The 103,984-nt window shown below is 41.4% G+C and overlaps 1 protein-coding gene across 7 annotated transcripts; it reads left to right on the top strand.

Moving 5' to 3' along the window:
* The first annotated feature begins 1,573 nt into the window (after positions 1–1,573).
* Positions 1,574–101,947, top strand: wnk1b (WNK lysine deficient protein kinase 1b). Of its 7 annotated transcripts, none has more exons than XM_082511924.1 (37): positions 1,574–2,163; positions 5,116–6,731; positions 52,990–53,162; positions 57,731–57,951; positions 58,700–58,857; positions 64,833–64,921; positions 65,695–65,834; positions 66,028–66,107; positions 66,351–66,560; positions 67,118–67,187; positions 67,409–67,602; positions 71,224–72,651; positions 74,937–75,026; positions 75,803–75,877; positions 76,662–76,739; positions 80,816–80,886; positions 81,059–81,209; positions 81,388–81,504; positions 82,208–82,330; positions 82,475–82,526; positions 82,733–82,867; positions 83,270–84,146; positions 84,335–84,654; positions 84,739–84,797; positions 85,202–85,258; positions 87,729–87,843; positions 87,925–87,998; positions 88,149–88,436; positions 88,554–88,804; positions 89,022–89,097; positions 89,187–89,304; positions 89,841–90,038; positions 90,440–90,532; positions 93,649–93,690; positions 95,287–95,459; positions 95,846–95,902; positions 96,471–101,947. In XM_082511924.1, the coding sequence occupies exons 2-37, from the start codon at positions 5,802–5,804 to the stop codon at positions 96,894–96,896; spliced, it is 7,809 nt and encodes a 2,602-aa protein (XP_082368050.1). In that variant the 5' UTR covers positions 1,574–2,163; positions 5,116–5,801; the 3' UTR covers positions 96,897–101,947. The 7 variants fall into 7 exon arrangements, with proteins under 7 accessions (XP_082368050.1, XP_082368051.1, XP_082368054.1 ...); XM_082511925.1 differs by having other exon boundaries at positions 1,575–2,163; positions 90,440–90,511; XM_082511928.1 differs by lacking the exon at positions 76,662–76,739 and having other exon boundaries at positions 1,575–2,163.
* The last annotated feature ends 2,037 nt before the right edge of the window (positions 101,948–103,984 follow it).

Here is a 103,984-nt window from a genome sequence, read left to right as displayed (position 1 = left end):
TGTTCTCCTATGAAGACACATTTTGCATTTTGAGTGTCACAGGCTGTATTTTTACGGACACTTCCTGCATTCAGGAGTGCTTTTGTATACTTTATCTGCTTTAGTCTGTACTTGGCTAACCTGTTTTTGCAACCTCATAATTCTTTCTTTGCCTAAAGGAAAGTGCAGGATAAAAATGTGCAGCATGCACACACAGGCAAAGGAACACCACCTCACACACACGCACCAGGAACGAAGACCAGGCTTGAAAAAATTGATCTGCGTTGAGACACTCGTTCCTGTTTCGCTGGCACATTAAGCTACAGGTGGCCATGTGAAAACTCCAAAAACAAAAACAAGTTAATGGCTCACTTTTTGCTGTAGCCTTGCCACTGCTTCCAGTAACAAACACAGGTAGAAGTCACAGGCGTGAACACATCCTTTTCAACTCTTTACCAGCTGATTTTCCTGTACCAGCGACACAGAGCGAATCATCCTGCTGTTCACCGTGGAAACTTTAAGTTCAGATGAAAGCTGTTGGTGATGACTGTGAAAATTAGTCAGCAGTTTTCACAATCCACAATCAGATTTTTGTGTGTGGCATTTTCAAAACAGTTGCTTTAGTAAAATAACATTTGCATGACAATCTGGAGGAAGCAGCAAGCGTGAAGTGTGTTTCCAAATTAGTGAAGTGAAATTTTGTTTTAAAAAAATTAAAGAAAACGTGAGCATAGAGTGGGCCTGCTGCTGAAGTGAAAGCCTCTTTCTTTCAGGGTAAATTAGTCAATATTTAGGAAAAGATGGTGGGGGCGTCATTGAACAGCCTCAACAATTATCGGTCTAAATAAAAAATGGCAAAGCACGTGTTAAAAACAAATGAAATAAAAACACGATGAGCGGCGCGTGTTGGTTCACACTGCTGCTGTCTGGTGGGTCATTATGCACGGGTTTGCCTCCGGTAGCCGTTGTAAATTACCTCAGCAGGAAATAAAACCATTTCCGGCTTGAGTTGTCAAAATAAGATCGAAGCGTCTGCTGAATAACCTTTTCTGTTTGCTTGACAATGAACAAAAAATGAGCCTAAAACAGAAACTGTCTTTGCTTACTTTTCAATACAGACAATTATTAATTATTAGTCAACTATTAACTTAAAAACGAAAAAAAGTCAAATCAATTTCGGATCCATTTCTCCCTACATTATAAAATAATTAACACGTGTTTCTTATTTCTAATGACTGAATAATACATCCTACATTATATGATAGCTTTTCTATTAGAATGACACTGAGAGCTTGAGAGCTTACAGTACTTACTATTGCTGAAGCTGCTCCAGTAGATCCACGAAGGGGCACAGCTGGATCTCCATCACTTCAACATATATGCTTCAAGTACCTGAAGAAAACAGACTCTGGTGGGGGCTGCATTGCATGGGTTTGTACTTGACAACAGCCCTTTCACGACTGAACACGCTTGCAGGAGGGATATAGGAAGTTTGTGAGTTTATGAGGTGTAATTTATTTTATTTTGAAAAGCGGCCTTATACAGCTCCAGCATCCTCGCTCGCAGCAGTGAATTGATGCGGCTGTGCTGCGTGAAAGCCCAGCAGTTGCTTTGACGAGTCATCGCTGGAGAAGATCCCAGAGCAGACGGATCCGCTGTCTGATGGCTTGAAAACGGGGAATCACTGTGGACCGCAGCGGATTTATAGCATCGTACGAGCCCGGAGGAGCGACGCGGAGGCGGCACGAGCGGACCGGGTGCCGACACGGGTCGGGATACGTTACCTTTAAGTGAGGCTGTTATCGTTTTTTTTGTTTTTGGAAGCCTTACACAGACAATACGGAGAGAAAAGTAGTACCACAGCCTCCGCGACAGCAGCGGGCGAACTTGTCATCTCTGTCCTGTGGGAGGTGTCTGTCTGTCGGCTTGGGGCTCTCTGCACGCACCGCTCGTCTCGTCACTGATTGGACCTTTTTAATTTGAGGGATATTTGTTGTGTTTTGTACAAATCGCTCTTATTTAGTGTTTTCCCTCAACCAACTGTGGCTTTAATGTGACGCACCACACTGACACTTGTGCTGTGTGTAGAGCAGACCCTCTGCAGAGGAGTAAAAGGCTCCCTAATCAAGTTTTTCCCCCCTTCACATTTCTGCGGCAACAGCACAGACCACACCGATGTCATAGGTAATGCTTCGCCTTTGTTTTTGCATCGCAATGCTTTCTGCAGAGTCGTTGCTCGCGTCTTTGTTTTTGCCTGTAGACAAACTTGTCGACACAGCCTCGTTTTCTGGAGTTCCTCAACAGGCAGCAGTGAAGCTGCACGGGGTTGCTCTGCAGCTTTAATTAAGCTCACTGCATTTCCACTCTGCTCAGTGGCAAGGCTTCTCACGAGTGCAGCACTGCTGTTGTCATACATCATACCATAGCAATATAAAGACCACTGAGCGAAAGCCAGCCAAGGTTTATTTGCTCATGTGCACACATCAGGCTTTTATGATCCGCTCGTAACCGCTGGAGTTCATTTACTGATGATGTGATAACAAAGCCTTTATGTATCAATAATAATGTTGCTGCTTCTACCTGTTTTAATGCTGCCCTTATCATTCTACTTGAAAAATAAGTTTAGATCATAGAGTTTTGCTTAGGCAAGTGGTATCAAACATGTGGCTCGTGGACCAGGAATCAGTCCGTTTTAGGGCCCATGGATGTCTTAGCCATGATATGCCATGTTTTCTCCACAAGCTGACACTCATTTAATAAGAAGAAGTAATAATCTTTCTTGTTGCGCCTTCTTTGAGGCATTTTTTTTAACCTGAGCTTGTAATTTCAAAGTTAAAAAGAAATCTTCTTCCTATTAGACCAGATTTGCTTATATTGAATATAAATTAACATTGTATACATACTTTACACATTTTTTTTAGCAGTAGTGCAATAGAAACGCAAATATAAAAGCATCGGGTTATTAAAGGGACACTTCAAATTGGTACTTGGGGGACACCAGTGATGCAGTAATCCACAGTACTTATTGCAAACACTGAAGTTTAAGTCTGACTGTATTGACCTTTTTCTGACTGTTAAAAGTCTTTATTTATGCTTCCGTCAGCTGTTATGAAATCACAGCAGTGATCTATAGACACACCTGCAGTGACTCCATCGTGTAGTGGGTTACACATTCAGTCCCCAGTCCAGTCTTGGGAGGAGACACAAATTCCTTTGGGGTTGTATCAGGAAGGGCATCTGTTGTAACATAGCTGATAGGAGCTTCTTGACATAGGCACAACTTCATGTTTGTTTTTTCCTACCAGCAGTAATTCATATTTTGAGTTAATTGTCACAACAGTATCAGTGCAGCCATCGTTTCAGACAGCTGTCCAACAGAGGTGCTACACTTTCAAAGATCGTTTCATTCGCTCCCAGACTGGAACCTAACTCGTCTGAGTAAAGGGCTTCTCTTAGGGCAGAATGTGTGTAAGGCTTAATAATCTGTGGTATTATTTCATGGAAATGTAAACATTTGCTTAAAGATTTGTGTCGTTATGCATGTAATGGAGCACCAAACATAGGTGTACGGTGCAGATTTCAATATTAGAAAGGGTTCAAATAAGCAGTAAGGTCATAGCTTTCAGGTGCATCCGTACTATAACCTTCTCAGCGGTTGTCTTTTAACCGTTTCCCTAAATTGAGATGATAAAAAATAGTTTCTGGGACTAAATGAAACACAATTGTGGCTTAAAAATGTCTTCTGAAGAATAGCGCATATGTAAATTTAATGGCCACAAACTGGGACCATCCTCTGCGTTCTTCTTTGCACATCAGTGTCAAACTTGTGAAAACTTGCTTTGGTTTGTTTTGAAGCTTGAATACGTTTACAGTGAATTGTTTCTAACATCACACATGAAAGCAGCTGCTCGTTCTCTGAGCCGGTGCCACTGTGATCACCGAGTAGAAGGCGTCTGTAGGACGTTACGCGAGCCGACTTGCAAGTTCTGAACGTAGTAATTAGTTATTACATTTCCTCTAACACAAAATGCATAGTAATATATTGTGCACTGTCCTCAGATATGCATTTCTGTGAAGTAGTTCTGTCTGTGTCACTGAGTGCCCCTCATCTCTCATGTTAATCTGCTGAATTGCTACCGAGCAGTCTAACCTCGGGGTCAGTCAGGCTGTGCTGACTTGGGCTAAATTTGGAACATGGAGCAATTAGGCACAGTCTCTGCTACATCACAGCTTTAACTATGGAGGGGCAGCTGGGAGGGAGAGACTGGTGTGGGATGCAGATCTCCATCTGGTTAACATGCTTAAATTAGAGATTTAAAAAAAAATTGTGCTGAGCAAAGGCAAATTTATTTCACTGAAAAAATATCAAACCAAAGCCTGACCGAGTGTTTTAAGTCTTTTCTGAACTAATGACTCCTGACAGTGGGTGAAGTACCGTGAACATTCACTCACCAGTTCAAACCCAGTTCTTTATTCGCTCTCATTTTATTAACCAGGCAGTTCATAACAAGAACAATAACAAAATAAGTGACTCATCTTTACTTTCTTGCCTGGGAATAATACAGATTACAGTGTGCCCAAGCCTACGGCACCATTTGGCTGCCTTGTTTCCTCTTCTGACGTTGTCAGTCCAGTCTAGTACGCCCATCGCTTGTCCTCTGTTGACTTGGTCTTTGGGACCTGAGGTGTCGCTGTTAGATATCTGGCCCACAGTTTCCATAGAGCACAGAGTGTGGGTGACCTTGGAAACAAAAGATGAGCTTCGATGGCTTGTGTCAGACATGATGAATTAAAGGGTGTGCAAAGGTCTACTATAAGTTAAATGATGATAATTTTAGTCGCGCAAAGTTGCTACACGGATGAGGATTTTTTGGACTCCTGTCTGAGTCAGAGAATAAAAAGATATCCAGATAGAAATCAGCCGGATAGTCCCGGTTTAAGAAAGGAGAGAAAAAAGTCAAGGTTTTGAAATTGCTTTCAAATTCCTGCAATAAAATGCAATTAAAAAATATCTGACGGCTTGTGTGTTCTTATCAGCTACTTTGGCAGGCAGCCAGGTATGTTGAATTCTGACATGTATACTCATACCTATAAATAAAACAGTTTCACTTCATAGTTTTCTCTTTTTATTTCCAGGGACAAGGACAGAAGCAGACCAAGCTGGGCCAGGCTAGGCCAGGCCTAGGCCTACCTAGCCATCAATCTGGCCTTACAATAGAGGCCAGCAACCTCTCTTGGAAGTTCAGGCAGCTGAGGAGGCTTCAGCCTGGTCTTACAGAGACATCCCCAGACCTAAAAATCAAACTTTGGAGTCCAGGCATCTTCTGTCATCTTTTAAGAGGCCATACTGGTCTAATCGATCTCCAGTCATTCCATGTTGCGGTCATCCCAGTCTGGTTGTTGGCAGCAGGATGGAGTTACGTGTTGATTTGACGGTTATCGTCTCACTGCAGTGCTTGCACCCCTCCTCTGTTGACTGCCTTTCATCCCTTCCCTCCCCAGTTTTTAAGAGAAAGCCCCTTCCACTCACCTGGGGCTTCCCTGAGCCCTCCACGAAAGGGCCTTGTAGAAACTGCGGGTTGTTAATTTAAAACATTGCAAAGAGGAAAGCAAAAAATACAAAAGACATCAAGGATTGCTGCATTCAGTCGATTTTGTTTTTTGTTCTATTGCACATTAACTTTCCTTTTCTTGCGGTTTGATCAAAGGTTAATGAACTAGGAGGTTGAGATCTGCGCTCAGAGTTTACAGGAATAAGTTACATAAAAGTCTTTACATAAAGATTTGCTCTTTTACAGTTTGAGCTTTTTTTTTTTGAAAGAATGTCTGAAGAAAATAGCAGCAGCAAAGCAGTGAAATTCATTGCTCCTCTTCCCCCCGTTTCTTCTCCGTCCCCCTGCCCATCACCCCAGACCCCCCACAAGAATGTGAACGGCTCTGCCAGTTCAGACACGCATGTCGTGGAGAAGCTTCTTGGAGAGCCGGAGGTCCAACGTCGGCGCCACACAATGGATAGAGACTCTAAAACGGCCGAGCACCGTTTCTTCCGCCGGAGTGTCATTTGTGACTCGAATGCCACAGCTTTGGATCTGCCCAGCAAAGCAGCTGTGTTACTCACATCACCCCCAGACTGTGAAGGGACTCCCATCATCTTCTCTCCGCAGCTTTTAAACCTTGGAGGACAGGATTATGAAGGTGAGGAGTCCCAAAGAGGTTCCTATCTGCAGAGCAGTACCCTTCAGCCTTCATTTGGGCATGGTGGGGCAGTCGAAGAGGGGGATCTACAAAATGCCGAGGGAGATTTGGATGTGTGCACGATTGCTGTTCCTACCAGTAGCAGTGTTGAACATAGTGCAGATGGGGCAGTAACAGAGCCCAGCTCGACAGTATTGGATGTTGCCAATAAAACAGTAGCCAAACAGCCTGACATCGTATTGCGTCCCAGAGGGCTTCAGGAACAGGTGGCCAAAGATGGAAAAGCAGTAGGAAATGTGTATGAGGGAAGCATCAGTAGTCCAACCGAGGAGAAAGACAGGGAGACGGAGGAGGAGAAGGGGCTCGCGAAAGCACGGGCAGAGCAGAGGGAACGGGAGCAAGAGGACATAGAGGAGGCTGAAACAAAAGCTGTAGGAACTTCACCAGATGGACGCTTCCTGAAGTTTGACATTGAGATCGGGAGAGGGTCTTTTAAGACTGTCTACAAGGGTTTGGACACTGAGACAACAGTGGAAGTGGCATGGTGTGAGCTACAGGTAAGGTTACGCTGTTAAAACTGTGCTGTCATTTCCTGTTTATTTGCCAAAGTCTCAAAAAGTTGCCATCCAGGTGCTGAATTTTACCCTTTCTATTTGTGCCTCTTGCTTATTACCTTGACAGGAAGATATAGTCTTCCTGTTTAGGCAGAGACTTTCTGTGTAATTGTGCACGAAAGGAGATCAGTCTGACTGGGACTGATGTACCAGTGCGGATTAAATGGGAACTGTTTACAACAAAATCCATCAGAGGTCCGTGTGCTATTTAAGGCAGCGACTGTGACTTTGGTAAATGGACATTTGCTGTGAGTTTTCTGCTTGTGTGGTTTTTAGTTTAAGTTTCACTGCATGTGGATCTGAGTGTTGAGGTACGCTGTTATCACAGTGGTCATAGTATTTGTAGCCCAAGCAGCAGAAGACGTAATGAAGATCCTCCAGTAATTGTTTTCATGAATAATGGATTCTAACTGTAAGTCAGTCGTTAAAAATCCACTGCTTCTTGGACTGATTTAATGCAGCACGAGCTGTCACTCAAGGGACTGCACTGCTTGAAATTATTTAGCTGACTGGTTATAAAAAATTTTATAGTGCTGGCCTGGACATTTAGCACCTCCTTAGGCCAAAGTTGTATTGTTCTAAAGCTGTTGTCTCTCATCAGCTGCAACTCTGACTTCTGTAGACATCACCTGTCAGAGGTGCACATGAGAACGCAAATGTCCCACCTACTGTAGTCAGATCAGAGATCTGCCGGTTTTTAAACCGGCGGTTCGACCCTTTGGTCCTCCAGGTTGGATGTCCAAGTATCCTTGGACAAGATGCTGAACCCTAAGTTGCCCTGGATGCATCCTTTGGATTGTAACTGCATGAACACAGAGAGTATTGCTAGGGTCTGTGATTAGAACTACTAGAAGTATTCTGCTTGGCAACGGATCTGTCTAAATAGAGGCAGCAAGAAACACTTTGCACTAGGGAGATGACAGTTTAAAGATTAAAATCTCTGTATTGACTAGGTGGGACATATACGTTCTCATGTGCACCTCTGACAGTGGATTTCTACAGAACGTAGGATAGAAAACAAGTGTTTAAAAGCACTTGTATGTCTCTTGTGTATGAATGAGGATTGTAGTAAGAAAGTGCTATGATTGCTCAAATTGAGTAGAAATGCACTATATAAGTACCAGTTCATTTACCATTTTAAGACATCACAGTTATATAGTTTTATATTATTAGATATATTAAGATATACCAGTGCAGTAACCTGGACAATCTTCCAAAGTTCGCGTGTGAAAATGGCTTAAAATGTTATTCAGTGTTTACTGGGGCACTGCATCACAGATGGAACAAAGTGTCAAGCTGGAGCTCAGGCTCTTCGTTTTCTCTTACTCATGCATGTGTATTTTCATTATACGTGTGTCGTGGGTCTCTGGTAGTGACGGTTGACTTTCAGCTGCGAGTGAGCGGATGCTGTGGTGCGTCACATCACCACCACCGCATGTATAAATGAAAGCGGAAGAGGATACTAAGCAATATAGGCCAAAATGCAAGTGGGGTCGACTTCCTGATGACGGTGTCAAATCAGATAATGACACCTGCATGATATCTGCAGTATCAGAGATGCGGTATCCTGTCTCAACATTTGAAAAGTATTCAAAGTAGACACATAAAACTATTGGCCAACTTTTGACAGGATGGATTGCAGCGCACCACAGGATGCTGTTGCTTCATTGTGGTGCACTGATGCAACTTCTTTATTGAGTATTTGTCTGTCACGGGGCGAGGTGTGAACAGGAGACGTGTAGGCAAAAAGTGTATCGGTTGGTGAAAGGTTGTGCAGCATCGAAGGAAAAGGACAAAGTCTTTCAGCTTTCACTTCTTGTCGATGAGCAGGCAGAGAGACGGAGGTGCGGTGAGCAGTTGGAGATGTAGAACAACAGTCTCGGGCGGTCATATGACGTTTAGCACACTGACTGAGCCGAGGTTTCAGCGGAGGAGGAAAACAGTGACATGGACTCACGTGGAACTGCTTGCTGTGATGAAGCATTTTATACTGTGCCACAAAAACAACTTTTTCGGCTTATAAATGTATATTTCATGTTTTTCTGCAAAGTGTTTGTCATATTTAGACATTTAACACTGATATAAGGCATGGATACTGATTTTTTTTTAATTTTATAGAACCTTAAAAAGACTGAGGTCACACTGTGCAGTTGAATGTTTTCTCTGCTAAACCGCTGGTGTTTATGTTTCTCAGCGTGTGCTTATTTCCTGTGGGAAGCATGTGCTTGTTTTTCTGTCATCTCCATCACAAGATGCTCCACGAGTCTTCCTGAATCCCAGGAGCTAAAATCAGCTTTGCCTGATGCCCTGCATCTAGGAAACGGCGGTGTGTTTATCGGAAAACAAACGTCTAGCCTTTGTTGAGCTTTTTCTGTCACACATGCTTGTCTTTATCGCCGTCTCTAACTCTACTACTTGTCGAAACGGAGAAACTTGGGGATTCTTGACAGTTCTTTGTGTCTTGGAGGTCTCCGTCTCTGAGTTGAGATTGGATTTTTAAAACTATTGCTTGGTTAGTTTGCTAAATGATCAGAATAAACTTGCTGACATTTATGTAATATATATCCTGAATTACTGGAATGCAAAATGTCGTTCATGCATTATATTCCGTGCGTGTGTTATATAAGAGTATTGAAGGACTGTGGTGATTGAGTTATATGCATGCAAAGGCAAGTACTCTTCTACATAAGAGGCTGTAATCTGGTATCACTGTGTGTCTGTGACTGAGCAACTGCTGACATGTGGCAGAAAGGTGGGAGTAGAATTACACGCACACATACACACATGCAGACACACACACACTAGAACCAATCACATTCACTCACTGGGTGGGCATGGCAACTGGAGATCTGTGGGAGTTGGCATCATCTGGAACTTGTCAGTTTTTAGCGTGGAAATATCTCTGTGTGACGTGAGTATGTCCCCCTTGCCATCCGCACCCACTTGTCACTGCAGTATGCATATGTTAGTGCGATGCACGTGTGTGTTTGTGTTTGCTTGCTTAAGAGTTGAAGGTGTGTGTCTTTCAAATTCCTGGCTTTGGATCCCAAAACAGGATCATATTTGTGTCCAGAGAAATTTGTAGTTACATGGAAGCAGAACGGGAGATGAGAAGGGAGATGGAGCTGGTACTTTGCTTAACCCTTTAGAGCCGATCGGAGCGGGAACGCTCTGTTATGCGTAACTATTTTTAAATCCCAGTAGCACTGCAACCACGTAAGCTAGCGCAAAAAATTTTTTTGCATATGAAACCGGAGGAGTTGTACTTACATCTGATGCCATCAGCTTGTCCTAGGTCACGGTTTCCTTCCACATAAAGCTTTGCAAAAACTGCATAAAAAGCGCTTGCAGGAACAAAAACATAATATTCCAGAAACACGCTTTACCGATCTGATCACCTGTTCAAAACACTTCCTACGTTGGAATAGACGTCAGCGCGAACTTTTGCATTTCCGCCATTACCTGCCCGAAACCGGAAGTGACGTCATTTTCGCGGAAATGTAGTCTTTTTTGCGATCAGGGCCTCAGGGCCTATACTGCTCTTTTTAAAAGTTATCTTTGACTTTATGACTTTCTGTGTCGTTTCTGGGATGCTTAGGACTCATATTGCACTGCTGGAAATAGTTTATTTTGATGCATATGCTGCTTTTTTGCAAATTTGCAGTATAATATTTATTTTCGTTTTTCCTGCAGTGTATAAAAATTGGTGTATTTCAAAAATAAAACTATGAAGACACTCAAAATAAATTTCCTGTGGTAGGAAACTATTTTGTGCAACTTTTTTGTATTTACAGTTTTGAGGGATAAGACTCTTAAATTTCTCTAACTACAAATATATGTTAAAAAATCAAAAACGCTTTTCAATTTTTTTGTAGTTTATTGCACTTTTTTGCAATTTATGTAATTACTATGCACTTAATGAATACATATTATTAAAATCTGGGCTATAATGGCTGTATTGATGTATAGCAACTTGAAATGCTCCCAAAAATGGCTCCACAGCAGGTAAAAATATAATATAAGCTCTGGCGGACTTGGTTCTATGGTAGGTCTTAAAGGGTTAAGCGTTTGATGAATAGCTAGAGGGGGGTGGAGAGGAAGAAGGTCATCCAGTAGCTAAGGTGCCTTATCAGAGTGTCTGTTGGAAGATGGATGGGAAAGAAGAGGCTCCTGTAGGCGTCCTGGAATGAAAGGAATTCTTGTGATCAGTTTGAACTTGGGTTACTTAAAGCTACAGATCATAATAAGCTCATGTAGTCTTGGTAAGAAAACTAATTGTAAGTTTTGGACTTTGTTTGTATCTCAGTGACTCATGAACTAGACCCGGCAGCTATGACCTAGGAGCGGCCGGATTTCTTGCAATTTAATGTTGCACTTAATTTATGCATCACCCGCTATGATGCTGATTGTGAAGGCACAGACAGGACAGAGCGGCTACATATATGCAGCTCTCCACGCAGGAGGAAACAGCAGACGCAGCGAGAGATCATCGAGTTTATTTCCTTCTTAAAGCATGAAGAGAAAGCATCTTATAAATACACCAGCCGGAGAGTCACACTTGACCTTGTTCACTTGAACGCCGACTGTTATTAATGAATATAAGCCATGGCTATCAGCTCGTTAGAAGTTGAACATTTGGCTGTTACTTTTCCTAACCCTACACTTTACAAATTGGTCTTAGGTGTGAATGTGAGCACGATTGGTGGCCTGTGTCTTTGTGTTAGCCCTGTGATAGACTCGCGACCTGTTCAGGACGTACCCCGCCTCTCGCCCTATGGCAACTGGGATAGTTTCCAGCCCCCCGCCCATGACCCCGAACTGGATAAGCGGAAGAGAGAAACGGGTTGTATGAAAGACCAGAGGCTGAGGGTGGGAGGAGGGGTACGAGTCAAAGTTCAGCCTGATCTTTCACAAGGGATCTTGAAGAGCCGGTTCAGCATTCGACCACCGAAGCAGTGTACTCTACCAAACTGATAGAGGGTGTTGAGCGCACAGGCGGTTTAAATCGGTTAAAATATTAAACAGAAAGATTGATAGGTGGAGTTGGAGAACTTTTGGAGGGAAGTGGGTTGGAAGACGGGAGTGGGGGAGGGGATGCTAGACGAATGGGGGTCGAGTTTGAGTAAGTGGAAGGTGATTGTGGAGGGACCCCTGTGAGAAGCTGGAGAAACTGAAAACACGGGGGAGGAAGGAGGGGAAATAGTGGGAGAGAAAAGACAAAGGAAATGAAAGGAGAGGATGATCAAGAAGGGGGAGAGGAACATAGAAACGGAGGATGAATTGAAGAGAGAAGAGGGTGTGTGACCTCAGGCTCGGGCACCATAGACTCTCAAAGACCTTCAACAGCACCACAAGGCGGATTAGCCCCCTTCCCACACAGACACACACACGCATGCTTTGGGGCTTTGCAACTGTCCTTTAAAAATGGTTATTCAATCAATGCCTTAAGATAGAGACTAGTTGCTGAGTCCAGGCAGCTTTTGCAGAAATGGAGATTACGCATCAGTTTGTTGACATCTCTCATATCATTATTTTGTATTACAAATTCACGCTTGCATGATTTTTATTAGCAGAACTATCATGACATTGACAAAATGAGGCTAACAACATATGCTTCAGGGTGTCCGATTTTAGCACGGCAGAGCACTATTGTTGACCCATTTTAATCTGGTGTTGGTCTGAAATACTTCCATGTGCAGGTAAAAGGACAGAGCGAAGAGGACATCGGGCATTTAAAAAGTATTATGTCTGCAAAGCAGTTTCACTAACAGTGCGTTCTCCCTATCTTTATGAACATTGCTAGGCTTCACCTACACAAGCAACTGCCAGGATTTATTTTTTATTAAATGAAAAAAAACCTTGTCCAACAAATATTTTGACCTATTTCAAACTCGAATCAGAAATCCTGATTGGACCGTTTCGAAGGTCACATGATGCTCTCGGAAACTATTCCATGCAAATATTTTCAGTTGATGATGTATCAGACAGAGCAAAAGTATTTTACAGCGTGATAAAATATCCTTAGATAACTTCAGGGCGGCAGAGCAGAGGTGTAGCGGTTAGATTTTCCAAAGGTTCATATTTCTCTGACAAAACAGCAAACCGCAGCAGTGTCAAGGCCTTGAGCAGAGGCTGCTTCTCCCTGCTGATTGATTCTGGAGTTACTGTAGTAGTCAGCATTGGACAGACACACATTATAAAGGGATAGAAAGTGTGGGTTCACTTCAAGTGTGTTCTTATAAATGTTTTAAACACCAGCTACGAACTCTTTACACAGTTCCCTTTCCTTATTAGCATTAAAGTAGTGCTTATGTGCCTGTTAGGTTTGGTCTGTGCTCTGCATGAGTTTTTGTGTGCATGCAGTTGGGCTGTACTGGTGTGAGCTCATACTGCAGCATGCTTCTGGGGATTGCTAACTTATTCATTTGGCTAGGCTGCAGACGAGCTCGACTGTTTAATTATGGAAACTTGCTGGATGTTTCCTGTGTTTTTGTTGTGATAGATGGATGTCTAAGTTCTTTAAGAGTCACCTTTCTGCAGCACTTTCTGCGTAACAATCAGGGTGGAAAATCACCACCAGCCTCCCTAAAACCACACCTGTGGTTGTGTGTTTATCAGCCGCTAATGGTCATGATATCACGACTCATGAATCTCTTATTCTTTACTAAATCTTATTGTAAAACAGGTGCATGTTGTGTTTCCACTTTGGAATCTATAGCAGTCACTGTGATCAAACAAGTTTGTTTTTTGCCTTGTAAACTGCAGGAATGCAGCACATACAAGAGAACTTTAGTATCCTGTGTTACAGTAGGTGAAAACCTGACGCACACTTTTACGTAATAGCAACAAAATCAGCTGGAGCAGCAATCTCTGTGACTGAAAAATGTAGTATGAGGACGTGCGTCAAATATCAGTTCTTGGAAAGGCCATTTGAAGCTGGCCCTAAAAGCAAGTCAATTCCCAGACTTCTTTAAAATGCTCAATTCCAGCTATGAAATGAACATATTTATAGCTAGGTACAAGTACTGGGTTTGGTCTTCATAGCTAATTTTCCACTTGAGAACAATATATGTTATATAAATTCTATTTGGATAATTTTATAGCTTGAAATTAAGGGAGTGGCATTTCTGATTAACAGGCGTAGCCGCTGAGGTGACTCACTGAAGTGGACCTATTGTCTAGGGCCTGACCAGTATGACGGCTCTGGATACTGATATTTTGTGATTTAACAGGCCGATTTTTTTTTTTTTTTTTTTTTTGAGAAATAAAAACATAAACAGACATCGTCCCGAAACATTTACGTGTTTATGCCATGCTCGACTCTGCCCTGATCAGTTGCTGGTTGTACTTACGTTGTTAAAATATGTGTTTTGCATTCAGGGATTTTGAAGAGTGTCCTCTGGTGGAAAAACTGTGCAACAGCAAGACGCATAACATTGCTAAACGGTGGTTTTCCAGTCGCTTCTTTACTTTTTAGATTTTAATGTATTAGTTATTGCAAATGCTGATGCCAATAGGTAATAGTCATAGACAGAAAATGTCTCTTGGCTGATAATATTGGCCCACTGATAAATCGTCAGGCTATATTTTGGCTATGTTTGAGAGTTTACCACCTGCAGTGTTGGTGATTAAACCAAGGACACATTTAGGAGTCTCTGCTTTTTCAAGTAGTAGGTATCTGTCTGTGTGTTGCATTTTTACAGTCTATAAATGCATTCTTTTAACCAAGCTTGCTAGCATCAGCTAAAAAGTTAGCAAATGCTCTCTGGTTCAAATATGGTTGCTTCAAAAAAACAAGATGGCAGCGACCAAAAATGCTAACTTTGAGGCTTCAGAATACGAGCTCCAGAAATAAAAGGAGGTAAAATTGCAGTGGCCATCTTTTATATACAGTGTTTCAAATATGCAACAGCTCCAAAGCCCAGCCAGCTGGCTTTATAAGGGAAAAAGTGGGAAAAATGCCTAAGCTGATAAAGTTATTTAGCTCTGATGTCAGATAACCTGGGAATGATAGAGGGTGGACATAGAGGAAATCTCACTTTGAATCATTTTGTTACTCATCCTCATTGCATGACTCTGTCTTCCTCTTGCTTTGTTTTTGCCTTGCCTCCATCCATCCCCCGGCGCAGTCATATGTCAGTAACCAGCTGTGAGAGGCAGAGGAAGAGAGGCACAAGCTGGCACTTCCTCATACTGTCTCCATTACCACACACATTAACTTCCGGTTAATGAGCGAGCGTGTACACCAGTTTCACATAATGTAGAGCGGTGCGGTCAGGCTGCGCTGCCTTTCATTAGTATTGATTTCAGTGGAGGGTTGAAGTGTCACTTGGCCTGGATTTCAGGTCATGTTGTGTTATCAGCAAGGAGTGGGGAGTCAGATAGTGCACGCGGAAGGTCACTAAAACAGAGACCTTCCAAGCGTGGGAGTGAAGCATTTTATCACACAAACATAAATCTCACTGGAAAGCTTTAAAGACCCGGATACGTGTGCTAACAGTTTAGTTATGCGAAACAGTCACATTGACTGTGCGCTCAGAATTACTGACCTTTCTCCCTCGCAGTCTGTTTATTTAGAAAAAATGAGAAGCAAGTGTATTAGTGAGCAGACTTTCAGCGTGTGTGTGTGTGTGTGTGTGTGTGTGTGTACACAGGGAGACAATGCTCAAGTGTTTGGTAATCTCTTCTAAATAAAGTCATTCTGTAAAATGAAAGGATCTGAGAGCTTTAGCAACTGCTCAAATGGGTGTGTGTCCGTGGTTATGTCACACTGAGTGAAACACAATGCGTGTGTATGTGTGTTTAGTGATTATAGTATGGTTTAATTAGAAGCAGGTTGTATGTATGTGTGTACTGTAGGCTCACAGAAAGACTGTGCTTACAGTGTGTGTGTGTGTGTGTGTGTGTGTGTGTGTAAGTATATTGGGGTTAGTTGGGAACAGTAAATGCATCAGGCAGATGTTAGATGACTTGCACAGTGAGACATGTTTTTCTATTCCCTCTCACACGTTCTTGGTTTTTTTCCCCCCTTTTAGCCAAGCGTCGTTGCTCTATGATTAGATTGACTCTTTCTTTCTTTTATCTCCAACCACTCCTGCTCATGCTGTCCTAATCCCACTCCTCTCTGCCTGGTATCAATCTTTCCTTCATGTGTCAACCCTTTAACATTGCTTACTCATCCAGCCCATAATTGATCTATGTGTAATCACAAATTTGAAGATGATTTTTTCAAAGACATCTCTCATCTGTTAGATGTTGCAGATAGTCCAAAAAAAAGGGTTTAGCCAAAGTATGTGTGTTTACAGGCCTGTATACACACACACACACACACACACTGACGAGCGTAAATGCGAGTGTGTGTGCGTCTGATTAGTGAAGAAAAGCGTTTTGGTTTTCCCCTTTCTTATTTTTCCTGCCCAGACGGCCCTAACAATGCTGATATTATGCGAACAATCGCTTCCTGCTAAATCCAAAGCTGCGATTGGCTGACAGCTGCAGATCAGAAGCAGAGGATTGGATCACGTTGTTTTGAGCCTCAAGTGATAAATCTGGGATCAGGTGGACAGTTTCTGAAACTAGTCTGGGGACAGAAGGAAAGACAAAAATGTTGCTATTAAACAGGCTGTTTAATAGCAGCATGAATACTAACTTTTATCTAGTCATCTGGTAGAAATTCAGTGTGTGCTTATGAATTTTTTTTCCATCACTGTTTTTATTGCAGATTTTCCTTTAACACGACAGTGTCTCGACAGTAGACACAGAACAACAAAACAGTACAAACACAAAACGTACACAACAGCTCTTAAATAAGGCATAATACAAGATACAAAATACAAAATATAACATACAAGAGGTGGTGAGTCAGTCTTACAGCGCCCGGGTGGTGATCACGTGTGTAGTAGTCCTTTGAATAAGATAGCGGAAAGGTCCGGTCCAATATAGTCCAAAAAGGGGTGCCACATCCCATAGAACTGACCCACACTGTGGTGTATAACGTGTGTGAGGTATTCCAGAGGAATCAGTTCAAAAACTATTTTGCGCCAGCCACAGACAGTGGGAGTCCTATCGTTGATCCATTGTAAGAGGATATTTTTCCTGGCTGCAAATGTTAGAGTGTTATACAATCTTTTGTTGGCCGCCGCTTTTAGGCGGTCACTTGGAAGACCTAGAATCAGGGACAAAGGGTCCATCTCTATATCAACGTGGAAGATTTTCCCCAGTTCACCTGTAATGTCAGCCCAGTATTCTTGAAGCTTATAACAGGACCAAAAACTGAGTTAAAGTCCCTACATCAGTTTTGCACTTAAGACACACAGGGGAAAGAGAGCGGCTGAAGAGGTGTCTGCGGTGAGGGGATACGTGTAATCTGTGTAAAATCTTAAATTGGATTGCTCTTGTCCGAGTACAAATTGAAATCCTTTTTGCGAGAGACCAAACGGTATCCCACTTATCTTCATCTATGGTTACCGACAGTTCCCTCTCCCACACACCTCTAATCCCCTGCGCATCAGTGGTAGTCAAAGCATTAAGCACATGGTAAAATGAACTCAGAGACACCGTCAGCTGTTGCCCAAACAAAACCCTCTCAACATCAGATACTTCAGGGTGCTCAGCAAGGGTTGTATTGTGAGTGATATAGTGTCGTATTTGCAAAAAACGAAAGAAATCCTGTCTAGGCAAGCCGTAACTGTTGGTAAGCTGTTCAAACGACATGAGTTCACCACCCGAGAAAAGGTCACCAAGAGACTTAATATTCTTATCAGACCATCGTTGAAAGCCGGGGTCCAAAGAACCCGGAGGGAAAGCAGGGTTATTCATTATAGGGGTAAAGGTTGATGTTATTCTCGATCTTCCCTCAAGACGGCGGACAATTCGCCACGCTTTTAGGGTGTTGATTGTTACAGGATTTGTACAAAGGGCCTTAATTCCGTTAAAATCATTACAAAATAATAGATCGCTCAGTTTGCATTGTGACAGAGCTGTCTCAATATCCGACCAGATTGAGGTTTTACCCCTAACCCAGTCGCTCACAAATCTTAAATGGGCAGAAAGCTGATACAATCTAATATTAGGTAGATCCAAGCCGCCCCTGGAGCTTGGCAGATGCAACACTGCCATCTTGAGTCTGGGTCTGCGCTTGTTCCAGATGAAAGAGGTGAGCCAACCATTTATGTCCTTCAGTACTCTCTTAGAGAACAAGACGGGGATCATTTGGATAGGATACAATAGCCTGGGCAGCACATTCATTTTGATCAGGGCAATGCGTCCTAGCCAGGAGACAGGAAGTGACGCCCACCGCTCTAGGTCCTGTTTGAGTTTGCCAAATAAGGGTGTGAAGTTGGCTTTGTACAATTGGTCGAGAGACGGGGTAATAAAGATCCCCAAATACACAAATCCATTAGGAGACCATTTAAAAGGAAAGGAAGGAACAGTAGCCGGCATTGTGAAAAGAGTACCGAGAGGCATGGCCTCTGACTTAGCCAAATTGATTCTATAGCCAGAGAAATGGCTAAACCTGTCAATCACCTCAATGAGACTGGGTACGGATGTTACAGGGTTAGTCAAAAGAATCAAGATGTCGTCCGCGTATAAGGTTATTTTATGACACAGCTGTCCAATCTCTAAACTACGTATTGTGGGCGTCGCCCTTATGGCCTCAGCAAGAGGCTCTATGGCCAGAGCGAATAGAAGGGGCGATAAGGGGCAGCCCTGCATAACTCCCCTATGAGTGTTGAAGTAATCAGACCTAAGTCCATTAGTCAGGACTGCTGCCTGTGGATTATTGTAGATAACTTTGACCCATTTTATAAAATTCTCCCCTAAGCCGAATTTGCCCAGAGTATACAACAAATAAGACCACTCAATTCTGTCAAATGCTTTCTCCGCATCGAGAGAAAGCACCAGGCCGTCAATAGATTTTTGCTTGAAAGCTACAATAGCGTTCAGTAAGCGTCTAACATTGGTGGCTGAGTTTCGACCCTTTATAAAGCCTGTCTGGTCCTCCCTTATCAGCACAGGTAAAAAAAATTTCTAAGCGGGTGGCCAGAATTTTAGAAAGCAGTTTCCTATCTACATTCAAGAGGGCTATAGGTCTATAGGATCCGCACAAATCAGGACACTTCCCTTTCTTTAGAATTAGGGAAATGTTGGCTTCCTTCAGTGTCTGCGGGAATTCACCCGTAATGAAGGAGTGGTTGAACATATCAAGAAGCGGTTCCACAATAATATCCCGAAACTGTTTATAAAATTCACAACAGAAGCCATCAGGCCCTGGCGACTTTCCACTTCGCAGTGATTTAATAGCCTTAAACACTTCGGTCTTAGTTATAGGGCTGTTAAGGGCAGTCTTCTGTTCCTCTGACAAATTTGGTAAGTCGAATTGGGTGAAGAAATTATGCATCAGCTGCACCCCCTCCGGGACTTGTTGAGAAGAGTACAAGGCTTCGTAGAACTTCTTAACACAGTCATTTATCAGTTTGTTTTCATATATCTTGTGGCCACCTTCATCAGATATCGCTGCAATGGTATTCGATTCTGCGCGCTTCTTAACATAGTACGCCAGACATTTACCGGCCTTATCTCCATGCTCATAGAACCTCTGTCTGGTGTATTTAAGTTTCTTCTCTGCATCTCTGGTAAGAAGGCAATTCAGCGCTGACCTGAGTGCGGTTATTTCTTGCCATAATGGTGGTGATGGGGAGGCAATATATGTTTTCTCCTTATCCATCAATTCGCTCTCTAAAGATTTTTGTTCCTCCATCCGTTGTCGCTTCTTTGTCGCAGAATACGAAATAATTAGGCCCCTCGCATAAGCTTTGCATGTTTCCCACAAAACAGAGGCAGTAGTAGCTGAGGGGGTGTTGATATCCAAAAACGCTTTAAATTCTGCAGAGAAGTGAGAGGTAAATTCCTCATCCTTAAGAATAATGGTATTAAGCCTCCAGTGGCGGGACCTGTGAAGCGCAGCTTTAAGATCGAGATCCATGATTACCCTAGCGTGATCTGAGATGATTATACTTGTTATGTCGCACGATACTACTGAACCTAAGTCAGTTTTCGGGAGAAAAAAGTAATCAATTCTAGTTTGGGACCTATGCGGAGCCGAAAAAAATGTGTATTGCTTATCGGAGGGGTGAGTATATCTCCAAGCATCCACAAGTCCAAACTCGTCGCATAGAGCATGAAGCGCTTTGGCCTGAGGAGAAGGAGTTGCAATGCTGTGTGGAAATCTGTCCATAAGCGGATTTAACATTAAGTTGAAATCACCACCAATAATAACGGTAGAGTTAGGAAGAAATGGGGCTAATTCCAGAAACATTTTGGTAAGAAAGGTAGTTGGGTGGGCAGGTGGAAAATAAACATTCAGTAATAAGATATTTTGGCCTTGCAAAATCCCTTTGACTATCACGTAGCGGCCCTTCAGATCCTTAACGCAATCAGTTACTACAAAAGGTACATTTTTCCTAATCAACACTGCCACTCCTCTACTTCTTGTAGTGAAGGATGAAAAAAACACTTGTCCATATAATCCTTGTTGCAACTTCAAGTGTTCATTATTATCAAGATGTGTCTCTTGTAACATAGCAACATCTACACCGTCCTTTCTTAGACAAGTAAATATCTTCCTCCTCTTAATAGGGCTGTGAACCCCTCGTACATTCCAGGTGCATATTCGCAGCCTACTCATTATTAGACTTATTCATGTATCACACAAAGCATATTGAGCCAAAGGGTTCACCACACCCTGGTTGAAAAAATAAATAAATAAAATAAAAATAAAAAAGGCATGAAAGAGCTGTGTGACGGAACATTCAAAGAACAGTGATTTGGCAACAGCCCTACTAAACATGTAGGGAAAAACCAATCTCCTCCTGCCCGTCGGGAAAGCCGAAGGGCATTGCACGCGCGTAACTCACGCCTACCCATAGACGAAAACACAGTCCGTCCGGTGCCCGATGGGGTGGAAGATTTCACCTGGTCGCTTATAAGCAGCGAGGACGAAAAAAAAGAGTCATATACGCCTAGATTCGGCAAGTACTCACACCGGTTAATTAAGGCATAGTGTGAAGAAAAGGAGTACTCCGGTGGTTACGGGGATTCAGGGCAGCGAGTCCGCGTAGGACGCAGCTGCCTCCGGTGTGTTAAATCTCTTCTCCTTGCCGTTGGCAAACAGCCTCAGTGTGGCGGGGTAGAGAAGCGCATAATCCACATTCTTCTTCCTCAGGCAGCTTTTCACCTCGTCGAAAGCCTTGCGTTTCTTGGCTACCGCCGCTGAATAATCATTAAAGAAGGAGACTTTGATCCGACTTGTTGGTTGGTTCGGCTGCGTAGCCAGGCGCCGAGCTGCGGCCATCACACGTTGTTTATCAGCAAAGTTGTGAAGCTTCATAATGATGGGTCTGGCGCGCTGGCTGGGGCCCGGCCTCGGTGCTAGAGAGCGGTGAGCGCGGTCTAGTTTGATCTTCCCATTTTTAGTTGTGAGCTCGAGATAGGAGGGGAGCCATGACTCCATGAAGGCGACAACATCATTTCCCTCCGTGCCCTCGGGAAGCCCGACCAGGCGAAGGTTACATCTGCGGCTACGGTTCTCTAAATCGTCCATGTGGTCTGCCATGTCAGTTACTTGTTTTTCGAGTCGAGCCACTTTCGCCTGCAATACACCTGCCGTGTCTTCCACGCCTGAAATCCGTATCTCGGCGTCTCCCACCCGTGTCGCCAGAGCCTGGATCCGAGACGTCTGTTCACGGATTGCGGCCAGCACAGTATCAACTTTAACATCCAATAAAGTTGTAATGCTGTCAGTTATCTTACTCAGAGCCGCAAGGATATTCGGGTCGATATCACTCCCAGTTTCCTCAGCGTCAGCGGAGATTTCTGTGTCGCTGGCGTTAGCTTCTTCAGGCTCAGCCGCCATAGGACCCACAATGTCGCTAGCTTGCACAACCGGAGCTGTCTTTTTCTTAGACCTGACGTTAGGCATTTTAGAAAAATAGTCGTCCAGACTCATTATAGAGTTACTCCCACGCACATTTGTAACGTTTCACCAGGTGAACACGTATTTTAGACGGATAATCGGGGGACCTCACCGGAGCACAGCGAGACGGATGTTCGCGCTACGACGCCATCTTGCCAACCGTGTGCTTATGAATTAAACAAATCTGTCTTGTTGCCTACAAAATGTCGAGAGTCTCTGGCTGAAATGAAGCCTTTGGCACTTGAATGATAGGGCGTTATCACCACTGGAATAAAGGAAAAAAACACTTTAAAAAAAAGATTTTACTTCTGGTGATATATGAAGACTATTTGGAAAACAGTCATCAGTCAGTATTAGTAGAATGCACAAAAAGTCATCTCTTGATGTATCTCCATTTCACTTCTTTTCAGTTTTTCATCTACTCACTACATGCATAATTTATTGCATTTGTGTTGATACCAGTGAGTCATTTCTAATGGACTTTTTTTCTCATATGAAGCAAGAGCCTGAAGATTTGTGATTTATGATTTCGGCCTATAAGAATAAATAACTTCATTTAAATGCCTCCCGTTGCTTTTTGTATCTACAGTCTCAAGACTGTTTGGATTGATGGATATATATTTGACCTGACATCAGACACCCTTTCTCAGCATGGTATGGTATAGATTAGATTCTGCTGAGCTTTGGTGGACAGCTGTTGGGGAATTCAGTTATAATCAGATAGTTATTACATGATTTATTAAACTATTATTATTATTATTAATTTAATCCTCTTATTGAAAAACACAAAGCGATCGACCGTTGGCGACAAGGTTGACTGCCCGCTCAATAGACCCGTACATGCCATAAGAAATTGGTACAGGTGATTGCGTAAGTGTGTGCATCCTGACCTGAGTCTAAAAAAGATCTCGACTCTAAGCTGCCTGTCGTCTGCACCAGCGTAAAGTGACCTGGGACACACATCACCGTGTGTGTGCGTGTGAACCTGTTTGTGTGTGTCTTTGCTTTATATTTGTGTTTAGTCTGCTTTTGCTTTTGTCTGTGCCCTGACAATGCACAGACTGTTCTGCTGCGTGTGCAATGCTCAGTCTGTTTTTGCAGAGGAGCTACTGTTTCTGTCTTTGTGTTCACCTTTTATTTTGTGTGTGTGTGTGTGTGTGTGTGTGTGTGTGTTTGAGGAGGGGGCAGCCCTCTGGGTTCATTGTATCCCTCCCAAATTCCCCGCATTCCATTGATAAGATGTCATTCCTTAGTGAAATAGTGTGTGTGGGTGTGCTTTAAAATATGACACCCCTCCCTCCCCCACAAACCCCAAATAAATGTGGGTGTGTTGGAATATCTTTGGTTCCTGAATCTCTGCTCCATATGGTTTTACTTTTCAGATATCAAAAGTCAATGAAACAATAGAGTACATACAGTGCTGTGTAAAGCCCTCATTTCTTTACATTAGACAGAATTTCTTGTATTGTGCGGTGGTCTTCAGCAATAGTTCCTCTGATTTTCTGACACTGGCTGCTTTTTCACCCATTTTCAGTCCAGTCCTTATACCTGACATTTTTTTTCTTTGTCTGGTCTTTGTTACTAGCAGCCCGTCTCATAAAGACATAATTTGTTCCCATTTTAAAATAATGTTTTTGCACCAACAAGGTGATTCCCAAAGAGCTGGCAGATCAAACCTAGCCTATTTCAACATGCTGTGAGTTTGTCCTTAAAACATTTAAAGAAACTGGAAAAGTAGAGGACAAAAAAACCCTCCGCAATAAATCTACAGCACATGAACATGATCTCAGTCAGTCATAAGAAATCTTTGTGGCTGGTTGGCTGTCAAGAATTCCCTATTTCTTAATTAGGGAAACATGGAGAAAAGGCTGAGGTGTGCCAAACTGCAAAATAAATATATATATATATATATATATATATATATATATATATATATATATATATATATTAATATATATATTAATATATATTAATATATATATATATATATATTAATATATATATTATATATATATAAATATAAGAGGTCCAGAGCAAGAGGGAGGTACAACAGCGAGTGTCGACACCCAACTGTAAAACACGGTGGAGGCTCTGTCATGGTTTGGGGCTGCATTTCAGTCAGCTTGGTTATCAGATTTTGATTCACCATTCAACACCACCGCTTAATTTTTCAGCATGACTATGATCCCGAAAGCATTTCTGGATTGAAGAGCACTCAATGGGACATTATCGGTCATCACTGGTGTCCCCAGAGCCTGGACCTCAATGTTAATGAAGCAGTGTGCGATCATTTTGACAGAGAATGGAACAAGAAGCACTCAACATCCAAAGAAGAGCTGTGAATATTGTACAAGAAGCCTGGAAAACTATTCCTGAACACCACCTAAAGTATACTAAGACCTTAAGAGATTTTAGGATGGACTGAAGAATATAGATGGTCATACCAAATATTGACTTTCAAGCTTTTTAGAATTGTTTAAGCTCTGTTTTTACATATTTTTGCACATTTCAATAAATCACTGCACCTGTTACCCCTTTTTCTTTGCAAAATATTAAGAAATCAAAGGGGGCTCAAGAGTTTTGCACAGTACTGATGATCAGAAAATAATAACGGAGTGCAAGTAATCCCAGTTGATGCACAGGATTAAAAGCTTGATTTGGGTTTAACGAGTTCATTTGCTTCTGGAAATAGAATTTAAGAACAGTGAGACAAAAGGAGCAAAGCGTTGTACAATCACACACTGCCTGTGTCTGTGTTTGTCACACTGCTTTTTTTTTTCTCTCCTCTGCCTCTCTCTCTCTCTCTCTCTCCCATTTTGGGTGTCTCTCTGTCTCTGGCATCGTCTCTCATTGTCTGGTTCTGTCTCTTTTTGTCTCTCCATCCTCCACGACCTTAACTAAAGCCTGTGAGGGGGGAAAAGACGAGAGCGACGGAGACAGAGGGGGGAGCAAAGAGAAGGAGGAGATGGGATTTTTTTTCCCCTCATTTTTTTCCCTTTCTGTTCTATAAATAGCAGCAGAGTGTCATCTGCCGAGCCATAACTAGAGCAGAATGAGTGGGGACTGTGTGTCGCTGCTTGTGTCACACTGTTGCGGTTATGTGAATAGGTCTACTTTTTGCGCTTTCCTTACCTAAAAAAGATTTTCCACTTAGAAGTTAAAGTGTTAAAATGTTACAACAGATTTCAGAAGGGATGCTAAGATTATTGAAGTTGTAATTTTTGCCTCCTCTCTATCATAGTTTTCATAACCTCTGACAGTGTAGTATATTTTCATTGGTATTAGCATATTGAACCAGTCAATACTGCCATTGTCTGCCACAAATGGATGACAGACATGTCTGCGAGTTTGAGCTCTAGTTTCGAAGGCCTTAGTTACAGGCCTAGAGACCAGTTAGAGACCAGATCCCGTGGGAACAGCTGGTCAAATGTGTACTCCCTGACCGGCTGGCAAGTGGATGCTGACTGTTACTGGGTGAAGTTGGTTGCAAAGAGGGTGCTGGAACAAAGTCCTCCTTTATCCATTTGCCAGTAGTTTACATGGAAGACACTGTTTTTGTCTGTGAACACTTTCTACAAACAAGTGGGATGCAAACTGGAAAAAGAGAACAAAGTAAATGTAAAAATTGTACCTTTTGAAATTGTTGGTTGCAGCAGTGAAGCGGGACTTTTACTCTGAGGTCAAACGGTCGGTGTTTCTGGTTTGCGTTGCACTTTTGCAAGCTTCAATACTCGCTTCCAGCAACTCGCCAGCTGGTTGGGGAATGCACATTTTTCCCTTGCAACTGGTGACTGCTAGGGGATCACCAACCAGTCTCTAATCCTATGTGACTGAGGTCTATAGGAAATCTTTAGAGTATTTGTATGATACAGATGTTTATTATAATTCAAGCAAACACTGAAATAAATTATTTTTGCCTTGGCTTTCTCTAGCTCTCTTAAAGCTATCTTATTAAATCTCTATAAAAGCATTTGATGAATTGGTTTCTAATTTAGTTTCAATTTTCATGACCAGTTTGTGGAAAAAGGAAGCACATGTTCGAAATGCAATGTTGAGTGGACACACATAGAAAAATGTACACACAACAACAGACTCCGTGGTCAGTGAGGCAGGAAGTTCTCCTCACCAGATTAGGAGTCAATCCTTCAAAAACCACACTTGCATGATGTAATCACCGCAGCCTGAGATCACATGGATGGTATGCAGCGCTCAGTGTCATTTGAATTGAATGGGAAAGCCCCCTTTGGTCTATTTAATGCCGTGGTCGGGTGCAAGAGTGAGCAGCTGCATGATTTGCAGCCGTCATCTGCCACAGATGATTCCAGCTGTGGTGCTAAAGGACAGTAAAGTTCACCAAATAGCATTGCTTTTTGCTTTTAAAACCCTGCAAGCTGTAAAAAAAAATGCTAACTTTTTTTTTTTGCTAGTGTATTTGCCTGTCTGTATCATATATCAGAGGGTGTTTTTTTTTTTTTTTTTTTTTTTTCAGTTTTAAGTCTCATCACAGCTGTAGTCAGGTTGAAGTCATCAAATTCATGATGAAATTGTGGATTCAGGAAACCTCTATCTGATTCATCTGATTGCAGTTTTTATTTCCCCCTCCAGAAACGAGTTGCTGCTGTGAGATAAGGCAGGTCATGGGGGTATTGCCTCATGCTCTTATCACAGAATCAACAGGTCCTATGTTGGATTAAGCAGCCTGTGTCCTTTTGATGTCATTTCAAAGTAAATTCCCATCTTTTGTAAAGCTGGTCTTTTGGTTAAAGCCACAACTAGCAGCTGATCACAGCATGGAAAGAACATAGTAAGTTTAGCAAAGCGCCACAATTTTCACAGAAGTTGGCAACGCGGGGGGAAATGGTTTTTTGAGTCGCCTTACGCTGTTGAAACCTTAAATTAAAGCTAAATTGAATCAAGGATAAACAGTCAGATCTTTTTTTCTAAACACAGATAACTGATCTTAAATATTTCCCCCTTTTTTTAAAATTGCCAAAGTGGCAGTGTGGGCTCACTGAGAATAATATGGAGTGCATTGTTAATATACTGGTAACATCTGTGTTTTTGGTACAATGAGTCAGCATGTCTGAAGTGCAAAAGCTCGTTATCCATTCTGTTTTCTAGCATGGATTAGCAACAGGTGTGCAGGACCACTTAACATAGAAGCCCGACTCTCAGGGGCTCATCTCATTGTATGCGCCGGCACCACCACAAAATTAAAAAACAAAAGTGTGCCTCCAGGCTTTTCTTGTTCATGTGTAAAAGCGCACACACAATTACAAGTTATTAAAGCGGGGTTAACAGAGAGGTCAGGTCTGCTTGTTTTCGGTTGTCCTTCCTCCTTGTGCATTAACGAGCTGTGTTGCATCGTCTGTTCATTGTATTAAGTAGGGCTGTTCGATATAATGATATATATTGGATGACAATATAAAAACTTATATCGTTTCATTTTACGCTATTGTTTGTTTCGTAGTGTCGCAAAATAAACTGTTTACGGCAATATTTTTTCATCGTTTTGATGGTCACTGTAGTGGCTATATTCATTTCTTAAAGTTCTCTCTTTCTCTTATATTTAATATAACCACACTACAGACGGACAAGCGCCTGTTTTTATGGGTTGTGGTTAGCAACAACGACGGTAACAGCATCGCGTGTCCGCTTGTTTATGTTCCACATAAACCTTTCACAATAAAGCTCAAGATCCTGTTGAGACTTTTCAAAATAAACCGAATCACGTGAAAGAGCAGATTATTTACGGATGAGAAGTAAAAAGCCGTCAGGTGCTAAAAAATAAACCTTAGACTCAAACGTTAGAACAGGCTTTTCCCCGCAGCACACTGTGTAATAAATACTCACAAAGAAAACGGCGGCTGTTACAACTTATGTCTAAAAATGTATAGTTTCATGCATCGGTTAAAACACTCGACTTCAGCAACATGACGCGCAGCTGGAAACACTTCCCGCAAGTCGAGCTGCCCGAGATTCACAGAATTTACAGAAAATGGTACATTGTTGTGATTTATATCATTATCGGGACGATAGAATTCTTATATCGGGATATGAAAGTTTGGTCATTTCGCACAGCCCTAGTATTAAGGGTGATAAACGGCTCATTGCTGTCACGCTGACTTTGTACTGTGTTCAAGAGATGCTTAAAAAATGGGCACTGAAAGACATTAATCCCCCCCCTCCCAAAAAAACCCCCAAAAACAAAACCCTAGCATTTGGGTACATATTTTATATCTGCAGTTTAAATGCGTTGCATCTAAAACTGTTGCCTTGTTAACTCATTAATGTCTTAATATTCTTGCTGATTAAAAACCAAAGGCAGTGGGACGAATATAGATTAAAAAAACATATATATGTTTTTATTGGGCAGGAAGTGCAGCAAAACGTCGGTGAATGTAGCACAGAGACAAACAAACTTTAAAATAGGCTGGACATATAACTCGCAAGCCTACACAAGACAGGGCTGAAGGCAAGAGCAAGGGCAGAAAAGGAGCTAGACAATTCAGAGAGACGTTAATGGCTGATGAGCAAACCGGAGCGAGATATTTGCAAAGATAAATGGAGACGGACAGAGAGAGGCCGATAAACCGAGAGATGCAGGCAAAGTCCAAGAGAGGCGAGGCGGCACAAGAGAGGGTGACACAGACAGGGTGAGTGAGCGTAAGACGGAAAGTTAATGGGCAGCTTTAGGAGGTAATGGACTGTAGATCCCCTGCGGTCTGACGGCAGTCCCATTCAACCTGTGTACTTTAGGCATTGTGTGCTCCACTGTATATTCAATTTCCAGATGCTCCCATGCCCACGGGCTTTTGCACAAGAGTGCGGAGCAGCTCTCACAACCATCAAAGGCAGTGCGGCAGTTTAGTTTCAACTGGAAGGAATTATTTGACATGTCAGGTTGAACTTTTGTATATATATTTTTTTAATTAACTGGTTTAGTTTTATGGTTTGACGCATAATGAGACGTTTTGAGAAACACACATGAGGATGGCTTTGTAGATCTTGTGCACTCCTGATATTTCTAAATGAAGAAAAGGAGGAAACGGAGATTATGGGTTCATCCGATTCTCATGAGAAGAAGCAGCAACAGGGAGAACTTGATGGTTTGATCCAGGAGTTGAAGCTGTATCACAACTGCTGTACACATTGTAGGATGTCAGTTTGAGCTCTTGTTGGCAGAGTTAGGGCCTATCTGAGGAGGCAGAGAAATGATTACAGAGAGCCGATTGATATAGAGCATTTCCATATAATCGTTCACTCAACATCAATGCAAAGTTTGAGCTATAAGTGCACTTGTTCCCAAAGGCAGTGATCTGATTGGTCAGATCTGTTTATTTGGATCCCAAAAAAATCAGAAAAGTGAAGTTTGATACAAAAAAATTTTCACACGTGAAATATTCACATTAATTTTTCACTTCAAATTCAAATTCAAATTTTATTTGTCACGTACACAGTCATACACAGTACGATATGTAGTGAAATGCTTGGACAACTGCTCGTGACCTAAAGAAAACAAAAAAGGAAAAGGCTATGAATAAGATAGGAAATAAATATGAAAAATTAAAAAGGGTAAATTTAACTAAGAAGGAATAAAATATAAATTAAGGTTAAAAATGAAATAACTGTACAACACAAATTAGAATGAAGGGTAAATTTAACTGGGAAGGAATAAGATAAAATATATAAATTAAAGTTGAAAATAAAATAACTGTACAACAAAATACACAATATAGAACTATATAAGAATGTATGAAGAAATCTAAATCTAAATAAATATATACACAATAACAGCAGCTGTACAAGTATTAACCGGAAATGAAGAATATAGTGACCAGTGTTGTGCAAAAACAAAGTCCAGAAAGTCCAGTGTGTGTGTAAGAACCATATGTGTGGGTCAGTACTGTGTGGTGGTGTGATTGAGAGACTGTATCGCCTGCGGGAAGAAGCTCCTCCTCAGTCTGTCTGTGTTGGTCTTCAGGGAGCGGAATCGCTTTCCTGACCTCAGCAGAGAGAACAGTCTGTTGTTGGGATGGCTGAGGTCCTTCACGATCTTCCTGGCCTTGGTCCAGCACCGCCTGCTGTAGATTGAGGCGTGTAAAGGCCTCAGCATGGTGAAAAGCTCAAAGACTAAAGCAGGCTAAGATCTCTTTGTTTACATGGACAAATGGATAGCAACAAGATAAACGAACAGTAAAAAATATTGGCTTTGCTGTTTTTAAACACGGGTATCCACCCAGAATTTCGCAACCCTGCAACCGTAAATTACTGTACTGCAAACTTGCACCCTGCAGTTGATATTGATAATACCTCAGTGAGCTTCTGTGTGTGTGAGTGTGTGTTTGAAGTGTGGGTGGTCATGCATTTACGCATGCAAAGCCATGTGGCTTTATTTGCAGAAGAACAGGTTAGGGTGTTTATGTATCTTCAAATGCTGGCCAAGAAGAGCTTGTGCTTTTTAGCATTCTAAATATTAAAGCTACGTTTTTACTGACTATGTATAGTAGAAAGGAGCCTTTCTTTACACATAAATCACAATTAGCAGTTCGTTAGAAGTGGGAGCAACTATGCATGACATGTCTCTGCTGCTGAACTCATTCTTTATATGACCAAGCAAACCCGATAATAAAGAGGCGCACACACGCACTCAGACAAACACGCTGCATCCTTAAGTTGCAGGTGGGACTGAAACCACAGCAGTCTACAGCATATCCGCACTCTGTGGTTACTGCTCGTACACATAACCGCTTTGCACAGTTCTATTTCTATATGTTAGAAAACAAATTCAGATATTGTGGTCAGCCACCAGCAGCCTGCTACCTGTGCATATTCATCTCTGTAGTAACCCATCAAACATGTCAACTGCTGGAGTTAGCACTATCATATTTCACCTGACAGGGAAGCAGCTGGTCCCTGCGTAGACATGTGAAAAACAAGAGTTTTTGCAGGACTGTCCCGTCTTCAGTGACCTGAATGCCTGCAAACCTCCTCGGCCTGAAGCAATGTTGTAAAGCAGAGTGGACCAAAACTCCTCCACAGCAATGTGAGACTGATGAAGTCTCACAGAAAACAATTACTTGCTGCTAAAGATCATTCTACAAGCTGTTGAATCACTGGGATACTTAGTTTGTCACAGCACTGCATGTATCCTATTTTTATTAACTTAACTTAAACTATATGTTGAGGACACGTAACCAAAAATAAATATTAGTAATTGTTGCTTTGTCTCATTATTCTAATGGAATTCCTTCTTCAGATTAACTATATCCTGATACAACAGCATGCAGAGATCATTTGGCATTTAATTTCCCCACTCAGTGCGATTAAACTTGCAGCAGAGAGCTTTGTTTTGGGGCGACTTGAGAAGTATCTTCCAGCACATTTTAGGGGGGATTTAACAGTAAAACTCTTTTTTTGTTGAAACAGCAAATCTACTGTGACTGCAGTGGTGGGGAATGTCCTTAATTAGCCCAAACATTAACTGTGTTTCAGCTCACTAGCTTAAAGTGAGCAAAAAAAGGGGGAAAACTGGGTCAGAAAGAGAGGAACAAGGAAGCGCACAGTGACAGTACGTGTTAAGCTATCAGCATTAAAGCGTAATTACAAAGAAAAAAAATCATCTGTGTCATATCACTCACTGATTTTTATCTTTACTTCACCAGAAACGCATCTGTAAGGTTTGATTAACAGCCATACGTGCGTCTTGTTTGTCAGCGCGTGGGGAAGGAGCACGTAACAGGTCATCATGGGAAGGGCCGCGAGCCAAGGCAAACAGTATCACAGTGTACTCTGTTGTCACCCACTCTGTCTCGACATGTCTGCTTTACCTGGTATTTTGGATCCAGGATGTTTTCTGTCATAATTTCCATCTCTTGCTTTATAACTGATTTTTGTCCCCTTTCAATTTCTTTTTTTTTCCTTCTTTAACCAGAACAGGTCCTGCCAGCAAACCTTTCTCCCATGTCAACCAAACATAATGAATGATTGTTTCTTTTTTTTTCAATAGCATGAATAATACTACGCACAAACACACACCTGCTTTTGTTCGGGGTTTCCTGCAAGTAGTAGATCATAACTGAATGCCATTTAGGAGCCGAATGTTGGGTGTTTTGATATTTTGAAATGTTTTTGCTCCTCATGAATTTGAGGGGAACGCATGTTGCCGACTTATCTCCTTGTTTTTATGTTTAAGCTACTAAGCGACTTTGGTGTCATTTGGGAAGTTGGGAAGCTCTGCTGGCTGTTTTTCAGTATATTTTGAATTAATTATTGGAGAAATGACCTGCAGATGAATCGGGAATGCCCACTACTCTAAATTGCCTAAAAAGACAACAACAAAAGTTTCGTTATATCATTTGAGTGTTTCATTAATCAGGCAGGTTTATTCTTGACAAAGCTCCTGTCATGTTGTCTTCTATGTTGGCTGTCTGCCCTTTCTCACAGACTCAGATGTGAGTCAGGTACATACACCTGTCTGAGGGTGGGGGTATGTGCAGGTCTTAAAAACAACAGACATTTTGCACAATACTTCAACTCCTTTTTTTGCCTTTAAACTTTTCCTCTCTCGTACTTTTGGCCTCCCATTCCATCCATCCCACAGATGACCACGTTTTGACCCTGGTATTTTCTCAGTCTGGTGCACAATCATTCGTCCTTCTCCCCATTCTTCCCGTCCCACTCTTCTCTGTCTCTCTGCCATGAACCGATTTCTCTCTCACTCCACACCTCTGTCTTTCTCTCCTGGATTTTAACCACTCGCTGCTCTCCTTTTATGTCTCTCTGCCCCCCTCCCTCAATCCTTCCCCTCTTCCTCCAGCTGTCGACCCTCAGTGTTATGCTGTTGTCTTTGAACTTCCATGTTGCTATCATTTTGCTCCCTCTCTCTCTATCTCTCTGCCTATAAATAGCAGTCTCGTGGGCTGGAGGTGTTAGCAGCAGCAACAGCAGCGCATGATTCCTTTAAATTTTTTTAAGTGGTCTTGAGTGAAGGTTCTCCAGGCCTTTTGAAGGTCTTTCAAAGTTTTTCTTTGTACATTTGCCACTTTTTCACCCACTCTCAGTACACTGTTTGTACCGGACCATTTTCTGAGGAATGTTTTTTTGTTTTTGTTTGCTAAGCCACTTAACACCGACCTATGAATCATTCCGGCCTAAAAAGGTCTCCTTACTCAAGAGATGAACCAGTGTTGTTTCTACATATAACAGACAACTTATCAAAGAACCGATTCAGTTGTTGAAGCTTCATCAGAAATGGTCTCATTGCAAGCGTGATGGTCAAGAAGTCATGCCTAAGGAAGGGAAATGTGGAGAAAAGGCTGAGGTATGCCGAATTACACAAGAACTGCACTGATAATCAGTGGCAAAAGGGCTTATGAAGTTATGATTCAGAATTTGACATTTTTGGTTAAATTTTGGTAAATATGTACGGAGGAGTGACGAGAGATATAACAGTTAGCATCCAAGCAGCCATCTGAAAAACACACTGGAGGCTCTATCATGGTTTGGGACTACATTTCAGTGTTGTTAAGGGTCTTGTCAAAATTGATGAAAAGCATCAGATCTTGATCTGCTGTGCAATACTGTCTGGAAAGCACGACACTGATCTCAAACACACTGCCAGTAAGTTTCAAGCTTGTTAAAATTGTACAAGTCCTGTTTTAGTCTTATGTGCTGCATTTCCATGTATGGTTGCACGCTTTAATAAATCGCTGCATGTATTTTCAATTCTCCCAGCGAAATATAAAGAAATGAGGAATAACTCAAGACTTTTGCTTGGCATTTTTTTTAATACCTAAAATAAGTCTAAGAAGCTTACATCTCCAGATGTACTCTGTGATCACAGTTCATCAGTGAGCGTCAGCTGGCTCATGGGAAACTTTTTCTGAAAAGGATGGAGTTTAAAATATTAAAAACAGATTTCTGTCACATCTTGACTAACAGCCTGAGAAATTACATGTGAAAACAGAGAAGATGAGCCACAGTAATACTGTTGGATTGCCTGAACAGGCAGCTGCTCTGTTCTTTAGAGCAGTAGTGTTTTTAAAACCAGCCTTTGGATATGTAAACCAAAGAGCATCTCTGGTACTCTGCCGTGATAGAAGACTCTTGTCCATTTTTGGTCATTTTGGGCCACAACCAACACTTATCAATCAATTTATGCTGCTTTTATGCCACCGATTAAATGCTTTGAGATTTTATTTGAATAATTTATAAAAGCCAGTGGGAAAGGCCTGTGCTAATCAATTATGCATTTATGTAACTGCAGTTCATACATTGCACTACACATACACTAACTGATGATTATTGTAATCATACTTTCATATAAAAAAAAAAACCCAAAACATAACCCCCCCACCCAACATGGCACACACAAAGAGCTACACACTTAAACACATGTACAAACTAGAGATGGACCGATCCGATATTACATATCGGTATCGGTCCGATACTGACCTAAATTACTGGATCGGATATCGGAGAAAAATAAAAAATGTAATCCGATCCATTAAATATCACGAAAGCACCTCACAAAACTTGCAACACGCCGTAACTCACCTCAGAACGTTAGCACGTCGGAGCAGTATGCATCACGTGATAGAGCGGCTGTGGCATGCGGGACCTGTCGGTGGTCTGGATAGCATTTGGAGCTTTGCTAGCAACCTGGCATTTCATCTCCGACAAAGTTATCCCCGAGAGAAGTAAAGCAAGTGTGTAAGTCCATCTCTGAATGTTTGTAAAGCATTCCCACGTTAAGCTTAACGAGCGACTGCCTCTTCTTGCTGCTACTTCAATCGTGAAACTGCTTAAATGATCAGCTGATCGGCTTTTCTGTTGCGAGTCCGTCTCTCATTTGTTTTTGGCCCACTTTGCGCCAGAAAGAGGAAACCAGCGGCTGAACAACAGCAGCATGTTTAAGCTTGATAAGCTGTTGTTACAATTTATTTAAATATTACTTTCTACACCAGGATCGTTTTCTACGTAGCTGACGGCTGGTAACTGTGCAGGGGCGGATCTAGCAAAGTTTAGCCAGGGGGGCCGATAGGGCATTAACAGAGAAAAGAGGGCACAAAGACATACTTTTCTTTCTTATTCTCATTTAAAATGTCTAGCTTTTAATAAATAATTATCTGACAGCCAAAGTTTTAATTTGATGTAAAATGAATAGAAGTCAATTACTGTATATAGTGATTAAGTCTAATATATATATATATACCCTAGTAAGCTATAGTACTTTTTCCTTTGGGAAGGTACCATCTGTGCAGTCTGCAATTTTGTTGAAGAAAGATGTTGAATCTATTTAATATTTCTTGAAAAATAATTGATTTCTGTGCATTTTTTTTCACACTGCATCAAATTAAGGTTGATTACGTCGATTAAGCATCATGAGGTGGCGCGTGAGGGGTGGTTCCCTATTTTTTATTTATTTATTTTTGTCGTTGCTGGGAGTTGGAACCCTATTAGTTAGGTTGCTTAATATTTACGCTAAGTACTCTTTAAAATACCAGAATAGGGAGGATGGTGTAGGTCTAAGTTTATTAGATTGATCAGTATTGCTGAACTATGAAATATTTTTTTTTGTATACAGGTGTAACAGAATAGCTTTAGTGTAGTTGTTGTTTTAAACTTGAGTATGAACTTATACAAAATGCAGCAAGATATTTAAAAAACAGTTTTGTTGATTAAAAAACACTATATCGGATTCATATCGGTATCGGCAGATATCCAAATTTATGATATTGGTATCGGTATCGGACATAAAAAAGTGGTATCGTGCCATCTCTAGTACAAACAGAGAGCACAATATGAGCATTCACACTCTGGCATGCTTGCAAACACACACATGCACCTACTCAAGGAGATAGATTGAGGGTCCCATTGAGCACAGAGGCCCGGGGTCAGATTTTAGGGTCAGCGTTTGGGTCACTTGACGTGTCTGTCGGGGGAGACTTTCAGAGTGATGAAGGACTGGCAGAGCCAGAAGACAAACACAGAGGAAAACGCAAAGAGCGTGAATCATATTTGACGATCTGTGCTGACTGTGAGCGCGCGCATGCCGATCCCTCATCAATTATCCTCATCACCATCTGACCCCGGAGTGGTTTGGTTTTCAGTGACAGATGAGTCTGTGTTTTTGTGTTCGCTAATCCACGCTAGTCTGCTTCATCATTTGCATGTTCTGTTAAAACGGTTGATTCTCCGTGTTTTTGTGCATGTCCTGCTTCTGCTTTCTCATCTGCCTTTTTCTGTTTTAACAACACCATCTCTTCCTTCAGAGAGATTATGCATTCGGCTCATTCCCACAACACAAACCCGCCTGTTGGGATCGCCACCAGTGACGCCTATTGGGTAGATGCCTTGTGTATGATTGATACTAAATAAATAACTGACTGTTGATAAGCTCTCTTTCAGACATGTGAAGACCTGTCAGACACGTGTGCATTTGCACCTCAGGTTCTTCAGCGTTTGAAGAAGTATTTTTATGCTTATTGAAATAAACCTAGGTAATAACTATGTACCGTACAGAGTTTCAATAGCAGCTGTCAATAAATTATGTCAACACAGTAGGGGAAGGTTTAATGGTACAAGATTTATGCAGTTTGCTCATACTCCTCTGCATTGTTCATCGATCAAGTTTGCAGTCAACAAGTAATACTGCCACATGAAACCTGTGACTAATGTTGTTATCTAATGTAACTAGGAAGTTTTGCTTGGGCCCAGCTCTTCAGGTTTGGGGGTATGGTTCCCTCTACAGTCGCAGAAATAAGCTTTGAGTAGTAAAAATATCCTAAGAAGAAGCTTGAAATGTTCTAGATATCGCAATGTGTGGCACGTGTCGCTCCTCGGGTGGGACAGTGCGGCCGGACGAGGTTTTGCATTCCCTGCTCAGCGGGGGAACCATGACAGTAATGTTTCCAGATGGCGGGGGTTCAAGCAGCAAAGTAGGCCCACAAGTTTAATCCCCCGTACCCGTGATACACTAAGAGATCTGTTTATGGATGTCAGTATCTCTAGTCTGACATGATATTTTCACAAATGCCAGTTAAGTTCTTCATACAGTGAGACCATGTCTGAACATGTCTGAGACAAATGCGTGGGTGTTGGTCGGGTTTTTATCAGAAAAATTAATGATTTACTCTGGATTGCACGCCGCAACATTCACGAACAGCGATGCTGCTCCACGTGTCGGCACGGCACTTGTTACAGGCAGGTGTGGGGAGTCGTTTTGAAGTTATGGTTCCGATGGATCGTGTCTTGGCGCACACGTTTCCCTTCACCGGTCACCAGTCATCACATAAAGGGTCATATGTGTCGAAAAGCTGCTTGAACAGACAGCTTGTTATGGCCAAGCTGTCTTATCACAAACCAAATGGATTTATCAATGCAAACATTCTGGCTGTGCAGCACTTCCTTCAGCGTGCATCCATACATGTTATGTGTGCGCTGCACTGTGTATGAATTCATGTTTGGCTCTTGCTCTGTTTTTGCCCGACTGAAACTTTCTTACCTACTTTTTTCTCCTCTCTGACTTCAACCCTGTTTTTCTGACCTCTATTAAACCTCCAGCAGCTGATGTAACGTGTGTGTATGTGCGCACGCGCTCATGCTCTTTTGTTTTTATCTCAGCCAGCGAGTCTAGAAGAGGGATTTCTGTTGGCAGCGCGCTCCTATTGCTTTTCTGCTCATTCAGTTCGAGTATACGTAATCTAAATGGACCAAAAAATGCATATGTGATTAAAATACAGCAAAACATTTGTTTCCAATTTGCATGTTTTATATATGTATCTGGTCATTTTCACTTTATGTACGTAATTTACTTAATATTCTGTTACACTGTTAAGATTTTTATGATATATACTTTTACTTTTTACCACATTGTCATATATAATGAGTCTAATAAGCAGCACTTGGGTTTTCTTTAAATTCTTACAGTTATTTATGGCAGCCCATTCTTACATACCCCACCTGTTAAAGTAGTTAAAAGGACCAGGAAATAATGAGTTATACTCCTGCATACTGCTAGCCAATGAGTTCATAGCTGGCCAAGAAACAAAATGCAGTTGTTCAAATGCATTTTGCAAAGTCTTTCCAAGATATGGTCTCCTGCTTACCCCATATCATCTTCATAAATAAATACATCCATATTTTCTTGCTTTTTTGACTAGAATAGAGGAAAGAATAGACAAGAGGAGAATTAGTGCCTCTTACATCTTAATCCGACCCTTATTTCTATTTTAGGCTACAATTGTTCTACCCCAGGCTTGAAAATCATATTGTCATAGCTTATTGTTGTCATTGTTTCAAAGGAAGAAGGTTGGACATCTTTCATACTGCGGAGAATTCAGGTTACAGACACAGTGAAAGTTTCTTTTACAGTTACAGCGCAGTGGTGATAAAAGCTGGTTTATTCTACAGCTCTTTGTAAAGCTAATTGTAGCCAGATGCACCTTATGATTAATTATAGTGTTTCCTTTCAGAGGCAGCAGAGCTGTACATTATTGTAATTATCCAGTTTCTCGCCATATAACAGAAGAGTCTGACAACCATCGCAGCAAAAAGAAGCAGCTGAAATAACAGGCTAACTTTTTTACTATAGGCTGAGACCCAAAGTGATTCATGAGATGCTCCTCTGGGATAATAAAGTAGTTAGTAAGGTGAAGTAAAATGTGTTGTCTTGGACAAAAAAAGGAAGCACTTCATTGCAAACACACTTGGAAATATAACAAGCTTTAGAGTTCATATTTGGTATGACCACCTTTATTCTTCAACTTAGCCTGAACTCTCTTAGGTAAACTTTGTCATTTCTTTAAGTAGTCTTCAGGAATAGTTCTCTAGGCTTCTTCGTGAAGGACATTCAAAGCTCTTCTTTGTGTGTTTGTTGCCTTTTGTGCCGTTCTCTGTCAGCATGATCCCCTGCGTCCATAATATTGAGCTCCAGGCTCTGAGACTAATCTATGACTGACATTTTTCCATTATGTGTTTTTCTATCCAGATATGCTTTAAACTGCAGTGTTTGGAATCATTGTTCTACTAATCAATAAAGCTGTTTGCAATCACATATTTTCCAGAACTTGTTGCATTGTGGTTGAAAACCCAAAACTACTTTGCTGTCCTTTCATGTCCTTAGGAAGTAGGCATCATGCAATATATATAGTTGTTTTTAGTCCTGACAACTCTTCTTTTGTTCTCCAGTTGTACAGTTTCCTCAAATTTTTAAAGAGCAAACTGCACATCATGTAGCAATATGTCAAGTTTTCAGCTAATAGCGCTCTATCATTCTCCGAGCACTATTATGTGTGGTTCTAGACTTGAACACTAGCATCAAATAACAGTATTTTATTATTTATTTTATTACTTTATTGTATTTTAGATTCTTCCACCAGTTTGAGTCCCTTCTTTGCTCCAGTTCACTTGAATCGGGGTCAGTTTGTACTGCAATGTTAGTGATACTTACAGGTTACATGCACTATGTTGTTCATAGTCTGGCTGTGGAAATTTGGAAAAGAACAGTTAGGATCATTATATTGGTAAAAACCTTCTCAACCTTCTTAATTCGAATTTAAAAATACATTAAGAGCTTGCTCTGGGCTTCAGAGGGGAAAAAAGGAAACATTTCCAGCTTTAAAAATGAAGCTATTTCATGCCTCATTATTTTAAACAATGTTAGCCTGAGCAGAGGTAAGAACTACTGATTCTGGCTGTCGCTCTATGAATTAACCTTTTGATTTTTCTCCTTTTGCAAAAGTGTCTTTGTTAAACTTTTAATCGGGGTTATCTTGGTATAAGAGTTCACTTTAGGAAAAGTTTGTTATATTGTGTGCGAATTTTTGTAGTAGTCTCATTACGAGGCCTCGTTGCCATTATTACTCTTATCTATCCCGAGAATGAGACTCATTATGAAGTTATACAAGTTTGCTTTTGTCTCAATTGACAGCTCATTATATGCACATCTTCCCTCCCACTCTTCTCATCTCTGCAAATCCAGCATGTCCTCTCGTTCTTTCCTGTTATTATCTTCCCTTCTTCCTACTTCTCCTCATTCTCTTCTCTTGATCATCCTTAAAACCTCCGTCTCCTCCTCCCGCTTTTCTCTCCTCTTCCGTTCCTCATCTCCTCTTCTGCTCTGCTCCCATCAGCCCTCCTTCTCTATACTCCGCCCCCTTTTCTTTCCCTTTAATTTCCCCATTCCTCTCTACATCTTAGCACTTTTGAATGCCTTCCCACTACTCTGTCGTCTAATTCTTGCTAAATAACAACCGAATCGAAACCAGAAAAACAGTGTTTTCATGCATCAACAACATCAGCGGCACAGCCCTCATTTTGCTTGACAAAGGCAGCGTGTTTTTCTAGTTGATGTAAGCGTTAGATTGACTCAGGCCTTGTGACATTGACATCTCTGTCTCTCACTGAGGCTTTAGAGAGACAGACAGGCACCTCTGCAGTAACCCTACACCATGAGTGTGTGTTTGTGTGTGCGCACATTCACACAGTTATTGCATCATTGTCATATAATCCAGTCTCCATTTCTGCCTCTCTAGACTTTTCTCCATCTCTCGCATCTTTTGTTTTCACAGTTGGCTGGATTGTAGCTGTCAAGGAAAGCGCAGTGTTTTTGAAATCTTTTATTTATTTTGGACTTCACAGTCTTGTCCAATTTCCTTGTTCCCTGAGAAACGTTATTATCCCAAACGTGTACAAACGCTGTTTTTCACTGTATGGAATATCTCTGCATTGTGTGTTGTCCCAACAGGAAACACTTCAGAGGACAAATATGCCCATTTCCTCTTCCTGTAACCTCACTTCCATCCTTGCTTCTGCTGTCACGCCTCTTCCTCGCTGCCTGCTTTGTTTGTCGTGTGTGCTCGTTTTCAGCGCGTTTGCATCTATAAACCTATAAAAGGAAAGGGTGCGAAAAGTCAAGAAAGATGGATGTCTTCTTAAACATTCACGTGTGTTTAAATCAGTTTGATTCAAATCAAACGTCTGCGTGTGTGCATCTCAGAGGGCTACTTGAAGAAAGTACAAGGAAAAACTAGGCTAATGTCTTGTAAGACCGTGCACTTTGGCAGTAACGGACTCACATCTGGAACAAATTAACCCTAAAACCTGCATGTAACAAAACCACAGTCACTCGTCAGACAGGCCCACAGAGAAACGCACATAAACACACACACACATGCACGCACGCATAAACATGAACACTTGGCTGCAGATCATACTGGATCTCGTCCAGTTGTCTCTCACAGATTACTTCAGTTTTTATTGCATGGCTCTATCGGTAGCCTGTATCTGTTCAACTTCTCTGGTTACCCCGGTCAAGGATGGAGCCTAAATGGGTTGCTCTGCCTCGCTTTAACCAACCAGCTGCAAAGGAAATATGGGCCATTGCTAAGTGAGGAAAAGGACAGAAAAGGGGGGGAAATGCAGATGTTCTTTTGCATTCACTTCCACTTCCAGCCATTTCTTTTGTCTCATTTCCTCACATCTCTTTTCCCACTCTCTTTCTGTGTTTACATGAGCTAATCCTCCTTTTATGTTTATTGTATAGAAGAGAGTTGTGAAGTGGTGTGTGTGTGTGTGTGTGTGAGTGCGTTTGTGTATTTATGCACACATGCATATGGTTTCTTTTACTTTAGTAGTTCTTTGTGTGCATGTGTGCGCCTTCAGTGTTTCTGTTAATCTGTTGACAGCCTTGCAGGCTTGTGGAGGAGTCTGAAACGGCACAAGCGCACAAACACATCATTGACATAGTGTGTAGTGTCCTACGAGTCGGTGTGCGTTTGTGCTGCAGCAACACTATATTCATGTAAACACCCTGTTGGTTCCTCTGACTAAAGTGGTTGTTAGACTGACAGAGCATAAATACTGAGCTCTTTAAATATTCAGCACACAGTTTTAAGTACACGCTTTTACTCTCCTCTCTGTTTGTGACCTAAAATTATGATTTATGTAAAAACAAAACAACTAGGATGCTTCTTAAAAAAATAAGGGGAGCCCGCGAAAGTAGAAGATAGTATCAGGTCATCCAAGTGGCCTGTTGGTGCATGGCACCAGTGTGATTCCAGTACTATCCTACAGTCAGTTTGTGTCAGTGAAAAGGAAAAATCTGTAAAAAAAAAAAAAAATCTAAAATCTAGAAATTCTAAAGTAACAAAGAGGTTAACATGGCAAACCTTGAAGAGGTTGTCATCATATTAAGTCAAAAAATATTACCTAAAATATTGCTTTCATCTTTGTCTTTGATCATTGTTTGCCAGGCGTCAGTAGAAGTGCTTGATGCTGTATGGCAGATAAATTGTAATAATTCCTGACTGGAGGTACTTATACTTCTGCAGTTTCCAAGGGTGTGCATGAAGAATATGCTTTACTCATTAAAAACATCAATTCTGACATTACATTTGCAATAAAAAAATAGAAAAATGTCAAGTAGTCGTGAACTAGATAAGTTAATACTTAAAAAAGATTGAAATACATAGCTTAAAGAAATAAATAGTCAGTTGAAAGAAACAGGTAAATGTTTAGTGGACCTGTTAGGCTTTTTCTTATTTTTTTAGCATAGTCCAAGTCTGCGTAGCTACAGTCATTTAAAAAAGACAAATTTAAAAGCAGTCTATGCAGTCCTGTGAAAAAAGTATGCTCGATTTAATAGCTTGTGGAACCAACTTTAGCAGCAATAACCTGAAGTAATCATTATATGTATGATACCCTTCCACCACAATGCTTTTCACTTGTATGATGTGTTTGTGCTGAGGTGCTGTGTTTGATTTTTCCCAAAAAATCTGTCCATTATAGCAGCGGTCCCCAACCCCCGGGCGTCCGTGAGTCGTTTGGTACCGGGCCGCGAGAGTTGAGGCTCAGGTGTGAAATGTATGGTTTTCATGGTTTTTATCAGTTTTCAGCGTTATTTTGTTATCGTTTTTATCGTTAACTCGGTTTTCCTGGGTTTTTTCATGTGTGTTATGAATAAATCTTCTTTTTTTTCGGTACCGGTACTAGTTTTATTTTGTTGTATTTATCCGCGACACCTTAAAGGCTGGTCCGTGAAAATATTGTCGGGCATAAACCGGTGCGTGGCGCAAAAAAGGTTGGGGGCCGCTGCATTATAGCAAAACATCTCCATTTTGGCCTCATCTCTCTAAAGGACATTAATCTAAAGGTTTGTTCAGATGCAAACCCTTTGACACACTTTATGACTGAAAAGTGGCCTCTTAATATACTGGCCTGCATAAGACAAACATAATCAGAAAATAAGCACTAAGAAAAGTACATTTATCTTAACAAAAGCCTTCCAAACAAGATATACTTCTTTAGTCTTTTTCTAATCGTATGATTTAAATTGTGCTGTTTAAAGTTATTTCAAATTATATCATATGAGCACATGTCAAACATGATAGTTAGTGTTTCTACAGAGACCAGTAGAGCAAAGTCAGAAATCTTGTCTTTGAAGAAAATAAATCTAGCTAAGTTTTTGCAGGCTTCCATTGGACTCTATTACATCTTATAAGTTGTGGCAATGTCATACTGTACTTGCTCACTTTCTAAATAAAGGAACTTTTTTTTTTTAAACTACATTATTTTCTAGCTGAATGCCTTAATAGGCCATCCTTTTTGTTTACTGCAGTGCGTTAAGACACACAAAGTGCTGTCATGTGATTGGATGCTGATGGCTGCTGATCTTTAAAGTGAAACTGGAGAAGTCCTGAAGTTCAGCTTAGGCATTAATAGTGGAGGCCTAGTTTTAATGGCGTGTAAAGTGATAGTCCTCACAGATTATGTCACAGATTTTTTTCTGGGACAGTCTGAGTCCCTTCTCTAACGCTGACCCCAACCCTTCTGTTATTATCGGCTACTGCGGCCACGGCGTAATGTGTCATTTACATGTTATAGAATTGAGGAATGGCACACACCAACGTACACAGCATATAAACACACAGACATGGATATTAGGTTTCTCGTAATGAACTCCTGCCGGTAGCATCTGTTGGTATTTTAGTCGGATTTAAAAGGGATTTTATTCATGATCCTTCCACAGTACATTCACTACTGGAACTTTAACATTATGCACTCCATACTGTACAGTAACGCCACTGTTTTGCACATGTCTCACTCTGTATATTTTATTTTATATATTTTATTTATTGTTTACTCTATTTAATTTGTAAAATATGTGTACACACACACACACACACACACACGTAGAAAAATATTTAGTATACACATCCAGAAATGCATATACTATTATATATTGTACATATATTTATTAGTTTCAGATGTAGCCATTCTTGTATTTTGCTTGTTTACATTATTGTATTTTGCACAACTCTGTTGCTTGTGAAGCTCGCACACAAGAATTTCACTCACATGTGCTGTACCAATGTACCTGCACATGTGATGTGACAATAAAAGTGATTTGATTTGATTTGATTTGGTATATGGGATGTTTCCTCTTTCTTTAAAACTTCAGAGACTTTCACAGAAGCGCATGCTTTTGTTTTTTTCCCCCTGGCATTGAACATACAACTCATTCAGTTGAAGGGACATTAAATAAGATTTAAAGGTCTGAGGAGTATACACTTCAGGATCATTTCCATTCTGTCTCATCTGTTTATGATGTGTTAACATGCAGGTGGATTTCTGCTATATTAAGACTACTGCCTTTTAAACAGAAATATCCTATCGCTATATACACACAAATGCAACATACACATGCACACAAATAGGTAGAAAAGAGGCATGGGCTTCAAAAGCATTGTGACGTTCACGTCATACAGTACTGCTACACGAACACAAGTGATTATGCACACTTGATCTGGCAAACTCATTTCAATGGCACAGAGGATCTATTATGCTGAATTAATAAAGTAGCTTTGCATGATATTAGTTACAAAAAATCCACTTTTTAACAGATATCCTACTATGCAGACCCCCACTTCATTCTCTGAAACAACAGAATTTAGCTTTTGTCTCTTTAGCAGCGTCTTCTATCCGTAAAAGCCTGCTTCTTTTTGATTGGTCAGCTTTGGGAAACCTGCTGAGGGGCAGCACTTAGTGTTTGGGAACTGTACTGTCTGTGCTGTATTGGTGTGCTTTGCCTAGAAGAGACGACGATGTAAAAAAGTAGAACATTTTTAAGACTGAATATTATTTAGAGCGCGTAAAAGTTTATAAATATTCAAAGACTGTTCGGTGTTTTCAAGGGAGACAGGATTCTGAACTTTGAACTCTCAGTACAGACTGCTTGTGTAGAATTAATTGGACCACCGCATACTAAACTAATTACGAAATTAAAGGGAGCTTAAAATCTTCATATTTCAATTCCGTTTCCTTGAGTCTTCAACTCACGAACGGATGACACAAATTAAAAGAAAGTAAAAAGCAAGCGATTTATTACAGCTAATGAAAATAAACATCTAAACCAAACAACAGCTTGTTCCCTACAGCAAAGCTACTGTTTTCTTTCTTAATTCAAAACCCTTCCGTTGTGGCCAGCGGTAACCTTTCCACTGTATCCCCCTATTTTTATTATTATTTTTTTCATGTGACTTCACTGGATCTGTGTTTATGGTTTGAACAACAAAGGAACCCATTGTTGGTTGCTAATCATTTCATTTAAAACTATATTCAATGAATGCAGCTTTATAAGAGTCCTGCTTTATGCCTGTTGGCATTAGTGCGGTATTAGACTGTAAGCTTTGTTGTAAGAAATCATGTCCTGTAACTTGAGCATGTTCAAAGGGTGATGAATTGTGCCTCGCTCTTTGTTTTTAAGGCAGTCGAAATGCTGAATATCATTATTTATATCCTGTTTGGTCATCATGAAGCTGGCGTGTCAAAGTTTTACTCATTAGCTCCTGGAATTGGGATTATTCCAGGTATAATGAGATTCTTTGTTCATGGCATGCTGTTGCAGATTAACACTTTAGAGCGAAGAACTTTACACCAGAAGTTCCGCTCGTTATCCTCAGATTTCCTCTCATTAGCCTTGGATCAAGATTGGATCAAGTGACTGAATCGTAGAGGCTGATGTCAGAAGGGGGGCCATATTTAAAACCCATCCTGCTCTTAATCTGAGGGAATGTGTGAATGGAAAATGTGTAGGATAGTAAGGGAGTAAAAAAAATTGCCAAGGAAAAACACTGAGGAGACAGAGCAGGGGAGGGGAGATGAAGCATGACCAACAGAGCAAAGGGTAATGACTACACTGGCAGTGTGTGTGTGTGTGTGTGTGTGTGTGTGTGTGTGTGTGTGTGTGTGCCTGGCTGCACAGTGTACACCAACACAAAGAGTTGGGACAATAGTGCACAGTGAGTGGCAGGATGAGATGGCACCTATTGTTAACATTCATGAGCATACAGCATAGGCACACAGCCAGAGGTCCCATGAATGGGTCTGTTTGTCTACGAATGAGATAAAGGAAAAAAAAAAAAACCCCAGAACATCAGTGTGTGTTCCACCTGTAGGAGAAGGTAAACCGAACCATCATAAATCCCATAAATAACATTTCGCCCAGCAGAATATGTTCAGCGAACATCATGTATCTCACCTCATTTTCTGCTGAACCCACTGCTTCTGCTGCACCTAGATAGCATTACAATACACACACGTGCACACATGGCCCTGGTTACTGCAACACGTAGAGTGGTGATTGAGGGGAAACCAAAAACCACCGTAATATGAGGAAGGGAAGGGGGTCTCCGAGTGAGCCGAGCAAAAGCCGAGTGAGAGACCACAGCATAACGCAAAGACAGGCGCTGTTTAGGTGTGAATGCCTTTTTGAAATGATCAGTCAGTCCCGACTTTCTCTGCCTTCTGTTTCGTCTCGTTTCATCCATTCTTATTCACAACAGATGCTCGTTCTCTGTTCCGCTCTCTCTCTCGCGCTCTCTTTTGCTGGCTAACCATAACAAGCTGTGGTAAAGGTCTTGGCGAGGTTTGGTTTGTGTGCCTAAGTGAGGCATGTGTGGGCCTTTGTGCACTCTTGTTTATTAGATGTGTAGGCGCGTGAGGGTATAATGGGGGTGGTGGGGGTATTCTTTGCAGGAGAATGTTTCCAGACTGTGGGGGGTCTTAATGGAACGTACCGGCTCTTTTTCACGCACACACGATGAGGTCTTTAAAGTATCTAGACACAAACCAGCTCATTCACTCAGCTAAGGGGTAATTAGGATTTACATGTCCTTGTTTTCCTTTCTCGAGTTGCAACTTTCTTCAAAATTCGGGTCAGGACTCTTAAGGTTTATTAGAAGAAATTCGAATGGGGTCAGCAACTCAGTCTGGCAGATTTGGATCAAAAGTTTATTGCACGGTTAGGCTGCTTGAAGGGATTGCACGATTATAGCAAAAACATGATACTGTGTCGTGATAGAATTTGTTTTAATGAAAGCTTTTCTGTCGACATTAACCTGGGATGAGGCTGGATAGCTGCATGTAGCACACAACAGGAAACGGTGCACTTTAGTTGCGATCGCACCTCTGGGAATGTGATTTAGGTGAACCTGGGTAGTTTATGCAGGATGCAGGACACACAGCGCCAGGGGCGTATTAGCTGTTCGCACATCAATGCATTCCACCATCACACTGATTTTTATGAGGAGGCTGGCAGGTTAAAGACTGCTTAATGTATAATCCAATCATTTGCATTCTCACGTGTATCAGGTAATGCCAAGAAATGTCCAGGCTTGAAGTTCCGATATCGAAATTGCTTAGTACTCACCACTTACATTCCTCGTATTAAAAACTTTTGACATGGATGCATCATCTGGTTTTAAAACAAAACATCTGTTAATGTTTTTAGCAGCATAAACTGGATCTAAGCACTCTATTTCTCCGTATCTTGGACCCAAAGCCTACAGGAATCTGCCAATTTGCTCGTCATCGCAATATTTGGAACATAACTCTCAGGGTTCATTTGGCACGCCGTGCAAAATCCCCTTTTTCTTTTAGTGTTTTAGTTTTTTTGGTCTTATTTTGCAACATTAAACTGGTGTAATATTTGATATTCACTCAGTGAACATCAGTATACCATTGATAAAATCCTAACCATGTATAATAATGTACTTTTTCATTTTACAGTTGCATCTTTATCATTTTGCTGATGAATTCTACATTTTCCTGTAGTTTTCTACAGAAATGAGGGTTTCCTGTGATTACAGAGAGGTTGATTGGACAGTCTTGTGCCCTGTCTGTTTTAGTTTTTGAAAGCATTGCTGGCCACTCACAAGCGCACACCATAAACGCACACACACTAAAAATCTTGGTGTCCTGCAGGTATTTTTCCTCTGAATCAGGAACAGATTTTTCTTTAAATCACTGGGAAATACCCTGATCTCAATTCCCTGTAACACCTGGTAGGATCAGAAACTTTAACAGATATGTAACAAGTCTTGGCTGGTGAAACAGTTGAAGTTCCTGATGGTTTAGCATTTTCCCAACCAATTAAACTGTCAGAACAGTGTCTTTCCCTTCTTTTCCTTATGTTTGTGTCCTTTTCATTAAAAAGAAAAACTTAATAAAATTGCTGTTATATAATGTAAAGCCTGAGAAACAGTTCTCATCACGTAATCGTGTAATCATTTACGCTATATTTAGGCATCTGTTGTCCCCATGGGGATTAGCCACTTAAACAATATCCTGTAAGTTTGAAGAAGATACCACAAATTTACGACAAAGTCACGTCGTGCTTTCCTGGCTTTCGCGTTGTTTTCTTGTTCGGTCCATCTGGTGCTGCGGGTGTTGATCTCCTGTCGGGGTGCAACAGACCAGAGAGGAGCATATCACATGATCATAGTGTTAAAGCACAGAGGGATGTCCAGGCTAAATTAGCCGATCAGAGGGTATCAGCTTGCAGCATCTCTGCAGGAAACTGCTTAATACTGTAACACTGCAGGTTGTGTTTCTGCCAGCCTGTCTGGACTGCCTTGGCTGTATGTGAGTGCATGTGCTGTGCAAATAGGGCAGGCATACTTAGTGCTGTCACCTTATGCAGGGATGTGTATACGTGGCTTCTTTCAAGTTGTCAGATAGGCTAAGGGAACACAGTAAGATTACAATGCAGGGATTAGAGGGTGAGAAGTCCTTATGTTAAAAAGACCTGTACGTGTGTGTGTGTGTGTGTGTGAGTGTCAGATAAGAGGCTGCTGATTCCAGCGTGGAGGCGTGTCTCGCTTAAATGCGCGTGTATGAGAATGAGAGAGAGAGATGTGGGTTTGAATGAAAAGTGAGGATATTTTTGAGTCTGACAAACTCGAGTCTCATGATGTTTTGAAGCATGGAGAGAAAAGAAGGGATAAAGAGAGAGAGAGGGAGAGAGAAAACATCCATCCCCAACAACGTGACTAATGTGTCCCGGATCAAATTTATTCCTTAAATACCCGCATCCTACCACCAGCTTTGTTTTATTTTAAACGTGCTCTTCTTTTAGATATAAATCCACTGTCTCTGAGTAGAGTGCTGGAGCCACTACTACTATGTGCATCAGAGATGTGTGTGTGTGTCCATTTATACACTAGAACGAAGAAGGAAACATTAATAATGGATTAGCAGCCCCATTAGACCTGCTGTCTGCTTTCTCAGGCCCATGTCTGTGGACACAAATGCGCACACATGCACTTGTGTTTTCATTACTTGAGAGAACATCGTGTTGACTTGGATGCATTTCCTGCAGACTAACTGTAACAATAACCATAGCGCCCTAAACCTGACCTTGAACCAAATCTTCACCTTATGCAGCACATGTTACATGTAACACACTTGCTTATAATCTGACTGTTTTTGCACATTTACTCGTGAGAAATGCGAGTACACACACAGTGAGTGCATGAATGAGTGATTAAGTCAACGACTGAGTAAATCTTCTAATGTCCAGAGGGAGGTGTCTTAGGAGAGATATGAGTGGTCAGGGTCTTTTCTAAGTGCTGCTGGGAAATGGAATGCTGGCTTCCAGGCAGTCAGGTGACCTACGGCCATGGTGAGCGTGGAGTCATGTGATCATAATAGGAAAGAGATAATAGAAGAGCGAGGGGGTACAGTCAGCACTCACATGGATGTTTTGTGTGTCGATTGCTAATGGGCTATCGCTGGGCAAATGGTTGCTGCAGGATAAAGGGATAAGATGTTACAGGCCATAAAACACTCACACCCTCCCTGACACACATTAATGCACTTCAGAAACACACTAAACCTTTCCGACATCCCCCTCTCCTCTCTCTCTCTCTCACTCTCGAAGTCATATGATATAGATGAGGCCCTGGGTTATACAATATGACAGTATGAGATCATCACCTCAGAGATTGTCCTAATCTCTGAAGGAGCTCACAAGATTTTCTAATAGCTTTATAACATTTCCGAACGCTTGCTCATTGTGACCGAGCAGCGCCGAACTGTTTGAGCGGCTGTTTGTTTGTCAAAGCTAGTGGTCTAAACGGTGATAGTTTTTTTTATTTCTTTATGAAAAATATTCCCATGTACACACAATTTAACTGACTTCAGAACTACAATCATTATAAAATAAACTACTACTCAAACTGGGGGTTTAGTAGTCGTGTTATTGAGAAATTCATTTAAGAACCTGAAGGTACTGCAAGTGGAGATTTATTCTTTTAGAAACACACAAAAGGAACGAAGAAAATTCCCCCTCACATTTACACACAAGTGCTTGAAATGATCAAATATTGCATAAAAGGTATTTTTATGGTGATTTAACATCATAAAATCTAAATTAGTTTATCTAAAATACCATACAGCACTTCTTTTTCTACTTATTGGATTTAAAAGTTTCCATCTGTTCACTTAAATTTTCAGGAATTTTTCCGGTGCGCCACTGTGTCCAAGGTTTTTGGGGTGGTTTGTGGGGCTGTTATCAAATCAGACTGTGTACTGAAGCTTTAAAACCATTTGAATGATTGATGGCAAGTGTCTCGTCTGTCTCAGATGATTTTGCTAATGCACTGGATGTTTTGTGTTGGGTCGGATTCATATTCAAATAGAGGACTAAAATAAAACAATACAAAGCTTAGAAAAAAAGAAGAGCAGATTAACAGCATTTTATGAAAGACAGCGTTGATGTTTTGGACTGAAAAAATAAAAGAGTTGAATGATGTGCCCTCATTGGACCTCTTTTTAAAAAGTGGTTGCCTTGGCGATAATCCCTGTAACATTATGGGAGTAGGTGTCTAAGCTCTGACGTCTATAGCCTCTAAACCACTGCCGTTTCTTATATTTTTAGACTGTATACTGTGGTGTCTGCACCTCGATGGAGACGCAGCCCCGTGTGTCAATCCTGCTGCTCTTTCTGTGCTCATCTGTAAACCAATCTGTCAGTTCACTTTCCCATAATTTCATCCTCTAAAAGGGTCACCGACGTTATGAAACGACCTGGATGTGTCACGACTTTCTGTCAAAGCACGAATTTCTGTTTGTCCCACGTTAATTGGAGCACCTCTTTCATATTTGTTTTAATCCTTTTCCCAAATCTGGCTCAACTTGCTTGTAACTGCCAGACTTAATAATTTAGAGAAATTTAGACTTTTTTGGGCCTAAATCCTGTGAGTACTGAGATGTCGTCACCTTATTTTATCGTCGTCAGGCAGCCGTGATTTTGTTTATTTTTGGGGAGCGATGTGCTGAATGTGTCAAATATGGTTAGACACAGAGCTGGTGAAGAGCGGTTCAAAACACATGCAGACAAAAGCAAATAATCACACAGATATTAAGCTTACCATTAGACATTCCCACTAAAATTGATAAACAAGCCTAGCACAATTTACTAAATAATATACTCCTTTAAATTGCAACAATTTAGTTTAGTTTTATTTTGTGAATATGGATTTGGCACTTTCTGTGGTGAGGTGAAAACCCTAGCAGTCAGACGATCCTCTATGAGCAATGATTTGGTGACAGTGGGGTGGAAGAACTCCCTTTTAACAGGAAGTGACCTCCAGGATGACAGGAAGAGCCCAAAGAAGACAATAACAACAAAAAGACAGCACAGAGTGATCGTTCACTTGTTTATTAGTAAACTACTTAGGATTTTCCTGACATATTTGTCAGTATACAAACGCACAAACGCGGGCATGCTTAAAGATTTTTACAGCAGGTCCCCTGCTAACATTGACTTTTGCGTTTTTATTGAGGTATCAGTGGTTGAGCTGGAATTCCTGTTAAAATGTGTGGAGGATGTTTCTGAGAAGCCAGTATTCCACAGGAGGGAGGAATGCAGACTGTGGCTTTTTTTTTTTTTCTCAGCTTGTTTTGGTCAACCTCCTACTGGGAGGCTGCTACCACTTCAGGTAAAGACAGCTGAAGCTTGGTGCAAGCGCTGGAGACTGCAATTCCCATTGAGAATAACAATGATGACGTAGGTGGTGGAAGCCGAGGATTTGATGTGTGTTCATTATCAAGAAGCCATTTACTGCAGCAGTTGAGTCCATTTTCACTTAGATAGCGATCGGGGGGGGGTTAGCGTCTTATGATTTTCTGGTTCTGGGTTTTCAGACAATGAACTTCTCTTTAAATCATCCTCTAACCCTAACAGTTTTATATTTCCCAATAAAATAGTCACCCGAGTAGCTTGTCAATTGGTTGAACACTGACTAATTTTGTAAATGTAGGACTGCTGGCAAAATTTCATGAACACATAAATGCAACACAGGTGTGAATATTAGCCTTTGGTTTGAAACAGAGTGCTTCACCAATAAATATCGCACAGCTCAGGTCAAAAGAAGATCGAGTGTGGAGCTGTTCGTCACTCTGTCTAATGGATTTTTGTGGAGTCTTTGAGTTAAGATGAAAGGACACTTCTCTTTTATCCCTGTCCTTTACTAGTGTAATGCAGAAAGGTTTTCGGATAGTATCAGGTTTCCCCCCCGTTTCATCTGCACTTGTATTTCAGTACAGTATGTTCAGCTGCTGTTCATCAGTGTAAAAGATTATTGTTATCAGTTTCTCTGAGCTTATATGGAGTCATGTTTCATAGGAATTGTCATTCTCCTCCCCTCCCATTTTCGTTTCTGCGTAATCTCTTTGTTCTCTTCTGATTAGCTCTCCTCTCCAGCCCTCGAGCCTCTTCCTGACTTGATTTGATTGTAATTGCACATGCTGTAATAATGTTGTACTACTGACACAGCATTAATTTAGGAAAAACATTCCCTCCCTTCTGATTCACGTTGTAACGTTTCTCTCGGTTTTTGTGTACACGTGACCAAGTTTCCCTTTCTGTCCCGTTTGCAGGATCGTAAACTGTCCAAGTCCGAGCGTCAGCGGTTCAAAGAGGAGGCCGGCATGCTGAAGGGTCTCCAGCATCCTAACATTGTCCGCTTCTATGACTCCTGGGAGGGTCCCTGCAAAGGAAAGAAATGCATCGTTCTCGTCACTGAGCTCATGACATCTGGCACGCTAAAAACGTGAGTATATGAGGGATAGAATTTTAAGATTAAGAAGCTGTGCAGGAATCTTCTGAGAAGCCAAATATTAGGACACCAGACCCATGTGCATGAACTGAAAACTATAGCTGTGACTGAAAGGTGTGAACTGCGTGATGTTAACACCCACACTGACATTTTTCTCTTGAAGAGCACTGTCAGCACAGATGATGACTCACCTCCAGTCTTTCATTGAAATGTAAAACACACACGTGTCGTCCTCTTTGCTATTAAACTAATCTGCAGTCTTTCTCTTTTTTCATATGTTCAAATGGCCTTTCACAGTACTGTTAAAAGCACCTCACATCCTGATGTTTCAGTGCTGATTGCAGCTGTGAGTCAGCCAGCCTGCCTGTGTTAAGTACGGTATTTATGTCACTTACGTCACCACAAAGGGTGAAATGACGCAGAATCATCAAAACTTTGATGCAGTTTTTGAGTTTTTATTTATTTCTCTTTTTGGACACCAAACAGTTGAATAAAACTGCTGTGGTCCCATTCGTGTCGCCGAAAATGGCTCGATCTTATCAGGGCAAAGGACACAACACATGTTGGGATCCTGTGAGGTTACACTCTCAGCCTGGGGGCCTCTGTGAGTCTGATTGGGATTTGAAAAGTTTGAGGGTGTGTCAACACTGTTATGTTCATCAACGTGTTTGAGGTCATTTTCAGCGTACATATGTGACAAACTGTACGTCGATGGCCTGCCAGCTCAACGGGCAGTTGTCAGTGTCTGCCTCTCAGACTGTCACCCCACATGCCGTGACTGAATGCCAGCCTCTTTGCCGATTAGAATAGATGTGCATCTGTGTTTGTCAATGCTATTGTTGAGCTCCTGACACAACAGAAGGCTAAACGTGGGGTGACACAGCCTGCGTCACACAGTACATCATGCGACACTGGCCCACCTGCCAGCTGCTGCTTCTGCTGCACATTCCTCTCATTCCCGACATCATTCAGGAGTGACACTGGTCATCGTCCACTTAGTTTAGGTTAAAGTGACAGAGAGGGAGACAGAAGACTACAGTGTGAGAGAGTTATGCGCAAATATTCTGATGAATAGACAAACTGATACTTAGACGTACAGTTTGAAAGCCGCTCGGTAGAGTGACAAACCTGTGAGCAAAGCACTAACAGCACTAACAAGAACCGTAGCGCCCTCCACTGGAGGACTACAAAAATTTCATACTTTTTTTTTTTAACAGAGAAGCTGCGCAGACACGCTCAGTCCTCTGCATACACCACAGAATAAACACACATTTAACAAATATAGTTTTCTATTTTCTAACTTTTTTTGGAACTTCCCACTACTTACTGAGTGAGAAAGGAAAAAAGAGAGAGAAGAGCTGTATCCTTTTTCTTCTTTTTGAATTTTACATGATTAAATTAAATATTCAGAAAAGACCTCAGTCAGAAAATCCAAAAAACTGCTTGGATCCAGAAGTGTGTGTGCCAAACAACTATAATATACTCCAAAGTAGTAACAAGTAACAAGCAGTGCATTGAACTCTTATAGATACATGATGCATACATGATATCAGGATTGCAATTCTGGTTACTTTAATTTTCCATTAATGTGTTTTTATGCACATATTGAAACAAAGACGCAACATCGTGTTTACCAGAAGACACTCCCATTTGAAAAACTGGAACCAGTGAGGGGAAAAAATACTTGCAAAAGAATCATTTTATATCAAAATTGTTGCTGATTAACTTTTTGTTGATCGACACAACAAGGTTTCTTTGTTTAAGACTATATGGAGCGGATGGATGTGCCCTTATGAAGAGGATCAAGGCATCCGAGGGGTTTGGCCATCATCCAGAAAAATACTCAGAAAGGAGAGGGACCGCTGCACACTGAAGAGATGGAAAAAGAAAGGGAGATGATGGGAGGGTGGGGGCGATAGGGGAGGAAGATAGGATGGAAATACTTGCCACCATGGAGTGCCCTTTTCTGTGTGCATCTGTGTGTGTAAGAAATGTTTATAATGCTGTCATCTTTCTGTTTTGTAAAGGTTTATTTTCGGAAGAATACTTGTCTGTTCACAAATAATAAAAACTGTATTCACTGCTCGTGAGAGCCGCACGTTCGTGTATCTACAAGTGCTAATTTGCGTGCTTGGAAACATAGCGTGGCTGAGTGCAAGCTCGCTCGATGCTTTGTTGCAGCGTCACTCTGCATGCCACAGCATTTTCCCTGTCTTTCAACGCTGTTCTGACTTCAGAACGACAAAAGAAAGAAAGCAGAGGGGATGGGCGAGGAGGGGACTTAGGTAAGGGGGAAGAAGGGGATAAGGCGTGTGGCTTCTTAAGAGAGACATCAGAGGTAGCAGGAGAGATGCGGTATGATAGAGAGAACTTAAGTTATTCACATGCACATTTTAAGGTTTGTTCACTTTAATAGTCCCTAAAATTATTATTTATGCTCTGCACACTGAAAGCCATCTCCCTGTGAAAAACAAATTGAATTTACCCAGATTTTTAAGGCTTTTAATGACAAACCATAGAAAAGCGGTTAGAGGATTAAAATAAGAAGCATATAGAAGACTTTGATTGTTAAAAATCAGGGTAAAGACTTTACTATATAGCAGAATAGCTGAATTAAAGTTGTTTTTTAATAATTAGCCATCTATCTGTTCACCCATCTATCCGGTTCACAGGGGGGTGGAGTCTATCCCAGCTGTCGCGAGACAGGATGCACCTTGGGAAGATTTAGTCAGTCTATCAAAGGGCTAACATAGGAGAGACAGACAAAGATTCACACTCATATTCACACCTACAGCCAATTTATAAGCACATATGTAACCAGCATGTCTTTGGACTGTGGGAGGAAGCTGGGGAACCTGAAGGGAATCCACACAAGCACAGGGAGAACATGCAAACTCCACAAAGAAAGGCCCCAGGCAGCCTCAGGAATGCATGCAGGATTTTAGAAAGAAGTATAGGATGCAAATATCCAGTGTTTTTCTCTGGGAAGAAGTTGAGTAGAGGTATAAAGTGGCACCAAACGAAAATGCTCAGTTAAGCCCAGCACTCAGTGAGTGTACTTTCCATTGCTCGTTAATGGATGCTTTCTGCTCCGTCAAAGATACTGGGTCACAGCTAAAAGTTGTTGAGCCTCTGTGGCTGTAACACAGCAATCTGGATGTGGCTTAAGCACACCGCTCTATTATGCTGTAATGCTCACACGGTGTTATGTGAGAATTACTTGTCAGTTAGGACGGAGTTGCAGATGCTGAATTATTAGAGCAGCCAGTGACACCGTGGAGCTGACGGTAATGCTGGAGTCAGACTTATTGATGTCGCTCTGCATCGGGTCAGCTGTCTGGAAGCGGAGCTGGAAGAGGGCATTGCTGGCTGAGACAGAAACATTGTTTGCAGAGTCAGTCTATAGTTCAGTCAGCTGCCTGCTATTCACCAGATCCATGGGGACATTTCTGAGCTAAGCTTGGATATTGAATTAAATACACTAATTAGATCAAAGCCACGATTACTTAGCTCCTCTGCCTGCTTTAAGGCTGTGAAATTAGCACACCATGAAGAAGACTCACGGGGCGGTTGATCTCAGGAGTACGCCCTACCTACTGTGCTCATTGGTCACATTTGGCACAATACCAAGAAGAGGAAGACGCACATTTCTCTGTAGAGTTGAATTGATTTTCAGTCAGCTAATCAAGACAGACAAATGTTTTCTGAGTGAGTTCTTAGAGCTCTTGGAAATAACAAGAACTGCCTCTGATTTAATCAAAAACAAAATCAATCAAGTGCAGTGCTTTGCTAAGAATAGGAGAAATGTTCAGTCTAGATTCACAGTACTTTGCTGTTTTGTTGTAACATTCCTGTGGAATTTCCTCTCATTTTCCTCGCACATTCCAAAGACTTACAAACCAGGTGGATCGACTCAATCACCCACAGGTGTGGATCTGAGTTGGCTCTATGATGGCCTGGCAACCTGTCAAAGGGTGTTTCCCTGCTTTTCGCACTGGGATGTGTTCCAAGTTTAGTGAAGAGAGAGAAAAAAGAACTGATGCAGAAGAAGATCTGGTTGAATTATAAGCAACGTAAGATACAATCCCGATTCATAGAAGCCGGTGCAGGCACATGTTGCATGTACGGGACAGTAGTCGAAACCTTTTGATTGCTGTGTATAGTTGCCTTCGGAGAAAACAAGTAAATAACAATCTGCTGAATAAAGACAGAGATTATCAGTGCTGGCTGCTCATTGACTCTACAGCTGCTTTCAGACATTTCTGTGCAGCACTACATGTTTCTGCTTTTTTACTCCCTTATTCGGTCCTTGCATAGCTGTGTCTTTCATAGTTTTTTATGCAGAGTAGAGCAGCTGCATTAAAAAAAGTGATTTTCTGTAGCTAGTGGTTTTACACAGTGTGATATTCTGAGAGGCCATATGCTGGCAGCTAGCGTGCCGGGACAAAGGCCACTTGAACAAGATACAAGAGCTGAATCTCCTCCTGTGTGCATAATCGTGACCACTTTCTCTTGCTTTGCAAAACACACAGTTTCTTATGTGAGATTTCTTTGTCCTGCAGCTACCTGAAGCGATTCAAGGTGATGAAAATCAAAGTTCTGCGTTCATGGTGCAGACAGATCCTGAAAGGCCTTCACTTCCTGCACACCAGAGCGCCACCCATCATTCACAGAGACCTGAAATGCGACAACATCTTTATCACAGGGCCCACGGGCTCGGTGAAGATAGGGGACCTAGGGTTGGCCACGCTGAAGAGAGCCTCTTTTGCCAAGAGCGTCATAGGTAGGACGGTGCATACGCAGCATCTCAAATTCTCAGAAATGCTAAGACACAAAAATGTGGTTTGCGAAGGCTGCGAAACTGAAATAACTGGGATCTTTTATTTGAGCTCGCTGCGGCGATAATAACCACTTTACATGCATAAGCACATTATGTACACGCCCACTGTAGATAAATTTTACTACTTGAAAAATGTCTGGTTGTTAAAGCTAACCGCAGGCATGTGAAAAGTGATACGGCTTCCAAAGAAACTGTTAGTAAGTTGGGATTCAGTTGTCTTGAAATGTAACCGTTACAAACACATAAACCGAAAGTGCACCGCACTCGGACAATGTTTATGACACATACTTTGAGTCTGCAGTTTTCCCTCATAATAACCTGGGTACCTTTCAGTAGTTTTGTTGTACAGCTGACCACAGGTATTCAAGCTCTGCTCGCACCAAGTACGTAAATATACACTCTTCTCTGCACTTGAGACAAGAATGAGAAGCTCAGTAAATCTCACTGCTTCTTTGTAGCAATTAGGCAAACCTCAAGTATTCAGGCTTCACTTCCACAAACTGAGTCTGTGGCAGCACTAAGTGGATGCAGGTTTGAAATTTTAGCCCTTTTATTTCCAGCTGGAGTTTATTAGATTTCAATCTCTGATTTTATGTTTTATCATTTTTACAGTATTTGTACATCATGGTGTGCAAGTTAGGAGCATGTCCTAGCATAACATACATGTTTTTCTCCACTTTCTAATCACCAGGTACACCAGAGTTTATGGCTCCAGAGATGTATGAGGAAAAGTATGATGAATCTGTAGACGTCTATGCTTTTGGGATGTGTATGCTGGAGATGGCTACCTCAGAGTACCCCTACTCCGAATGCCAAAACGCTGCCCAGATCTACAGACGAGTTACTAGTGTAAGTATGCATTCTCTGCTCAGTCTGTACCTGCAGGTGCATCAGCTGAGAGTGGTAGGAAACCAGTTGGTCCCATTTATGTTGTATCTAACCGTCTCGTTTGTTGTTTTTGCCTCTTGTCTCTATTTTCCGCTGTGAGCCACTCCTCCTCACCCTTGTTTACTGACTGTATTAACAAGTTTGGCATGAGCTGCAGAAGATCCAGTCATATGATTGTGTTTTTGCCCTGATTAGTCTTATGTTTTTGCTTATGCTCTCTCCCTCTCACACTACATTGCAGTTTGTCTTGCGAAGGGATAAAAGCGAACGGAAAGCACTTTTCCCAAACGCAAATCTGAAATCGATAGTCAGTCTATAGTTATTTTAGACGAATTGACACTTATTGAGAAGCTTTTATTCCACTTAGTGTAATGCAGTATAATTAATTCAACTGTCCCATAAACACTAACGCTGTGAGCCGAGCTGGGGAGAGTACAGTTCACCTCCATAAATGTCAGCAAAAGCAGTGAGAGTGACACACTGCGCTGAAATGAAACAGTGCATGAGAATAACGTATTTTTATCGCCCGCCTGAGGGAATAGGCCACACCCCCAGCGGGGAGGTAGTGGGAACACTGGTAGCACTCTGGGGCGTTTTTGAGGTTGCATTTAATCAATTATCAGGTTTAAACAAAGGTTCTGTGTTTACTCTTTACTCTTTACGAAAGAGATTTTTAGTTCAAAATACAATGAATGACAAAAAAGTGATTTCTTTAGTCGGGGGGGGAGGAGCCCTAGGCCTCAAGGTCCTGCAGGTTTTAGATGTGGCCTTGATCCAACACAGCTGAAGTTTTCCAGAGGCCTGATAATGAACTAATCATCTGATTCAGGTGACCCAGGGTGAGATCTAAAACCTGCAGGACACCGGCCCTTGAGGCCTCGAGTTCCCCGCCCCTGCTTTAGTCTAATAAAAGATTAATTTGGTTTTGAAATGACAAATTTAAGAAGAAGAAATATTTCCAGTAATGAAATTTTCTGCATAATGAAAGTAATAACATGGATTTTATGTTGTCAGGTGAGTTTAGTTATTTGTTGAGTTATTGAAAATGTCTTCTGATTGCCACAAATTACATTTCAAAAAATGTACTGGCACAAACTCCTACTTTTTTCTTTTCTTCGTCTGGCATCATCCCATCCAGTCAGATTTTATAAGATTTCTCAGATTTGTTAATGTCCCTCCTTTTCTAAAATTTAGTTGACAGTTGGCTGGAGAGACAGACAATAAAGCAAATGCAGAGAGGACCAGATGCAGGCTGTTTTAAGCCTAGTGCTGCTGAGGTCATCACCCCAGCACACACACACACACACACAGACAGACAGATGAGCGCTGTCTCCCTCTTTTCGTCACTCGACTCAGCTCTCTGGATGCTGACAGTGATGCTTAATAGACGTGAGGAATATTCTTGAAATCTCTTCTCATTTTCAAGATCTGAATGCAGGACAGAGGGGCCGAGTTCAAAACAAAAGCCCCGTCTTTGTCGTGGCTCATAAGTCCAAAACATAAATCTAAAACTGAGGCCAAAATGCAAAGTGCCAAAAATCCACAACACATGGGGGAAACAATACAACAGGACAATGAACAAATGAAACACATTGCTAATTTATTCAAGGACACAGGGCGCACTGAGGGCTAATGAGAGGAAACAGGTGAAAGTAATTGAGCGTAACAAAACACAGGAGACAAAAGACTACCAAAATAAAATAGGTGACCTGCTACACCCAGATTTAAGATTCTGTCACACCTAAACTTGACACAGAAAGACACAAGAGGGATGTGGTAGAAGGATAACATAAAAATTTCCAGTGATGTTTACCAGAATGCTAATGTGTATAAACAGGAACTGAAAGAAAAAACCCAAATGGAATATTAAACAAACAAGAATCAGAGTCTTAAATTTAAAACCGTCGGTCCAGGACTCAGGAACATGACACTTTGTGTGTGTAATGATTCTTGAAAATGGAACATTTTTAATGCTGCTAAAGTATCAGTGCTAAACAAATAGGATGCTCAAACACTCTACAGTTATTTTGGAATTCCAGGCTAACGGTGCATGTCGTTGAATTAAAAGAAGTTTATCATTTGTTACGGATGAGTGCAGGATCCTCTCCAGCTTAAACAACTGCTGCTGTTACCTGAGGAGAGTCGAGCTTTAAAAATTAATAACTTAATAGCCACACTAGGAGCTGATTGGCTTTTATCTTAATAACCCATGTGTTAAAACTCTAATTAATGTGCATTTAGATTCAATTTAAATGTTCATTTCAGCTTCTTTTAGTATCCATCCATACAGTCCAGCCCATTCAAACTGAAGGGATTTGGATTAGGATTTCCTCCCTGTTTTTCTTCCTTCTTTCATCGTTCAGTCTTTGAATCTCTCGTTTTAATTTAAGAAGCTTCCTGGGCGGAATAAACTCAGACAGTATATTTCAGTCCACATGTCCGTCTGGCTCTCTGCCTCTCTTACCTTCCTGTTCTTTGATTGGTTTTTGTCTTTCTTCTCGGTCTCACAAAACCAAAATCGCATCATCAATTTGATCAAACTATTACATTATCGTAGTGATGCTTTGTTCTGCTTGTTTCCCGTGAACTGGACGTAACTGGCCAAATAGCTAACGTCAGTTGTTGTCACGCTCAACACAGTGGCAACGCCAGGGTGCCTCGGTCAGCTGCTTCCTTTCATTTCACTGCCAAATCCATGCAACCAGCTCTCCATCCTCCATTTCTCCCCCTGTAGACCCTGGTCATGAGTTAGTTAACCCCTGATATGTTTTAGCTGAAACAGACGGAGAGAAACTCAACTCACTACCTCTTGTAACCAGATGTTATTTCATTGTCTGCTGTCTGCAGCAAGCTGCTTCGGTAGCTCCAGTTGCTCCTCTGCCTTTGCATTTACTTCCCCTCCCAAACAAAAGATTCGAACACCACCGGCTCTTCTTGCAGCCAGAGCTGTGTGCTGAGATGACCCTGTTGCTCGCATCCTCTCACTGACATCACATTGAGCCAAGAGCCTAAAACAGAATATTTAGAGCAGCCTCAGATGCTCCTCTCAACATTTCCCAAAAAGCATCTATCATGTTAACAGTAGCGTATATTATATAAGAAAAGACAAATAAGGATCACATTTCCACTTTTAAAAAGTTTGGCAGGAAATTCTGTTAATTGGTTCTTTTCTAGAAATTAAAAAAGGCTCTTTGTATGATTTGTGCGTCACTGGCAGGAAGATGTGTTGGGTATGCTTTATGGCTTAGCTTCTTATAGCTTGACAAATTGTGTTGTTGACATGCTTCGTTGTCCTTCTCATCCTGGAACATTCCTTGCCTCCAATCAGCCTTATTAAACTAAAATCTAGCTTTCTCTCCATCCCTCTCCCCTTCTTCTTCTTCTGTCAGGCTTAATAGCATTACGTCCCCCGTCAGTCCTAACTTTGTTTGGCCCTGGAATCTCTGTGTGTGTGTGTGTGTGTGTGTGTGTGTGTGTGTGTGTGTGTGTGTGTGTGTGTGTGTGTGTGATGGGGAGAAGGAGAGAGATAGGGTTGTTATGTAATGGTGAACTGGTGGGGTAGCAGGAGAGAAACATGCCAAGAAACAAAAGAAAGGAGGAAAGGAAGCTGGGAGAGCAGAAAGAAGTGGTCATTTGCTGGTTTGTGTGTCTGACAAGCAGCTGTTAGTCAAACAGAGTAGCCTAAAACTCTTTGTTTTTCCAAACGCATCAGTCAGTCACATTTCTTTGACTACTTTCTTGGTAAGTGATAAAAAAAAAGTTTTGTTCTTTCTCTCTGATCTTCTTCCTGCTGTTCTGAATGTGTTTTTCTTGCTTCTGTGCAGTTTGAGATTTGCTCGACTCTGATTGTTTTACCAGCCAGTTGCATATTTTTAATAACTGCTTTTCAGATGGGCACCTAGGAGATGCAAGACTGAACATGCAAGACTTTCTTGTCTGTGGCTGCTTCAGTCTGTTTTGTTTCTCTGTAGTATAAAATGGATTTGAACAAAAGTCCAGCTCATTAGGATGCTTTCTGCTATGCCGTGTGGCTTAAACTAGATGGGATTTCAGGCGTCCCTTGTTCCTGCTGCAGTTACTTCCAAGTGCTGAAAAATCTCTTACTCTGTAAAACCTGTGTCCTGTCACGCTAACATCTATTTTCCACTGTTTGTGTCTTGTGTATTTTTTTCTTTTAATCTTTTTTGAACTATATTCTTTTTTTCAAATAATTTGGGAGTCATTCCCAGTGTTTGCTAGGCCTTGGAGGGGGCTGCCCTTTGGGTTCCTGCTGATTTGTTCTGTTGATGTGCTCTTAATTGGCTCTGAAAGGCTCCACTTCATTATTTAAACCTGATGGGACAACTGGATTTATGTGGAATTTAACCCTGGGTCAAACTATTACTCAATCTCACAGTTCAGAACCTCTTGTCTGTCAGCTGTTTAAACCCTAACCCTCAATTGAGTATAAGTAGTGCAGGGCTGATAATGCAGTAATACTTTGATCATTCACCAAAATGCACAGAGACAACACAATAGCGCTTTCTCAGCCCAATTTAAACTATTCACATTGATCCGAACGCTTCCTTCAGTGTTCAGTTAAGTTGAGATCTGATGACTTTAAATGTCACAGCATAATTTTCTCCCCAAACCATTCAGTGGTGCCTCATTACCTTTGGATGGAGACATTAAAGACACCCCTCCCATCAGGATTGACATTTTTCATCATAAGCTAAAAACAACCGTGTGATTTGTAGTGACTGCTTACTTAATTGCTAAAGACATGCAAGGGAAAGAAGTGGTTGGAGATGTGGCACAACCAAAATAATTGTGACCTTGTGTAATAAGCCTTTGAAATGATGAGCTTTGAAGACAGGGACCAGTTCTGGAACCACTCGCAGTCAGTCTGCAACCAGTCCGCTATCAGTTTGTGATTGAATGTGGTCAATTTTCAGTTACATGCAGCCTGTTTCTGATAATACTGCATTTATTTATCTGTTGAGCTTTGCATAAACAGAAATTCACATTAACTACTTGGATTCAGAGTCCTTCCTGAACAGAAATTCCAATAGAAAAAGTGACAAAGTTGTGCAGGACAGGGATTTAACTGCAAAATGACACAGGCGCTTGGCAGCCTTGCTTTTGTATAGGAATGAAACCACAATACAACCTTGAGCTGAGCTGAGTGCCCTGTTCCAAAGAAACACATCAAAGATGAGTTGTGCTCATCGGCACAGATTTACTCAGACTGATTGCAATGTGTATGTATTCTGTTTGTGTTTATAAGTTCAACAGCACTTATTTGCAAACCTTCAACAATCTGTCTGAGATTGATTGCAGAGACCTGTGCAACTGAATTTCAGTCAAAAGTGAGGGTGTTACAGAGCTGCCAGATCACCTCAATATGGGGATCTGGTGTTTAGGTTTTGCATTTAATTGTCATTCTGTATCTAAAATGAATAAATATGCCAACTTTATGGTAAATCTCATCTATTTAAGGAAAGAGTTTAAAGGTGCCTACTACACATGTAACCTTAGCATTCTTAGGAACTGAGACGTAACAAACAGGGTAGGACATTGGTATTTAATGGATCTAGCTATATGATTATAACATCTTTTGAATTGATTTTACATTGATCACCGTGTCATTATATGCTTTGGTTGGTAAGTATATATATATATGTAAGTAGCAACAGATATCATGTTGAGAAGTGGTCACTCTAAATTTCTGGCACAGTCAGAATTTTTCCAGTCAGGCTGTTTAATGGAAAAATTGTTCTAGTAACCAGTTTTGAACTGCTTGCAGGAGCCACTGCCAAAGATATAGTCACACTGGTCATGATTTGTCTGGGACAGCCTAAAATCACACAATGCTCTTTTTATCCTTTATGTGTGTGCTTGTTTGACTTCTCTGAAAGGTTCCTTCCCTTCACTGCTCTTCTATTTTCGCTTTGCAGGGAGTGAAGCCTGCCAGCTTTGACAAGGTAGCCATTCCCGAGGTGAAAGAAATTATCGACTGCTGCATCAGAACTAACAAGGATGAGAGGTGAGTCACAGACAAAAACCATTGATGCTAAATGTGTATCTGGGCTTGGTGTGATTTCTTGGGCTGTGGATGTTTGCATGTTTGCAAACTCAACAATTAAAATGGCCTTATTTAATCGATTCCATTGTTATTTAGTCTCTTCATGGGTAGACAGATTGATCCGTTAAACCTCCTCTAAAAAAAAAAAGGTTACGTTTTTTTAAAAACTCATGCCTTCTTGGTTAGAAATTAAGAAGTGCTCTGTTTTCTCTCCACGTGCTGTTTGCCTGCCAACACTTTTACCACAGTCTCTCGTCTTCTGCTTCACAAGCTTAACCAAAGCAACTTTACCCCTCACTCTCATACTCTATCTTCTTTTTTTTCTCCAAATCTTCTTTCTCCAAATTATCCAGATTCAGTTACTGTATCTTTTTCATATTTTTCTTGGAAACCAATAACCATTTTTAGCATTGCTGATGTTTTTTTAAACTACTTTTCTTTTCCCAAGAAACATTTGGAGGCTCCAAAAGTGATTGCACAATTTTCAAAGCTATCTAAGGACAACATGTCGTCAGCATGTTACGATTCCCAGAAGATTATTCAAATATCTTGTCTTTCCTCTTAGCTCATGAGTTAGGGATCAGCTCACAAGGGATTGCAGGTCTTGAATAAATTGATATCAAGTGGTATCTAGAAATAATTCCAGTTCACTCTCATTTATGGTATAACTTTCCTGTTGAATCTCCAGTGAATATATTGTACTGAGCTTGATCCATCTCGCCTTGTTTCTCTAGGTATGCCATAAAGATCCTGTTGAACCATGCCTTCTTCCAGGAGGAAACAGGGGTCAGGGTTGAACTGGCAGAAGAGGACGATGGAGAAATGATCGCTATTAAACTGTGGCTCAGGATAGAAGACGTGAAGAAGCTCAAAGGTAAGGCATGATTTTATCATTATTGATGATGCCATTATTCACATCACAGGACAAAATCTGACTCTATTTGTCATATGTGTTCAGATATATTAAACTGGTCAAAAACCAAAGCGCATGTTTTGTTGGGCAACCAGTAACAGTACATTAATACTATAGGTAATTGCCTGATTGGCAATTTTTAACATGTTTGCAGGAAAATACAAAGACAACGAAGCCATCGAGTTCTCCTTTGACCTGAACAAGGACGTCCCCGAAGATGTGGCCCAAGAAATGGTGAGTACAGTGAATAGGAACAAATCCATTTATTACTCTATTCATTGTGGAATAATGGATGTCAGAGGGAGAAAATGATGGATTTAGGAAGGACAGAGGAGATATATGGGAATGAGGAAAGAAATATATTGTAATGAGAGATGGAATTGGGACATTCATTCATATAGGAATGATGAATGGCGTTAAATGGAGTTGTGCCTTTTTTTTTTTGTGTCTCTGAGTGACTTCTCTTCAATCCCGCAGGTTGAGTCTGGCTATGTTGCTGAGGCTGACCATAAGACCATGGCCAAGGCCATCAAGGACCGCGTGTCTCTGATCCGGAGGAAGCGAGAGCAGAGGCAGCTGGTACGAGAGGAACAGGAGAAGAGGAAGCTGGAGGCAGAACAACAGCAGCAGCAGCAGCAACAGCAACAACAGCAACAACACGATACACACAAAGCTTCACACACACAGGTCTGTCGGACTGACGGGCATCGCATTAGTTTGGTGTCTAAGTTAAAAAGCACTTTAATAAGTCTATTGAACCAGCAGACTGATTTTGGTGCAGTTTAGTATTCTTTTTAAGGTTTGTAATGAAAACAATTACTTAGCCATCTACTGCACAAGCTCAAGAATTAGGACATGTAGGTAGATAGGTGTATCTACCAGGAGGCTGAGGGGTACCACTGGCAGCCGCAAGTGTTTTTTTTTTCTTTTCAAATGATTACAACCAACCAAAAGAGTCTCGAAGAACAGTTCACAGTAAGGATTGGGACTTACTATCAAACATTTGAAGGTGGCACATCCTCCTACAAGAGCACACTGAGATCTGGTATGTTAGGTTTTTCACTTTTTAGTCAGTTACTTAAAGCCCTGTTTTTCCAACATGTAAGCATATCAGTCATGTCTATCCACTGCTTGCTCTTCCTATCATATGGTGGAGTCATTTTTTTACATTAGGGTCAGAGAAATAGGAGTTTTATTCTTATTTTGCTTCAGTTTGACCCTCTCCTGTGCATGCTTGTCTGCAGGCAGAGACCGAGGAGACCGAAGTGGAGCAGCACCAGCTTCTCTATCAGCAGGCGAGCATCTCACACACATGTAAGTACCCAGATAAGGAGGTCTAGTCTAAATAGTCGATTTCAACAATTGTTATATTTGCCCACCAAGGCCAGGAAGGTTTTCTAGCATCAAGTTTAAATGTATTCCTTCAAATCAGAAGCAGCCATTCTTGGCCCACTTTTCAAATTCGATACAGTATTTAGAGTCGGGCATTAGAAAAGTTTACTCCAGTAAAAAGTCTGTTTTTGTGTCCCTGTCAGCTGAAGGAGGCGTGGACAGTGGCCAGGGTTCCTCTGTTTTCTCCTCAGACTCCCCCCACCTGGGTCAGCTGACCATGTCGTACAGCTGCCCCCCTTCTAGCCAGCCTCCTTCCCAGCCCCAGACCCCCTATCCCCCCACCCCCTCCGCTACCCCACAGCAGCACCCGGGCTACGCCCAGCCGCTGCAGCCAATGGTAAGTGGAGCTTTCATTCAAATGAGTCACTACACGTGACAGTCATGCCACATCGGTGACGGTTAGAATGTTCTCGATGCTCACGGATGTGATTAAACATGACTCGTCAGTTTGCAGTGAGCGCTGCTTCATGTGTTGGAGTGGGAGTGAGTTGGAATGAATTTTGCGGTGTTTCGAAATGGTGTGGGGAATTTCAGCCGCCTGTATTTATAAAAATAAAAGAATGCAGTTAATTGGCTTTTACTTGAAGATGGTAACTTTATTACACTTCAGGAAGATAAATAACACAAGGCACTGATTTGACTTATTCTTCACTGAGGCATGCAGCCTTCAACATTTAACCCATTATGGCAGTTATAATATTTCAGCCACTTTAATCCATCAGTAAGGTCAAACATAGTCAGACGTATTATGTCTGTACTACCAGCGTAGTACCATATGTCATCATCTGTACCTTGGATGTCGGTGAGTACTCTCTTTATTCCAAAAAAAGCATCTCTCATTATCAGACAGTTTCCACCTTTCTTCTCTGTCTTTAAACCCTGCTTTCCTGTCCTTGTGTCTCTATATATTTTTTCCTTTACAGTTATAAATTTCATTTTTGCGGTCATTCTGTTATTTCTTTCTGTTTGGTGTATTTCATTTGTTTTATTCATTCATAGTCGGGCACATCTGTTTGGACACACGTCAAACAGGAACATGTTGAGATCACTCGCAGGTCATTATTTATTTACAATGCATTCGATATTTTTTCTCAAGGACCTGACATAGTTTTATGCGCTTTCTCTTAGTGGCCAAGATTTAGATCTAGGTTGACTTATTTATATCTGGAGCGTATGAATCACATTTCTTGTTAAAAGTAGTGGTAATGGAGAGGTGAACGTTTTAATTTTAATTTTCGCCATTACACGCGATGACTTCTGGTTTCTATGCCCTCATCTGACTTCTAAATTACCAGCATCCACACAGACTGAGACTGCTGTTGTTCACCTAGATGTACACCGATTGACTATATAACTAAATAATGTCCTTTCAAGGCTTTCTTTGAACTGCAACTGAATTACTCAGGAAGCTTATTTTCTCATCAAAGCCAATTTTTGGAGGTGGTGAAATAGACAGACTGGCTTGTTTCTAACATCAAATGAGGTCCTAATGAGTTATTTTGAAAAATCATTCTTTGTTCTATTTGAAGTCTGACATATTTTTTTCTGTTTCTTTAATTTACAGTTTATTTTTGTGTCTTTGTGATATTTGTGAAACTGGACACTTTTAACGGTATGATAGATGACTTGCAAATGATTAGCTCCATTGAGAAACCTGTTGTTTATAAATCTGAAACATTTTCGCTCACAAAATAACTGTAATTGTTTTGTTGGGGGTTTTTTCGATGATGTAAAAACTGTAAAACTGTGGCTTTTATTTATGGTATGATTTGGTTTTTATTTTAAGTTTCGCTATAACTGCTGCGATCTGTGTTTAAGTACCTTTTCTCCTGCTTTTTTTTTCTTTTTGTGTTTGTTTTTCATGTTGGTCACTCCCTCTTCCATCAACCCTCCCTGGCCTGCAGCCTGTGTCGCACCACCGTCGATGTCGTAGCATGTCTGTTTGCGTTCCCCCTTCCTCCTACTCCTTTTCTCACGTTCCTCCGCCCCTGGTTGTTCCTCCAAAACAGCCCGCCACACCTCCAGACCTGTCCTCCTCGTCCCCTTACACCACTGCCTCATCATGCACACCTCTCACATCAGAGAGGGACACATTCACTAGGTGCCTCTCCAAGGCCCTGGAGACAGTCCTGCCCCTTCACTCTGCCTCGTCTCAGCCCAGGGCCAGGCAGCGGCGGGCCAGCCTACCTGCCCTGTTCTCAACCCCTGTAGGTTCTAAAGAGATAATTGGGCCATAGTGGTGGAACCAAAGAGGACGAGAGAGAAAAAGATGATGGACATGGGCCACATTGAGTCTGAAATGAAAGATTTATAAAAATGCAAAATTGCATTATTGAAAAGTTCCAAGTGATGCTGCATATGGAAACACAATATGACACCATGTACATATTACTAACTGATGCAGTTTGTTTCAGTGCTGATTATTTTTCTTGGTTACGATTTGAACATTTTTCTGGTTTAAGCAACCAGGATAAGGTCCTTTGTTGATCTTAAGAAATGTACATTTGCACTATTAAATATAGAAAATATAAAAGCTCATTGCTTCAGAGAAATTCAGTAAAAGTTAAAATGGTGAGTTAGAAGAACAACAGCTGGCATAAAGGATACTTTACATGAACTAGATGTAGTATGCTTAGATTAGCGCTACTTAAGTTCTCAAACTTCCTGTAAGGGTTAGTGTAGCAAGCCTGTTACACAAAAATACGTGTATTACGTGCTCACTTTTTTTTCCATTTAGATTTTCAGACTCTTTTGTGAGTCTTTGATTCTAGACATACGTCTCTATAAAACTCTCTCGGCCTCCACTGGCCACCGCATAGTCCTATTAAATACGCAGTGATTGCACTTTACTTTAACCCTGCTCTGTAGTCAAATGCTCTAATAAAATGTGCATCCTGAATCAGGAAAACTGGTTACTTTACAGCAATTTGGTATAAAAACAATGCAGGATGTTCCCATAACATGCAGAGACAGCGAAGATGTGACGTAGGTCAGCGGTCCCCAACCTTTTTTCCGCCACGGACTGGTTCAATGTCAGACAATATTTTCACAGACCGGCCTTTAAGGTGTCACGGATAAATACAACAAAATTAAATGATACGACCAAGACAAAAACTGTGGTATTTTGTAAATGTAATAATAAACGCATATTCGCCGTGTAATTTTGTAACTTTATTAGCAGCGTCCTCCTTAAATGCACCAACAGCATTGAGAGTTGGCGCATTTCAGGAGGAGATTTTCCTCTCTGCCCCTGAATGCTCTCTGGTCACAATGGTAACGCGTAAACATTTCTTTCAAAATAAGACGCACAACTACAACACGGGAAAAGACCTAGGGAAACAGAGTTAACAATAAAAGCCCTGAAAACCATAAATTTCACACCCGAGCCTCAGCTCTCGCGGCCCGAGGCTTGGGGACCGCTGACGTAGGTGATGGTTGAAGAATCTGTGAGAAGATATTTGCACTTTCTGGAAAGTGTTGCAGTCTACCTTTCCTTGCAAGCGGCAGCTGGCTGCTTAAAAGGTCAACATTTTGCAGAGATATGTTTGAAATAAAACACAATTTTCCTGATTGCAGATGCATTAGGATAATGTCAACCTTTGAGACAACCTTTCCTCTCTTTGCATTTTATAACTCACTTTCTCTCCACCTGTGATGGTGTATATCTGTCCTTTTCTGTCTTGTCTTGTGTCTTTGTGCTGTAGCTGTGTGTGATTTCATCTGTCTATTGTAACCAGTTTCCCATCTCTTCATTACCAGTTTGGTTCACTTTGTTAAACAGCTTTTAACCACATAATTTTCCTTTAAGTGTAGAAGGTGACTACCCCCATCCCCCTTTTTATTTTGGGGTGTTCTTTGAAATTATGCTATTTTTCTCCATTTCATTGGGCCTTTACTGTGGTTCTGTGTCATTCTCTCTGAGTGTCATTCTTAAATCCATTGTATCTCACTGTCACAGCAGCATTCAATGCCACACCCTTTCAGCGGAGGACCAAGCACAGGAGGGGGAGCAGGAGGGAACGTCCCTCTTCCAACTCTCCCAGACCCCCCGACTATTTTCTTCCCCTCTATCCCTGAGCGTCCCATTTCCTTCTCACCTCCTCCTACTGGGCCTCCAAAGGCCTACAACACTCAGAGACGCAAGAGCACTTCCATTCTCGAGGCGCATACCCGACACTTTCAGCCTGCTTACCCTCGTTACGGGAGCAGCCTCCACCCTTTTTCTGGCATGGAGGGTGTTGAGGCTCCTTCTCTCTTCATGGTTAATCCTGGTTTTGCAGCAGCTGCTCAAAGACTTGGTGTTGGGGAACCCCTCCATCTCCCAGGACAATCTGATCCAAGTTTTTATGGGTTCAAAGACATGAGAGCAGAGCACGAGGAAGCAGTGAGGAGACTCAATCTAAATCAAGCAGCCTTATTGGACCATTATGAAGCAATGGCATATGGAGGCTACCCAATGACTGCACACCAGCTTTTCCATCAGCAGAGGCAGGCAGCAGCTGCAGCTGCTGGTTTGGGTTTTGATCCTGGTCCTCCATCTCAAGCAGGGTTCTTACATCCTCATATCCTGCAAAGAATGAGTGCACACAGTCCAATACCGCCACCCTTACCCCCCATGAGTGCATCCACGGTTGGCTCTATGTCTTCTTCATCATCCGAGGGATGCTATGCTCCACAGCATGCTTCCTCATCCTCCTTTCCTATTTCTGCACCTCCAGTAATGGCCGACGCCCCGCCACCTACCGGAAGTGTTTTTGAGTTTCATTTAGCTGCAGCCGCTGCAGCTGCAGCCGCTGCTGGAGATCCAAGCCTCCTGGCATCCAGACTTTACCGGGCCAGACGGAGTTCTATGGACCTCCCTCTAGAGGACAGCCCTGGGACGGGATCCAGTGGCTCCGGCACATATAGTCGTCTGCAGCCAGTGACAGAAGAGCTGTACTCTTACGTGAGTCCGGAGCTCCCTTTACCTCCGGGAAGTCTCCTCCTTCACCACGCAGGTTTGACTGTAAAAGACAGAAGTCCCGATCCTTCCAGCGACTCTCTGACCTCCTCTGATGCAGGAGAGTTCCAGTCACCACCTCCGCCACCTCTTCCTCCTTCCTTCGAGTCCTCAGCTGCTCAGTCCATCCCTCGCTCGTCCTCCACTGCGCCTTACGATTCACCAGGGGGAGTTCTTCACGCAGATCCCCAGGGGCATCCGCCTTCAGTGCAGAACTTTCTGCCCACCACACCATCGTCCGAGCTCCCGCTTGGGGGGTCGTCATCAAATCAGCTGGAGTCTCTGATCCAGAGCTCCTGGGCCCGGCACGGGGGAATGGTGCCAGCTCAACCTGATATGACATACCACGAGTCACTGCTGGCCATGCAGGCCGCTAACCCCCCTCTGGTACAATGTTTAGAACTAGAAACCACACCTAGACCTCTGGGTCAGTTACTAGTTTAGATTTTGAAATTTATACCAAAATTTTACATAGAATGTTTTGATTGATGGTTAAACTGTAATTCCTAAATTATGGTATTTTCTGCTTTTGATTATAAATTATTAACAGCTCACAGATTGGCAGTTTTTTTTAATATATTATCCTTCTAACAGTCTTGTTCTTGGACCCCGTAGCCAGTAAATAATTGGAACAATGTTGTGCAATCTAGCAAAAGAAATTGAATTTTATTGGTAATCTGACCCAGAGTCTGTTACACCAATCCCTGTTGTTTTTTTTCCTCCATATTTTATTTATGGTATTTTTTTTTTCTTTATGTCATCATGTAGTCTTTGTGATTTAATCCCCCCTTTTCTGTCGTGCAAGCACCACAGAGAGTCTGCCTTCGTAGTTTCTTCATTCTTCAACAGCATTAAAGGAAAAGGGGTGATTCTTTCAAATATTTTGGTTAAAAACATGAAACCAGAACCATTTAATTTTAAGTTTAACATTCGAGGCATTATTTTTAGTAAATGGATAATTACGTTGAAAGTAAGACTCTTTGGGACACTCTGTGGTGTAAAAGCTTTATGAGCCGAGTCTAAGCTCCCTTCTTCTCTGTGTTTATGTTGTGAATTTTTGGTGTTATCAGTAAGTAATATTTTGTCTGTATGTTCATATATGAAAGTATATGAGAAATGTGTGTTTGTGCTGGTATACTGTGTCTACAGTATACTTGAATTTTAGCCCATACAAATCCAAAGTCAGTTTGATCTGGAGTTTAAAGGTTAATGGTTAAGATGAATAATCTAGATGTACATTTTAAAAAAGGCATCTTTAAGACGTCGACGTGCGCACATTTGATATCATTTTATGACATTTAACGCAACGTCTGAATTCACATAAAGCTGTAAGACTTTGCTGATTTGTATGCTTAAACACACAGAAACATACAACAAAACTAAAGGAGGCTTAGACAAAATAGCAATGTAACCATGCAGAGAGACGTTCATCTGTGTGTTTCACAATTTGTGTTGTAAATGCTAAAGAGCTTGGCTTCGAGCCAGTTCTTTAATTTAACATATTATGTTATCATTTCCTGCCCACAATGAAAATCAACTTCCTACACAGGGTTCAAAGGTCACAGCTGAAATTCTTTAAACCCTTAGAACGCTGACATTCTTGTTTACTTTCTTTCCTTTATTCATTTTCCTTTTCATCGTCCATCAGTAGCTCTTTTTTTCCATCTCATTTATATTAAGTTCTTGATCTTTTTAGCAACGTTATTTACTAAATATTGCGTATGTGCAACCTCTTATGTGTTTGTGTTACTCCCTGTAATGTTAGAGAAAGCTAGGTAGTCGTACGTCTGGTGCAACGTACCGTACTTGCGTAAGCTTTCCCCATATTTTCTCAGGATGAGCTTCACGACAAGTATACAGTTGCTTCCGGCCTTCTAAGGGTTCAGTCATCAGTGGATTGGTTGTAGTCATCTCTGTGCTACTGTAGAGTATTTGAAGAATTCGTTAAGTGAACACAGGAGCCTGTCAGGGTGATGACCATCATGAAATTCAAAGGATTGAAAATCAAATATACAATTGAAATGATAAGTTGACTCAAAAGAAAGCCTGCATCATTTCAAGTGAATCAGACTTTCTGTCAGAGTCAGAGGTAGGGCCATGAACAGGACATGTGGTGTTAGGATGAAATCTGAAAAAGCAGAAAGTGTTTTAAAACATCTTAGTTAATTCATAGAGAGTATTCCAATTTTTACTCTGTGCTCTGTTGGCTATATAACACCTTTTTATCATCACTGTTAATGACTTAGGTCCTGACCTGCATGTTAAATAAATCCTACTTACACCCTGCCTAACCCCAGTGCCGTGCCCATACTGTTGTACATGCTATACTACAAGCTGCGTATATGCATACATTAGATATCAGTGTGCATATATCTGTCGTCGGATTAGAGTATACGTGTCTGTTTGCATGTGTGCATACACAAGAGGAAGATCTAGATTAAAAATGATTGCTAGAGAAGAGCAGAACTGCCTTGTGTTTGTACTCATGCATACTGTTGGATCCAAAAGCTACAAACATGTTCTAATTGTCTTTTTCTCTCTTTTACTCTCTCTTGTCCATAATCTCTCTCAATTTCTCTCCTCCATCCTCCATTGTTTTGTCCTACGACGTTGCATCTGGTCCTGTCTTTCCATTTTTCTGTCTTTCTTTCTCTAAATCTGACTCTTAACAGCAGACTCAGGTGTCCTCCCCTCAGCCAACTTCAGGACCTGCTTTGGTCCCTGCCAGCACACAGCCACCACTTTCTGGGACTGCCCAACAGGTAGGCATTGGTTTTTAGCATTATTTTCAAGTCTCGGTGTTTTGGCCACCTACATATTAGTTATTGGGAGTTAGATTTGAACAGAAAGGTGGAAATTTATCACCTCAAGCTTTATTTGGAGCGGCAACCTGCAAAACTCTCAGGGCCTCAGTTAAGAGGCCCAGTTTAGTGAGGTCAGTTAGAGGAGGTGAAGCCTTGCTCACAGCTCTTTGTGTTGGCTCAAATGTAGCTCAAAGTGGACTACTCCCAACTACAGGAGTAATTTCAATGTGTTAATCAGTACGCTGTGGGGTCCAAAGAACTGAACTTTGATTGAGCAATAAATTATAGTCAATTATTTCATTTATATTATGACCCTTTATAATTTGGTCACATTTACATTTTTATTGTAACACTTATTTTGTCAGAATGCAGCCATATTATCTTTTGGCAGTTTGCTAAATTAACCATTTTGTTCGGTGTCAAACACATAAAGAGTATCTTTGTTTATGTAAATATCTACAGCAGGGGAGTCCAACTCCAGTCCTCGAGATCTACTGTCCTGCAGATTTTAGATGCATCCCTACTCCAACACATCTGAATCAAATTGGATTACCTCTTCAGCATGCCATCAAGTTTGGCAAAGGCCTGGTAACAAGCCATTGATTTGATTCAGGTGTGTCGAGACACGGATGCATCTAGAAGCTGCAGGACAGTAGCTCTCGAGGACTGGAGTTGGACACCCCTGATCTACACTGTTTTCTCTCACCCACGTTTCTCTGTTTGTCCCTCTCCAGGTTGCCTCATCTAGCCAGAGTAGCACATCACTTCAAAGCCCCACACACACACCTCTGCCACAGTCACCTGCACAGGTACAGTTATAGTTGTATTTGTTAAATATATATCTATATGTGTTTTTAGCTAGGACTCTTTCTTTTCAAAGAGATTCTATTCTAGATTGAGTATTTAAATATACATTCATTTATATATTAACACTGTGTAACCTAACCCAATCCACTAAAGCAGCATTTCCATAAATGTAAATTTTAAGTTTTTATTTTTGTTGACATTTCTAGAAAGTTGATAGTTTAACTTTTTAACAGTAAAGTGATTGTGGGTTATTATGGCATACTGGATTGGCTTAGATTGAAGTGTTCCTAATTGTACATGTGGGTGGTGATAGGTCTTTTTAAAGGTGCCTGATGGCTCGTATATCTGCATTTATCTTTAGTTATTTACACACTTATGCATATAATGCAACTGCTCGCCCACATTTTAAATTCTAATCTGAAACAAATCTGCTAAACGCAATTCATTCACAATTCACACAATTCATAACAGTGTCTGTTATTTCACCTCAGGGCTAGAGTAAAAGTTGCCATTAGTATTTCCTCACTTCTGTACCCGAATACCCAGAGACAAATGCACATACGCATCTGTGGATATGTAGTTAGGCATTCCACCTGCTGTTTCTCAGTTATTTTGTCTTGTTGCATGTTCTGCTTTCTTCACTTTTCTTCTGTTTTTCTTTCCATTTTCTGGCTTGCTCGTGGGCATGCTGCCTGTGTTTACCACCGGGTTTGTTTTTACGTGTTTTTACGTATCCACTTGTATATCATTGTGTTTGTGTGGTACGCCGTGTGGTTGCGTGTTTAGTTTTGTGACTTAAGTCCATCTCCCAGTTTAGAGCACCTTTATCTTCTGTACCAAGTTGCTCAGCTAGCTCTGTCTCAGGTATCGTCGTAATTGACACTGTAGTTTGTTGTACTGTAAGTGGCTGTGCCTGTTTGTCTCTGTCCTCACGTGAAACTGTGATGTATTAACTGAATCCTTTGAACAGAACATAGACCTTTTGAGTAGAGCTGTGTATTCTCCTGACAGTGCATCTTTGTTTACCCCACATGCTCTCACTGACCACCTTAGTAAAAGCATGGACAACAAACACATGAGCACGGAAATGGAGATGGGCAGTATTTCCAGTAATAGTCCAGTATTTAGTTTGGTATTAAGGCTAAGTCAATATTTTGTTGGAAAAAGAGTGTTTTTTTTTTTCTTCTCTGTACTCCACTGCAGTGCGTTTTAAGTAAAGCAGTCGACACGTGATTGAAGTGCAGACTTTTAGCTTTGATTTAAGGGGTTTAACAACAATTTTGCATTAACTGTTTAGGAATTTTAGCTATTTTTATACACAAGCCCTGATTTTCAGATGCTCAAAAGTAATTGGACAAACGGACATAATTTTAAATATTAGAATTGATTGTCTTTGAAGTCGATGACCTTAACACTAGAGCCCATGGGCATCGTTTTAGTACAAGTTATATTGAGTTCATCTGTCCGAAGATTTTCTTTTCCACAACTGTGAAGACTCTTTGAGATGTTTTCTGCCAAAGTCCTCATCAGGCCTTCTTGTTCTTGAGGTGAAATCAGTGGTTTGCACCTGTCTGAAGCCTTTGTGTTTCCATTCATGAAGCAACCACCTGATTGTAGACCTGATACGTCCGGCAGTTTGAGAGTGTTTTTTTTTTTTAAGGATCATAAACTCTGTCATCATGCACCTTCAGGCCTTTTGGTGTTGCTGAGGTCATCAGTGCATTTATGTTTTTTACAGAATGCACAGGGTGGTAAAGTTTTGTCTCTCTGAAAGGTTTATTTGAGCTTTTGAGCCTCTACTAGTCTTTATTTCTTCCTTCATTTACACTGACATCTTTTTGGGATGCTGTATCCACTCCAGATATTATGTCTCCTTTATTTATCATGATAATGAAACAGGTCTCTCCTGGCCATGAAACTGTTTGTCAGTCCATCGTCTGGTTATTTTTAGCCTCTGGACATCAGGGACGGTGTATAAAGTGGTTATAATTACTACACAACTAATACAGTATTTAACCCCTTGGATAAAGCAGAAAGTCTGCACTTGAATTACATTTCGATTATTTGATTTTAACTGTGGATCTGTGCAAAACTACAAAAATTGATTCACTATCTAACAAATTATATATTAAAGAATTATAAAGAGTAACACGTCACGTCCGATTTAAAGACAAAATATGGAATTTAAATTTCATTGCACGGATATTTTAGTCTTTTAGTTTTACAGTAATGATTTCATGACTTGCATTTTTTTTATTTTTAAACCTTTTAGTATAATTTTCATTGTTTCAAACAGTGAGATTGGCCACTTAGACACACCATTAACCAACTTGATTGATATTTTTTTGTATATAAAAATGAATGTAGTATCTTTGCCTTGCTGTAAACGATTAAAAATGTGTTTTTCTAAACGTGTAGATTGAATCTTTGAGTAAAAGACAGCCGATGATTCAAATATTAAGCAATATTTTCGGTTTTGTTTCTTTAGCTGTTAAGTTTTCTTTTCACCATTTCTGCAAACATGCAGTTTTTATTGTTACTGTATGTATTTCTTTTATAACACACGACACCAAGCAGTAGGTAATAATATTTATTCAGGACGTTGGATCTTGAAGACTAAAAATAGAAAGCTGTTTTCGTTTACAGTGTTTCCATATCTTGACTCTTGAAGGTTTTTAGCCTTCTTTTCCCATTTGTGATGTGGTGTTGAGAGTGTTGCCCATCTACATTGTAAAGCCGTATTGCACGTTGTCTGTAGGGTTTGCTCTGTTGTTGCATGGTCTTCCAGTGGTGTGTGTATCACCCAGCTGTTCTGTCACACAGTGTGTGTTGTTTGGTTTCAGAGCTTGGTATGTCCTTACTAACAGGCTTGATGTACGGTCCTGTTGTCTTGCTTGGTTAAGTTTTTGTTAAGGGTGTGAAACATGTCAGTAATGTGTTGGAACTGTGGATGACTCGCTCCTTTGACGTCTTTATTTTAACATGATTTATCATGGAGACCAGTAAAGACCCAGATTCAGTCTGTCCATGCTTGTCATGTCTGATCCCTGGCTGGGTTTTTCTACTTCCTTATCCCCTCATGACTTTGCTCCCGTCCTTTTCTCATCTCCTCTTCCTTATCTTCTTCTTTCTCTTTTCTCCTTTCTTTTCTCTTTCCCTCTGTTCCTCCTTCCTTCTCAGCCTGGTGTAACTCCACCTACCTCTACCGTTCCTTTGGTGACCCTTCCTTCTCCGTTGCTGTCTATTGCCGTCACAAAGCCAAGCGCGGCCATGGCTCCCCCTCCCTCTCCTCTGCCAGTCCCTGTTGGGGTGGTGCCTACTATTGTTTCCCCTCCTCCTCCTACTCCCGTACCCACATCTGTGCCTCAGGCTTTGGCCACGGTGGTGCCAATCATCAGTGTAGTCAGCGCCCCGCCTGATACCCCCATGGAAGCCCCCCCTCAGGTACTGGTTATAGATGGTCGAACCCACCAAAAGTGAATGAAATGAGAATTTTCCCAAATTTAAAAAATCTTGGAACTCATGCATGAAGTTTTTTTTTTTTTTTTTTTTAACCACCATCACACTTTCTACTGATAGGACCTCACAAAGATGTTACGAAGTTCTTGTTTTTTAATCTGAAATGCACATCCTGGAGTATTGTTATATGATAATTCTGTTTGTTAAAGTTTTGCGAGTAAGAAATGGAAATGCACAGCTACAGTTTTGTGTTGTTTTAATTGCCTTTTGTGGGTTTAAGTGTAACAATATACAGTCAGTTAATAATTGCTGGAAAAACTTACGCGTCTTGTTGGTGGAGTGAGTTAAAAAAATAGAAAAAACATGTTGAACCTGCAAAACCAAATTTTTTGATTAGTTTAAAAATAAATATAATGTCCTGTGGAACTGATCAGTAACTCTTCTTGGTTCATATTGGTTCGGTTCATTGAGGCGTTTGTTTATGCACAGCTTTCTTAAAGTCCTGCCACAGCATCTCAGTCAGGCTGGGGTCTGGACTTTGAATGGGTCATTGCTGCAGCTTGATTCTTTCTCAGCCACTCAGAATTGCTGATTTGCTGTGACATCATTGTCTTGTTGCATGATACAACTTTGGCCGAGCTTTAGGTGTGGGACAGATGGCCTCAGATTTGACTTTAGCAACTTTGGTACACAAAGGAGTTCATGGTGTGCAAAATCGTCACGTCTCCACTGCCGTGCTTGACAGTTGATATGCTGTGTTTGCTTTTCTCTATACGTGGTGCTGTGAATTACGGTCAAACATCACTACTTTGCTCTTGGCTGTCCATGAACATTGCTCCACACGTCTTGTGGTTTGTTCAGATGTGGCTTTGAAAACCTAAGCTGTGTTGCCATGTTCTTTTTAAAGAGAAGAGACTGTGTACTCCATACTCGGTCACTTTCTAGTTGTACTGTCATGAACTTTAGAATTTAACATGCTAACTGAGGCCCGTAGAGTCTGAGATGTGGGTTGGGTAATTCGCAGTTTCTCTGAGCGTTGCACCGGCTGTTCTTGGGGGTGGGAGGGTGGAGGTAGTGGGACACCTGAATGCTCCAGATGAACACTGGCTGATGATCAGTTCATCAAGTCCATTTGATTAGCAGCACCTGGCTGCTACTTAACCTCATCATTTCTTTGAAAGGTATAAGTGTGGACTTGGTTTTTCACAAGTTTGAATAAAGTTCTAATTTAAAGGATACAGTTTATTCCATCCTTGTTCCATATTCTGTTTTTGACATTCTCAGGATTTACTTGAACTTCTGAAAATTACTTTTCTTATAATCTAGCTAGCATTTGCTTCTGTTTTTACACCCGCATTAATTGTTATAACTTCCTGCTATTTTTCCTTCCCTTCAGTGTTCCTGATGTTTGTGGTGACACCACACCCGTGTGCGTCATGCGTAGTTTCATGCATGTATCTGTGTGTATGTGTGTGTTTCAGCCTGCCTCACAATCTTCAGAGTTACCTCAGTCCCAGCTACAGCCGCCTCAAGTTCTCTCATTCATAGAGAGGTAATACTTGCACGTACACACACACACACACACACAAACACACACAGTTACTCTTCCCTGAAATCAAGGCAATTTCTCTGAATGACATTTTAGCTTTGTGACATCTTTCTCTCACTCAGTGCTCTTTTTAGGTCTTTCTCTCTTACTGTGTTTTGCTTATGTTGTACCTCAGTGGCCATTCTGAGACTTCAGGTTTGAGCGACGGCAACGAGGGAGGAGGAGGTCGTCATGAAGGGCGCTCGGCCAAGCGACACCAGAGACGTTCTGTGCGAAGTCGATCACACCATGAGAAGACGACCAAGGCGAAACTCAATGTTCTCAATGTAATAGCGCACACCTGATAAGTCCTGTGAGGTCAAAATTAAAAACAGGCCCTGTTTTCTACTGCACCAAGTATCCATTTAATGGTTGTTAGAAATGTGTCACTTACAGTAAAGTTATTTATTTCCATTCATTATCTTTTCTTTCTGTGTATGTATTTCTTGATGTGCTTGCATGTAGATCTCCAACCTTGGAGACAGGGTAGCAGAGTGTCAGCTGGAGACCCACAACAGGAAGATGGTGACCTTTAGGTTTGACTTGGATGGAGACAACCCTGAGGAAATTGCCCAGATCATGGTGCACACAATATCACACAACGACTCACATCCACTGTTTTTGATTCATTTCCACTTGCTCCAAATTATAGTTGTTCTAAAATTCTGTATATGAATTGAGTTCTGAAGGATTTCGTATAGTCTAAGTTCTGTTAACCAATTACTTTTGAGCAGACTGCATACATGTAAACAGCCCACGTGGAGAGCAAGTTTGTCATTAGCTTTTTTAATTAAATAAATTTAATTCTGACGTTGCAATCTAATTAAAAATGACTATAGTACTTTGTATGACCCGTCAGTGGAATTGCATGTTTCAACAGCACACAGTTACCAGAGTGGATATTAAACAATATTTCCTCACAGCTGACCAGTTACTACTTTGAATATGAGCGAATGTTGGCTCGTCAGCTTCAGCCATCCAACCTTCACGTTATACTGTCTGTAAATCCCTATTAATAGCTCTGTATTAAGGCTGGATTGTTTTTACGTGCCGGCGCGCCTGCTATCTGCTCTGCGTCATCCAAAACCACTGAAGTACATGCTCTAGTCCTTGCACTTTCATGGAGAGTTCTCATCAGACTCTCACACAAGGCAAAACTACTCGTATGTTACCTCACACTCATGTAGGAAGAAGGCTTATATAAAGAAATATTGCTGTTTGTGACTGATTATATTGCAAATTCATAAGCGTGTGACTTAGCGTGACCTTTTCAACGTGCATGCAGGTCGAGAGTGAGTTTATCCTGGAGAGCGAGAGAGAGTCATTTATTGAACAGGTCAGAGAGGTGATAGAGAACGCTGATGAGAAGGGTCTGGAAAGAGATGCCAACAGCCAGACAAAGAAAACAGTGAGTCTTTATTTTATTCACTGCTGCTGCTATTGAATTTTTATAGCCTGTCTATGGTGTGTCTAAACTTACTGGTCATCTCTACCTTTGCCTCTAACAGACCAACTGTCATTGTTTAATGCATGCTCTCTTGTCGATCTGCAGATGGCAGGTGACACGCAACAGCAGAATCCTGCAATATCTGCCCCCATGCAAGGTAAAATAAAAAAAAAAGACGAAAGAAAAAGCCTTAAAATAAAATAAATCCGAGACCAGGTTTATTGAGCGGCAAGGACCTTCAGATCTTCTGAATGGAAATCAATAAATACACTTTTGTAAACACCTTTTTTTTTAGCCTGAAAACCTGCAACAGAACATGTCATAACATATCCAGGCCGTGTCTCACTCTTCTGCCTTTTTTAGGCATCCCACCCAGTCCATCTGCACAAGTGGTCCACTCGGCAGGTCGGAGATTTATCGTCAGCCTTGTACCCGAGGCGAGGCTGAAGGAACAAATGCTTCCCACCTCTCCTTCTCTTGCACCTCATGTTGAGACGGGTAAGGATTGTGTGCATTTGCGTGCATTACCTGTAGAGATCGTGTGTTGCCTGAGTGGCCTTAATTGTCATTCTATCACATGAATTCACATGAAGTTGAATAAAAGAAACAGAAACATTCTAACTGTATTTTCTGACAGTGCTGATCTAATTTGCCCAAAATTGCCCAAATTTGTTGATTTTAGATATGTTTTTAACATGATTCTTAATTGATAAGGTGTAATATAGCTTACTATGTATGTGGTACACTGGCTGAAATTTCAAATTTAATGGCTCTGCACACTATGTAAGGTGTTCTAAATAATTTGGTTACAGTGACCTATAAATCGGTGTAATCTGGGTGGAGCTAGGAATTACATATAATCATGTGGTGGCTTAAAATAGTTTCCTTTTTCTCTTCCAGTTTCTCCACCTCCATCACAGACTCCAGGTCAAGGTTTGGGCTTGTCCCATTCTACAGGAGCAGTCAGCTTACACCAAGCATTCTCTGAACTCCGACAGAACCAAAATCAGCTTGATTCAGGGCCCAACACTGCCCCACCCTCCATCCACTCCACCCATCCTCCACTTCTGGAGCCTGCAGCAGCTTCTGTCCCTTCACAGAGTAGCACACTCACTCCCACTGTGGATGCCGCTGCTGGGCATGTCCCTTCTAATTTAAACACAACACAGGATGCCTCTCTTCCTCCTCTTTCTGTATCCTCGACCCCTTCCGCCATCCATCTCAGTCCTCCCTGTTCCTCTTCTCCTCCCCCTACAACAGTGAATCAAAGCATCCTTCAATCACAGGTACTTCCACAGCCAGTAACTCAGGCTGTCTCACAACCCCAAACACAGGTACAAGCACAGCCTCAGCCCCAGGCTTTCAGCCACCCTCAGTCCCAGACAGTTTCTTCTGTCAGTGCTGCTTCAGTACCTTCCACTTTACCAACAGTGGTTCCCCCTCAAATGCTCACCTCCCCTCCTCTAGCCCACACTATTCCTTTTGTGTCCTCCCCGCCCTCTTCATCTCTTATAGCCAGTGAAGTCTCCTCTGATCATTCATCAGTCTTGCCAACTCCTTCCCTGACCTCCTCAGTCATCCCCACCACTGCCATCCTAGGTCCCCAGCTCGCGCCCTCTGTTGTCTCCCTCCCTGCTCCTACTCCCTCATCGTCCGCTGGAGGACTTCTGCCGGTGACCACAAATGTCCCCACAGTCCAACCAACTTTGGTGCACTCTCAGCCTCAGACAGCAGCCCTGGCTGGGCAGACGCATGCCCACAGTGACTGCGAGCCCAGGTGAGAGGTGGTCACTGTGTATTTATTTCTATTTTATTTCTATCCATATATATACACACACACACATACATGGTCAATTTTAGACTATATTTTGTGTGGAAAAGTTCTTGAATTCTTACTTACTTATTAACTTGTTTACCCATAAATACTGATTATTTCTGAGACTTGTTGTCACCGATCTCCTTCAGATGTGAGCACTCCTCTGAGTCGCAGTGCAAACCAGACGACATCCAAGCTCTGGAAATGAAGCTGCGCTCTCTCTTCATGGACCTCGGAGGCGGGGTGCCTTCCACCCAGGGAGACATCGTAGCTGCTGATCTGGCTGCTGTGGCAGGTACCTCGTCACCAGTAGGACCTTGCTCCACCTCCACCACGTCTGTCGCAGCATCTGGCTCCAGCCAGTCAGCCATTCCTCCTCAACCCCCTTCCAGCCTGGCGCTGGGATCACTGGGATCCCCTGCTCCAATCCAGGGCCCTGGGACGCCTGTCTTCACCCCTGCACAGTCTAGTAGGAATATTTCAATCTTTTTTATTTAGTGGTGGTAAATCTTCTCTTCTTTTTATTTAATGTTGCTTTCTGCATTTTCTATAGTCATCCCTGTCTCATTAGGCCAGACCACTCCATCCAAAACGCCCTTATCCAGAGTACCGGTGAGTTGTATAATTCTAAACTTTTTCTAAAACTAAAGGTTTTTTGAGATGTAGTTCAATAATTTTTTGTAGTATGAAGTGTCGTGTGGTCAGACAGCATGTGCATGTTAGCTAATTTTAACTACATATTTTTTTTTAATTGTTTGGAAGTCACAAATAATGTAGTTTTGGGAGATTTGCACAAGTTGCGATCAATGAAATACCAAAATCTTTTTTGATCGCACCTAGTATGTCTTCCACAGTTTTTCTCCCCAATTTCCTTAAAACTCATCTGGCATGGAAATCCCTTGTAACATTCTTAACCATAAACACTATTCTTGTTATCTCCTCTACAAATCTCTTCTCTTGTCTTTCTCATTTCTCCCACTCCCATGCTTTCATCACTTCTCTTTCTCCGGGATTAGGCCAGTTCTCCTCCTTCAGAACTCCCGCCACCCTTCCCTGGACCTTGTGTAATACAGGTGTTCTTTTTTGGATCATTTTTTAAGACCGATGTGTCTGAAACAGTGCAACACTGTTTATAGACTGCTCAGTGTGTTTGTAATGTCTTTTTGCAATAGCTTCATCGGATTTAATTTGTGCTGTGCATAAGTTGTGCTTCTGCTTTTTTTCTGCCCTTTCTAAATTCTGCTAAAATGATTCATCTCTCTGAAACAGCAGCGTTATTACAGCCAATCTTGAAAAACTCTAAGATGAGACACTTAAAGGCCCAAAATAAAAAAGCTGCAGAGATGATACATCTGATACAAAGCCTACAAGGACAGTAAAACTTAAAAAAGAAGAAATCTAATGAAATAATTACATTAAACAATTGAGTAATTTAACTTCAGTGTTACTTTAAAAAGAAGTCAAAAGCACATAAATGCAGTGTCAGGTGGGTTGGTTGACAAATGAGATAAGGCAGGAGTCTCTGTGGACTACGATGTTTGCAGATGATGATGAGATGATCTTTAGTGAAAGTAGGGAGCAGGTAGATGAGAGCCTGAAGAGGCGGAGGAATGTGCTGGAGAGAAAAAGAGTGAATATCAGTACAAACGAGACAGAAGACGTGTGTGAATGAGAGGGAAACAGGTGGGAAGGTGAAGTTGCAAGGAGTATGTGTTTAATACATGGGGTCAACCATCCAGAAGAATAAACAGTGCACAACAGAGGGAAATAAGAGAGCGCAGGCAGGGTGGAAAAGGTGGAAATGAATGTAGGGAGAGAGGACAGAGGACACGCAGAGAGTTGGTGTGACTAAAGTGGATGCCAGGCGATCCATAATGGAAGCTGCTGAAAGAAGAAGACGAAAAAGTCTCTGTGGACTTTTAAGATAAAGACTGGGAAGCACATGGAGCACTGGTCAAAGAGAATGACCAAACAGATTAAAACAGTTTGCCAGACAAATGCAGCAGTGAGCAGTTTGAGCACCAATGACTTCAGGACAGACAGATAGTGAACTGATTTCAGTTGCCAGACCGTGAATGCTTCAGTTTAAAAATAGACTTTCCTTTCAACCAGACAAGCACATTGAATAAATAGAGAGATGTGACATCTAAAACAATCTGATCTGCCCGGATACAACATCCCGTCCCTTATGTAAGTCTCCTGGATGAGACATGTCTCGTTTGATTAAGATAATCCTGCTGTCGTTGAAGTTCACTTGGGATTTGTTTTTAATTATTTATTTTGTAATTGTAGTTTAATTGCTCGAGAATGAATGGCTTTGCGCAGCTTCTGGATCACATTGTTCATTGGCGAAGGAGAGAAATCTGATTTTTTTTTTTTTTTTTTTTTTTTGGTGAGGAACGGTGTTAAAAATGACAAATTTTAGACTTTAACTGGTCCTAATTTGTATGCTTTGCCAAGTTTTGAGGATGGTTAAAGCATCCAGTTGGACCAGAGGTTAGTTTGCATTTTTAGTCAGATGGTATAACTGGAAGTATTTTAATTACAGTTTGCTTGGAAACGTTCATTTAGACTAGAGGATTTTTAAAATAAACTTCAATGATATTGCACCCTATAAAACAGTGTTACAAAATCCTTGACAAAGAGAATGGAGCATGGTGTATATTCAGGTGGGCTATGAGATCACACACAAGGGCGATCCAGCTCATTGCATACCAGACGATGGCTCAGCTGACTCAGCTACACATCAGTAACATCATTGGTAAGCAGTTTATATAGGCTGCACCATATAAACTGCTTCAGTCTTCCAAAGGTTGTAGTAAATCTGCAAACCGCTGCAAACCCTCTCCAGCAAACCTGCCCTTTTTAATGTTGTGTCTGACTTAATCAGTGTGCCGTATCTGTTGTCTGTTCCATATGGGAGGTTTTGCTGGTGCTCTCGTCATGTCCAACTTTCCATGTATGAGTGCAAAGAAGCAGCAAGGTCCCAGAGTTGAGCTTTGCTTGGAAATATGAATTGCTGCTGATAGAAACAACAGTCTCCTTTTACTATTAGAATACCAGCTTACCTATATAAAACAAATATTCCATCCCTGAAAACAAAATTACCATAAAAGCAGAAAATAAAGACTAAAAAACATAATTGCACTGAAAAAAAAGTCCAAGATTGTGCATACATGAACGGTGATTACAAAGATGGCCTTGATTATGCAATTCTTAGTTTTCCAGGCAGCGAGCTGCAAAATAGAAGGAAGCCAAATGCGAACCAGATACTCAGCAAGAACCTGCCTGCAGATCTAAGACTGCAGTCTAACTCACAGCGGAGCAGCACTAAACAATTAATCAGTTTAGCTGAGCTTGGAGTTTGGTGTTGCTTTAATCCATAAAATCTTAAAATCAACTGAAATGTTTGATTCAGTTGGCTGATCTGTGCTTATGTTGCTAATCAACAGCTATTAGTAAAACCTGCGTGGCCAAGCCTGCCTCTTTTTGCACAGTTTTTGTTCTTGCATGGTCTAACAGTTTATCTGCCCACCTCTTCAGTCTCAGCAGCCTCTGGAGGACTTGGATGCCCAGTTAAGGAGAGCGTTGAGTCCAGAGACTGTTTCTGTGGGCGGTCAGGCCTCCCACATTAGTGTGGCTTCAGTTGGACAACCAGGTATGTTCGATTATACCCAAATCCTAATGTTATATTTTTGTATCTGTGTGATTTCTAAAGTATCCATCATATGTTCCTCAGTTCCTTTTCCAGTGGAGGAAGAAACTTTGTCCTCTCCTGTTCATCCCCCTCAAACTCAATTAGGACGATTTAAGGTAAAAGATCTTCAACACGAGACACCACACATGAATACCGTCTGCATGTAAGGCTAGCATAATGAATATACGCTGGATCCCAATTGATAAGTAGGATCCAAGTGTTTCTTTGTCTCATAGCCTTCTTCCACGTTTCTCTTCGATGCTTAGGTCTCACGGGCTATCGAAGAGCCCGCTGTCCAGCGACCGGCCTGCACCGAGTCTTCCTCCACCACCTCCTCCACTTCATCTTCTTCATCATCCTCTACTCTCTCGAGCCCAGAGAACACATTGCACAAAAACTCCTCGTTGCCTCTGAAAGCGGAAGGAGCAGGAAAAACAGGAGACGTGGTGGACGGGCCCCCTCACAAGACTCCCGTTGGATCCCACCACCCCTCCCCTCTAACATCCCCTTGCCCCTCCCCCAAACCGCCCACCACCACCATAGGACGCTTTCAGGTAATCGTTCACTTTATTTTCTCTGCCGCCTCCTTTCCTTTTCGTCTTTTGTCCTTTTTCCCAGTTTTAATTCTCTCCCCTCCTCTTGTTGTTTTGTTCATATTTTCAATTTTTTAGGTTTCTCCTAAACCCGAGGCCCGCGTTGGTAGATTCTCAGTCAGTCGTGCTGAGGAGGAGAGTCCTCCACCTGCTGCCAAAGCTGCTAATGGACCCAGCGATCCTGGCCAAGTTTTGACCCCAGATTCTACCCATAAAGCCTCTCTGCCGAGTCTAAACAACTCCTTCAATAACTCCTACATCAGCAGTGACAATGACTCGGAATTTGAGGATGAGGACTTCAAACGGGAAGTCACTCGCCTCAGAGAGAAGTGAGTTATCCCTTTCTCATTTTCTTAAAGTGGAAAATAGATTCACACGTCCATTCTTTGTTTTATTGTCCACCTTTGCTTCTTTAGTAAGGTTAATGGCTTTGAAAAACTTGATTTTTCTCTCCTTCTCGTGCGCTTTTCTTCTCCTCCTTTTCCTTCCAAGAATGATTCCGTTCTTGTTACTTCTATATATCTTATTTTACTTTTCACCCACCAGGCACATGCGTGAGATTCAGGAACTTCAATCCCGCCAGAAGGAGGAAATAGACCGTCTGTTCACCAGGCTGGGAAAGGTAACCAGCGAGTAAAAAACAAAAACACTGCAATTAAGGCAGCATCACAAAAAAACGGAATGTGAGAATTCTTCCTTTTGGCGTTGTAGGTTCCTCCGCCTTCAGCGATCCCTCCTGTTTTGACCTTGACTGGCAGGAGGAGACGGCCCACCAAAAGCAAGTCATCGAAATCGTCCAGAACCAGCAGCAAGAGTCCATTACAGCCAGGTAGGCTTTGGTGAAAAGATGAACACATGTAAAGGCTCAGTTCATTCAAAAAACGATTTCCTTCCCACACACATGTGAAAATAGTTAGTTTCTATTAACAAAATAGACAAACTTGAAAATACTGACACTACCAGAGCATGAAAAGGTGTTCTTCTAATTTGGTTGAACTGACCCTGAACGACCTTAATCTTGAACCCTAAGCCCACTACAGCCAGGACGGTTCAAAAACCTTTCGCTAACATTGCATCCTCTCTGTGTTTATGCATCCATGTGCACATGTATGTATGTGTGTTTATCTGCTTGTGTACACCTGCACGTGGGATCAGGCTCGGAGCTTGAACATTTCTGACTGCTTTCTCCGTCTGTTTTTCTCTGTGTGGTTGTGTGTGGGGGCGTGTCTCTGTAAATGTCTGGGTAAATGGGTCTCTTTAACTATCCATTACCTTTGTGTTTGTGTGTTTGTGCGTGTCTCTCTGCTTTCTGCGATTGGTCCTGGCCTGCTCCTTCCTCTTGCCCATGCCTTCTGCTATCTTCAGGCAGCACTCTATCCGCCCAGAGCGTCCCGACTATGTACCCCGGCCAGCTGGCTCTGCTAGCCCCAGGAGGATTAGCCGATTCGAACAGCAGCACTCTGCTCCAGCCCCTCAAACCCTCTCCCTCCAGTGACAACCTGTGTTCAGCCTACACCAGCGAGGCGGCGCTCTCTGTGCCCAGCCTGTGTGCTCCCACCCCAGGTATGCATCCGCTGAGAGTCCCGGGCCTCGTTGCATCTCCGCAGCATTAAAAGTTCACACAAACAGCTTATTGGATGCTTCGCATGCAGATTAAGACAAATGCATGCTGTTGGTTTGTCTTCACTCACTCACAACAAGATCTCCCATCTCTTTCTGTTGTTCTTTGTTGAGAGAAAAAAAACTGTGAGGGCTAACTCAGTGTCCTTTCTGTGTATTCTTCAACTGTGTCTCTTTTCATCTTTTCCTTCTCTTCCTTCTTCTTATCGTGTCTTTTCTCAATTTTCTCTCTTCGGTTTTATCGCTCTCCTTTCTTCTCATTTCTCCTCCCCTTCACCTCTCTCTTCTCCGTACTTTCCTCATCTCCTCTCTCTTCCCCTTCTTTCCCTCCTCCCTCTCTTCAGGCTGTGTAAAGTTCAGCTGGGGTTCGGAGCGTTTGGCCTTCAAGCCTGGCGGCAGGAGGACGCGCTTTCTGAGTACGCCCTGCTTGGCTCTTTGTGTGTAACGCTCTATTTCTTTGCTCTTCTCTTTTATCTTTACTTACTTTTGTTTAATTTTTTCCCCCCATATATCCGTCGAGTCACAGTCATCCTCTCCTGTGGGTTTTCTTCTTTGGTGGAGGAAGACCCGCTCCTTCTGATATCATCAGTGCTCTGCAGAAATCTGTTAAATTTACAAAAAAAAAAAACACGCAAAGTCAGTTGAGTAGACATGAACATCAAACTTTGTGGTTTCAGAAGTTGAAACCTGAGTATTTTAGTTAAACAGACAAGCAGAAACAACGTTTTTACCTTAAAAAAGGTTGTAGGTGCATAAAAAAAAGTAAACAATATAAGATCTTACTGCAGGACGCAAAATGTTCAGACAGTGATAGTTCTTCACACCCAGATCTTGCGGCAGTCATCTTTACATACTATTTCTTCATTTGTAATCTTGTTTCTTTCTTTGTCTTCCTTGCCAAAAATGTTATTTTTTTAACTTCCTTGCGCCCTTTTGGCTATAGTAAATAAGAATCGTTTTACTATAATAAGGTCAAAATGACTGAAAATGACAGAAAGTTTCTCACTGTCTGAAGATGCAGTGTGAAGGCCCTGAAATGATCAAAAGAGACACTGAGTTAGTGACACTGAGGCTTTTTTCATTTTTAAACAAGCCCATGTCTCTAATCAAAAATCCGGTACTGTGGCTCTGGGTCATAAAAATCTAAAAATCCAATGAATCAGAAATTGACAGCATTAGCAGGGAACTAAGTTTCATTAGACGGCTCCTGGTCAAAGCCCTTATCAGTCCTGCTTGATTGATGACAATATGTTGCAGATTAATACCGCAGAAATCAATTTTAGAGCTACTTCTAGCTTCTACTGCCGCTGCTCCGTCGCAAATACAGCAGAAGAGCCGATTGACCAAACATATCTATGCTGTTGCGATAAAGTTTGCTGCATGATAGCAGTTGGTTAGTTTTTCCGAGAATTTAGGAGGAAAAACTTAAGGATGACGGCTTCATTTGAATTGACCCTTTAAAGTCAACTGTATCATATTTGATACATGTTTACAAGTTTTTGTCAGTTTTTGAGTCTTCTAGATCATCAGTGTGATGATGTAGAAATAAACTGCACGATTAACTTTGAAGGATGATGTAGCAAATATGATACAAATTAAAACTCATCATTTATACATCGTTTAATTCCCTCACAAAGTTCACTAAACACTTCATTTTCACAAAGCTTGAATTTTCTGGCGATTATTTTGTGATTCGGGCTTTAAAGGGCTTTAAAGGGAAAGCTAGTGAATACAGCAGCTAAACATGGATTTTACAAGCAGCTGGAGAATCCTGTACATTTATACTTAGACCTGTAACTAACGTTCTTTGTGACGTTATTCAAGCTCAAATAAGCTTCTATCCTAACAATAATCATTACAAACATTCTCCCTCTGATCGATTTCATCTTCGGTTGTCTGCTGGTATTAATTTCAAATCCTGACTGCTTCCATTTCTAACCCTTATTTCCAAATAGCGAAGGACGGACATGTTGATTATTTTAGCTTTTCTTTCATGCGTTTTGAATTTTTTTAAATAAGCAGTTTGTTTTTACATCAATTAAGCACACTTCAAAGCTTGATTTCTATTTTACTCTTAATAAAGTGTTTCTATTAAACCTTAATCTGTAATGCTCAAATGTTTTGTGCTTAAGGGACGTTTCTGAATGCTTCTGAACCCTCTGCAGCTCAAACCCTGTCTCTCCCTTCCTTCTTTCCTTTCCTCACTCGGTGTCCTCACCGCCCGCTCAGCCGTCCCCATGTCGCTGCATCAGCAGGAGTGGAGAGAGGCATACCTGGGTCTTAGTGGACTCGAGTTATTCTTGTTCCTTAACATAGTTTTAAAAAGTCTAGAATTGGATTCAAATTCTTGCTTATAATCAGGGTGTGATTTTATGCATCCCTCTCATTTTTATCGCTGCACTTTGAAACAGTCTACAGCACAAACTTCAGTCTAATGGGGAGCTGATTTCACTTTCAGTGCTTGCAGTCTTTTTAAGTAGAAATTTCACTGCATGGGGCGGGCTTTTCATTGAGCCAAAAAGCACCGCATGTTCGTTCATCTCGTTGAACTGCAGCTATGCATGGGGCCGCTGTCTGAGACATCCTGCAGACGTTACTCACATGCGGTGGTGCAGCTGCTATGATAGGCTGACAGAAAGTAGTAGGTGCACTCCTGTGTAAAAAGAGCCGCTCTAAGTCAGTCATTAAAGCAGGCTGTTGTCTAAGTTTGAGACGTAGGATTGTACTGCAGCAGAATATTTATTCAGCCTAACAATTCTTTAGACTGACAGTAATTTTTTAGCTTATTTCATATTAAATAGTGACGTTGATGCACAGATAGATTTGAGTCTTGCTTGTATCATTAGGATTGATTGGATTGTGACTGAAAGCACAAACGTGATGCTGAGAATTTTGCACATTAATTTAAAACCAGAATCCTTTTTTGCACAAATCCCACCCTGTTTATAGAAAGTCTGAAAATCAAAGTCGATTACAATATTTGACCCAGGTGTGGTAAGGCCCTGTGAGCTGCAGAGAGTATCAGAATCACATGTGAAACCAGGTTTTGGTTTGCCCATAAGCATCTTAAAGCCACAGTACACATTTATGGCACATGTGGCTGTGTGCAAAGGCAAATCTGAAATTTGATATTGTTATTAAATTGAAAGTAAAGCAATGTCAATAGCTTTGGTTAAATAATATGTTCACCTCTGGGCTAAAAGTAACTGTCGACTGAGGTCTGCATATCTGCAGAAAATTGTCTGTGTATCTTACCATTGTCAGAAAATGCTTTACTCATTTGTGTGGTTGTACATTAAATAATAATAATAATAATCAGGGGCAAAGTCTCCTCCACTATTTGCTTTGTGTTTCTGGGGACATGTTACATTGTGTGACAGGTTTTTAAGATGTTCCTGGGCAGCTCAACACCAAAGTCTTGTTTGTTTCAAGGTCACATTATTATGCTTATACCTGTCACAATGTGCATTGTGTTTGGTTGTTGTGTGTTGTGGGCGGGGCTTAACTCTGACTCTCTCCCGATCCCTCCAATTGTTGTCTTCCGGCCGCACAGGGAAGATGGTGAAAAAAGTCTGCCCCTGCAACCAGCTCTGTAGTAACTATCTCTCTTTTTGGTCTTTCCTCCCTCCCTCCATCCATACCAACTCCTCCATCCTTGCACTTGCTCTCCCACGCTTCCTCCCGCCTTCTGACGCCCTGTCGGTTACAGCTCCGACCCTCTGCCAGATTTGAGATCCGTTAACTTCAGTTATTTCAGCTAAGACGAGCTTTGCAGTTTCGATGATGGCGTTTCAGGGAAAGTCCAGTTTGAGGGCTGAAATAACTGAAGTGTGTAGCCTTAACAGATCTAAACTGACAGCGCATGCACCTGCAAGCTCTCCCTCTCTCTCACACACGCATATAATGTGCCAAACACTAACACATACAAGCTGCCCCTCCCGTTCCTCTCAGCCTTCACCATGGCTTTTGGCTTGGACTACATAGACCAGAATCCCATGCTGCTGCAGTCGTTCATGACTCAGCGTCTCCTCATTCTTATTTTCCTCCATTTTGTTTAGCATGACATGACAGTTTATTTCTATTTATTGATTTATTTATTTTTGTCAGACCAACTGTATAATCCTTGACAATCCTTGCATATTCTGCCTGTTCTCATTTAATATCTGATATGAACAAATCATGTCAATATTTAACGCCCATGCTCATTCTGCTGGCATGGCTTTGGGATGATCTTGTATGCAAAGGAAGTGCATCAGCTTCGTGTGATTATAAGGGTAATGTGCAGTTATGGGGATGTTTAAAACATAAGAAAACATGATCTATCTGCAGTATGTGTATATGCTTTTCATATCTTTATGGTTTTCCTCGTAGCATTTATAAATGAATCTTTATCTTCTCTTCCACAGACCTAAATTATTTATAAAAATTGCATATTTACAAAAGATAAACCTGTATTCTCAAAGACTTGTCTGCAGTATAAGGGATCCAGAATTAAGGGACTTGAAACTGTTGTTTGAAGCAGCAGAGTGTGCAGCGTCTTGTAGCAAAGAGCTTATTTCACTAGCCAGTGTTTGGTGGTTTCCTATTGGACTGATAGACCAGCCCTGTCATTACCCATCATTGAGCACGGTATGGGGAACACACAGATGCCAAAAAGCCAGCCTGCAGTGTGTGCTTTTTTTTTGGAGTTTAGTCTGCATTAAGTTTGGTAGTGGGTGGGAAAAAAAACACATAATACTTCCTGATACAGAGCTTGAGCACCATCTAGTGTCTGGGAAATGTATTCAGAGTTAAGAGGTGCACTGCAGGGGCATTTTGAATGCTCTACAGGCTGTCCAGTGTGATCTGATTCCTTGTTATAAATAAGATATATATACTATAAAGGGTTTAGCATTTATCCTAACTGCCAAAGTGCCCTTCCTCTGCTATCATAAGTTGTCTCTTATTCCTGTTTATCATCATGATCTCCATCATTAAAACTAAACAATGCAGTTCTGTGACCATGTCGACATGCTCAGCTGCCCTAAACCTCCTGACCTGACCAACCTCTGTCTGCCCTTTGTGGTTAAGACAGAGCCGCCTGCCGCCAATCACAATCATCCAGATAACATTAGCTTTGCCTCACCTTTTAAACATTATCTCACACTATTTGCTCTTTTCCCTCCTCCCTTGTGTCTATCTTGACTCTCAGGGACGAATAGCACCAATGCAGTGAGCGGTTCAGGTGGTTTGGGTCAAAGCCAGGGGGGTTCTCAGTGTCTGGCCCCCAACATGCCAGCCCCACACCAGAGGAAAGGAACCTTCACCGATGACCTTCATAAACTGGTGGACAACTGGGCCAGAGATGCCATGAACCTCTCACAGGTTTAGTGCTGTTTTTGAATGTATATTTTAAAACATAGCAAGAGTTTTCATATCAAAGAAAAATATATTTTATCAGTGACTCAGCAGGTCCCATAGTTAGTTCACTAGATATGAAGACAGAGAGGAAAGAGCTTAAACTCTGAAACCTCCTTTTTAGAAATGCAAATGTGTTTGATCTGTTGAAGAAACCTGATCCAAGGCCTTTTGGATGTATACAAAAAGTGTTAGCCATAACTTTGTGCCTTGCAGTGTTAATCTTAAGAGAAAGGTCATGAACATGACAAATATTTTTTCTGTTATCAGTGGACATGGAAGCAGTTTTTTATGATTAATTATATATTACATCATTATGTTTGTACAGTAAATTAAATATTGAACTGTTTCAGGGTAAGAGGAGTGCCAAACAGCTGCAGCAGGCTCCGGTGCAGGGACACAGCTATGAGGTTAATATTAAAAAACACCACATCGCATCATTTCTGCACTAAACTCTTAGAAAAAACACAAAAAGCTGTTTGATCCCTGCCTGCTTTACTACATCCAGATTTCTGGATGATGTGCTATTGTATTCCCTTAACAACTGATCTTTTGGTGTTTAATTAAAATGCATTATTTTGCATCATGTGCCATTTAAAACACAGTAAAATTTACACGTTATTATATTACAATGTGATATTGATTTTTCAAATTGATACTTTTTACTTTTCAGACATGCAAATTCCCAAAAAAATGTTTTGGTTATTTAATTATTAAATTCCACCTGACATGAAGCAAATCTGCTGTGTTGGTGGTGCAGAGAATAACACAGTTTGTTTAGCTAAGATAAATGTCGCATGGCTGTATTTTTGGGTTGTTTTTTTTTAACTTACATTTTAAGCAGGCTTGGTTAATAATAACTCTTTAATTTTAACTCCTTGAAAGACATCTTTACCTAGCACAGGGAACTAGAATCAAATTATTTAAGAGAAAAATGCTTAATTTTGAATTTTGAGTGACGTTTCTCCTCCCCTGCAGGTTATCCAGTCAGCCAGTCTGGGCAGGAAGTACTCCGCTCCCAGCCAGCTGTGTCCCAGCAGCATAGGTGGTTCAGCCCACATCCCAACAAACTCCAGCACCGCTACCTCTCTGGCTGCCCGAAAGGGCTCTTTATGCCACCCTCCTGCCTCCTCCACTCCACCCCAACCCCAGCTTCCCCAGTTCATCCACTACACCCCAACTGCTGCCTATAGTGCACAATGGTCTGGTCCGGCTCACAGCCTGTCCACCCCACACCAAGCACCAACACAGCCTCTGCTGGTCAGTACCTCCCAACCCCTGGGCCCCTACCCCACGCCACAGGGCCAGATTCCAGGCCAGGGGCCACTCCAAGCTTTCCATGTGACCAATACCCTGCAGAAATCAGTCAGTAACCCGGGAGGACCCAACTTGAGGACCACGTAGGGCTCAGAGTCGGGGCCGGTTTAAATCACGGCCTGAGAGGACTGGTGTGAAGTGGAGTGTTCATCGCTGGATTGACTAGAAAGTGTGATTGATTTTATTTCTTTTGTTGGGAGAGGGGGGTTGAGACGGGGGTAGGCATGCGTGTGCATGAGAAGCCACTTCAGGCTGCACTTCAGAGAAAAGCAGTGCAGCCTTTCTGCTGTGGGCTTGTAGCAAAAGAAAAAGACTCAGAGTACAATGATAAAAGGCCAAAGAGGTTCTGACAGGGTGTGTGGGCTTGCTGTCAATAACTGTCTGCATGTTTGCTCTAATGGCTGGTTTACACTTGTTGGATTTCACGCTCTGACATGAGTTAACATATCTTTACATAATATGGGTTAGTGAGCCGTGCTTACTAGACAGACGACATTACATCAGGCTCAGGAGGAGGAAGAATGTGGTAGCCAGCTTTTACAAAATCCAACTTGAGCCTTTGTGTCCGTGGAGTACCTTCTCATCAATTCCTGCTGGTACTGATTTTAAGGCCTCTGCTATCCATGTTTATCAGTCTCTGCTAGAAATCCCAACAAAAAAACTTGCAAATATGCATTTCTTCCATTGGGGGTGAGCATTGCTAGTCCTCACATTAACCGATATTGTTGCTTAGCGTTAGGAATCAAAATCGTCAGTGTTTCTGACAGCAGTTAGCATCCTTAAATCAAAGGATTACAGGAGGAGATGCAAATGGCAGCAGATAGAAGGGTGAGGTGAGAGCAGAAGACGAGTCCGCATAACTCTAATCGAATGTTTCAGGAAGTCGTTTGGAAGTTGGAGAGCCTTCCTAACCTTTAAAAGCACAAAGCGAGTCAAGATTAAATCAAATACATATCGAGACTAGATGTAGCCCAGCATCTCCGCCGTCTTCTTCTCCCCCTCCCCACCGCTCAGTGTGGCAAAGTATTCAAGCAGGTAGAGAGAGATGGAAGTGGGGAAAGCCCTCCATCAGCTTCCTGTTTCAGCTCACTTCATGTCGATGGGGTCCCAAACGGGCAGAACAGATGCTTCACGACTTCTTTCGTCCCTCTCTCTTCACCTCCCTGTTGCAATTTGAAGCAATAACAGCAGAAACCTTTTAGAAGAGGACAAAAAAAGCCCGAACACAAGAGAACTCAGTGTGTAAAAGTGACCTTGTTATCAAGATAATATCCATGTATAGTTCGTGTCTGTTTTTTCGAATGTCTGCTATGATGATTCCATTTTTTTTGTGTGTGTCGTTGGGTTGGTTCCCTTGTTGCCCCCTGCCCCACCCACCTACCGCCACCCCAGCTAGCAATCTGACGCATACACATTCACACACCCACGCAACTCTTATGACATTCATATAAATACACAAAGCCGCATACAGTCATTCACAGACTCATGTAAATACACTCACGCATAGTTGGAGGTGTAGCAGCTGTCAGACTCATGGGCCGTGCCTCAGTTCTTAGTGTCATAATTAGGTCGTTTTCAATATCTGGGTTGAAATGCAATGTACATTATTGTCATAATTATTGTTGTTAATGATTGTTCTATTTAAAAAGAAACAAAAAACAAAACCGTGTTCTGTCAATGGACCTGTTATATGTGCACATCGCTGTATGATGTGGAGACACTGTGATTATTGTTGTTTGTTATTAGCAAATGTTGTTGGACAACATTAGTTTTAGGGTGAATTTAAAAACAAAAAAAAGCATATTTAGAATAGTTTTTCGGGGTCCTTTCGCTTTCAATTCACAGCTTTCCACAAACGAATTTTTGGAGATCGGTAACCCCTCTCTCTCTTTCTCTTTTTTTCCAATAAGCGTCCTTCTGTCAGTTTACTGAGGACACACTTCCAAACCAATGCCTTACCAACAACTAATCAATCCGTTTTTTCAGGTCATCTCTATAAACTGGGTGAATTGAAAGCCGAAACTGACCTGAGTATAAAGACAAACCGGCGTGAACGCCAGGATAGTCGATATTTAGATAATAAAGTAAAGCTAGCTATTTTTTTTCTTAATACAGTACTTGTCTATCAGACACTTTAAATAGCCCTCCTCTTCCCTTTCTCCCCTGGTTTTGTTAGATGAATGTGAATGTATAAAAACCAATGGTGTCCATTTTTAATGTACTTGAAAAAAAAAAACCCTGTCTTTTATTTTTGCTTGTCTTCGCTCCCCCTGACCCCTCTAGAGCCTCTAGTGATGGCTGGAGGTATTAAACTAGTGCCTTGCTTCCTTCCTGTTGCTTCTCCATTGGAGGTTAAAGTGAGCACATTGGACAGAATTTGTGGAGGATATAAGGTTGTTGCTGTGAAGTTTAGCGGATGAGGCCTGCAGTGTATATGTGCGCGCACGTTTAGGCCGGCTTGTGATGATTCCTCCTGAGTGTATTTTTTGCAAAATGGGGAAATTTGGAGTGAAATGCTCTGCTGCCGTTTGAACGAAGGTTGAGATTGACGTCCAGAGACGGAGAAAGGCAACCGTTTGTTATCAGTGTTGTTTCTATTGCTGTATATATTTTTTTTTTCTTCAGTTTTAAGGAGGGAGTTTATTGAAGATTGTATTCGAAGCTTGGACCACTCTGTACTTTGACCCGAGTGCAGCATACTTGCGGGGAGAGCATGCCGTGGTACAGTGACATAGTGTTCTTTTTAACGTGAGATCAGCTGATATTAAAGACTCGTTTTAGCTTTCTGTCAGGATTTGAAACTCTGAGACCATCAGAGCTAACCAGGAATGTGATATAGGCCATGATGTCGCGCTCTACTGTCAGAATAATTTGGGTTTACTGAAATATTGTGAGAAGCGCAGGCTAATGGCCCTGTTTAGGTATGTCTGAAATCTGTTTATACTTGGCGTTAAAATGTATCTGGAGGGATCAGATCACATGTGGATGTGGCACTAAATATAAAAAGGACCACCAAGGCACACTGTGATAGGCTGAGGTAGTCTGCAGTGCATCAGGCCACTTCTTTTGAAGTGTAAATATCGTTGTGCCCTGATGCATCCCCCTCAAGGACTTCAGAGGAAAGCATGTCACTAGTGCAAGATGTACAGTATAGGTCCTTTTTCCTATTGTTCTGCCTCCTTTGCAAGTCACAAATGAATTATCTGTGTTTGTTTGCTAGCCTTTAACTATCTAGCAAAAGTCACATATACAGGAAGTAGCCAAGCAGTCAGCTGGACACTTTCAGACGCGGTAAACAACAGCTGTAATCTTGTGATCCGGTCATGCATTAGATGCATTAGTCAAACCGAGTCTAAAGAAGGTTCGGTATATCTAAATAAGCAGCAACCTAACACTTGAAAATGCAACTTTAAAAAAATGTAGCCAAAAAAGTGTTTGGTGCATATAGATACTCTGTGACATCATCTTTTTCTGATACATTTTAAACTAGTTGGAAGTAACTAGCTGGAAGAAAGAAAGGAATAAAGAAAAACAAGGCAGTACTTTGTCAGGACCCATAAAAATTCTGCAAAAATATTAACGAGGCAGCACAGTTGTCAGCTGTCTTTACAGAAATCGAAAAACCAACAAATAAAAGTCAGCTTTAACGAGTTTTTGAGTGAAGGTATGACAGAGATGATGGCAGTCATGATGATTGATGGATTTAAGGGAGTACGTGCAAGGCCTCTGGCACCCTCTACTGTTTTTTTGTTTTGTTTTTTTAACCTGTAACACAAATTAAACATTTGGTACAAACTTCAAAGCTTTGCATCTTTCCATTGCTTTTTTTCCAGATTGTGTGTAAGTTACTTTGTAAAGTTTGTGCAAAAGAGCATAGATCTTTTTTCGTTATATTCCTCGAGAAAAATAACGCGACATTTTTTACTACTTGGCAAGTTTGGTTGAAGCTGTGAATAGTCATTGAGCCACTTTGCTTCTGAGTTCTCAATATAAGCATTCTGTCAGACCTTTAATGATGCCACAAACTCAGTGCCATTTGATTTTTTGTTTTTGTCAGTGGAGGAAAAAAAGTGGCGTAGTTACCTGCTTTAATTCACTGGAGCTGTTTAATTTGCCAGGTATCATCCTGGATCTGCACTTTGCAGCTGCAGATTTGAGGTTTGGTCATATTTTACTGTCTCTCTGTTACGCAATGATTACAATAAAAGGAATACCTGCTGCGCTGCAATGCCCTTGCATGCAGTATTAAAACTGTCACTTTAATAATATCAATATCAAACTGAGATTACAGTAGGTTTTGACGGCTATGCCCCTGCTGGAAGTGGGTGCAGTTATTGTGAAGTTTTGGAGTTGTCGTGGAGGAATTTTACTGTGAAAGGCTCGAAAGTTTTCCAGCACAGGCACTCTTATTGTGAAGTTTCCTCGAGTTAAAGTGGAAAAGTAGGATTGTGTGTTTCAGGAGAGGCGTGCACGGTGTAGCAATAGTTTGAACTCGCTTGCATTAGAATCAGTTTCCTGTTGATGTGTTTTCCAGTTTTCGCCTCTTCAGGACTCGCTTACCCTTTACGCTTTTCACTGTAGAAGTGCCCACATGTAAAAAACAAACAAAAGAGAGAGAAAAACAACAATAAAAGAGATTCTGCCTTTCAGCGCACACACACACACACACACAAAGCCACAGTCACAGATACATGCAACTCCTCGCTGTTTTATGTAGCTTGCTCCTGTGAAATGATGTGTTGAAAACAGCAACAGTTTCTGTGAGCGTTGCTGAAAATATGTCGATTTTGTTTCTTGTCTCTCTCCACTCTCACATTTTGTTTTTTTGAATTCTCACTGTGCCGTTTTACTGTCTCTACCAGCTCCTAATTTAATTCATTGCTTTCCTTTTTCTGTATCGTGGTTGACGTTGTTCAAACATGGTCGGATTTTAAGTAAACAAATATGAAAGAATGAAAGAGAATAACAAAAAATAAATAAATACATGTAAGGAGTCATCGACAGCCTTTAATGGTATGTTTTGCACTAAGTATAGAGTGTTCAAGCTTCTTATTAAAAACAAAACTTTGCGCTTTGCGCTACAATACAATAAATTTGTTACTTTATTTGTAAAAACTTAATAAATAAAAGTTGTTTAAGAATCTGAGTGGGGGTTTTGTGTATTATTTGGGTTGTTATGGCTTAAATAGTTTTTCTCTGCCGACTCAAACCTTTTAAGTCTGGATGAATCACTCCATTATAATTATACATTCAATAAGAATGTATTCTTAACCTTCCGCTGAGAGCATTTCTGGTGATGCTGCTACCTCTCATGTCCTGTCTCAGGTCTTTGCTGGACTTTTTTCCTATTTCTTAAGACATGACTTTCAGATACTTTTCATCTGAAGTATTTTTGTTTTTCTGGGGTTTTTTTTGGCCCCGCCACTTTTTCTTTTGTCCTCCCACTTGTCCAGTTTTTTAAGGCAACACAAGTTTTTGGCTAACAGCTCTTTGGGAATCACCTTGGTGGTGCAAAAATGCTATTTTTATTCCTGCCCAACTGCATTATCTTTGACATTTTTCACATATTCAACTAAAGAAACAGGAATGATGTGTTTTGCACATCTGTGCAACAACACAAAATGCTTAAGGATATAATTTACAATCGATTCTTTGCTAAGTTGTCTGATATGTGTAGAAACGGTACCGATTTAGGTTCTTTTTTTTTTTATGTTTGAGTGATTCATGGGTCGAGGAGTAAGGTGTAAAGAATGGACTAAAAATGAGTGAAAAGCAGACAAATGTCTTAAGAAAAACTTTGAAAGGCCTCAAGAAAACCTTGAGAACTATTGCTCAAAAGGACTTTGAAAATGCAAGAAAGTCTGACTCGTTGTAAGAAAATTATTAGCAATGAGAGGTGGCTTAAAGAAAAGTAAGTGTGCCGATGTGGATGCTTGCAGCGACTGCTGTATAGAGACCATCCTGCTACACATGAAACACATCAGAGTCATAATTGTTATTTTAGTCACGTGTTGGTTTATTATCCTTATTGTTTTATCTGGGACTGTTTGCAGACATCTCAGAGAGAGGAGACACCAGCATCTGAACAGAGACTCAAACCAGCAACCTGCAGCTCCCTGCTTGGCTGCTCCAGTTTTCTCCTCACTCATGTTGCCCACCAGTGATTTCTAGCTGCCCACCCACACAGCAGGCTAGAATATGCGCTGAGCCTCAGCACCCAATACTTGGACATGTTTTCTTTATTAAATAATGAACCAGACCCCAAAAAGTAAACAGCTTTCATTGCTAGGCAACGGGAGCAGCATTTGGCGATGCAGCACCTGACATTCCTGACCTTGTGGGCGGAGCATGCATGGAATTGAATGTTTAGTAGAACTGTGCAACACAAGCACTTAGTTACAGCATTTTCCATTTTATCCAGACACAGCTAGAGACACATCTACAGCAGCATCTCTGTGCAGGACAAACGACAGTTGACAAAGAAAACATCGAAAACTTCACTTCACTACAATACGTTGGTTCCTTTGTTTAAAAGGCCAAAATGAATCGAGAGAGAACGAGAAGAGGATCGGCGAGTGCTTCACCATACAATACAGTACAGCTGATTAACCTGCAAGAAGAATTTCAAATGATACAGGCTGAAAATGTCAAATTAAAAGAAGAGGCAGAAAAATCAAGAGGAGAAGCTAAAAATTCAAAGTTTGAAACTGAAGTAGTATTGCAGGAATTACAGCATGTGGGTCTAAAACTTAATGTTGAATTGTCTGCTCTAACTGCTCTATCCCATGTTGTTGCAGTATATTAATGGCTTACATTGTACTGTGGATGGATTGTCTCAGTTGTTCTCCTGACTGAAGTTTACAGTCCGTTTAATGCATAAAGCCATTAACTTGGTAAGAGAGTCGGGGAGATCTCGCATAATGAGTTCATCTTTCACCTCTTCATGAACATTGTGTCACAGTCTGGCAAGGGCAGACTGTAGGGGTTGACAAAAAGACCCAAAAACGCAGACTCCAAGGAACAGGGAACAGAACTTGAAATGTTAACAAAAGGCGAGCCGTTTAATATGGCTGGTAGAAAAGGTACAAACAAAGGGCAAGGCAAACTGAAGCAAAATTAACACAAACCTAAACTGGGGACTCTAAACAAACAATAAGAAAAACCTAGACAAGAAA

Source organism: Aulonocara stuartgranti, assembly GCF_965226115.1.
Source record: "Aulonocara stuartgranti genome assembly, chromosome: 17".
Classification (NCBI taxonomy): Eukaryota; Metazoa; Chordata; class Actinopteri; order Cichliformes; family Cichlidae; genus Aulonocara; species Aulonocara stuartgranti.
Note: the sequence above shows the minus strand (reverse complement) of the source record. Positions and strands in the feature narration are given on the sequence as shown.

Coding starts and splice junctions, on each gene's coding strand:
- wnk1b (XM_082511924.1), top strand. CDS start 5,802: ATGTCTGAAGAAAATAGCAGCAGCAAAGCAGTGAAATTCATTGCTCCT. Junction 80,887..81,058: donor GTTCTCTCATTCATAGAGAG/GTAATACTTGCA, acceptor GTTGTACCTCAG/TGGCCATTCTGAGACTTCAG. Junction 89,305..89,840: donor CAAGAGTCCATTACAGCCAG/GTAGGCTTTGGT, acceptor TGCTATCTTCAG/GCAGCACTCTATCCGCCCAG.